Source organism: Marmota flaviventris, chromosome 12, assembly GCF_047511675.1.
Source record: "Marmota flaviventris isolate mMarFla1 chromosome 12, mMarFla1.hap1, whole genome shotgun sequence".
In the NCBI taxonomy this organism is placed as follows: Eukaryota; Metazoa; Chordata; class Mammalia; order Rodentia; family Sciuridae; genus Marmota; species Marmota flaviventris.
In genome coordinates, this window is record NC_092509.1 from 7094195 (window position 1) to 7238373 (window position 144179).

Genomic DNA, 144179 nt, shown 5'->3' on the forward strand with positions numbered 1-144179 from the left:
ACATCCCCAGCCGCTAAACCTAGCTATAACCCTAAATGTAAATCTAACATTAACCCAAACAACAGCCCTAATCCTATACATAAACATACCCCTAATCATAGTTCTAACCCTATCCATTACCCTAATGATAACCCATTATGCTAACACTAGGCCTAACCCTAACCCTATCCATTAAACTAAACCACACCTTAATCCTAACCCTAATCCAAAAAAAAAGCCTTAATCCTATACATAACCCTACCCCTAATCATAGGTCTAACCCTATCCATTACCCTAATAATAACTCTTATGCTAACTGTAGGCCTAACCCTAACCCTATCCATTACATTAAAACATCTCTAAATCCTAAACCTAACCCTTTAATTACCTTAACCCTAAACCCTAATGATAATTCAAGCCTTAAACCTAAACACTAACTTAACTCAAACCCTCACATTGATCCTGACCCTAATAATAACCCTTGCTCTTAAATGGACCCTTAGTATAAACCTAACGTCTACACTGGACCAAGCCATAAACCTAACACTAAATCTATCCCTAACTGTAACCCTAGACCTGACATTAGCCCTAGCCCTAATACTAGCCCTAACCCTAACACAAACATTAGCCCTCATATTAGACCTAAACCTAGCTTTAATCTTAACCCTAAACATAACCCTAGCCCTAACCCTAATACTAACTTTTGCCCTAGCCCTCAGCCTAGATATAACACAATACCTTACCCTAAACGTATTCCTAACTCTAACCCTAACCCTAACCCAAGGCCTAAACCTAATACTAACACTAGCCCTAATTTAGTCCTATCCCTAACCCTAACCCTAACCCTAGCCCTAAGACTAACTCTAACTCTCATACTAGCCCTATCACTAGTTCTAACCCTATAAATTACCATAATACTAAACCTAACCCAAATGTTAGTCCTAACCCTTGTCCTATCTTTAGCCCTAGCACTAACCATAGATCAAAATCTACCGCTAAATCTAACCCTAACACGAAGCCTAAGCCTAACCATTATAAATATATTTATATTTAAACACTGTGTCTACAAGTGTTGGCTTAAATTATTATTTAGAATATAGTCATTAGTTACATAAAACGCATACCATTTCTGGTGGTGTATACAGAACTGAGGGTCAGGGGTAGTATACTATGTTAAGGGGGAAAGGAATGAGGGAGTGTGATTAATGTAACTTAGTAACTTTGAAGGAGAACTCTAATGAATACACAGGGGGAATTTATGGAAGAAGGTATAAATTCAAACTCCTTATCTGTATTCATAAAATTACCCTATGTATAAATAGTAAAAGTTAGGAGGCTGAAAGTGGGATAGAGGGAGAAAGAAAAAAGAAGAAAAATAACAAGTAAATAGAGGGAGAAAGAAAATAAGAGCAAATAAAGAGGTGGTGATGTGGGGCCTATGTAATTCCTCTATATTATACTATTATATTGATTCAGTTCTTAAAGTCCAATTTCATGGAAAGTTCTTTTTTCACATATGTTGAGGTTGTGAGGACAAGAGGGGAAGAGTAGAGGAGAATGGATGAGAAAAGTAAGAAATAATAGTCTCTCAGAACTCTGTTTTCTTTTCTTGCAGTATGTGGAGTTGTCTATTCCTAGCTTGAGTCTCTGTGCTCAGGGTGGTGGAGGTAACCAGGGTGAGAGAGCTTGAGCTTCTTCCTGGAGCCTTCCTACTCTTAGTCTCTGAATTGGAAACCAGGTGTCTGTACAGTTGCTTTTCTCATTGATAGCTGCACCCCCAAAAGCTTGTGAGAAAAATCTTGAGTTATCACGGCTGGAGGCAGGAGAGTTGGAAACCGCTTACCTGATAAGCTGCAGAACCCAGCTGGTAGCCACGCCCAGTGACAGATGTGGAGTAAGGTTTTGAAAGATGGATTCCATATGTTACCCATGTATGGTGTTTGGTGAAGTGGGTGGTTCTGGATTGACCTTGTGCTGTGTCCAGAGCTCGTTCTGGTGATTCTCAAGCAAAGTCTCCGTGTTCTGTGCTGCCTTCTGTCTGCAAAGTGAGCGCCCATGCGGCTGAGACTGCTATCTGCGCCCAGAGAAACTGCACAGCCGAGCCTTCCATCTGAGCTGAGAGCACCCATGGGCCCTAGTTTTCTTCAAATTTCTATAATACTGGGCAGGATTAACTTTTTTACTTAGCCTTACTATGCTCCACAGGTTTGGGCCTTCTTGGTTCAATGGTTCACTGTCAGGAGCAATTTGTATTTTAAGGTTTCCCTTCATTTTGGCTTATTGATGTGAATGAAAATTGAGCTGGCCAACAGGGTTGGCAGGAGGTGCTTGAAACTTCACACAATCAGTTCTCAGTGGGCACTCTCAGGTTTCTTTCTTTTGAAGGTAGGCCAAAGATAAAGCATGCAAAAGAAATTGTATCCGAGAGCCCTTAAGCAGAAAACAGAAACATGTATGTACTGAAATAAGACTCCCAACAATTTGATCAGATTTCTTTGATACTGCACAGTATTCATCTTTTAGCTTGCTGCACTAGGCTCCCCCAGGTTGGCACTTCTAGGATCAATGGTTCTCTAAACAGGTAAGGGTTAGTGTTACAGTTAGGGTTAGGGCTAGTTTTAGAGCTAGTGTTAGGGTTAGAGTTTGTTTTGTTCAAATTTCTTTGATACTGGGAAGATTTATTATTCCTATCCTTACTATGTGCCCCAGTTTGGGGCCTTCTTGGTTTAATGGTTCACTGTTTGGAACAGTTTGTTTTTAATGTCTCACTTCAGTTTGACCTATATGGGTAAATGCAAATGAAGCTGGAAATCAGAGGGTTGGTGCTAGCTGGTTGAAACTTCACATTCTCAATCAGTTGTCTTTGGGCACAATCTGGTTTCTTCCTTGTAAAAGTTTCCATAAGCTGAAGCATGCAACTTTATCCAAGAGCACTTTAGATGAAAACAGGGCAATATGCATGTAATGAAATACATCCGCCAGTTATTTGGTCAGATTTCTTTGATACTGCACAGGATTCATCTGTTCCTTTGCCCCACTGGGCTCCTTTATTTGGGGACTACTTTGATCAATGGTTTTCTAAACAGGTTAGGTTAGATTTAGTATTAGATTAGGGCTAGGGTTACAGCTAGTGTTTGATAGATTTAGTTTTGTTGAAATTTTTGGATAATAGGCAGGATTCAACTTTTACCTAGCCTTACTGTGTTCTTTAGGTGTGGGCCTCTTGGGTCAAGGGTTTGTTCTCCTGAACAGTTTGTATTTTAAGTTTTCATTTCATTTTGACCTATGCGTGTAAATGGAAATGGAGCTGGAAATCCAACAGAGTTGGTGCTAGCTACTTCAAACCTCACACACTCAATCAGTTTTCTATGGACACTCTCTGGTTTATTCCTTGTAAAAGTAGCCCTAAGCTGAAGCATACAAAGCAACTTTATGTGAGAGCACTTTAGGATAAAACAGGACAATATGCATGTACTGAACTACCTCCCCAATGATTTGGTCAGATTTCTTTGATAAGTGTGAAAGATTCATGTTTTAGCCTACCCAACTTGGCTGCCCAAGTGTGGGACTTCTGGGATCAAAGGGACTCTAAACAGGTTAAGGTTAGTTTTACTTTCAAATCTATGACACTGTGCAGGATTCATTTTTTTTCCTGTTTGACTATCCTCCAAATGTTTGGCCCTCATACATAAAGGATTTTCCCTCAGGAACTGTTTTAATTTTCATTTTTCCCTTCTTTTTACCCTATAGGCATAAATGGAAATGAAGCTGGTAATCAAATAGGGTTTGGGCTAGCTGCTTAAAACTTCACATACACCATCAAATTTCAGTGAGCATAATTTGGTGTTTGCCATGGAAGTAGCACTAACATGAAGTAGAAAGTAACAGCTTTATCTCTGAGGGTTTTAGGAGCATACACAATACCCATGTACTGAAAGAGCTTCAAATAGTTTTTGGTTGGATTATTTTGATACTGTACAGGATTAGTAGGCTCCCCAAGTTTGGGCCTTCAAGTTTCAATGGTTCAGTGTCAGGAATAGTTTGAATTTTTAGGTTTCACTTCATATGGCCTATAGGTGTGAATGCAATGGAGCTAGAAATAAAACAGGGTTGGTGCTAGCTGCATGAAACTTCACACAGTCAGTCAGCTTTCTGTGGGAACTCTTTGGTTTTTCTTTGAGAAAGTACATTAAGCTAAAGCATGAAAAACAATTTATCCATGAGCACTCTAAGAAAAAACTGTAAAATATGAATGTACTTAATATGAACAAATATAAAATATTTCCCCCAATTTTTCATCAAATTTCTTTGATACTGCACAAGATTCATCTGTTAAGTTGCACCTCTAGGCTCCCCTAATTCTAAAGCTCACCCTATACCTAAAGCTAGCTATAACCCAACCCATTCCCCTAAACTTAACCTTAATACCAATGCTAACCCAAACTCTAGCCCAACCCCTTAGTCTAACAATAAGACTAACCCTAGCCTTAACACTAGCCCTAATATAGCCCTAACCCTAACACTAACACTAGCCCTAATCCTAAACCCTAATTTAGCTCTAACCCTAACCCTAAATCTAGCCCTAACACTAGCCCTAATTTAGCCCTAACTCTAGCACTAACCCTAGCCCTAATCCTAGGCCAAATTTAGCCCTAAACCAATCCCTAATCCTAGCCCTAATTTAGTCCTAACTCTAACCCTAATCCTAAGACTACTACTATAACTAATGAAAATACTCGACCTAGCCGTATCCCTAGTTCTAACAATATTCCTTACCATACCCCTACCCCTCATCCTAAACTTAACCCTAGCCCTAGCCCTAGCCCTAACCCTTACCATAGATACAATCCTAACTCAAAATCTAACACTAACCCTAAAACTAAACCTGAACCTAACACTAGCCCTAACCCTGATGCTAATCCATAATCTAGCCATAACCATAGCCCTTGCCCTAAAACAAAAACAACCTATATCCCTAACCCTTAACCTAAACTAAACCCTAACCGTACAACTAGTACTAACTTTTGCCCTAATTCGAGTTCTAACACTAACCCCAAAACTAACCCTGACTTTGACACTAACCCTAACATAACCCTTGCTCTAAACATCACCCTAACCCTAAACCTAATCATCACACTAGAACTAGCCCTAAACCTAACCCCAAAACTAGCACTAACTGCAACACTAGTTCATACATTACCATAGCCCTAATCCTAGCCCTAACTAAACCCAAAACGAAGCCCTAATTCGATCCTTAACCCTAGCTTTAAACCTAACCCTAAACCTAACCCTAACCAAGTACGTAGCCCTAAATTTTACCCTAACCCTAGCCAGAATTCTAACCATAACCCTAGCCCTATCACTAGCTCTAACCCTATCCATTACCCTAACCATAACCATAACTCTAATGGTAACCCTAGACCTAACCCTAAACTTATCCCTAAACCTATCCTATTTCATTAACCTAAACCTAACCTGATTTCTAAACCTAACCCTATCATTACCCTAACTCCAACCCTAATGCTAATTCAAGCACTATCCGGAAACTTTAACCCAACCCAAATTCTAACTCTGCCCCTCCCCATGATAATATACCTAGCTCTAATCTTGACCCTACCACTAAACCTAACCATTATACTAGATGTAGCCATAAACTAAACCCTAAATCTATCCCTAGCCATCATCCTAGACCTGACATTTGCCCTAGCTGTAATTCTAGCCCTAAACTTAACACAAAACAAAGCCATAACCCTAAACCTAAACCAAGACCTAACAGTAGCCTTAACCTTATCCCTGACCTAACCCTAGATTTAATCCTAAATCAAAATCTAACTTTAAACCTAAGCCTAAACCTAAACCTAACACTAGCCCTAAACCTAATGATAAGCCTAAAATTAGCCCTAACCGTAGCCCTAGCCCTAAAACAAAACCAGGCCATAGCCCTAACTTTAAAACTTAACCTAAACTGAAACCTATCTCTACTCCTAGCCCTAACCTTAACCCTAATGTGGGTCCAAACCCTAATGCTAAAACTACTCTGACCTTGAATTTGACCCTAACACTAATCCTAGCTCTAAAAGTTATACCTAACTCTACCACTAGACCTAGTCCTAACCCTAATCCTATAAATAGCCCAAATCGTAACCCTAGTCTATACATTGGACATAACTCTAAAACTAGCCCTAACTCTAACCAAAACCTAGCCTTAATGAAAGACCTAACCCTAGCTTTAACCCTAAACCTAAACCTAAAACTAGCCCTAACCCTAACCCTAAACATAGACCTAATCCTAGCTCTAACCCTATCCCTTACCCTAAGATAACCCTAAACATAATGCTAACCCTAGGCCTAACTCTAATCCTTAGCCTAACCCAAACCCTCACCCTATTACTAGTCCTAACCCTAGCCCTCATTGTAGCCTTAACCATAACCCAAACCCTAAACCTAATCCTGATATTTATTCTGATCCTAAAGGTAACCTTATGTCTAAAACTGACCCTAACCATAAACTGAACCCTAACACTAGCACTATACGTAAACCAACCCTAACACTAGCCCTAAACCTAAACCTAATCAAAAAAAAAAAAAAAAAAAAAAACTCTAGCCATATCTCAAGCCCTAGATCTAAACAAAAACCTAGCCATAGCCCTATTGATAAACCTTAACCTAACACAAACACTAACCCTACACCTAGACCTAACTCAAGTGATAATATTGGGTTTAACCCTAAACCTAACTATAACCCCAAAAATGACCCTGACCCTAACACTTGCCCTAGCTATAAACACCACGCTAACGGTAACCCTAAACTTAATATTTGATCTAGCTGCAACACTTACCCAAAAAGTAGACCTAATCATAACCCTGGTTTATACATTAGTTGTAGGCTAATACTAGCCTCAAATTAACCAAAATCTGGCGCTAAGCCAAGCACTAACCCTACTTTTAACCCTAACCCTAAAACTAGCCGTAATCCACACCCTAACCCTAGATCTAACCCTAGTTTTACCCTATCCATTACCTTAAGCTAAACCCTAAACCTAATGCTAACCCTAGTCCTAAACCTAATTCAGAGACTAACCAAAACACTAACCCTATTACTAGACCTAACCCTAAACTTCGTTCTAGCTCTAACCCTAACATAAACCCAAACCATAACCCTGACACTTATTCTGACCCTAACACTAACCGCAGTTATAAACCTGACCCTAACCCGAAACCGAACCCTAGCATTAGCCCTACCAGTAATCATACTTAAACCTAAACCTAACACTAGCCCTAGACTTAAACCTAATCCTAAATCTAGCCATATCTCTAGCCCTAGACCTGAACACCAACCTAGCCCTAGGCCTAACAATAACCCTTAACCTAACCCAAACACTAACCCTACCCCTAGACCTAACCCTAGTCCTAATTCTGGCACTAAACCCAACACTAACTCTAACCTGAACAATGGCCCTGACCCTAACATAGTCCTAGCTCCAAAGCTCACCCACAACAAAAACCTCATCCTAACACTAGATCTAGCCATAAACCTAACCCTAAAACAGACCTAATCATAACCCTAGCACTTACATTACCCATGGCCCTAACCCTAGGCCTAAACTAACACAAAACCTAGCCCTAATATTAGGCCTGGACATAACCCTAAGTGTAAGCCTAAACCTAAGCCTAGCCCCAACCCTAACCCTAAGCCTCGCTTTAGACCTAACCCTAGCTCAAAGCCTAACCTTTAACCTTAACATAACCCTAATCCTGTCCCCAAACCAAACCTAACAGTAGCCCTAATCCTAAAATCAATCATAGCCCTAACCATAACTCTATTTATATCAACTACCCTAATCCAAGACCTAATCCTAACGATAACCCTAGCCCTAAACCTAGCTCTAATTCTATCTATTAAACTAACCATAATCTTAACCCTAATGCTAACCCTAGGCTTAACCCTAACCCTATCACAATCCCTAAACCTATCTATTGCCCTAAAACTAATCTGAACCCTAATCCTAAGGCTATTCATTACCCTAACCCTAACTCTAACCCTAATGCTAATTCAAGCCCTAAACATAAACATTAACCTAAACAAAACCTTAGGCTGTACAGTGAACCTATTAATACACATATCTGTAAACTTGACCCTTACCCTAAATCTAACCCTTACACTAGACCTAATCATAAACATAAACTGAAACCTATCTCTAAATGTAACCCTAGACCTCACATTAGCCCTAGCCCTAAGCCTAGCCCTAACCCCAACATGAACACTAGCTCTCATCCTAGCCCAAAACCTAGCATTAATCATAACACTAACCCTAATTCTAACCCTTTCCCTGGCCCTAAACCTAGTTATAACCCCATTGCTTACCCTAAACCTAACCCAAACCCTCACCCTAACAGTAAACCTAGCCCTAATCTTAACCCTAGGACTAACCCTAACACTAACCCTAGCTAAAATCCTAAAACTAACCCTAATCCTACCTTTAAGACTAAGTATAATTCTTGCCCTTGATGTAGCCCTAATTTTAACCCTATCACTTACCGTAACCTAGCCATAACCTAGAATAACCCTAGCCATAACCTTACACCTTGCCCTAATACTAGTTCTAAACTTAACTGTAAATCTAACCCTAAATCTACATCTAAACCTAACCCTAACACTAGCCCTAATCTTAATGCTAATCCTAAAACAAACCCTAAATATAGGCTTAGCCCTAAAACAAAACTGAGCCAAAAAATAACCCTAAACTGTTACCTAAACCAAAACCTTACCTTATATATACCCCTAAGCCTAGTCCTAATTTGAATCCTAATCTTAATCCTAAATCAACTCCTAAACCTGTCTCTGACCTTAACACTAACCCTACATTTAAACATCACCCTAAACCTAAACCTTAACCTAACTCTAGACCTGGTCCTAACCCTAATTCTAAAACTAGTTCTAATCATAACCCTAGATCATATATTAGCCGTAACCTTAAACCTAAATCTAACCAAACCTAGCCAAAGTTTGATACCTAACCCTAGCTTTGACCCTAAACCTAACCCTAACCTAGCCATAACCCCAACTTAAATCCTAGCTCTAACCCTAGCTCTAACCATATATTTTACCCTAGTCAAACCCCAATCATAATGCTAACCCTAGTCCTAAAACTAATCCTTAGTCTAACCCAAAACCTAACCCTATTACTAGTCCTAACCCTAGTTAGGACTCATTCTTGTTATAACCATAACCCAAATTCTAACCCTAACCCTAACCTTTAGTCTGATCCTAAACATAAACCAAACTCTAACACTAGCCCTACCCATAACCCTATATCTAAACCTAACCCTAACACTAGCCGTAAAATAAACCTAATCATAAATCTAGCCATATCTTTAAACAAGACCTAAACAAAAAACTAGCCCTGGCTCTAATGATAACCCTTAGCCAAAGCCAAACACTAACCTTACCTCTAGACCTAACCAATCCTAAATCTGGCTCTAGCCCTAACCTTAACTCGAATCCAAACACAGACCCTGACACTAACCCTAACCCTAGCTATAAAACTGACCCTAACTGAAACCTAAACCTAACACTAGACCTAGCCATAACTGTAAACGTAACCCTTACATTACCATAGCACTAAAACTAGCTCTAAACCTAACACAAAACCTATCCCTAATCCTAGGCCTAAATCTAGCCCAAAGCGTAACCCTAACCCTAACATAACCTTATCCCTTACCTTAAGCCAAAACCTCATGCTAAACCTAACCGTCGCCTTAGACCTAAACCTAGAAAAAAACCCAAAACCGAACCCTAAACATAACTCTAGCCCTAGCCCTAAACCTAATGCTAATCCTAGCCCTAATCATCATATTAACACTAGCCCTAATACTATCTCTAAAATTATCCATTACCCTAAACCGAACCTTAAACCTAATGATAACCCTAGCGCTAATCCTAATTGTAAACCTAATCCTAGACCTAAACTTAAAACTAACCCTCTTCTTAGCCTTAGCCCTAGATAAAACCCTAACCCTTACTCTAACGCTAACCCAAGCCCAAACCCTAACACTAACCCTAAACATAAAACTACCCCTTACCCTAACCTGACATCTAACCCTATCCATTTTCCTAAATCAAATGATAATCTTAACCCTAACCTTAACACTAACCCTAAACCTAAAGCTACCACTAACCCTAAGCCAACATCTAACCCTATCCATTAACCTAACTCTAAAGATAACCTTAGCTCTAACCCTAACACTAACACTAACACTAACCTTAACCAAAAATCTAACCCTAGACATAATCCTAAACCTAACCCTCACCCTAGCACTAACCCTAGCTCAAAACCTAACCCGTACCCTAAACCTAACCCAAACCCTAACCCTTGCCCTAGCCCTAACCCTAACTCTAGCCCTAATAGTATTCTAAACCCTGGCCCTAACCCTAGCTCTAATGCTATTCATTACCCTAACAATACCCTTAACCCAAATGCTAACCCTAGGCCTAACCCTAATCCCCCAATTACCGTAATCTTACCCTGAATCCTATACCCAAACCTATCCATAAATCTAAACCTAATTCTAACCCTAACGCTAATTTGAGCCTTAACCCTAATATTTAAACTAACAGAAACAGGAAAGCTGCCCTTGCCCCTAAAAATACACCTTACTCTTAACCTGGGCCTTACCCTAAACCTAACATTAGACCTAGCCATGAACCTAACCCTACAACTATTCCTAGCTCTAATCCTAAACCTGACATTAACCCTATCCCTAAAACTTGCCCTAACCCTAACACAAACCCTAGCCCTCATCCTAACCCCAAACGTAGCCTTAATTCTAACAGAAATCTAACCCTAGTCCTAAACCTAATTCTAATCATCACCCTAGCCCAAAACCTAGCTATAACCTCATCCCTTCCCCTAAACCTAACCCTAAACCTAATATTAAACATAGCCCTAACCCTAGGCCTAACCCTAACACCAAACCTAGACATATTCCGAGCCATAATTTAGCCCTAAAGTTAACACTAACTCTAGCCTTAAGACTAACTCTAACTATCAACCTCGCTCTATTCCTAGTTCTAACTATATCCCTTATCATAACCCAAAAACTTGACATAACCTTAGCCCTAACCCTAGCCATAGCCCTAGCCCTAGAATTAACCATAACTCGAAATGTACCCATAAGCCTATATATACTCACCATATCACTAGCAATAACACTAACATTAATCGTAAAAACACCCTTACCTTTAGCCTTAGCCCTAAAACATAACGAGCCATAGAACTAATCCTAACCCTTAACCTAAACCAAATACTAACCCTACATATAGCCCTAAGCCTACCCTATTTTGAGTCCTATCCACAATCCTAAAACTAACCCTGACCCTGACTCTGAATCTAACACTAACCCTGGCTCAAAACATCACCTGGAACTTAAACCTAACCTTACAACTAGACTTAGCATTAACTGTAACTCTAAAATTAGCCGTAATCATAACCCTAGTTCTTACATTAGTTGTATCCCTAACACTTTCCCTAATGTAACCCCAAATCTAGCCCTAATGCGAGCCCCAACCCTAGCATTAACCCTTAATATAAAACTCAACCAAGTCCTAACGCTTACCCTAAACCTAACCCTAACTTTAATCCTTGCAATAACCCTAAAACTAACACTAACCCTAACACTAACACTAACCATAAACCTAGCCCTAAACCTAGCTCTAACCCTATCCATTACCCTAACACTAACCCTAATCCTAACCCTAATGCTAATCCTCGGCCTAACCCTAACACACTCATTAACCCTAACCTATCCATTACCATAAACATAACCCTAACACTAAACCTAACCAAACACTAAACCTAGATGAAACACTAACACTAAAACTAGCCCTAAATGTAACACTAGTTCTTACATTAGCCTAAGCCCTAAAGATAACACCAAACCTAGCCTAGCCCAATTCCAAGCTATAACCACAGCTTTAACCCTAACCCTAAACCTAACCCTAGCCATAACCCTAACCCTAACCCTAACCTTAGCCCTAACACTAGTGCTAACCCTATCCCTTACCCTAAGCCAAACTCTAACACTAAAGCTACCCTAGTCCTAAAACTAATTCTTAGCCTAACCCAAAACCTAACTCTATTACTAGTTCTAACCCTAATCCTCAACCTAGCTCTATCTCTATCCAAAACCCTAACCCTAACCCTGACCCTTATTCTGACCCTAACACTAACCATAGAACTTAACCTGACCCTAACACTAAACCGACCCCTAATATTGGGACTACTTGTAACCCTATAAATAAACCTTACCCTAAAACTAGACCTATACCTACAGTTAATCTTTTATCTAGTGATAAGAGGCCTATCCCTAAACAGAAACTTAGTCCTAGACCTAATAATAACCCTTAACCTAACCCAAACATTAACCCTACCCCTAGACCAAAACTTAGACCTAACACTGGCCCTAACAATAAACTTAACCCTATACCAAACACTGGCCCTTACCCTAACACAAACCCTAGCTCTAAACCTTATCCTGACAAAAAATATAACCCTAACACTAGACCTAGCCATATCACTAACCCTGAGACTAGGCATCACCATAAGCCAAAACCTACCTCTAACTCTATCCATTACCCTAACCCTAATGCTAATGCTAACCATAGCCCTAACACTCACACTGACTCTAACCCTAATCCTCATCCTAGTCCAAACACTAGCTCAATACCTAACCCTTAAACTTAACCTAACCCTAACACTAACCCATGGCCTAAATCTAAACCTAAACTTAACACTAGCCCTAACCCTAACCTTAACGTTATCCCTAACCCTAGCTCTAAGCTTACATATTACCCTAACTCTAACCCTAAACTTAATGATAACCCAGCCCTAACCCTAGATCTAACCCTACCCATTACTCTAACCCTAAACTTAACCCTGATGATAACCCTAGCCATTACCCTAAATCTACCCTAACTCTAACCCTAGACATAGCCATAAACCTAAATCTTGCCATAGAGCTAACACCTGCTCAAACCCTAACTATTACCCTAAACCTTATACTAAGCCTATCCTTACCCTAACCTTAAGGCAAAACCTAACCCTAAACCTAACCCTAACACAAAATCACACCCTATCCAATACCCTAAACTTAATGATAACCCTAGCCCTAAACTTAACACATACCATGACCCTAACCGTAACTATAACCTAGACCTAACCCTTGCCCTAGAGCTAACTCTAGCTCAAACTCTAAACTACATCCTAAACCTGAACCTAAACCTAACACTAGGCCTAACCCTAACTCTAGCCCTAATACAAACCATAACCCTAGCCCTAACTCTATCCATTATCCTAAGCACAACCATAACCCTCAGGCTAACCCTAGGCCTAACCCTAACCCTTTGGCTAACTCTAACCCTATCAATTACCCTACACCTAACATGAACCCTAAACCCAAACTTATCATTACCCTAACCAAACCCTAATGCTAATTCAAGCTCTAAACCTAAACCCTAACCTAAACCAAACCTGAAATCTAATTCTTACCCTAATAATACCCCTAGCTCTAAACCTGACTCTTGCCCTAAAACAAACCCTTACACTAGTCCTAGACATAAATCTAACCCTCAATATATCCCTAACATAAGCCTAGAGCTGACACTAGCCCTAGCCCTAATTCTTGTCATAACCCTAAAACAAACCCTAGCCCTCATCCTAGCCCTAACCCTAGCCTTATTTATTACTAATCAAAACCATAACACTAGCCCTAACTGAATTCTAACCTTTTACCTAGCCCTAAAACTAGCTATATCCCCATGTCTTCCTCTAAAACTAACCCTATCCCTAAACCTACTCCTAAGCCGAAAATTAGGCCTAACCCGAATACAAACACTAAACCTAATCCTAGCCCGAATTTAGCCCTAAACCTAACCTAATGCTAGCCCTAAGTTTAACTCTAACTCTCACCTTAGTCCTATTTCTAATTCTAACCCTATCCCTTACCATAATCCTATCACTTGCCTTTACATTAGCCCTAACCCTAACCTTGAACATAAAAACCAAACCCTAAGCCTACACCTAGCCCTAAACCTAGCCCTAATTCGAGTCCTATAACTAACCATAAAACAAACCCTGACACTGCCTCTGAACCTAACACTAACCCTACCTCTAAACATCACTCAAAACCTAAACCTAAACCTAACCCTAAACCTAGCCCTAACCTTAACACTAAAACTAATTCTAATCATTACATGAGTTCTTACATTGGCTGTAGCCTTAAACCTAGCCCTAACCTAAACCAAAACCTATCCCTAATTTGAGCCCTATCACTACATTTAACCCTAACCATAACCCTAATTCTAGCTGTAAATCTTACCCTAAACCTAACCCTGACCCTAACCCTTGACATAACCCAAAACCTAACAATAACCTTAGCCTTTATCCTAACCTTAAACCTAGCCCTAACCCCATTGTAACCCTATCCATTACCCTAATCCTAATCCTAACCCTAATTCTAACACTAGGATAACCCTAAACCTATTCCTAACCCTAAACCTATACATTACCCTAAACCTAACCTGAACCCTAAACTTAACCATATCCATAAACCTAATCATAACCCTAATAATATTAACCCTAAAACTATCTCTAACCATAAACCTAGACCTGACATTAGCCCTAGCCCTAATAAAGCCTTAACCCTAAAACAAACTCTAGCCCTAATCCTAGTCCTATTCTTAGCCTTAATTCTAAACCTAACCCTAACCATAAACCTAACCCTAATTTTAACCCTCACCCTAGTTCTAAAGCTATCTATAACATCATACCTAACCATAACCATAACCATAACCCTAGCCATAAACCTAGGCTCAGTCTTAATAGTAACCCTAGCTCTAATCGTAACCCTAATTAAGCCCTAATTCTAACCCTAAATCTAACCCTAACACTAACACTAACTCTAAGTCTAGCCCTAACTCTATCACTAGACCTAACTATATCACTTATGATAACTCAAACCCTAGACCTAACCCTAGCCCTAACCATCACTGTAGCCCTAAACCTAGATCTAACCCTAACTGTAAATATAACCCTAACTCTAACCAAAACCACACCTTAACACTAGTTCTAACCCTAACACTAATTTGAAACTAGCTCTAACCCTAGACCTAGTCCTCAAGCCAAACCGAGCCATAGCACTGACCCTAATCCTTAACCTAAACCAAACCTTAACCCTACACCTAATTTGAGTCCTAATTCTAACCCTAGAACTAATAGTAACTCTGACTCCGACCTTAACACTAACTCTAGCTCTACACATCACCCTATCTCTAAACCTAATCCTAACACTATACCTCAACCTAAACCTAACCCTAAAACGAGCCCTAATCGTAATACCAGGTCTTAAATTAGCCATAGCCCTAAACCTAACACAAAACCTAGCCCTAATTCAAGGCCTAAACATAGCTTTAACCCTAACCCTAACCCTGGCCCTAACCCTAACGCGATCCCTAGTCCTAATCCTAGCTCTAACCCTATTTCTTACACTTAGTCAAACCCTCACCCTATTGCTACCCTAGTCCTAACCCTAATTCTATGCCTACCCCAAACCCTAATGCTACTAATAGTCCTAAACCTAGCCCTCATTCTAGCTCTAAACTTAACCTAAACCCTAAACCTAACTCTGACCCTTATTCTGACCCTAACTTTAAACTTAGGTTTAAACCTGACCCTAACCCTTATGTGAAACCTAACACTAGCCCTAGACCTAAACCTAATTCTAAATATAGTCATAACCCTAGCCTTAGCCCTAACAATAATTCTTAACCTAGACCAAAAAAATAACCCTAGCCCTCGACCTACCCTAGTCCTCATTCTGGACCTAACACTAAAACTAATCATAACCTGAACACTGAAACTTACCCTAACAAAAACCCTAACTCTAAACATTATCCTATCTCTAAATCTAACCCTAACACTAGACAAACTCTAAATCTAGCTATGACCATAACTCTAGCTCTTACATTTCCCATATACCTAAAACTAGCCCTAAACCTCACAAAAAATCTAGACCTAATTACAGCCCTAAACCTAGCCCTAACCATACTCCTAACCCTCGTTCTAGCCCTAACCCTAGCTCAAACCCTAAACCTTACCCTAAACCTAACCCTAGTTTAACCCTAAACCTCACCCTAACTGTAGCCCTAATCTAACTGTAACCATAGCCCAAACCCTAGCTCTAACTCTATCCATTACATTAACCATAATCCTAAAACTAATGCTAACCCCATCCCTAAACGTAATCCTAACCCTACCCTAGCCCAGACTGTAACCCTAACCCTCACCCTAGCCCTAAATCCAGCTCAATCCCTAATCCTTACACTTAACCTAACTGTAACCCAAGGCATAACCCTAACCCCAGCCCTAATCCTAACCTTAACCCTAGTCCTAACCCTAGTTCAAACCATACCCAATACCATAACCCTATACTTAACCCTAATGATAACACTAGACCTAAAGCTAAACCTCCCCTAACTCTAAACATAAACCTAACCCTAGAACTAACAGTAAATCTAACCCTAATCCTAAATCTAAGCAGCTCAAACCCTAACCCTAATCCTAAACCTAAACCTAACACAAACCTCAACCTAACCCTATATTTAACCTGACATCTAAACCTATTTCCCTAACCCTAATGATAACCCTAGCCCTAACTGTAACACTAACCATGACCATAAACCGAGACCAAACCCTAAATTAACCTTAGCCATAGAAAAAATCCTAGCTCAAACCCTAAACCATCCCCTAAACCTAATCCTAAGTGTAACCCTTGCCCTAACCCTGCCCATAACCCTAAATCTAGCCCTAATTCTAACCATTATCCTAGCCCTAATCCTAGGTGTAACCCTATAAATTACCCTATAATATCCACAACCCTAATGCTAACCCTAGGCCTAACCCTAAACCTATCACAAACCGTAACCATATCCATTACCTTAAACCTAACCTGAACCCTAAACTTAACACTATCCATTACCCTAACCCTAATTCTAACTTAATGCTAATTTGAGCCTTAACTCTAAACCTTAACCTAACCCAAACCCGAAGCCTGACCATGACTCTAATAATATCCCAGCTCTTAATCTGACCCTTTCCCTAAACGTAAAACTTTAATTTGACCTAGCCCTAAAACTAAACCTAAAAATATCACCAACTATAACCCTAGACCTGACAGTAGTCCTAGCCCTAATTCTTGCCCTAAACCTAACACAAAACCTACTCCTAATACTAGCCTTAAATCTAGACTTAATCCTAAACCTAACCATAACCTTAGCCCTAACCCTAAAGCTAATCATAAAACTAGCCCTAACCCTAACCATAGCACTAAAACAAAACCAAGCAAAAGGCCAAACACTAACCTTAACTTAAACTATTCCCTAGCTGTAGCTAGACTAACCTTAGCCCTAATTTGAGTCCTAATCATAACCTTAAAAATAACCCTGAACCTGACTTATATCCTAACACTCATCCTATCTCTAAACACCACCCTAAACATAAACTGAATCCTAAAGTAAACCTAGCCCTAATTCGAGTCCTAACCCTAAGCCTAAAACTAACCCTGACCTGACTGATATCCTAACACTAACTCTAGCTATAAATATCACCCTAATCTTAAACCTAACCCTAACACTTGAACTACCGCTACACCTATGCCTAATTGTAACCCTAGTTCTTATATTAGCCATTGCCCTACCCTAGCCTTAAACCTCACACAAAAACTCGCCCTAATCTGAGCCCTAAGCCTAACTTTAACCCTAACCATAAACCTAACCCTAGCCCTAATCCTATGCCTTACCCTGAGCAAAACCATAATCCTAATGATAACCCTAGACTTATCCCTAATCCTTAGGCTAACCAAATCCTAACCCTATTAATATTCCTAATACTAGATCTCATTCTATCTCTAATGCTATTCCAAACCCTAACCCTAACCCTGACCCTTATTCTGACCATAATATAAACACTAGGGCTAAACCTGACCCTAACCCTAAACAAAACTCTAACATTAGCCCTCCTTGTAAACTTATACCTAAACCTAAACATACCACTAGCTCTAGACCTAAACCTAATTATAAATATAGACTGAAATATAGCTCTACACCTAAACAAAATCCTAGCCCTAGCCCTAAAAATCTTTTACCTAACCCAAACACTGACTCTACCCCTAGACCTAAACCTAGTCCTAATTCTGGCTTTAACCCTAACTTTAACTCTAACCCAAACACTGACCCTGGCTTTCACACTAAACCTACCTCTAAACCTGAACCTAGCCAAAACCTAAACCTAATTCTAGACCCAGCCATAACCCTAACCCTAACCCTAAAACTAGCCCTAATAACTCTAGATCTTACATTACCCATAGCCCTAACATTAGGCCTAAACCTAACTCTAAACATAGAGGTAATTTTAGGCCTAAACTTAGCCCTAACATAACCCTAACCCTAATACTAGCCCTATACCTAACCTTAGCCCTCACCTTAGTCCTAAGGTAGCTAAAAGCCTAACCCTTATCCTAAACATAAGCCTAGACCTATACCTAAGCCTCACACTAACCATAGCCCAAATCCTAAACATAACCTAGATCTAAACCTAGCTCTAAACCTACCCATTACCCTAACAATAAACCTAAACTAATTGATAATCCTAGCCCGAAACCTAATGTTATCCCTAACCCTAACCAGATAACTAACCATAGACATAACCCTAAAATTAAACTCAGCATAGCCCTAAATCTAGATCAAATCATAAACCTAACCATAAACCTAAACATAACCATAGCTCTAATTCTAAAACTATCACTAATTCAAACTCTAAAAAAATCTAAACCTAACCTAAACCTATCCGTTACCTTAACCCTAACCCTCATGTTAATGATAACCCTAGCACTAACTCTAACCCTATACCTAAACCTACCGTAATCCTATCCCTAGACCTATCCCTAAACCTAGCCCTAACCCTAGCTCAAAACCTAAACTTTATGCTAAATATAACCCTAAACCAAACCCTAACCCTAGTTCTAACACTAACTCTAACCCTAACTCAAGGCATATTACTAACCATAACTCTAGTTCTAATCTAAGCTCTAACCCTATCAATTACCCTAAACATAACCCTTACCCTAATGCTAACCCTAAGCCTAACCCTAGACCTATCATGAACGCTATCCATATCAATTACCCTAAACCATACCTGAACCTTAAAACAAACCCTAACTATATCCTTAACCCTAACCCTAATGTTAATTGGAGCCGTAAACCTAAATCCTTACCTAAGTCAAATCCTAGTCCTAATAATTCCCTGAGCTCTAAACCTGACCCTTACCCTAAACCTAACCCTTACACTAGATGTAGCCATAAGCCTAACCCTAAATCTATTTTTAACCATAACACGAGACCTGATATTAGCCCTGTAACTAATCCTAGCCCTGAATCTAATACAACCACTAGCCCTCATCCTAGCCCTAAACATGGCCTTAATCATAACCCAAACCCCCTAGCCCTAACCCTAACTCTATCCCTTACCCTACGTCTAAACCTAGCTATAACGCCACTCTTTATCCTAAACTTAAACCTAACCCTATCCCTAACACTAGGCCTAAGCTGTACACTAACCCTAGTCCTAATCCTAGCCCTAATTTAACCCTATCGTAAACCCTAACTCTAACTTTAGCCCTATCACTAACTCTGACTCTCACACTAGCCCTATTCCTAGTTCTAAACCTATCCCTTACCATAACTCTAACCCTGCCCCTAACCCTTCCCCTATCCTTAATCCTAGCTTAATCCTAGATCTAACATAATTATAAATGTAACCCTAAATCTAAGTCTAAGCCTAACACTAACACTAGCACTAACCCTAATACTAATTGTAAAACTATCCCTAACTCTAACCCTAGGACTAAAACAAAACCGAGCAATAGACCTAACACTAAACCTTAAATTAAACCAAACCCTATACTACTACAAAAACTAATCCTAGCCCTAATTGATTCCTAACCCTAACCTTAAAACTTACCCTGAACCTGAATCATATCCTAATACTCACCCTAGCTCTAAACATGATGCTAATGTTAAACCGAACCCTAACAGTAAACCTAGTTCTAATTCGAGTCCTAACTCAAAGCCTAAAACTAACCCTGACCCTGACTCCTATTCTAGAAGTAACTCTAGCTCTAAATATCACCCTAATCTTAAATCTAACAAACACTAGAACTACCCCTAACACTAACCCCAAGCTAACCCTAATTGTAACCCTGGTTCTTACATTACCTGTTGCCCTAACCCTAGCCCCAACACTAACACAAAAATGAGCCCTAATCCGAGCCCTACACCTAGCTTTAACCCTAACCCTAACCCTAACCCTACCCCTAACACTTGCTCTAACCCTATCCCTAACCCTAAGCAAAACCCTAACCCTAAAGGTAACCCTAGAACTAAACTTAATCCTAAATTTAGACTTAACTCTAGCTCTACACCTAAAAAAACCTAGCCTTAGCCCTAACAATAACCCTTAACTTAAATTAATGCGAAGACTAATCCTACCCCTAGACATAAACCTAGTTCCAATTCTGGCTTTAACCTTAGCTCTAACACTAACCTGAACACTGACCCTGCCTTTAACACTAAACCTAACTCTAAACCTGACCCTAACCAAAAACCTAAACCTAACACTAGACATAGCCATAACCCTAACCCTACAACTAGCCCTAATCATAATCCTAGCTCTTACATTAACCATAGCCCTAAATCTATATCTTAACCTAACACAAAACCTAGAGCAAATTCTAGGCCTCAATCTAGACATACGTGTACCTTTAACCCTAATCCTAGCCCTAACCCTAACTCTAAACCTAACCCTAGCCTTAGTCTTAAACCTTACTCAAAGTCTAACCCTTACCATAAATATAAACTTAGACCTATACCTTACCCTAAACACTAACCCTAGCCCTAACCCTGAACTTAACCCTATCCCTAAACTTGGCTCTAAACCTACAACTTTTCTAAACCTATACCTAACTGTATCGATAACCCTAGCCTTAACCCTAACCATAATCCTAACCCTAACCTGAAAACTAACAATAGACCAAACCCTAAACCTAACACTCTCCATAGCCCTAACGCTAGCTCAAACCTTAAGCTGTACCATAAACCTAAACATAACCGTAGCCTTAACATTAACCCTAAAAGTAAATCTAACCCTAAACCTAAACCTAAGCCTATATCTAACCATATCCATTACCCTAACCCTTATCCTAACCCTAATGATAACCCTAGCCCTAAACTTAACCCTAACCCTAAACCTACCATGATTCTGTCCCTAGCCCTAAGGCAGAACCTAATCCTGGACCTAGCCCTATCACTAAAACTAGGTGAAACTCTAGCCCTTACCCTAAACATAACCCTAGCCCAAAACCTAAACCCTATCCTAGCTCTAATCCTAACCGTAACCATAGCCCAATCTCTATCTCTAACTCTATCCATTACCCTAACCAAAACCCTAAACCTAATAATAAACCTAGCCCTAACCCTAACCATAACCCTAACTCTATCCCTAGCCCTGATTCTAACCTGAAGCCTCAACTTAATACTTATTAACACTTACTCAATAACTAATCCTAGCCCTGAATCTAATACAACCACCAGCCCTCATCCTAGCCCTAAACATGGCCTTAATCATAACCCTAACCCCAGCCCTAGCCCTAACCCTAACTCTATCCCTTACCCTACGTCTAAACCTAGCTATAATGCCACTCTTTATCCTAAACTTAAACCTAACCCTATCCCTAACACTAGGCCTAAGCTGTACACTAACCGTAGTCCTAATCCTAGCCCTAATTTAACCCTATCGTAAACCCTAACTCTAACTTTAGCCCTATCACTAACTCTAACTCTCACACTAGCCCTATTCCTAGTTCTAACCTAACACAAAACCTAGAGCAAATTTTAGCCCTCAATCTAGACCTATGTACTCAAGCCTAACACTTACTCAATCCCTGACAATTGCCCATAACCTAACCTTAAGAAAATAATAAGACTAACACTAACTCTAACCCTAGCCCTAATCCTAAACTTAAAACTAGACTTCACCTAAGCTCGAACCCCACCCATTACCCTAACCCTAAATATAAACATCATGATAACCCTATCCCTAAACCTAAACCTATTCTAACCCTAACTGTAAACCTAAACCTAGACTGAACCATAAACCAAACCCTTGCCACAGTCCTAACCCTAGCTCAAACTCTAACAATTATGCTAAACTCAACTCTAACCCTAGTCTTAAACCTAAACCTAACCCTAAACCTAACCCAACATCTAAACCTGTCCATACCCTTAACCGTAATGGTAACCCTAATCCTAATCCTAGACCTAATCCTAAGCCTAACCCTATCCTTAGCACTAACCCTAGCTCAAATCCTAACCCATACCCTAAACCTAACCCTAGCCTTAACCCTAACCCTAACTCTAACTCTAGCCCTAACCCTAAAGATAAGCCTAACACTAACCCTTTCCATTACCCTAATGATAACAATAAACCTAATGCTAACCGTAGGCCTTACCCTAACCCTATCAATTACACTAAATCTAACCTGAGCCCTAAACCAAACCTGAAGCCTAAACCTAACCTTATCCATTACACTAGCCCTAACTCAAACCTAATGCTAATTTGAGCCATAACCCTAAACCTCAACCTAACACAAACCCAAAACCTGATTCTGACTATTATAATACCCCTAGCTCTCAACTTGAACCTCACCATAAACCTAATTCTGAAACTAGACCTAGCCATAAATCTTACCCCAAAACTATCCCTAACCATAACCCTAGACCTGATATTAGCCCTAGCCCTAATTCTTGCCATAACCCTAACACAAACGCTAGCCCTCATCCTAGCCCTAAAACTAACCTTGATTCAAACCTGAACCAGAACTCTAGCCCTATCCCTAATTTTATCCCTCACCCTAGTTCTGAACCTTGCTATAAACCCATCCTTCACCCAAATATAAATCTAACTCTAAGTCTAGACTTAACCCTTGCACTAATCCTAGACCTGATCCTAGCCCTAATTTAGCCCTAATCCTACCACTACCCCTAAAACTAACTCTAACATTTGCCCTAGCCCTATTCCTAGATCTAACCATATCCCTTAACATAACCCTGACTCTTGCCCTAACCTTAGCCCTAACACTAGCCCTAGCCCTAACACTAGCCCTAAACTTTGTCCTAACCCGAACCATAGTCCTAAACCTAGAACTAACCCTAACTCTAAATCTAACAATAATTCTGAACCTAAACCTTACCCTAACAAACTCTCACCCCAATGCTACCCTACTTTTAACCTAATCCTTAGCTTACCCCAAACACTAACTCTATTCCTAGCCCTAATCCTAGCCCTCATTCTGTCTCTAAACTAAACTGAAGCCTAAGCCCAACCCTTGCCCTTATGCTGACCCTATCACTAACCCTAGTTCAAAGCCTGACCTAAACACTAAACCGAACCCTAACACTAGACCTACCAGTAAACCTATAACTAAACCTAACCATAACACTAGAACTAGACACAAACTTAATCCTAAATATAGTCATAACTCTAGCCCTAGTCCTAAACAAAAACGTAGCCCTAGCCTAAAATAACCATTAACCTAATGCAAAGACTAACCCTAGCGCTAGACCTAACCCTAGTTCTAATTCTAGCCCTAACAATAAACCCAAAGCTAACCCGAACACTGATGCTTACCCTAACACAAACCCTATCTCTAATCCTTATCCTTTCTCAAAACTTAAACCTAACACTAGACATATCTATAACCCTAACCCAAAAAACTAGCCATAAACATAACCCTAGCTCTTACATTAACCATAGCCCTAACACTAGCCATAAACCTCACACAAAACCTAGGCCTAATACAAGCCCTAAACCTAGAATTAAGCATAACCTTAACCCTAACCCTAGCACAAACTCTAAACCTAATGCTTGCCCTAGCCCTAACCCTAACTCAAACTCTAACCCTTACTCTAAACATAACCCTAGCTCTAAACCTAACCCTAACTCTATCCCTAATCCTAAGTGTAACCATAGCCCAAATACTAGCTCTAACTTTATCATTACCTTAAACATAACCCGAACCATAATGCTAACCCTAGCCCTAACCCTAACCTTAACACTAACCGTAGCCCTAATTGTAACCCTGATTCTAACCCTAATCCTTGCCCTACCCCTAAACCTAGCTCAAACCCTAACACTTACCCTAAACCGAACCCTAACACTAACCCTAGGAGTAACCCAAATCCTAGCTCTAATCCTAACTTTTTCCAAAGCCCCAACAATAGCACTAAACCTATTCACTTGTTTAGCTTAAACCAAATGCTAACCCTTGGCCTAACCCTAACCCTATCCCTAACACTAATCCTATATATTACTCTAAACCTAACCTGAACTGTAAATCTAACTCTATCCAGTACCCTAACCCCAACCCTAACTCTCATGCTATTTTGAGCCCTAACTGTAAGCCTTAACCCAAACCAAACCATAACTCATACTCTGACCCTAATAATAACCTAGCTCTATACCTGAGCCCTACATTAAACCTAATCCTTACACTAGACCTAGCCATAAACCTATCCCTATCACTATCCCTAAGCATAACCCTAGGCCTGACATTATCCTTAGCCCTAATCCTAGCCCTACCCCTAATGCAAACCATAGCCCTCATCCGAGCCCTAAACCTACTTAATCCTAAACGAAATCCTCACTCTATCCCTATGACTAAATATAACCTTCGCCCTAGCACTGAACCTGGCTATATAACCCCATCCCTTCCCCTAAAACTAACCCTAACCCTAGCTCTAACCATAGGCCTAACCCTAACACTAATCATAGCACTAATCCTAGCCTTATTTGAAATCTAACCTTAACCCTACCCCTAACCCTAGCCCTAAGACTAACTCTAAATCACACCCTAGCCCTTTCTATTTATAACCCTATTCGTTACCATAACCCTCACAATAGCCCTAACCTGATCCCTAACGCTAGCCATAGCTCTAACCCTAGATCTAACCATAACTATAAATCTAAGCCTAATCTTAAGCCGAAACCTCATTCTACAACTAGCTCTAACTCTATTGCTAATCTTAAAAATAGCCCTAATCCAAGCTCTAGCCCCAAAATAAAACCTAGCCATTGTTATAACCCTAAACCTTAACTTAAACCAAACCCTAACCCATAACTAGCCATAACCCAAGCTCTAATTCGAGTCCTAGGCCTAAAACTAACCCTCATTCACAAACCCTAGCTCTAAATATCACCCTAACCCTAAAACTAATGCTAACACTAGACCTAGCCAAAACCATAACCCTAAAACTAACCATAATCATAACCCTAGTTCTTACATTGGCCTTAGCCAAACCCTAACCCTAACACTAACACCAGATTTAACGCTAAACCTAACCCTAAAACTAGCCCTAAACATAACTCTAATCCTAGCCCTAACCCTAGTACTAATTCTATCCATTACCATAAGCCAAACCCTATTCATAATGCTAACTCTAGTCCTAATCCTAATCCTTAGCCAAACCCAAACAATAACCCTATTACTAGTCCTAACACCAGCCCTTATTCTAGATATAGTCCTAACCCCAAACCTCACCCTAACCTTCACCCTTATTCTGACACTAACACTAATTATAGGTTTAAATTTGACCTTAACAGAAACCGAAACCTGAAACTAGCCCTACCAGTAAACTTATACCTAAACCTAAACCTAACACTAGCCTCATACCTAAACCTAATCCTAAATTTAGCTATTACTCGAGCCCCTGAACTAAACAAAAACTTAGTGCTAGCCCTATGGATAAACCTTAACCTAACCAAACACTAACCCTGCCACTAGACCTAACCCTAGTACTATTCTGGATTTCACCCTAACCCTAAATTTAACCTGAATACTGGCCCTGACACTAACATTAAACCTAGCTCTAAACCTTACTTTAACCCCAAACCTAAACCTAACACTAGACCTAGCATTAAGCCTAACCCTAAAACTAGCTCTAATCAGAACCCTAGAACTTACATTACACATAGCACTAACCCTAGGGCTAAACCTAACACAAAACTTAAATAACCCTAACCCTAATCGAGGCCTAAACCTACCCTAAGCATAACCCTAATGTTAGTCCTAACCCTAACCCTAATTCTCACCTTAGTCTGAACCTGAGCTCAAAGCCTAACCCTTAGACAAAACATAACCCTAGCACAATCCCTAACCATAACCCTAACCGGAGCCGTAATTCTAACCTTAACCCTAGACCTAACACTAGCTTTAACTTTAGCCATTACCCTAACTCTAACCCTAACCTTAATGATAACCCTATCCATAACCCTAACTGAACCCTAACCCTAACCATAAACCTAACCCTAGACCTAATCCTAAACCTAAACCTTGCCATAGTCTTAACCCTAACTCAAACCCTAACTCTGACCCTAAAATCAACAGTAAACCTAGCCCTAAAACTAAACTTAAACCTAAACCTAACCTTAACAATAAAGCTAACCTTACATGTAACCCAATCCATTGCCCTAAACCTAATCCTAATCCTAATGAAAACCCTAGCCCTAACCATAAACCTAAACCTGACCATAACACTAAACCTAACCCTTGTCCTAGATCCAACCCTAGCTCAAAAACCTAAACTTTACCCTAAATATAAACCTAACCCTAACCCTAAGCTAGGATTAATAGCTCTAACCCAAAACCTAACCTAACTCTAGCACTAATCCTAACCTAACCCTAGCCCTAACCATAGATCTAAACCTATATATTATCCTTATGATAACCCTAATCCTAATGCTAACCCTAGGCATAACCCTAACCCTTTTGCTAACCCTAATGCTCTCCAAACCCTAAACCTACCCTGAAACCTAAACCTAACCCAATCAATTACCATAACCCTAACACTAACCCTAATGCTCATTTGAGCCCTATCCCTAAAACTTAACCTAAAAAAAAAAACCCTAACACTGATCCTGACACTAAAAATACACCAAGCTCTAAACCTGACCCTTAACCAAAGCCTAACCGTTACACCAGGCATAGACACAAACCTAACCCTAAATATGCTCCAAACTCTAACACTAGACCTGACATTATCCCTAGCCCTACTTCTAGATCTAAACCTACAACAAACCCTAGCCCTCATCCTAGCCCTTAACCTAGCCTTAATCATAACCCTAACCCTAACCCTAGCCCTAACCCTAATTCTAACCTTCACCCTGCATGTAAACCTAGCTATAACACCATAACGTATCCTAAAATTAACTATAACCCTAGCCCTAACACTAGGCCAAAGCTGAACAGTAACCCTAGCCCTAATCCCAGCACTAACTTAGCCCTATCCATAAAACCAACCAAAACCCTAGCCCTAAGACTAACTCTAACTCTCACCCTAACCTTAGCCCTACTTCAACCCTATCTGTTACCGTAACCATAACCCTAGCCCTAACCCTTGCCCAATAGTTAGACCTAGCCCTAATCCTAGATCTAACGCTAAATCCAAATCTAACCCTAAGCCTAACACTAACACTAGCCCTAACCCTAATGCTAATCTTATAACTAGCCCAAAGCCTAAAACAAAACTGAGTAACAGCCCTAACACTAAACTTTAACTTAAACCAAACCCTAACACTATACCTAGAGAAAACTCTAGCCCTAATTCAAGTCCTAACCCTAACCTTTAAACTTACCCTGACCCTGACTCATATCCTAACACTGACCCTAGCTTTAAAGACCACGCTAAAATTAAACCAAACCCTAACAGTAACCCTAGCCCTAATTCAAGTCATAACCCTAACCTTAAAGCACACCCTGACCTGACTGATATCCTAAAAGTCACCCTAGCTCTAAACACAGCCCTCACCTCAAACCGAACACTAAGAGTAACCCTAGCGCTTATCTAAACCGAACACTAGACCTAGCCATAACCCTAACCCTACAGCTAGCCCTGAACATAACCCTATCTCTTACATTACCCATAGCCCTAACCCTAGCCCTAAACGTAACACAAAAGTTAGAGCTAGTCCTAGGCCTAAATCAAGCCTTAAGCATAAACCTAACCCTAACCCTAACCCTAGCAATAACCCTAACCTAACCCTTGCCTTAGTCCTAAACCTAGCTCAAAGCCTAAACATTTCTCTAAACATAAACATAAACCTATCCCTCAATCTAACCCTAACCCTATCCCTAATTCTAAACTTAATCCTAGCCCTACACCTAGCTCTAAACCTACTCATTACTCTAAACCTAAACCTAACCATATTGATAATCCTAGGCTTAATGCTAAACCTAAGACTAACTGGAAACTAACCCTAGACCTAACCTTAAATCTCACACTTGCCATAGACCTAACCCTAGCTCAAACCCTAACCCTTACTATAAACCTAAACATAACCATAGCCCTAACTCTAAGCCTAAACCTCAGTCTAACTTTAAACATAGCCCTAAATCTACATCTAATCGTATACATTACGCTAAACCTATCCCTATCCCTAATGATGTCCCTAGCCCTAATCCTAACCCTAACCCTATGAGTACTATAATCTTATCTCTAGAAGTAACCCTAAACCTAACCCTCACCCTAGCCCTAACCACAGATCAAAACCAACCCCTTATGCTAAACATAAACCTTAGCCTAACCCTAGTTTTAACCCTAACCCTAACTCTAATTCAAGACCTCTTCTTAACCATAAACCTAGCCCTAAACGTAACTCTAATCCTATCCATTATACTAACCATAACCCTTACCTTAATGTGAACCCTAGGCCTAACCTTAAACCTATTGCTAACCCTAAACCTATCAATTACCCTAAACCTAATGCTAACTCTAAACAAAACCTATCATTACCCTAACCCACACCCTAGTGCTAATTCAAGCCCTAACCCTAAAACCTAACCTCAAACAAACTCTAACACTGACCCTGATCCTAATAAATCTCATAGCTCTAAGGATGACTTTTATACTAAACCTAACCCTTACACTAGACCTAGCCATAAACACTAATCCTAAAACTATCCCCAACCATAAGCTTAGACCTGACATTAGCCATAGCCTTAATCCTAACCCTAAACCTAACTTTAGGCCTAAACCAGGAACTAACCCTAGCCCTAATCTTAGCATTAATTTAGTCCTATTCATAACCCTAGCTCAAATCTTAGCCCTAAGACTAAATCTCACCCTAGCCCCATCCCTAGTTCTAACCCTATCACTTACAGGAACCCTAATTCTAGCCCTAAACCCAGCCCTAACCCTAGCCCTATCATTAGCTCTAGCCCTAACCTTAATCTAATTTTAACTCTAAATCAAACCCTAACCCTAAGCCTAACCCTCACCATAACTCTAAATCTAACTTTAACCTTAGCCCTAAAACAAAACTGAGCCATAGCCCTAATTCTAACCCTTAATCTAAACAAACCCTTAACTCTAAACATAACCTTAGCTCTAATTCTAGTTTTAAGCTGAAAGCTAGAACTAACACTGACCCTGACTTGACCATAATACTAACCCTAGTCTAAACATCACCCTAACCCTAAACCTAAAACTAGACCTACCACTAACCCTCACCCTAAATTTAACCCTAATTGTAACCCTGATACTAACATTCGCCTTACCCCTAACCCTAGCACTAACTTAACCCAAAACCTAGCCCTAATCCAAGACCTAACCCGAGCTTTAACCCTAAACCTAATCCTAATGCTAACCCTAATCAAAACCATTACCCTAGCCGTAAACATATCTCTAAACCTATCCATTGCAATAACCATAACTCTAGGCCTAAACCTAACCCTATCCCTAATCCTAAACATACGCATAATTCTAAACCAAACCTAAACCCTAAACCTCATATTATAATTACACTAACACTAACCATGATGCCAATTCGAGTCCTAACTTTAAACCTTATCCTATCCCAAACTTCTAACCCAGACCTTGACCCTAGATCTAAACCTGACCCTAAAGCTAAACCTAACCCTTTCATTATAGGTAGGCATAAACCTAACCCTAAAAGTATCTTTAACCGTAACCCTAGATCTGATATTAGCCCTAGGCTTAATCCTAGCCCTAACACTAAAATAAAGCATAGCCCTCATCCTAGCCCCAAACCTAGCCTTAATCATTACCCTAACCCTAACCTAACCATAGCCCTAACCCTAATTCTAACCTTCACCTTATCTCTAAGCCTAGCTATAATTCCATTCCTTATCCTAAACTTAAACCTAACCCTAACCCTAACTCTAGGCCTAAGGTAAACACTAATCCTAGCCCTAATTTAACCCTATCCCTAACCCTAACCCTAACCCTAGCCCTAAGACTAACTCTAACTCTCACAGTAGCCCTGTCCCTTCTACTAACACTATCCATTACCATAATCCTAAACCTAGCCCTAAACCTAGCCATAACCATTGCCAAATCCTTATTCCTAGTCCTAACCCTAGATCTAACCTTAACTCTAATTCTAACCCTAACCCTAAACCTAAGCCTAACATTAACATTGGCCCTAGCCTGAATGCTAATCATAAAGCTAGCAATAACACTAACCCTTCCAGTAAAACAAAACCGAGCAAGAGCCCTAACCCAAAACCTTAACTTAACCCAGACCTTAAAACTACACCTAGACCTTACCCTAACCCTAATTGGAGTCCTAATCTTAACCTTAATACTATCCCTAACTCTGACTCATATCCTAACACTCACCTTAGCTCTAAACACCACCCTAACCTTAAACCGAACCCTTACAGTAATCCTAGGCTTAATTCGAGTCCTAACCCTAACCCTAAAACTAAACCTGACCCTGACTATTAACCTAACACTAACACTAGCTCTATATTTCACCCTACCCGTAAACATAATCCTAACACTAGAGATTTTACCCCTAACCATAACCCTAAAACTAACCCTATATACCATAGTTCTTACATTAGCCATTGCTCTAACCCTAGCCATAAGCCTAACACAAAACTAGCCCTAATCTGAGCCCTAAACCTAGCTTTAACCCTAACCCTAGCCCTAACCCTAGCTCTAACCCTATCCCTTACCCTATGCCAAACCCTAAACCTAATGCTAATTCTAATCCTAATCCTAATTCTATTCCTCAACCTAACCAAAACCCTAACCCTATTAGTTGTCCTAACCCTAGCCCTCATTCTAGCTCTAACCATAACCCAAACCCTAACCCTAACTCTGACCCTTATTCTGACCCTAACACTAATCATAGGTCTAAACCTGAACCTAACCCTAAACCGAACCCTAACATTAGCCCTCTTGGTAACCTTATACCTAAACCTAACACTAACACTAGCCCTAGACCTAAAGCTAATCCTAAACTATCCATAACTCTAGCCCTAGACCTAAAGAAAAACTTAGCTCTAGCCCTAATAATAACCCTTAGCCTAAAGCCAAAAACTAACACTTCCACTAGTTTTAAACCTAGTCCTAATTCCGGCTTTACCATTAACCATACCCTAAACTGAAAACTGACCCTGATATTAACACTAACCCTATCTCTAAACATCACCCTAACCCTAAACCTAACCATAAAACTATACTTAGCTCTACATTTAACTCTAAACTTAGCCCTAATAATAAAAAAATTCTTACATTTGCCATAGCATTAACCTATTGCAATATCTAGCCCTAACATAAGCCCTACCCTAGATTTAACACTAAAGCTAACCATAACCCTAAACTTAGCCCTAAACCTAAACCCAGGCCTAACCCTAGACCTAATCCTAAGCATAACACTAGCCCTACTACATTACCCTAATGATAACCCTAACCCTTATGCTAACCATAGACTGAACCCTAATCCTATACTTAACGCTAACCCTGTCCATTGCCCTACACCTAACCTCAACTCTAAACCTAAAACTATCATTAACCTATTCATAACCATAATGATAACTTGAGCCTCAACCCTAAAACTTAATCTAATAAAAACCCTATCCTGACCCTTACCCCAATAATACCCATAGCTCTAAACCTGACCCTAACAAGAAACCTGACCATTAAAATAGACCTAGCTATAAACCTAACCCTAAAACTCCCCCTAACTGTAACCCTAGACCTGACATTAGCCCTCGCTCTAATCCTGGCCCTAATCCTACTAAAAACCTTAGCCCACATTCTAGCTATAAACCTCATCTTAATCATAAATGTAACCATAACCAAACCCTAACTCTAATCCTCACCCTAGTGCTAAAAGTAGCTATAATCCCATCCCTTAACCTAAACCTAACCCTAACCCTAACCCTAACCTTAACACTAACCCTAGCCCTCAACCAAGGCCTAACCCTAACACTAACTGTATTCTTAATCCCAGACCTAATTTAGCCCTAACCCTAACCCAACCCTAACCCTAGTCCTACGACTAACTCAAACTCTTGCCCTAGCCTTATACCTATTTCTAACCCTATCCCTTACCATCAGACAATATCTAGCCTTAAACTTAGCCCTAATCCTAGCCCTACCCTTACCCCTAGCTCAAAGCCTAGATCTAAACCTAACTCTAAATATAATCCTAAACCTAAGACTAAACCTCACACTAACACTAGTGCTAATTCTAAAACTAGCCCTAACTCTACCCTTAGCCCTAAAACAAAACCAAATCATAACCATAACCCTAAACCTAGCCTTAAGCCTATCTCTAATTCTAGTCCTGACCCTGACCTGAAAACTAATCTGGACTCTGACTCTGACTCTAACATTAAACCTAGCTCTAAACATCTTCATAACCGCAAATTTAAACCTAACACTTGACATAGCCCTATCCCTGACCCTACCACTAGCTCTAATCATAACGCTGCTTTGTACATTAGCCGTAGCCTTAACCCTAGCCGTAACCTAACACAAAACCTAGGCTCAATCCAAGTCCTAAACCTAGTTTTTTTAATATGTATTTTTTTTAGTTTTCAGTGGACACAACATCTTTATTTTATTGGTATGTGGTGCTGAGAATCAAACCCAGTGCCCTGCACATGGCAGGCGAGCACGCTACTTCTTGAGCCACATCCTCAGGCACTAAACCTAGCTTTAACCCTAAACGTAAATGTAACCCTAACCCACAAAAAGCCCTAATCCAATACATAACCGTACCCTAATCTTAGGTCTAACCCCATCCATTACCCTAATGATAACTCATTATGCTAAACCTAGGCCTAACCCTAATCCTATCTATTACACTAAACCACACCTACACCCTAAACTAACACAAACCAAAACCCTAAACCTATTCACAATCCTACCCCTAAACTTATTTCTAACCCTATCCATTACCCTAATGATAACACTGATGCTAACCCTAGGCCTAACCATAACCCTATCCATTACACTAAACCACACCTAAACCTTAAACCTAATACTTTCATTACCTTAACCCGAATCCCTAATGTTAATTCAAGCCCTAAACATAAACCCTAACCTAACACAAACCCTCACCTTGATCCTGACCCTAAATATAACCCTAGTTCTAAATCTGACCCTTAGTATACACCTAACACTAAATCTATCCCTAACTGTAACACTAGACCTGACATTAGCCCTAGCCCTAATACTAGCCCTAATCCTAACACAAACATTAGCCCTCATCCTGGCCTTAAACCTAGTTTTAATCATAGCCATAAACTTAATCCTAGCCCTAAACCTAATACTAACCCTTGCCCTAGTCCTCAAACTAGATATAACCCAATACCTTACCATAAATGTAATCCTAACTACAACCCTAACCCAAGGCCTAAACCTAACACTAACACTAGCCCTAATTTAGCCCTTTCCCTAACCCTAACCCTAATCCTAGCTCTACGACTAACTCTAACTCTCATACTAGCCCTATCACTAGTTCTAACCCTATCCCTTACCATAATCATACACCTAACCCAAACATTAGTCTTAACCCTTGCCCTACCGTTAGCCCTAGCCCTAACCATAGATCAAAACCTAACTCTAAATCTAACCTTAACCCGAAGCCTAAACCTAACCATTATAAATACATTTATATTTAGATTCTGTGTCTACAGGTGTTGGCTTCAATTATTATTTAGAATATAGTCATTAGTTTCATAAAAGGCATACCATTTCTGGTAGTGTATAGAGAACTGAGGGTCAGGGGTAGGATTCTATGTTAAGGGGGAAAGGAATGAGGGTATGTGATTAATCTAACTTAGCAACTTTGGAGGAGAACTCTAATGACTAGATGGGGGATTCATGGAAGAAGGTATAAATTCAAACTGCTTGTCTGTATTCATAAAATTACCCAATGTATAAATAGAAAAGTTAGGAGGCTGAAAGTGGGATAGAGGGAGAAAGAAAAAATAAGAAAAATAACAAGGAAATAAAGAAAGAGAGGGAGAAAGAAGATAAGAGCAAATAAACAGGTGGTGAGATGGGGCCTATGCAATTCCTCTAAATTATACAATTCTAGTGATTCAGTTCTTAAAGTCCAATTTCATGGAGAGTACTTTGTTTCATATATGTTGTGGTTGTGAGGACCAGAGGGGGAAGGGTAGAGGAGAATGGATGAGAAGAGCAAGAAAAGAAAAGTAAGTAAGAAAAAAAAGGCTCTCAGAACTCTGTTTTCTTTTCTTATATTAGATGGAGTTTTCTATTCCTAGCTTGAGTCTCTTTGCTCAGGGTGGAGGAGGTAGCCAGGGTGAGAGGGCTTGAGCTTCTACCTGGAGCCTCCCTACTTTTGGTCTCTGAATTGGAAACCAGGTGTGTGTACAGTTGCTGTTCCTCATTGATAGCTACACCCCCCAAAAGCTTGTGTGAAAAATCTTGAGTTATCACAGCTGGAGGTAGGGGAGTTGGAAACCGGGTACCTGATAAGCTGCAGAACCCAGCTGGTAGCTACACCCAGTGATAGATGGCGAGCAAGGTTTTACAAGATGGATTCCATCTATTACCCATGTATGGTGTTTGGAGAGGTGGGTGGTTCTGGAGTGACCTTGTGCTGTGTCCACAGTTCGTTCTGGTGATTCTCAAGCAAAGTCTCCGTGTTCTGTGCTGCCTTCCGTGTGTGCAGAGAGCGCCTGTGTGGCTGAGAGTGCTGTCAGCGCCCAGAGAAACTGCACAGCCCAGCCTTCCATCTGTGCCGAGAGCACCCATGCGGCCCTAGATTTCTTCAAATTTCTATGGTACTGGGAATAATTCATCTTTTACTTAGCCTTACTATGCTCCACAGGTTTGGGCCTTGTCGGTTCAATGGTTCACTGTCAGGAACAGTTTGTATTTTGTGTTTCCCTTCATTATGACTTATTGATGTGAATGAAAATTGAGCTGGAAATCAAATAGGGTTCGCCAGAGGTGTTTGAAACTTCACACAATTAGTTCTCAGTGGGCACTCTCTAGTTTCTTTCTTTTGAAGGTAGACCAAAGATGAGGCATGCAAAAGAAACTGTATCCGAGAGCCCTTAAGGAGAAAACAGAGAAACATGTATGTACAGAAATAAGTCTCCCAAGAATTTGATCAGATTTCTTTGATACTACACACTATTCATCTTTTAGCTTGCTCCCCTAGGCACCCCAAGGTTGACACTTCTAGGATCAATGGTTCTCTAAACAGGTAAGTGTTAGTGTTAGGTTTAGGGTTAGGGCTAGCTTTAGAGATAGTGTTAGGGTTAGCGTTTGTTTTCTTCAAATTTCTATGATACTGGGAAGATTTATCTTTTAACTAGCCTCACTATGGGCCCCAGTTTGGGGCCTTCTCGGTTCAATGGTTCGCTGTTGGAAATAGTTTGTTGTTAATATCTCGCTTCATTTTGACCTATATAAGAAAATGAGAATGGAGCTGGAAATCAGAGGGTTGGTGCTAGCTGGTTGAAACTTCACATACTCAATCAGTTGTCTGTGGGCACTCTCTGGTTTCTTCCTTATAAAAGTAGTGATAAGCTGAAGCATGCAAAACAAGTTTATCCAAGAGCACTTTAGGAGAAAACAGGGCAATATGCATGTACTGAAATACCTTCCCCAAATATTTGGTCAGATTTCTTTGATACTGTGCAGGATTCATATGTAAGCTTGTCACACTAGTCTCCCCAAGTTTAAAATTTTATGATCAAAGGTTCTCTTAACAGGTTAGGCTTAGTGTTATGGTTAGATTTATGGTTAGAACTAGTGTTAGGGTTAGTGTTAGTTTTTTTTCAACTTTATGAATACTGGGCAGGATTTATCTTTTTTCTACTCTTAGTATGCTCCCCATATTTGGGCCTCCTAGTAAAAGGGTTTGCTCTCAGGAGTAGCTTTAGTTTTCATCTTTCACCTCATTTTGTCCTATAAGGGTGAATGGAAATGGAGCTGGACTCAAACAGGGTTTGTACTACCTGCTTGAAACTTCACACACTCAACCAGTTCTCAGGGCACATGCTCTCCTTTTTTTTTTTCTTGTGGGAGTAGTCCAAAGCTTAATTAAACATAAACAGCTTTATCTGTGAGCACTTCAGGAGCAAGCTTCAATTTTTTTTTGCATGGATTACTTTGATATTGTACAGGATTCATCCTTTTCCTAGTCTTAGTATGATCCCCAAGTTTGAGTTTTCAAGGTTTGCCAGTTCACTGTTAGGAACAGTTTGAATTTTTATATTTCACTTTATTATGGCCTATAGACGTGAATGAAAATGGAGCTGGAAATCAAACAGAGTTAGTACTAGCTGCTTGAAACTTCACACACTCAATCAGCTCTCTGTGGGTACTCTCTGGTTCTTCCTTGTGCAAGTACCTTAAACTGAAGCATGAAAAAATAATTTATCCAAGAGCACATTAGGAGAAAACAGGGAACTATGCACGTACTGAAATAACTCCCCCAGTTATTTGGTCAGATTTCTTTGATACTGCACAGGATTCATCTGTTAGCTTGCCACACTGGGCTCCTTTATTTGGGGATTACTCTGATCAATGGTTTCCTAAACAGGTTAGGTTAGATTGTGTATTAGTTTAGGGCTAGAATTACACCTAATATTTCATTAGATTTAGTTTTGTTCAAATTTCTTTGATACTGAGCAGGATTCAACTTTTACCTAGCCTTACTATATTCTTTAGGTTTGGACCTCTTACGTCAAGGGTTTGCTCTCCTGAACAGTTTGTATTTTAAGTTTTCAATTCATTTTGACCTATGCGTGTAAATGGAAATGGAGCTGGAAATCCAACAGGGTTGGTGCTAGCTACTTCAATGCTCACACACTCTATCAGTTTTCTATGGGCATTCTCTGATTTATTCCTTGTAAATGTAGCCCTAAGCTGAAGCATGCAAAGCAACTTTATGTGAGAGCACTTTAGGAGAAAACAGGGAAATATGCATGTACTGAACTACCTCCCCAATTATTTGGTCAGACTTCTTTGATATTGTGAAAGATTCATCTGCTCACTTACCCAACTTGGCCATCCAAGTGTGGGACTTCTAGGATCAAAGGGACTTTAACAGGTTAAAGTTAGTGTTAGGGTTAGTGTTAGGACTAGGATTAGACCTATTGTTAAGATAAGAGTTACTTTGCTTTTCAAATTTCTACGATACTGTGCAGGATTCATCTTTTTTATTTTGACTATACTCCAAATGTTTGGGCCTCCTACATAATGGGTTTTCTTTCAGGAACAGTTTCAATTTTCAGGTTTCTCTTCTTTTTTACATGTAGGAGTAAATGTAATAAAGCTGGAAATCAAACAGTGTTTGGGCTATCTGCTTGAATCTTCACACAATCCATCAATTTTCAGTGAGCATAATCTGGTGTTTTCCATGGAAGTAGCCCTAAGATGAAGTAAAAAGTAACAGCTTTATCTCTGGGTGCATTAGGAGAAAACAGAATACACATGTAATGAAAGAGCTTCAATTTTTTTTTTTTGGTTGGATTAATTTGATACTGTACAGGATTCATCCTTGACCTAGCCTTAGTAGGCTCCCCACGTTTGGACATTCAAGGATTAATGGTGCAGTGTCAGGGACAGTTTGAATTTTTAGGTTTCACTTTATTAGTGCCTATAGGTGTGAATGCAATGGAGCTGGAAATGAAACAGTGTTGGTGCTATCTACATGAAATTTCACACACTCAATCAGCCCTCTGTGGGCACTCTTTGGTTTTTCTTTGTGAAAGTACCTTAAGCTGAAGCATGAAAAACAATTTATCCAAGAGCACTTTAAGGAAAAAAAAAAAAAAACAGGAAAATATGAATGTACTAAAATACCTCCCCCGATTTTCATCAAATTTCTTTGATACTGCATAAGATTTATCTGTTAAGTTGTGCCTTTAGGCTCCCCAAGTTTGGGACTTCTATGATCATAGGTACTCTAAACAGGTTAGAATTAGTTTAGGGTTGGGTTAGATACAGTTTTAGAGTGAGTTTTTTTTTTTTTTCAAATTCATTTGATACTTGGCATAATTTGTCTTTTACCTTGCCTTACTATTTTCCCCAGTTTGGGGCCTTATCCATTCAATGGTTGCTGTCAGGAACAGTTTGTATTTTAAGTTTTCCTTCATTTTTACCTATATGGGTAAATGGAAATGGAACTTGAAATCAAAGAGTGTTGGTGTTTGCTGCTTAAAACTGCATACATTCAATCAGTTCTATGTGGGCACTCTGGTTTCTTTTTGTGAACGTTTCCCAAAGCTGAGGCATGCAAAAACATCTTTATTCGAAAGTACTGTTGGAGATAACAGGGAAAAATACATGTACTGAACTACCTCCCCAAATTACTTATTCAGATTTCTTTGATACTCTTTAAACCTAACAGAAAAACTAGCCCTAATCTGAGTCGTAACCCTAGATGTAAACATAAACCTAAACCTAGCCCTAGCCCTAACCCTACCCCTAAACCTAGCCCTAACCCTAGCTCTAACTCTATCACTTACCCTAAGCTAATCCCTATATATAATGCTAACTTTAGTCCTAATCCTAATCCATAGCCTAATCCAAACCCTAACCCTATTACTAATCCTAACCCTAGCCATCATTCTAGCTCTAACCCTAACTCGAATCATTACCCTAATACAAATCCTCAGTCTAAATCTGATCCTAACCTTAAACCAGACCCTACAACTAGCTCTACCAGTAACCTTATACCTAAACCTAAGCCTAACACTAGCCCTAGACCTAAGCCTAATCCTCAATACAGCCTTAATTCTAGACCTAGACCTAAAAAATCCCTGAGCCCTAGCCCTAACATAATCGTTAACCTAAAGTGAACACTAACCCTATCCCTAGACCTAAACCTAGTCCTAATTCTGGCTTTCACCATAAACCTAACTCTAACCTGAACACTGACCTTAACACTAACACTAAACATAGCTCTAAGCCTGAACCTAACGCAAAACCTAAAACTAACACTAGACATAGCCATAATCCTAACCTGAAAACTAGCTCTAAACAGAACCCTAGATCTTACATTACATATAGCCTTAACCCTGGGCCTAAACCTAACAAAAAACCTAGCACTATTCTGAGGCCTAATCCTAAGCTAAAAACAACCATAATCCTAAATGTAGCCCTAACCCTAACCCTCGCCTTAGACCTAACCCTAGCTCAAAGCCTAACCCTTAGCCTAAACAAAACCCTAGGCCTATTCATAAACATAAACCTAACCCTAGCCCTAATCCTAAACTTAACCCTTGTACTAACCCTAGCTCTAAACCTAACATTACCCTAACCCTAACCCTAACCGTCACCTTGATAATAACCCTACCCCTAAACCTAACCCTATCCATAACCCTAATCTTAAACCTGACCCTAAACTTAACCCTAAACCTAACCCTTGCCATAAACTTAACCCTAAACCATAGCATAAATAAAAAAACTAAACCTATCCCTGAACCTAAATTTAACCATAACCTAAACTTAACCCTAAAACTAATCTTACACCTAATCCCATACATTACTCTAAAACTAGGCCTAACCCTAATGAAAACCCTAACCGTAACCCTAATCATAACCATAACCCTAACCTAGAACTACCACAAAACCTAAAACTCCCCCTAGCCCTAACCGTAGCTTAAACCCTAAACATTACACTAACCCTGACCCTAGCCATAGCTCTATTCATAAACCTAACACTAGCCCTAACCCTAATATTAAACTTAGCCCTAATCCTAGCCCTAATATAGCCCTATTCCTAACCCTAACTATTACCCTAGAATTAAGATTAACTATAATTCTCACACAAGACCTATCCTTATTCTAATCCTATACCTTACTATAACCCTAACCCAAGCCTTAACCCTAGTCATAATCCTTAGCCCTAGCACTAACCTATCTTTAAAACTAACCATAACCTAAGGCCTCAGCGTAAACCTGAAAATAGCTCTAACCCTAATGCTATTCATAAAATTAGCCCTAACCCTAGCCCTAGCCCTAAAAGAAAACTGAGCCATACCCCTAACACTAACAATAACCCTAGGCCAAACCCTAACCCTACACCAGCCCTAACCCTATCCCTAATTTGAAACCTAACCCTAACCCTAAACCTAACCATGACCATGACTCATATCCAAACACTAAACCTAGCTCTAAACATCACCCTAAACTTAAACAAAACCCTAACACTAAGCCTAGCCCTAAACTTAACCCTAAAACTGACCATAATCCTATCCCTATTTCTTACAATAGCCATATCCATAATACTAGCCCTAAACCTAATACAAAATTATCCCTAATCGAAGTTCTAACTCGAGCTTTAACCATAAACCTAAATCTAAACCTAGTCCTAACCTTAGCTCTAACCCTATCACTTACCCTAAGCCAAACCCTCACCCTAATGCTAACCGTATTCTTAGCAGTGATCCTTAGCCTAATCAAAACCTAACTCTATAACTAGTCCCAACCCTAGCCTTCATTCTTGATCTAAGCATAACCCGAACCCTAACCCAATCCCTGACCATTATTCTGACCTATCACTAATCTTAGCTCTAAATCTAAACCTATCCCTAAACTGAACCCTAACACTAGCCCTACTGGTAACCTTATATCTACACCTAACCCTAACACTAGCCCTAGACCTAAACCTAATCCTAAATCTAGCCATAACTATAGCTCTAGACCTAAAAAGACAAAATAGACCTAGCCTTAACAATAACCCTTAATCTAACCCAAACTCTAACCCTACATCTAGACCTAACCCTAGTCCTAATTCTGCCTATAACCCTAACCATTACCATACCTGAACACTGTCCTTGACACTAACATTAACCCTAGCTCTAGATTTCACCCTAACCCTAAAACTAACCCTGAAACTACATCTAGCCCTAACATTAACCATAAAACTAGTCTTAATCATTACAATAGTTCTTACATTAGCCATAGCTCTAACCTATCACAAAACCTAGCCCTAATCCAAGCCCTACCTTAGGATTAAACACTAAAGCTAACCTTAACAATAACCCTAGCCCTAACTATAACCCTAAGCCTAACCCTAGACCTAATCCTAACCATAAACGTAGCCGTAACCCTAGCTTTAACCCTATTTATTACCCTATGATAACTATAATCCTTATGCTAACCTTAGGCGGAAACCTAATCCTAGCACTAGCCTTAATCCTATTAACCTAAACCTAACCTGAACCCTAAATCTAACTGTGTCCTTACCCAATCCCTAAATGTAAGACTAATTTGACCCCTAAAACTAAACCTTAATCTAATCCCAACCCTAAACTTGACCCTGACTCTAATAATACAGATACTTCTAAACCTAACCATAACAAGAAACCTAAACTTTCAATAGACAAGGCCATAAACCTAACCCTAAATCTATCCATAACCATACCCTAGACCTGACATTAGCCCTAACTCTAATCTAGCCCTAACCCTAATACAAAACTTAGGGCACATCCTAGCAAGGAACCACACCTAGGTCTAGTGTAAGAGTCAGGTTTAGGTTAAAGGTCAGCTTTAGGGCTAGGGTTATTATTAGGGTCAGGATCAGGGTCAGAGTTAGCATTTGGTTTAGCTAAAAGTTTAGGGTTAAGGCTTGAATTAGCATTAGGGTTAGGTTTTGGATTAGGGTAAAGGATAAAGTTTAGTTTCGGTTTTAGTTAAGGTTTAGGGTAATGGATGGGTTAGGTTTAGCAATCGGGTTAGGGTTACCATTAGGGTTATAGTTATGTTTAGTGTAATGGAGAGGTGTAGAGCTATGTATTGTTATGGTTTGGATTAACTCTAGGATTAGGGCTAGGTTTGGGATAGGGTTAGGGTGTGATTTAGGGTAAGTTTTAGGGTTAGGGTAAGTGTTATGTTTAGGGGTAGGGTTATAGTTAAGTCAGGGTAAGGATTAGTGTTTGAGCTAGGGTTAGGGCTACGGCGAGGGTTAGGTTTAGGTTTGGGGTAGGGATAAAATTAAGGCTACGTTTAGGGCTAGGATAAGGGCTAGGGTTTGTGTTAGGGTTAGGGCTAGGATTATGGCTAGGGTTAATATCACGTCTAGGGTTAAGGTTAGGAATAGTTTTAGGGTTAGTTTTATGGCTGGGTCTATTGTAAGGTTTAGGTAGGGTAAGAGTCAGGTTTATAGCTAGGGGAATTATAAGGGTCACGGTTAGTATTAGGGTTTGGTTTACTTTTGAGGTTAGAGTTAGGGCTCAAATTACAATTTGGGTTAGGGTTAGTGTAATAATTGGATTAGGTTTAGGTTTCAGGTTAGGTTAGGCTAATTGATAGTTTTATGGAAAGTGATAGGGTTAGGGTTAAGCCTAGGGTTAGATTTATGGTAAGGGTTATGTTTAGGGTAATGAGTACAGTTAGAGTTAAGGTTAGGGCTAGGGATATGGTTAAAATTAGGTCTTGTGTTAGGGTTAAGGTGAGGGTTAGACCTAGGATTAGGTTTAGGGTTTTAGCATAAGGATAGGTTCTGAGCTATGGTTAGGGCTAGGCTGAGAGTTAGGTTTAGAATTAGGTCTAGGGATAGGATTATGGTAAATTTTGGGTTACGTTTGGTGTTAGGGTTAGACCTAGGTTTAGTGTTGGGGTCAGAATAAGGATCAGGGTTAGGGTTAGGGTTTGGGATAGTGTTAGAGCTAAAACAAAGGCTAGAGTTAGGACTATTAATAGGGTTAGGGTTTTTGTTAGTCTAAAGACTAGAGATAGGTCTAGGGTTACTCTTTGGTTTAGGATTTCACTTAGGGTAAAGGATTGATTTAGATCTAGAGTTAGGGCTATGGTGAGGGTTAGAGTTAGAGTTAAAGCTAGGTTTAGGGCTCAGTTTTGGGCCACTTTTGTGTTAGGGTTAAGGCTAGGATTAGGGTAATGGCTAATATAAGAACTAGGGTTACCTTTAGGGTTAGTTTTAGGGTTAGGGTTAGGAGTAGTTTGAGTGCTAGTGTTAGGTTTAAGGTTAAGTTGATATTTATAGCTACTGTTCTTGTTAGGATAGGAGTCAGGGTCAGGGTTAGTTTTAGGGTTAGTGTTAAGACTTTAATTAGGGCTATTGTTAATGTTAGTGTTCAGTTTGAGTTTAGGACAGTGTTTAGATCTAGGGTGAGTGTTAGGATATGAGTTAGTGTCAGGGTTAGTTTTAAGGTGAGGCTTGGGACTCGAATTAGGGCTAGGTTTAAGTCTAGGTGAAGTGTTAGTGTTTGGTTTAAGTTAAGGATTAGGGTTAGGGCTATTGCTCAGTTTTGGTTTACTGCTAGGATTGGGTTAGGACTAGTTTTACTATTATCATTAGCGTTAGGGGTAGTGTTAGTGTTAGGCTTAGGCTTAGGTTTAAGGTTAGATTTAGATATGATTAGGGCTTGGACTAACTTTCTGGCAACTGTTAGGGCTAGTGTTAGGTTTATGGTAGCAGATATGGATAGAACAAGCACTAGGGCTAGGGCAAGAGTTAGAGTTAGTCTTAGGGCTAGAGTTAGGATAGGGTTATAGATAGAGCTAAATTGGGGCTAGGATTAGGGTAGGTTTTGTGTTTAGCTTAAGCCAATGGTTAGGTTTAGGTTTAAATTTAGGGTAAGGGATGACATTATAGGTAGGTTTAGAGGTAGGGTGAGGGTTAGAATTAGGGTTAGGTGTAGGGCTATATGCCTAGCACTCGAATTAGAGCTCAGGTTATGGCTAGTTAAGGGTTAGGGTTTGGTTTAGGTTAAGATTTAGGGTTAGAACAATGGCTAGGTTTTATTTTAGGGCTAGAGCTTGGATTAGGGCTAGTATTAGGATTAGGAATAGTGTTAGAGCTAGTTGTAGAATGAGGTTTAGACTTAAGATTAGGCTTAGATTTAGAGTTATGATTAGATCTAGGGTTAGGGCTAAGGCTAGCATTAGGGCTCAGTTTAGGTCTATTGTTTGGGTTACGGTAACGAATAGGGTTATAAATAGAAATAGGTCTAGGGTGTGATTTAGAGTTAGTCTTAGGGCTAGGGTTAGGGATAGTGTTCAGGATAGGGTTCAAATAGGGCTAGGATTAGTGCTATGATTAGTGTTAGGGTTAGGCCTAGGTTTAGGGCTAGGGTTAGGTTTAGTTTTAGGGGAAGGGATGGGGTTATATAGCTAGGTTCAGTGCTAGGGTGAGGGTTATATTTAGGGATAGGGATAGGGTGAGGGTTCAGGTTAGGATTAAGTAAGTTTAGGGCTAGGATGAGGGCTAGGGTTTGGGTTAGGGTTAGGGCTAGGATTAGGGTTAGGAATAATGTCAGGTCTAGGGTTATGGTTAGGGATAGTGATAGGGATAGGTCTATGGCTAGGTCTAGTGTAAGGATTAGGTTTAGTGTAGGGCTCAGGTATAGAGCTAGGTTATTATTAGGGTCAGAGTATGAGTTAGGGTTTGGTTTGGGTTAAGGCTTACAGTTAGGGCTCAAAATAGCATTAGGATTAGGGTTGGGGTTAGCATAATGGATAGAGTTAGGTTTACAGTTCAGGTTAGTTTTAGAGTAATATATAGGGTTAGTGTTAGGGATAGGGTTAGAGTTAGGCCGAGGGTTAGCATTTGGTATAAGCTAACCAAATGAATAGGTTTAGTGTTAGTGTTAGGGCTTAGGTAAAGGTTAGGATTGGGCTAGATTTGGGTTACTCCTAGGGTTAGTGTTAGGGTTCGGTTTAGGGTAAGTGTTAGGGTTTGAGCTAGGTTTAGGGCTAGGGCAAGGGTAACGGTTAGAATCAGGGCTACGATTAGGGCTACAGTTAGGGTTAGGGTTAGGGTTAGGGCTAGGGTTAACATTAGGGTTAGGGTTCTGTTTAAGATAATGGATAAAATTAGAGCTAGTATTTGGGCTATGGTTACACTTAGGATTAGTGATAGAGTTAGGGTTAGGTTTAGAGCTAGGGTTATGTTTAGAGTAAGGGTTAGAGTTTGAGTTAGGGTTAGGGCTAGGGCAAGCATTAGGTTTAGTGTTTGTGCTAGGGTTAGGGTTAATGTAATGCTTAGTTCTAGGATTAGGGCTTGTATTAGGGCTAGGTTTTGTGTGAGGTTTATGGCTAGTGTTAGGGCTATGGTTAATGTAAGAGCTAGGGTTATGTTTATGGCTAGTTTTGGGGGGAATAGGGTTATAGATATGTCTAGTGTTCGGTTTAAGTTTTGAGAAAGGATAAGGATTAGAGATAGGATTTGTGTTATGGTAAGCATCAGCGTTCGGCTTAGCATTGGGTTTATTGTTAGGGCTAGAATTAGAACTAGGGTTAGGTCTAGCGCTAGGGTTAGTCTTCATATTAGGTTAATGGTTATTTTAGGGCTAGGGCTAGGTTTTTGTTTAGGACTAGGGCTAGAGTTATGGCTATATTTAGGATTAAGTTTGGGTCTAGTGCTAGTGTTATGGTTAGGTTTAGGTATAGGTTTACTGGTAGGTCTAGTGTTAGGGTTCGGTTTAGTGTTTAGGTCAGGCTTTGTACTAGGGTTAGAGATACAGTCAGAATAAGGTAATGGTTAGGCTTAGGCTTCGGGTTAGGTTAGAGATAGAATGAGGGCTAGGATTAGGATTAGTAATATAGTTAGTGTTTGGGGTAAGCTAAGGATTAGGTTAAAACTAGGGTAGCATTGGGGTGTGAGTTTTGCTTAGGGTAAGGAATAGGTTTAGAGCTAGGGTTTGAATTAGTGTTAGGGTTAGGGTTCTGTTTAAAGCTAGGGTTGAGGCTCAGATTAGCACTAGGTTTTGTGTTAGGATTAGGGCTATGGCTAGGATTAGGACTAAAGTTAGGGCTAGTGTTAGAATTAGGGAATAGATAAGGATGGTACTAGAAATAGGTCTAGGGCTAGAGTTAGTGTTAGTCTTAGGGCTAGGGATAGAGTTAGTGTTACAGTTAGCAATAAATTAGGGCTAGGATTTGAGATATGGTTAGTGTTAGGATTAGGCCTAGGGTTAGGGCTAGGGTTAGTGTTAGTGGTAGTGTTAGGGTTAGGGTTAGGGATGGGGGAAGGATGTGGTTATATCTAGGTTCAGAACTAGGGCGAGTGTTGAAATTAGGGTTTGGGACAGGGTTAGTGTTCGGGTTAGGATTAAGGCTAGGTTTATGATTAGGATCAGGGCATGGGTTTGTGTTAGGTTTAAGGCAAGAGTAAGGTAGAGTGCTAATGTCAGGTCTAGGGTTACATTTAGGGATACTGTTAGGGTTAGTTTTATGTCTAGGTCTTATTTAAAGGTTATGTTTAGGGTAAGGGTCAGTTTAGAGCTACGTGTGTTATTAGAGTCTGGGTCTTGCTCAGATTTTGGGTTAGGTTTTGGTTCATTTTTAGGGCTCAAATTAGCATTAGGGTTAGGATTAGAGTTAGGATTAGAGTAATTGATAGTGTTAGGTTTAGTGTTCATTTTAGGTTTAGGTAAGGATAAGGTTAATATTAACGAAAGGTTTGGGGTTAGGCCTAAATGAATTGGGTTAGATTTAGGTTTAGGACTAGGGTTAGTGTTTGGTTTAGCGTTAACTTTTAGAGTTGTGCTGCAGTGTGGCTGGGCACTAAACCACGAGCCACTCACAGCCTTGTAGATTGAAACAGCAATTCTTTATTCCCAAACTCACACCAGCACTCTACAAACACGTTCTGGGGGAACTCACGTTCTGGGCCAAATTCACGTTCTGGGCGAAATCCCAAATACTCTCTGAATCCCAGGAGAACTCAAGGAGCAGGTGCGCCTGAAGCAGCAGGATAGGCCCTATTCCCAGCAGGGTACACCTTAAACCTGGAACAGCCCTAAACCTGGATTGTCCTAAACCAGGAAGGCCCTAAACCCCGATTCGCCCTAAACCCGGATCCGCCCTGGTTTTTGAGCAAGGTCACATTACATGCAATGTCACTGCAAATGACCTGGGTCATGCCATATGTCATACCTATTTTGCAATGGCCCTCAGCAGAGTTTGTGCTAGGATTAGGACTATGGCAAATGTTAGGTTTATGGTTAAGTCTAGGGTTAAGTTTACAGTTAGTGTTAGAGTAGGTTTAGGGTTAGGGCTCGTTTTATCATGATATTTATAATTAGGGTTATGGTAATGGGTGTGGTTAGAGATATGTTTAGAGCTATGTTTGGGTTAGGGTTATGTTTAGGGTAATGGATAGGTTTAGGTCTAGGATTATGGTAAGTATTAGGGTTAGGGTTAGTTTTAGGTCTAGGGTTAGTGTTAGGGTTAGGTTTATGTTAAGTGTTAGGGTTTGAGCTATGGTTAGGGCTAAGTTGATGGTTAGGGTTGGTGTCAGGTCTAGGTTTAGGATTAGGGTTAAGTTTAAGTCTAGGGTTATCATTAGGGTTACTGTTATGTTTAGGGTAATGGATAGGGTTAGAGCTAGAGTTAGGGCTAGGATTATGGTTAGGATTAATTCAATTTTTAGGTTTAGGTTTAGGGCCAGATTTAGGGTTAGGGTTAGATTTAGGGTAATGGTTAGGGCTAAGGTTAGCGTTAAAACGAGGTGTAGGGCTCAGTTTAGGGATAGATTCTGTGTTAGGTTAAGGCTATGGCTAATGTAAGAACTAGAGTTATGATTAGTGCTACTTTTAGGGTTACAGTTAGGGCTAGTACTAGTTTTAGGTTTACATATACTTTTAGGGTGATGTTAGAGATAGGGTTAGTTTGACGTCAGAGTCAGGCTCAAGGTTACTTTTAGCGTTAGGTTAGGACTGGAATTAGGGCTAAGTTTAGGGCTAGGTGTAGGGTTAGGTTTTGGTTTAGATTAAGTGTTAGGGTTAGGGCTAAGGCTCAGTTTTGTTTTAGGGCTTGTATTAGATTAGGGCTAGTTGTAAGGTTAGTGTTACAGTTAGAGCTAGTATAAGTGTGAGGTTTAGGCTTAAGGTTATGGTTGGACTTAGAGTTATGGTTAGTTCTAGTGTTAGGGCTAGGGCTAATGTTAGGGCTAAGGTTAGGGCAAGTGTTAGGGTTATGGTAAGGGATAGGGTTAGATCTAGGAATATGGTTAGGGCAAGAGTTAGAGTTAGTCTTAGTGGTAGTGGTAGGATTAGGGTTAAATTAGGTCTAGGATCAGGTCTAGGATTAGTTTAAGGGTTAAGTCTAGAGTTAGAGTTAGTGTTAGATTTGGGGGAAGGGTTGGGGTTATAGCAAGGTTCAGAACTAGAGTGAGTGATAAAATTAGAGATAGGGCTAGAGTTCTGGTTCAGGTTAGGATCAAGGCTAGGTTTAGGGCTAGGATGAGGGCTAACTTTTGTGTTAGGGTTATGGCAAGAATTAGGGCTAGGGCTAAATCAAGTCTAGGGTTATGGTTAGGGATAGTTTTGGGGTAAGATTTATGGCTAGGTCTAGTTTCAGATTTAGGTTTATGGTGAGGTTCAAGTTGAGAGCTAGGGGATAGTCAGAGTCAGGTTTTGGGTTTGTGTTAGGTTGAGGTTTAGGGTTATGGCTCAAATTAGCATTAGGTTTGAGTTAGGGCTAGGGCAATGGATAAGGTTAGGTTTAGGGTTCAGGTTTGGTTTAGGGCTCAGGTTAGATTTAGGGTAATGGACAGGGTTAGGGTAAGTCCTAGGGTTAGCATTAGGTTTGTTTAGGGTTAAAGCTAGGGTAGGGCTTGGGTTAGGGCTAGGTTTTGCAATAGGTTAGGGCTATGGCAAATGTAAGAACTTAGCTATCATAGGGCTAGTTTTAGGGTTAATGTTAGACCTAAGTATAGTTTTAGGTTTAGGTTTAGTGTTAGAGTGATGTTTAGAGCTAGGGTTAGTGTTGGTGTCAGGGTCAGTGTTCAGTTTAGGGTTATGTTTAATGTGAAAGCAATATTAGGACTAGGGTTAAGATTAGGGGAAAGGTTAGTTTTCAGCTTTAGGCTAAGGGTTATTATTAGGGCTAGGGCTAGGTTTTTCTTTAGGTCTAGGCAGAGAGTTACGGATAGATTAGGATTAGGTTTAGGTCTAGGGCTAGTGTTAGAGTTTGGTTTAGGTATAAGTTTACCATCAAGGCTAGTATTAGTGTTCAGATTAGGGTTAGGTCCAGGTTTAGACCTATGATTACTGTTAGGGTCAGAATAAGGGTTAGACTTAGCGTTAGGGTTTGGTTTGTGGTAGAGCTAGAATGAGGACTAGGGTTAGTGTATGGGTTAGATTAAAGATTAGGTCAAACCTAATCCTAAACCTAATTCATAACCTTACCCAAACCCTAACCCTATGGGTTAGGTTAAGGATTAGGATTAGGATTACGATTAGGATTAGCATTGGGTTTAGGGTTTGGCATAGGGTAAGGGATAGGGTTAGAGCTAGGATTAGGACTAGGGTTGGGGTTAAAGCTAGGTTCATGGCTCGGATTAGGGCTAGTTTCTGTGTTAGAATTATGACTAAGTTTAGAGCAATGAGTAATGGAAGAACTATGGTTTTAGGGTTAGTTTTTGGATGATGGTTAGTGGTTAAACCTCTAGTGTTAGGATCAGGTTTAAGGTTAGGGTGAAATTTAGAGCTGTGTTAGTGTTAGGTTAATAGTAAGGGTCAGGTTTATTTTTAGGGTTAGGGTTAGGACTCGAATTAAGGCTCGGGTTACTGTAAGGATTTGTTTTAGGGTTAGGGTGGTGTTTAGAGCTAGGGTGAGTGTCAGGATGTGAGTCAGAGTTAGGGTTAGTATCAAGGTTAAGATTAGGACTCGAATTAGGGCTAGGATTAGGTCTAGGTGTAGTGTTAAGGTTTGGTTTATGTTAAGGTTTAGGGTTAGCAGTATTGCTCGGGTTTGTTTTACTGTAAGGATTAGGGTTAGTACTATGTTTATGATTAGCATTAGGGCTAGGGCTAGTGTTAATGTTAGGCTTAGCCTTAGAGTTAGCTTTAGAGTTAGGGTTAGATCTAGGTTTAGGAATAGGAATAAAGACTAGGCAGTGGTTATTGCTAGGTTAGGGCTAGGATTAGGACTAGAGTTAGGATTACGGTAATGGATAGGTTTAGAAGTAGGTATAGGGCTAGTGTGAGAGTTAGAGTTAGTCTTAGTGCTAGAGTTAGAGTTACGGTTAGGGATAGGGTAAAATTAGGGCTAGAATTAGGGCTAGGGTTAGTTTTCACCTTAGGCCTAGTGTTAGGGTTAGGGTTAGGGTTAAGTTTAGGGTAAGGAATGGCATTATAGCTAGGTTTTGATATAGGGTGAGAGTTAGAATTAGGGTTAGGGCTATGATTAGGGTTAGGGTTATGATTAAGGCTAGGTTTGGGGCTAGGATGAGGGCTATGGTTTCTTTTGGTGTTATGGCTAGGATTAGGGCTGGGGCTAATATCAGATCTAGGGTTATGTTTGAAGATAGTTTTACAGTTAGGTTTATGGCTACATGTGATATAAGTGTTAGGTTTAGAGTTAGGGTCAGGTTTAGAGCTAGGTGTGTTATTAGAGTCATGTTCTGGGTTAGAAATTTGAGATAGTTTAAGGTTTAAAGTTAGGGCTTGAATTATCTTTATGGTTCATGTTAGTGTAATTGTAGGGTGAGATTTAGGGTTTAGGTTTGGTTTAGAATAATGCATATGTTTAGGATTAGGGATAGGGTTAAGTTTAGGCCTACAGTTATGGTTAAGGCAATGGATAGGGTTAGAGATAGGGTTAGGGCTAGGGTTATGATTTTTATTAGGGCTAGGTTTAGGATTAGGTTTAGGGTTAAAACTCGGGTTAGGGCTTGGTTTTGGGCTAGGTTTGGGGTTAACAGTGCTAGGGTTAGGGGTATGGCTAATGTAAGTACCAGGTTACAATTAGGGTTAAATTTAGGGTTAGGGTTAGTGGTAGGTCTAGTTTAGGTTTAGGGTTAGGGTTGGGGTGATGTTTAGACTAGGGTTAGTATTGTGGTCAGTGTCAGGGTCTCTGTTAATTCTAGTTTTCAGCTTAGAACTAGAATTAGCACTAAGTTTAAGGTTAGGGTTAAGGGTTCGCTTAGGTTAAGGGTGAGGTTTAGGGCTATGGCTTGGTTTTATTTTAGGGCTAGTGTTAGATTTAGAGTTAGGGTTAGGCTTAGGATTAGGTTTTGATTTAGAGTTAAAATTAAATCTAGGTTAGGGCTAGAGCTAATGATAGGGCTAGGATTAGGGCTAGGATTAGGGTTATGTTATAGAATAGGGTTCAAACTAGGGATTGGGCTAGGGTGGGAGTTAGATTTAGTCTTAAGGCTAGGGTTAGGGCTAGGGTTCGGAATAGGACTAAATTAGGGCTAAGATTACGGCTAGGGTTAATTTTGGGGTTAGGCCTAAAGTTAGGTTTAGGTTTAGGATTATTGCTTGGTTTAGGGCTAGGATAAGGGCTGGGGTTTGTGTTAGATTTAGGACTAGGATTAGAGCTATGGCTAATGTCAGGTCTAAGGTTAGGGTTGGGGATAGTTTTAGGATCAGGATTATGGCTAGGTCTAGTGTAAGGATTAGGTTTAATGTGAATTCAGCCTTAGAGCTAGGAGACTTATTAGGGTCATGGTCATTGTTAGAGTTTGCTTGAGGTTAGGGTCTATGGTTAGGGCTTGAGTTAGCACTAGTGTGTGGGTTAGGTACTGATAGGGTTTTGTTTAGTGTTTACATTATGTTTAGGGTAATTGATAGGGTTAGGGTTAGTGATAGGCTTAAGTTTAGGCCTAGGGTTCGCATTAGGGTAAGGGTTATGGTTAGTATAATGGATGGAATTAGAGCTAAGTTTGGGGCTAGGTTTCTGGTTAGGAATAGGTCTTGAATTAGCGTTAGGGTTAGGGTTAAAACTAGGGTTAGGCTTAGGTTTGTGTTTAGCAAAAGGATTAGGTTTTGAGCTAGGGTTAGGTTTAGGGTGAGGGTTAGGTTTAGGGTTACTTCTAGGGATAAGATTATAGTACTCATAGGATTAGGGTTAGGATTAGGGCTAGTGACATCATTAGGGATAGGGTTAGGGTTAGGGTAATGTATACAATTAGATATATATATATATATATATATATATATATATATATATATATATATATATATATATATATATTTAGAGCTATGTTTAATGTTAGATTGAGGTTTAGGCTTAGAGTTAGGGCTATGGTTATATTTAGGTTTATAGTAAGGCTTAGGGTTTGAGCTAGGCTTTGGTCTATGTATGGCAAGTGTGAGATTTAAGGTTAGGTCTAGGGTTAGTTTTCCAGTTAGATTTAGGTTTAACATTAAGCCTAGAATTATCAATAAGTTTAGGTTTAGGTTTAGAGTAATTGGTCAGTTTAGAGCTAGGTTTAAGGCTAGGGTTAAGGTTAGGTTTAGGGTAGTTTTAGGGTTAGATTGAGGGACAGGTGTAGGTTTATATTTAGAATAATGTTTAGGCTTTGAGCTAGGATTAGGACTAAGGCGAGAGTAAGGTTAGGGTTAGGGCTAGGGTTAGAATTAGGGTTATGCTTAAGGCTTGATTTAGGCTTAGGATTAGCTGTAGGTTTTGTGCTAGGATTAGGGCTAGGGTTAGGGCTATGGGTAATGTTAGAGCTAGGGTTATGTTGAGGGCTACTTGTAGGTTTAGGGTTATGGCTAGGTCTAGTGTTATGTTTAGATTTTTGGTAGGGTCAGATTTAGAGACAGGTTTACTCTAAAGGCAGAGTCGGCATTTGGGTTACAGTTAGTGTTAGGGTTACAGTCAGAATTAGGACTATGTTAAGTCTAGGGTTAGGTTAGTGTTATTGTTAGGGCTAGAGCTAGGTTTATGTTTAGGTCTAGGAGAAGAGTTAAGGCTAGATTTAGGATTTGCTTTAGGTCTAGGGCTAGTGTTAGGGTTTGGTCTAGGGTTAGGGTCAGCTTTAGACCTAGGATTAGGGTCAGAATAAGGGTGAGGGTTAGCGTTAGAGTTTTGGATAGGGTTAGAGCTAGAATGATGGCTAGGGTTAAGACTATTAATAGGGTTAGAGTTTTGGTTAACCTAAGAATTAGAGTTCGGTCTAGGATTACCATTAGGGTTAGGTTTTTTCTTAGGTTAAGGGATAGCCTTAGAGCTAGGGTTAATGCTAGAGTTAGGGTTAGGGTTAGGGTTAAATATAAATATATTTTGAGCTCGGATTAGGGCTAGTTTTTGTATTAGGATTAGGGTTAGATTTTTGCATTGGCTAATATAAGAGCCAGGGTTACAATTAGAGTTAGTTTTAGGGTTAGAGTTAGGGGTAGGTCTAGTGCTAGGTTTAGGTTTATGTTTAGGTTAATATTTAGAGCTAGGGTTATTGTTAGGATATGAGAAAGCATCAAGATTAGTTTTAGGGTTAGGATTAGCACTCAAATAAGGGCTAGGGTTACTGTTTGGTTTAAGGTGAGGGCTGTGTTTAGAGCTAGGGTGACTGTTAGGATATCAGTCAGGTCAGGGTTTGCTTTAAGTTTATGGTTATGACTTGAATTAGGTTGCTTTTAGGTTTTGGTTTAAGTTTAGGGTTGCCTTTAGAGATAGGGTCAGTTTTAGAATATGAGTCAGGGTCAGGGTAAGTTTTAAGGTTAGGTTTAGGACTTGAATTAGGACTAGAGTTTTCTCTAGGTATAGTGTTAGGGTTTGGTTTAAGTTAAAGTTTAGTGTTAGGGCTGTTACTCAGTTTTGTTTTAAGTCCTAGGTTTAGGGTTTGGGCTAGTTATAAGATTAGCATTAGGGTTAGGGCTAGTATTAGTGTTAGGCTTAGGTTTGGGTTAGGGTTAGATTTGGATTTAGCATTAGATCTAGGATTAGGACTAGGTCTAACTATAGGGCAAGGGTCAGGGCTAGGGTTATGGTTACTGTAACAGATAGGGTTAGATCTAGGGCTAGGACTAGGGTGAGAGTTAGAGTTAATCTTAGGCCTAGGGTTTTGGTTAGTTTTAGGGATAGGGCTAAGCTAGGGCTAGGATTAGGGCTAGGGATTGTGATCAGCTTATGCCTAGTGTTAGGGCTAGGGTTATAGTTAATTTTAGGGTATGGTGTGTTGTTATAGCTAGGATTAGAGGTAGGGTGAGGGATAGAATTTTGTTTAGGACTAGGATTAGGGTTAGGGTTATGATTAAGACTAAGTTTAGGGCTAGGATGATGCATAGGGTTACTTGTAGGGTTAGGTCTAGAATTAGGGCTAGGGTTTATGTCATCCTGGTGTTACAGTTTGGGGTAGATTTAGGGTTAGGTTTGTGTCTAGGTCTAGTGTAAGTTTTATTTTCATGGTAAGGGTCAGGTTTAGAGCTAGGTGTATTTTTAGGGTCAGGATCAGGGTTAGGGTTTGTTTTAGGTTAAGGTTTAGGGATAGTGCTAAAATGAGCATTAGGGTTAGGGTTAGCGTTAGGGCAATTGATTGTGTTAGTTTTAGGTTTCAGGGAAGGTTTAGGGCAATGGAGAGCTTTAGGGTTAGCAAAAGGGTTAGGGTTATGCGTAGGGTTAGCATTAGGATTAGGTTTATCATAAGGATGATACATCGGGTTAGAGCTATGTTTAGGGCTATGGTTAGGTTACGATTAGGGCTAGAGTTAGGTTAGGTTTTGAGTTAGGACTAGTAACCCTAGCTTAGGGTAGGGTTAGGGTTTGGTTTAGGGTAAAGGTTACGTTTTGTGCTAGGATTAGGTCTAGGACAAGGGTTAGGCTTAGTGTTATGGTCAGTGTTAGGTTCAGGGTTAGGGCTAGGGTTTTCATTCGGGTTAGCATTAGGTTTAGGGTAATAGATTGGGTTAGATATAACGTTAGCTTTATGGTTAAGGTTAGGTTTAGATTTAAGTTTCGTTTTAGGGCTAGGTTTACTGTTGGTTTTAATTTAAAATTCAGGTTTTGAGTTAGGGTTAAGGCTATGGCAAGTTGTAGGTTTAGGGATAGGTCTAGGGATCAGTTTATGGATTGGTTGGGCTTTCGGTTAGGGTTAAGGATAGGGTTATTATTAGGGTTAGGGTTAGACTTAGGCTAATGCCTAGGGTTAGATAGTTTTAGGTTTAGGGTTAAGGTTAAGATTAGGGCTATGGTTAGGGTTATGGTTAGGAATAGTGCTAGGGTCATGTTTGGGCGAAGGGTTAGTCTTTGAGGTAGGGTTAGGACTAAGGTGAGGGTTAGGGTTAGGGTTAGGACTGGGGTTAAGGTTAGGGTGAGGGTTATGCTTAGGGTAGGTTTAGGCCTCGATTAGGGTTAAAATTATTTTAGTTTTGTGTTAGATTTAGGCCTAGGGTTAGTGCTATGTGTAATGTAAGATCTAGGGTTGTGATTAGAGCTAGTTTTAGGGTTAGGCTTAACCCTAGGTCTAGTGTTACGTTTAGGTTTGGGTTAGGGTCAGGTTTATAGCTAGGTTAGTGTCAGGGCCAGTGTTCAGTTTAAAGTTAGGGTTAGGGTGAAAGCCAGAATAGGACTAGGGTTAGGTCTAGTGGTAGGTTTAGTGTTTGGTTTAGAATAAGGGTTATTGTTAGGGCTAGGACTATGTTTTTGTTTAGGTCAAGGGCTAGAGTACTAGCTAGATTTAGGATTAGGTTTAGGTATGTAGCTAGTGTTAGGGTTAGGATTAGATATAAGTTTAATGGTAGGGCTAGTTTCAGGTTTCGGTTTCATTTTAGGGTCAAATTTAGACCTATAATTAGTGTTAGGGTCAGAATAAGGGTGAAGGTTAGGGTGAGGTTTTAGGTTAGGGTTATATCTAGAATTTGGCTAGTGTTAGGACTAGTAATAGGGTTATTGTTTGGGTTTGGCTAAGAATTAGGATTAGGACTATAGTTAGCATTATGAATAGGGTTTGCTTTGGGGTAATGGATAGGATTAGAGCTAGGGTTAGGGCTAGGATTAGGGTTAGGTTTATGGCTAGTTTTAGGGTTAGGGTTAAATCTAGTCTTAGGGCATGGATTAGTGCTATTTTTATGTTAGAGTTAATGCTAGGCTTTGGCTAAGGCCAATGTAAAAACTAGGGTTATGATTAGGATTAGTTTTAGGGTTATGGTTACGGTTAGGTCTAGTGTTAGCATTAGTTTTAGGGTTAGTGTGATATTTAGAGCTAGGCTTTGTGTTTGGATATGAGTCAGAGTGAGGGTTAGTTTTAGGCCTAACTCGAATTAGAGCTTGGTTATGGCTAGTTATTGGTTAGCGTTTGGTTTAGTTTAAGATTTAGGGTTAGAACAATGGTTAGGTTTAGGGGTAGGGTTAGGTTAGGGTTCAAATAGGGCTTGGTTTAGCGCTATGATTAGTGTTAGGGTTAGGCTTATGGTTAGGGCTAAGTTTAGGGTTAGTTTTAGGGGAAAGGTTGGGGTTATATAGCTAGGTTCAGTGTTAGGACAAGGTTTATATTTAGGGATAGGGCTAGGTGAGGGTTTCGTTTAGGATTAAGTCTAGGTTTAGGGCTAGGATTAGGTCTAGGGTTTGTGTTAGGGTTAGGTCTAGAATAAGGGCTAGGGCTAATATCAGGTCTAGGGTTATCGTTAGGGATAGAGTTAGGTATCTGTTTATGGCTAGGTCTGGTGTAAGGATTAGGTTTAGCATAGGGGTCAGGTATAGAGCTAGATTATTATTACGATCAGAGTATGGGTTAAGGATTGGTTTGGGTTAAGGTTTAAGGTTAGGGCTCAAATTAGCATTAGGGTTAGGGTTAGGGTTAGAGTAATGGATAAAATTAGGTTTACACTTTAGGTTAGGTTTAGAGTAATATATAGGGTGAGTGTTAGGCATAGGATTCGGGTTAGGCCTAGAGTAAATATTTGGTTTAGGCTTATATTTAGAGTAATAAGTATGTTTAGTGCTAGTGTTAGGGCTTAGGTTAAAGTTAGGATTAGGGCTAGGGTTTGGGTTACAACTTGGGCTAGTGTTAGGGTTAGTTTTAGTGTAAGTGTTAGGGTTTGAGCTAGGGTTAGGGCTAGGGCGAGGTTTATGGTTAGAGTCAGTGCTACAGTTAGGGTTAAGGTTAGGGTTAGGGCTAGGTTTAGCATTTGGTATATGGTTATGTCTAAGGTAATGGATAAAGTTAGAGCTAGAATTTGGGCTATGGTTTCAGATAGGATGAGGGATAGGGTTAGAGTTAGGGTTAGAGCTAGGGTTATGTTTAAAGTAAGGGTTAGAGTTTGAGCTAGGGTTTGATCTAGGGCAAACATTAGGCTTAGGGTTTGTGCTAGGGTTAGGGTTAAGGTTATGCTTAGGTCTAGGTTTAGGGCTTGTATTAGGGCTAGGTTTTGTATGAGGTTTATGGCTAGTGCTATGTCTATGGATAATGTAAGACCTAGGGTAATGGTTATGGCTCATTTTTTTTTTTTATTAGTGTTATACATATGTCTAGTGTTAGGTTTAATTTTTAGGTTAGGATAAGGTTTAGAACTAGGGTTTGTGTTAGTGTAAGCATCAGGGTTTGGTTAGGTTTTGGGTTAAGGTTAGAGACAGAATTAGGGATAGGGTTTGGACTAGTAATTGAGTTAGGGCTTGGGGTAAGCTAAGTGTTAGGTTTAGAACTAGGGTAGCATTAGGGTGAGAGTTTGGCTTAGGGTAAGGAATATGTTTAGAGCTATGGTTTGGATTAGTGTTAGGATTAGGTTTAGGGTTAGTGTTAAAGGTAGAATTGAGGATCAGATTAGCACTAGGTTTTGTGTTAGGGTTAGGTGTCTTTCTAATATAAGAACTAGCTTTACAGTTAGAGAGAGTTTTAGGTTTAGGATTAGGGCTAGGTCCAGTCTTTGGTTTAGGATTAGGGTTAGGGTGATGTTTAGAAGTAGGGTTAGTTTTAGGGTCAGAGTCAGGGTCAGTATTAGTTGTAGGGATAGGGTTAGGTCTAGATGTAACATTAGGATTTGGTATAGGTTAAGGGTTAGGATTAGGGCTATAGCTTAGTTTTCTTTGTGGGCTATGGCTAGGGTTAGGGCTAGTTTTCTAATTTGAATTAGGTTTAGGGCTAGTGTTAGAGTGAGGTTTAGTTTTATAATTAAAGTAGATTTAGAATTAGGGTTAGTTCTAGATTTAGGACTATGGCTAGGTTTAGGGCTAAGGTTAGGGCTAGTGTTAGGGTTAGGCAATAGATAAGGTTGGTACTAGAAATAGGTCTTGGGCTACAATTAGAGTTAGTCTTAGGGCTAAGTTTAGAGTTACGGTTACAGTTAGCAATGAATTAGGGCTAGGTTTAGTGTTAGAGATAGTGTTAGGGTTAGGGATAGTGATGGGGAAAGGATGTGGTTATACCTAGGTTCAGAAATAGGGTGAGGGTTGAAATTAGGGTTTGGGCTAGGGTTAGGGTTTGGGTTAGGGTTAAAGCTAGGTTTAAGGCTAGTATGAGGGCTCTGCTTTGTGTTATGTTTAAGGCAAGAATTAGGTAGAGTTCTAATATCAGGTCTAAGGATACGGTTAGGGAGAATTTTAGTGTTAGTTTTTTGGCTAGGTCTAGCTTAAGGGTTATGTTTTGGGTAAGGATCAGGTTTAGAGCTAGGTGTCTTATTAGAGGCAGTGTCTTGTTCAGAGTTTGAGTTAAGATTTGGATTAGTTTTTGGCCTCAAATTAGCAATAGGGTTATTGTTAGGGTTTGAGTAATTGATAGGGTTAGGTTTATTGTTCAGGTTGGTTTTAGGTAAGAATAAGGTTAGTGTTAGCTATAGGTTTAGGGTTAAGCCTAAATGGATAGCATTAGATTTATGTTTAGGACTAGGGTTAGTGTTAGGTTTAGTGTAACTGTTAGGATTTGAGCTAGGATTAGGACTACTACAAAGGTTAGTTTTATGGTTGGTTCTAAGGTTAGGTTTACAGTTATGGTTAGTGTAGGTTTAGAGTTAGGACAAGGGTTAAGTTTACAGTTAGGATTAGAATAGTTTTAGGTTTAGGGTAGTGTTATCATGACATTTATAGTTAGGGTTAGGGTAATGGGTAGGGTAAGAATTATATTTAGAGCTATGTTTGGGTTAGGCTTATGTTTAGGGTAATGGATAGGTTAGGTCTAGGGTTATAATTAGGATAAGGGCTAGTTTTAGGGTTAGGGTTAGGTCTAAGGTTAGTGTTATGGTTAGGTTTATGGTAAGTGTTAGGGTTTGAGCTATGGTTAGGGTAATCGTGACGTTAGGGTTAGTGTCAGGTCTAGGTTTAGGATTAGAGTTAAGTTTAGGGCTAGGTTTAGCACTAGGATTAGGGTTATGTTTAGGGTAATGGATAGGATTAGAGCTAGAGTTAGGGTAAGGATTATGGTTAGGATTAAGTTTAGGGTTAGGTTTAGGGTTAGGGCCATTTTTAGGTTTAGGGTTAGTTTTAGACTAATGATTAAGGTTAGGGTTAGGGTTAAAACGAGATGGAGGGCTCAGTTTAGGGCTAGGTTTTGGGTTAGGTTAGGGCTAGGATTAGGGCTAAGTCTAATGTAAGATCTAGAGTTATGATTAGGGCTACTTGTAGGGTTATTCTTAGGCCTAGTTCTAGTTTTAGGGTTAGGTATACATTTTGGTGATGTTTGATCTAGGGTTAGAGTAAGATAAGAGTCAGGCTCAAGGTTAGTTTTTGGGTTAGGTTAGGACTAGAATTAGGGCTGATGTTAGGAATACGTGTAGGGTTAGGTTTTGGTTTAGGTTAAGCGTTAGGTTTAGGACTATGGCTCGTTTTTTTTTTCTTTTTTTTAGGGCTTGAACTAGATTACTGCTGGTTTTAGGTTTAGTGTTAGTTTTAGGGCTAGTGTTAGTGTGAGATTTAGGCTTAGGGTTAAAGTTGGACTTAGAGTTATGGTTAGTTCTAGGGTTAGGGCTAGGGCTAGTGTTGGGGCAAAAGTTAGGGCAAGTTTTATGGTTATGGTAAGGAATAGGATTAGATCTAGGAATAGGGCTAGGTTGAGAGTTAGAATTAGCCTTAGTGCTAGTGGTAGGGTTAGGGCTAAATTAATGCTAGGATCAGGTCTAGGTTTTGTGTAAGGGTTAAGTCCAGAGTTAGAGTTAGGGTTATATTTGGGGGAAGGGATGGGGTTATAGCAAGGTTCAGAACTAGGGTGAGGGATAAAATTAGGGATATGGCTAGAGTTAGGGTTTGGGTTAGAATCAAGACTAGTTATAGGTCTAGGATGTGGGCTAGCATTTGTGTTAGGTTTATGGCAAGAAATGGGGCTAGGGCTAATATCAGGTCTAGGGTTATGGTTAGGAATAGTTTTTTTGTAAGATTTATGGCTAGGTTTAGTGTCAGAGTTAGGTTTATGGTGAGGTTCAAGTTGAGAGCTAGGGTATTATAATAGAGTCAGGTTTTGGGTTTGTGTTAGGTTGAGGTTTAGTGTTATGGCTCAAATTAGCATTAGGTTTGAGTTAGAGTTAGGATAATGGATAAGGTTAGGTTTAGGTTTCAGTTTAGGTTTAGGGCTCAGATTAGGTTTAGGTAATGGATAGGGTTAGTGTTCGGCCTACGGTTAGCATTAGGTTTATGGTTATCATTAGGGTAATGGATAGGGTTAGAGCTAGGGTTAGGGCTAGGGTTATGTTTAGGATTAGGGCTATATTTAGGGTTAGGGTTAAGGCTACAGTTAGTTTTAGAATATGGGTTAGGGTTTGAGCTAGGTTAGAGCTAAGGATAGGGTTAGGGTTAGGATTAGGTCTAGGATTAGCATTAGGTTTACCATTAGGGTTAAAGGTATGGACAGGTTTAGACCTTGAGTTAGGGGTCTTAGGGTTAGGTTTAGATTTAGGACTAGGGTTAGTGTTAGGTTTAGCATAATTTTTAGGGTTTGAGCTAGCTTTAGGACTATGGCAAGGTTTCGGTTTATTGTTAGGTGTAGGGTTAGGTTTACAGTTAGTGTTAGAGTAGGTTTAGGATTAGTGTTAAGGTTATCGTGATGTTCATGGTTACGGTCAGGGTAATTGATGGTTTTAGAGCTAAGGCTAAGTCTAGTTTTAAGTTTAGGATTAGGGCTAGGGCGAGGGTTAGGTTTAGGGTTAGGCTTATCATTTTCTTATGGTTAGGTTAAGGGTAAGGGTCAGGGATTGAGTAAGTGTTAGGGCTAGGTTGAGGCTTCAGGTTAGAATCAGGACTAGGGATAGAGTAAGGGTTATGGTTATGGTTAGGGCTAGGTTTTGCATTAGGTTTAGTGTTATGATTAGGGTAATGGCTAGAGTTAGAGATAGAGTTTGGGCTATGTTTATAGTTAGGATTAGGGCTAGGAATGGGATTAGGGTTTGGGATATGTTTATGTTTAGTGTAACGGCTAGGGTTTGAGCTAGTGTTAGTTCTAGGGCTAGATCAAGGATTAGGTTCAGCCTTAGGACTAGGGACAGGATTATGATAGGTTTAGGGTTAGAGTTAAATTTAGGGCTAGGGTTAACATGAGGTATTCTATAAGGATTAGGGTAATGGATATGGTTAGATGTAGGTTTACATTTAGGTTTATGGTTAGATTTAGTTTTAAGTTTAATGTTAAGGCTACGGTTATGTTTAGGTTTATGGAATGGGTTAGTTTTTGAGCTAGGGTTAGGGCCATGGCGAGTGTTACTTTCAGGGTTAGGTCCATTGTTAGTTTTCTGGTTAGGGTTAGGGTTACGTTTAGGGTTAAGTCTAGGGTTATCAATACTGTTAGGGATAGGATTAGGTAAGGTGTAGTTTTTGAGCTGGGTTTAGGGCTAGGGTTAAGTTTAGGGTTAGGGCTAGTGATAGGGTTGCGGTTTCGCTTAGGGATAGGTTTAGGCCTAGAATTCACTATAGGTTTTGTGTTAGTTTAAAGCATAGAGTTAGAGCTATGGTTAATGTAAGAGCTAGGATTATGATTAGGGCTAGTTGTAGGGTTAGGGTTATGACTATGTCTAGTGTTAGGTTTAGGTTTTTGGTTAGGGTAAGGTTTAGAGATAGATTTAGTGTTAAAGGCAGGGTCAGTGTTCAGTTTAGAGTTAGAGTTCAGGTTAAAGCCAGAATTGGGACTAGGTTTATGTCTAGGGGAGTGTTAGTCTTTACGTTAAGTTAAGGGTTATTGTTAGGGCTAAGGCTAGGTTTTTGTGTAGGTCTAGAGCTAGAATTAAGGCTAGATTTAGGATTAGGTTTAGGCCTAGAGCTAAGGATAGGGTCTGGTTTAGGTATAAGTTTACTGGTAGGACTAGTGTTATGGTTTGGTCTAGCGTTAGAGTCAGGTGTAGACCTAGGTTAGTGTTATGGTCAGAATAAAAGTCAGGGTTATGGTTAAGGTTTGGGATAAGGTTAGAGCTAGAATGAGGGCTAGGTTTAGGACTATTAATATGGCGAGAGTTTTCATTACCCTGAGGATTAGGGATAGGTCTATTGTTACCGTTATTGTTAGAGTTTTTCTTAGGTTTAGGGATAGGGTTAAACCTAGTGTTAGCGGTAGGGGTAGGGTTCGGTTTAGTGTTAAAGCTAGGTTTAGGGCTCCAATTAGGGCTAGTTTTTGTGTTAGTGTTAGGGCTAGGGTTAGGGCAACAGCTAAAGTAAGAACCAGGGTTACAATTAGGGTTAGCTTTAGAGTCAGGGTTAGGGGTAGTTCTAGTGTTAGTGTTAGATTTACAGTTAAGGTGATATTTAGAGCTAGAGTTATGTTTAGAATAAGAGTCAGGGTCAGGGTTAGCTTTAAGGTTTGAATTAAGACTCGAATTAGGGCTAGGTTTACTGTTAGGGTTTGGTTTAAGGTTAACATCATTTTTAGAGCTAGGGTGAGTGTTAGGATATGAATCACGGTCAGTGTTAGTTTTAAGGTTATGGTTAGGACTCAATTAGGGATAGGATTAGTTCTTATAGTAGTTTCAGGTTTGGTTTAAGTTAAGGTTTAGGGTTAGGTCTATTGCTCGATTTTTTTTTTTTTTTTTTTTTTTTTAGTCTAGGGTTAGGGTTAGGGCTAGTTTTACAATTAGTATTATGGTTAGGGCTAGTGTTAGTTTTAGGCTTAGACTTAGGATTAGGGTTATATTTATAGTTGGGTTTAGATCTATGATTAGGCTAGAATTAATGATGGGGCTAGGGTTAGCGCCAGGGTTAAAGTTATGTTAAGGCATAGGGTTAGATCTAGGGATAGGGCTAGTGTGAGATTTAGAGTTAGTTATAGGGCTAAAATTAGAGTTAGGTATTTGCATAGGGGTAATTAGGGCTAGGGTTAGGGCTAGGGTTTGTGTTCAGCTTAGGCCTAGCGATAAGAATAGGGTTAGGTTTAAGTTTAGGATAAAGAATGGTGTTATAGCTAGGTTTAGATGTATGGTGAGGGTTAGAGTTACAGTTAGGTTTTGGGTTGAGGTTAGGGTTATGATTAAGGCAAGCTTTAGGGCTATGATGAGGGCTAGTGTTTGTTTTATATTCAGGGCTACAATTAGTGCTAGGGCTAATATCAGGTCTCAGGTTATGGTTAAAGATAGTTTTAGTGTTAGGCTTATGGCTACGACTAGTGAAGGGTTAGGATTCGGGTAAGTGTCAGGTTTAGAGCTCGGGGAATTATTAGGAAAAGTATTTGGCTTAGGTAAGCATTTAGGTTTATGGCTCAAATTAGCATTAAGGTTAGGGTTAGGGTATAGTTAGGGTTTGTTTTAAGGTTCATGTTTGGTTTATGGTAATTGATACGGTTAGCGTTAGTGATAGGGTTAGTTTAGAATTAGGGTTAGCATTAGGGTAGGGGTTATGGTTAGGGTAATTTATATGGTAGAGGTTAGATTAGAACTAGAGTTATGGTTAGGAATATGCCTTGAGTTAGTGTTAGAGTTCGTGTTAAATTTAGAATTATGGTTAGGGTTAGTGTTAAGTTTAGCATAAAGTTTAGTTTTTGAGCTAGGGTTATGGCTAGGTTTAGGGTTAGGTCTAGGGATAAGATAATGGTAGGTTTAATTTTAGGGTTAGAGTTAGGGATAGGGTTATCATTAACATTAGGGTTAGTGTTAAGGTAATCGATAGGGTTAGTTTGGGTTTAGATTTGGTTTAGATTTAGAATTAGTGATAGTTTTAGGATTAGAGCTATGGTTATGTTTAGGTTTATGGTTTGATATAGAGTTAGGGCTATGCTGAATGTTAATTTTAGGGTTATGTCTCTCATTAATTTTCCAGTTAGGGTTAGGATTAACATAAGAGTTCTGGCCAGGATTGTCAATAATTTTAGGTTTATGGTTAGGGTAATGGGTACGTTAAATCTAGGTTTGGGACTAGGTTAAGTTTAGGATTTGGGTTAGGTTTAGAGTGAGAGGTAGGGATTGGTCTAGGTTTATGTTTAGGGTAAAAGTTAGGCTTTGACTATCTTAGGACTAACGTGAGGGCTAGGGTTACGTGTAGGGCTAGTGTTAGGTTTAGTGTTATGCTTAAGGCTAGGTTTAGGCCTAAATTAGCTCTTTGTTTAGTGTTAGGTTTAGGCCTAGGGTTAGGCCTATGGGTAATGTAAGATCTAGGGTTATGATTAGGGCTATTTTTAGGTTTAGGTTTATGGCTGGGTCTAGAATTAGGTTTAGGTGTTGGTTAGTTTTAGGTTTGGAGGTAAGTTTAGTGTTAAAGGCAAGGTTGGTGTTTGGGTTATAGGTAAAGTTAGGGTTACAGCCAGAATTAGGACTAGGTTTAAGTCTAGGGTTTGAGTTAGTGTTTGGGTGAGGTAAAGGTTTCTATTAGGGCTAGGGCTAGGATTTTGTTTAGGTCTAGAGCTAGAGTTCAGGCCAGATTTAGGATTGGGTTTAGGTCTATAGATAGTGGTAGGGTTAGATTTAGGCATAAGTTTACAAGTAGGGCTAGTGTTAGGGTTTGGTTTAGGGTTAGGGCCAGGTTTAGCCCTAGGGTATATGTTATGTTTAGAATAAGGGTCAGCATTGGGGTTAGGGTTTGGGATAACATTAGAGCTAGAATGAGATCTAGGGTTAGGGCTATTAACATGGTTAAGATTTGGTTAGCCTAAGGATTAAGGTAGGTCTAGGGTTAGGGCTCGGGTTATTGTTCAGGCTAGGATCAAGGCTAGGTTTAGTGCTAGGATTATGGCTAGAGGTAATTTCAGGTCTAGTGTTATGGTTAAAAATAGTTTTAGGTTTAGGTTTATGGCTACGTCTAGTGTAAGGGTTAGGTTAAGGTTAGGTTCAGGGTTAGGTTCAGGTTTAGAGCTAAGGGTACTCTTAGGGTCAGGATCATGATTAGTGTTTTGGATAGATTAAGGTTTAATATTTGGGCTCAAATTAGCATTAGAGTTAGGATTAGAGTAAAGATAGTGTTAGGTTTAGGTTTCAGGTTAGGTTTAGTGTAATGGATAGGGTTAGGATTAGTGATACGGTTAGGTTTAGGCCCAGGTTTAGCATTAGGGACAGGGTTATGGTTAGGATAATGGATAGTGTTAGAGATAGGGGTACAACTAAGGTTATTTTTATGATTATTGATAGGGTTAGGCTTAGGGTTAGGGTTAGGGTTAAATCTAGGGTTACAGCTAGGGTTATAGTTACGATTAGTGATAGGGATATGTTTAGGGGTAAATCTAGGGATAGTGCTCGGAATAAGGCTAGGTTTGGGGTTAAATTAAGGCTAGGTTTAGTGCAGCCGCTAATGTAAATACCTGGGTTGTGATTAAGGCTAATTTTAGGGTTAGGGTTAGGGCTAGGTCTATTGTTATGTTTAGGCATAGGGTAAGGGTGATGTTTAGAGCTAGGGTTAGTGTTAAGGTCAGAGTCAGGGTCAGGGTTAGTTTTAGGGTTTGGCTTAGAACTCGAATTATGGATAGTGTTATGGGTAAGTGTAAGGTTAGGGCTTAGTTTTTGTTAAGGGTTCTGGTTAGGTCTATGGCTTGGTTTTGTTTTAGGACTAGGGTTAGAGCTAGTTTTAGGATTAGCCTTAGGGTTAGGGTTAGTGTTAGATTTAATTAGGCTAAGGTTTACGGTTAGATTTAGAGTTAGTTTTAGATCTAGATTTTCTGCTAGGAGTATGAATAGGGCGAGTATTAGACCTATGGTTTGGGCTAGGATTACGGTTCCAGTAAAGTATAGGGTTAGAACTAGTGTTAGGACTAAGGTGATATTTAGAGTTAGTCTTTTGGCTAGGGTTAGGGTTAAGGTTAGGGATAGGGCTAAATTAGATATAAGATTAAGGCTAGGGGTAGTGTTAGATTTAGGCCTAGGGTTATGGTTAGGATTATAATTAAGGCTATGTTTAGGGCTAGGATAAGGGCTAGGTTTTGTGTTAGGGTAGGGCTACTATCAAGACTAGGGCTAATATCAGGCCTAGGTTTATGCTTAGGGATAGTTTTGGGGTTAGTTTTATGGCTAAGTCTAGTATAAGGGTTAGGTATAGGGTAAGAGTGAGGTTTAGATCTAGGGGAATTATTAGGGTCAGTGTTAGTGTTATGGTTAGCTTTAGGTTTGAGTTTAGGGTTAGGGCTCGAATTATCATTAGAGTTAGGGTTATGATAATGATTGTATTAGGTCTAGGGTTCAGGGTAGGTATAGGATAATTGATAAGTTTGGGGATAGTGATACGTTTAGGGTTAGGCTTAGGGTTAACATTAGGGTAAGGATTATGTTTAGGTTAATGATACAGCTAGACTTAAGTTTAGGGCAAGTGTTATGGTTAGAATTAGGTCTTGATTTAGGGTTAGGGTGAGGGTCAGAACTAGGGTTAGGTTAAGGTTATGTTTAGTGTAAGGGTTAGGTTCTGAGCTATAGTTAGGGCTAGGCTCAGTGTTAGGTTCAGGATTAGGTCTAGGGATAGGATTACAGTAGGTTTTGGTTTAGGGTTATGGTTAGGATTAGACATAAGATTAATGGTAAGGTCAGTAGAAGGGTCAGGGTTAGTGTTAGAGTTTTGGATAGGGTTAGATCTAGAATGAGTGCAAGGGTAAGGGCTATTAATAAGGTTAGTGTTTTGGTTAGCTTAAGGATAAGGGATCGGTCTAGGGTTACCCTTAGTTTTAATGTTTTGCTTAAGTAAGGGATTGGTTTAGAGCTAGTTTATGGTTAGATTTAGGGTTAAACCTGGGTTTAGGACTCGGATTAGGCATAGGTTTTGTGTTAGGGTTAGGGCTAGGGGTAGGACAATGGCTAATGTAAGAACTAGGGTTACCATTAGGGTTAGTTTTATTGTTAGGTAATGGGTTAGGTTTAGTGATAGGGTTATGTTTAAGGTTAGGGTGATATTTTTAGCTAGGGTTCATGTTAGAATAGGAATCAAGGTCAGGCTTAGTTTTAGGGTTAGAGTTAGAACTCAAATTAGGGCTAGGTTTACTGTTAGGGTTCAGTTTAAGGTGAGGGTGGTGTTTAGAGCTAGGGTGAGTGTTAGGATATGAGTCAGTATCAGGGTTGGTTTTAGGGTTTGGGTTAGGATTCAAACTAGGGCTAGGGTTAGGTCTAGTAGTAGTGTTATAGTTTGGTTTAAGTAAAGGTTTAGAGTTCGTTTTTTTTTTTTTTTTTTTTAGTCCTATGGTTTGGGTTAGGGCTAGTGTTAGTGTTAGGCTTAGGCTTAGTGTTAGGGTTAAATTTGGAATTAGGGTTAGACCTAGGGTGAAGGCTAGAACTAAGGATAGGGCAAGGGTTATGGCTAGGTTTAGGGTTATTGTAAGGGATATGGTTAGAACTAGGGATAGAGCTAGGGCGAGAGATAGTCTTAGGACTAGGATTAGTGTTAGGGTTAGGGTTATTGATAGGGCTAAATTAGGGCTAGAATTAGGACTACGTTTAGTGTTTAGTTTAAGCCTAGATTTAGGGTTAGTGTTAGGGTTAGGGTTAGAGTTTAGTGTTAGCATTTAGAGTTTAGGTTTAGCATTCAGGCAATGTTTTTGGTAATGGATGGCTTTACAGCTAGGTTTAGAAATAGGGTGAGGGTTATAATTATGGTTAGGCTGTGGTTATGGTAAGGCTTTTGATTAAGCCTAGGTTTAGGACTAGGATGAGGGCCAGGGATTTTTTTTTTTTTTTTTTTTTTTTTTGGGTTAGGGCTAGGATTAGTGTGAGGGATAATTTCAGGTCCAGAATTATGGTTAAAGATAGTTTAGATAAGGATTATGGGTATGTCTAGTGTAAGGGTTAAGTTTAGGTTTAGCATCAGGTTTAGAGGTAGGGGTATTATTATGGTCAAGTTCTGGGTTAGGGTTGGGATATGTTAAGGTTTAAACTTAGGGCTTGAATTAGCATTAGGGTTAGGGTTATTGTTACGGTAATGGATAGAGTTAGAAATCAGTTTAGGGCTCAGGTTATGGTTAAGTTTAGGGCTAGGTTTTGGGTTAAGTTAGTGCTAGGGTTAGGTTTAGGGCTAAGGTAAGTACTTGGGTTATGCTTATGGCTAATTTTAGTGTTTCAGGGCTAGGTTTACTGGTTTACTGTTAGGTTTAGGTTTATGTTTAGGGTGATGTTTAGACCTTGGGTTAGTGTTATGGTCAGAGTAAGGGTCAGGGCTACTTTTAGGGTGTGGCTTAAAACTCGAATTAGGGCTGGGTTTAGGGCTAGGTGTAGGGTTAGGGTTTGGTTTTGGTTAAGGGTTGTGGTTAGAGCTTTGGCTTGGTTTGGTTTTAGGGCTAGGATTAGGGTTAATGAAATTTTTAGGATTAGTGTTAGGGTTAGGGCTAGTCTTAGATTTAGGCTTAGGCTTCGGTTTAGGGTTAAATTTAGAGTTAGGTTTTTATCTAAGTTTAGTGCTAGGGCTAAGGATAGGGAAAGGGTTAGGACTTGAATTTGGGATAGGCTTAGGTTTATGGGAAGGGATAGGATTAGAATGAGTGATAAGGCCAGTGTGAGAGTTAGAGTTATTCTTAGGGCCAGGCTTAGAGTTAGGTTTAGGGATATGGCTAAATTATGGCTAGGGTTAAGGTTAGGGATGGGGTTAGAGCTAGTTTTCGAATTAGCATCAGGGTTTGGACAATTTTTGGCTTATGCATGGAGTTAGGGTTAGATTTAAAGTTAGGGTTCGATCTAGAGTTAAAGCTAGGGCTAAGGATAGGGCAGTTGTGATGAAAAGGGTGAGGTTTAGAGTTAGGCTTACAATTAGGTTAAGGGATGTGCTTTTGGCTAGGTTTAGGGCTATGGCAAGGGTTAGTATTAGGGTTAGGGCTAGAATTAGGATTAGGGTTATGATTAAGGCTAGGATTATGGCTAGGATGAGGTTTAGGGTTTGTGTTATTGTTAGATATAATATTATGGCTAGGGCTACTGTCAGGTCTAGGGTTATAGTTAGGGCTAGATTTAGTGTTAGGTTTATGGCTTCATCCAGTGTAAGGATTAGGTTTAGGTTAAGATTCAGGTTTATATCTAGGGTTATATTTAGGGTCAGGGTCAGGTTTAGGTTTTGGGTTAAGTTAGGGTTTTGGTTTAGTGTAATGACAGCATTAGTTTTAGGATTTAGATTTGGTTTAGTGTAATGGATAGGGTTAGGGTTAGACCTAGGGTTAGCTTAAGAGTTAGGGTTATTGTTTGTGTAATGGATAGGTTTAGACCTAAGGTGAGGGCTAGGGTTATGTATAGGATTAGGGCTAGTTTTGGGTTTGGCTTAGGTTTAAGTTTAGGGTTAAGGCTAGGTTTACTACTCGGTTTTAAATAGGTTTGGGGTTAAGTTTAGGGCTAGGCTTAAGGCTATGGCTAATGTATGAAGCAGGGTTATGATTAGCACTAGTTATAGTGTTAGGGTTAGGGCTATGTCTAGTGTTAGGTTGAGATTTACAGTGATGATGGTGTTTAGAGCCAGGGTTAGTGTTAGAGTCAGGGTCAGGGTTAGTTTTTGGGTTAGGGTTAGGACTAGAGTTAGGATATGGTTAGGGATAGGTGTAGGTTTAGGGTTTGGTTTAGGATAAGGGTTTGGGTTACAGTTATGGCTCAGTTTTGTTTTAGTTGTAGGGCTAGTGTTAGGGCTAATTTTAGGATTAGCATTAGCATTAGGGCTAGTGTTAGGTTTGGGTTTAGGTTTAGGCTTAGGATTAGGGTTAGATTTAGAGTTACAGTGAGATCTAAGGTTATAGCCAGGGCCATGAATAGGGCTGGGGTTAGACCAACGGTTAGGGCTAGGATTAGGGTTCTAGTAAGGGATAGGGTTGGAACTAGGGTTAGGTGAGAGTTAGAGTTAGAGTTTGTCTTTGGGCTAGGATTAGGGTTAGGGTTAGGGATAGGGCTAAATTAGGGCTAAGCTTAGCGCTAGGGTTAGTGTTAGGTTTAGGCATAGGGTTTGGGTTAGGGATAAAATTAGGCTATGCATAGGGCTAGGATAAGGGATAGGGTTTGTGTTAGGGTAAGGGCTAGGATTATGGCTAGGGTTAATATCACATCTAGGGTTAAGGTTAGGAATAGTTTTAGGGGTAGTTTTATGGCTAGGTCTAGTGTAAGGTTTAGGTAGGGTAAGAGTCAGGCTTATAGCTAGGGGAATTATTAGGGCCACAGTTACTATTAGGGTTTGGTTTATGTTTGAGGTTAGGGTTAGGGATCAAATTAGCATTCGCATTAGGGTTAGTGTAATAATTGGATTAGGTATAGGGTTCAGGGTAGGTTAGGCTAATTGAAAGGTTTGTGGAAAGCGATAGGGTTAGGGTTAAGCCTAGGGATAGAATTATGGTAAAGGTTATGTTTAGGGTAATGGATACAGTTAGAGTTAAAGTTAGGGCTAGGGTTATAGTTAAAATTAGGTCTTGTGCTAGGGTTAAGGTGAGGGTTAGAACTAGGATTAGGTTTAGGGTTTTGTTTAGCATAAGGGTTAGGTTCTGAGCTATGGTTATTGCTCGGCTGAGAGTTCAGTTTAGAATTAGGTCTAGGGACAGGATTATGGTAAATTTTGGGTTAGGGTTGGTATTAGGGTTAGACCTAGGTTTAGTGTTAGGGTCAGAATAAGGATCAGGGTTAGGGTTACGTTTTGGGATTGTGTTAGAGCTAAAACAAAGGCTAGGGTTAGGACTATTAATAGGGTTAGGGTTTTGGTTAGTTTAAAGACTAGAGATAGGTCTAGGGCTACTCTTCAGTTTAGGATTTTGCTTAGGGTAAGGGATTGATTTAGATCTAGGATTAGGGCTAAGGTTAGTGTTAGAGTTAGAGTTAAAGCTAGGTTTAGGGCTCAGTTTAGGGCTAGATTTGTACTAGGGTTAGGGCTAGGATTAGGGCAATGGCTAATGTAAGAACTAGTGTTTCCATTAGGGTTAGTTTTAGGGTTAGGGTTAGGTGTAGTTTGAGTGTTTGTGTTAGGTTTAAGCTTAAGGTGATATTTATAGCTACGGTTCTTGTTAGTATAGGAGTCAGGGTCAGGGTTAGTTTTAGGGTTAGCATTAAGAGTCGAATTAGGGCTATTGTTAATGTTAGTGTTCAGCTTGAGCTTAGGGCAGTGTTTATATCTAGGGTGAGTGTTAGCATATGAGTCAATGTCAGGTTTAGTTTTAAGGTCTGGCTTAGGACTCAAATTAGGGCTAGGTGTATGTCTAAATGTAGTGTTAGTTTTTGGTTTAAGTTAAGGTTTAGGGTTAAGACTATTTATCCGTTTTGGTTTACTGCTAGGATTGGGTTAGGGCTAGTTTTACTATTATCATTAGTGTTAGGGCTAGTGTTATAGGCTTAGGCTTAGTTTTAAGGTTAGATTTAGAGTTATGATTAGGGACGGGACTAACTTTCGGGCAACTGTTAGGGCTAGTGTTAGTTTTATGGTAGCGGATAGGGATAAAACTAGGGCTAGGGCTAGGGCGAGAATTAGAATTGTTCTTAGGGCTAGGGTTAGGATAGGGTTAGATATAGAGCTAAATTAGGGCTAGGATTAGGGCTAGGTTTTGTGTTTAGCTTAAGCCTATGGTTAGGGTTAGGGTTAGGTTTAAATTTGGGGTAAGAGATGACATTATAGGTAGATTTAGACGTAGGATGAGGGTTAGAATTATGGTTAGGTATAGGGCTAGATATAGGGTTATGATTAAGGCTAGGTTTAGGACAAGAATGAGGGCTAGGTGTGTTTATAGGGTTAGGTCTAGGATTAGGGCTAGTTCTAATTTCAGGTCCAGAATTATGGTTAAAGATAATTTTAGGTTTTGGTTTATGGCTAAGTCTAGGCTAAGGTTTAGGTGTTGGGTTATGGTCAAGTTTAGATCTAGGGGTATTATTAGGGTCAAGGTCTGAGTTAAGGTTTGAGGTAGGTTAAGGTTTCAATTTTGGGCTTGAATTAGTTTTAGGATTAGCGTTATTGTAATGATAGGGTTAGGTATAGGATTCAGGTTAGGTTTAGGCTATTGGAACAATAACAAATCAGGATAGGGTTAGATTTGTGCTTAGGGTTATCATTAAGGTTTGGGTTATCGTTATATTAATGGATAGAGTTAGAGATCATTTTAAGGCTAAAGTTATGGTTACAATTAGGACTAGTGTTAGGGTTAGTTTAGGTTTAAAGCTAGGATTAGGTCTCTGATTATGGCTAGGTTTGGGGTTATGTTGGAGCTAGGGTTAGGGTTAGAGCTAATGTAAGTACTAGGTTTAAGTTTAGGGCTAGTTTTAGGGTTTGAGTGCTAGGTTTAGTGTTAAGGTTAGGTTTACAGATATGGTGATGTTTAGAGGTAGAAGTGTTAGGATCAGTGTCAGGTTCAGGGTTAGTTTTAGGATTTGGCTTCCAACTCAAATAAGTCTAGGTTTACATCTAGGTGTAAGGTTAGGGTTTGGTTTAGGTTAATGTTTAGGGTTAGAACTATTGCTCAGTTTTGTTTTAGGGCTAGGGCTAGTGTTAGGGCTCATTTTAGGATTAGTGTTATGGTTTGGGGTAGTGTTAGGTTTAGACTTAGGCTTTGGGTTAAGGCTTGTTTTAGAGTTACTTTTTGCCTAATATTAGTGCTAGGGATAAGTATTGAGAAAGGATTAGCACTAGGGTTAGGGCTAGGGTTAGGTTTATGGTAAGGGATAGGGTTAGAATGAGTGATAGGGCTAGTATCAGAGAGTTCGTCTTAGGGCTAAGGTTAGGGTTAGGTTTACGAATAGGGCTAAATTACGGCTAGGGTTATGTTAGGGCTAGGGTTAAGGCTAGTTTTAAGATTAGGCTTATGCATCGAGTTAGGGTTAGATTTAGTGTTAGATTTTGATCTAGGGTTATTGCTAGGCCTAATGATAAGGCAAGGGTTGCCACTAGGGTTAGGGTTAGAGTTAGGGTTTAATTTAGGCTAAGGGATGTGGTTATAGCTAGACTTAGGGCAAGGGCAAGGGTTAGTATTAGGGTTAAAATAGGGTTAGAGTTATGATTAAGGCTATGTTTAGGGCTAAGATGAAGAATAGGATTTGTTTTAGGGTTAAGGATAGTCTATAGGGCTATGGCTAATGTTAGGTCTTGGGTTTCAGTTAGGGATAGATTTAGTTTTAGGTTTATGGCTTGGTCCAGTGTAAGGGTTAGGTTTTGGTTAGGGTCAGATTTAGATCTAGGGTTATTTTTAGAATCAGGGTCAGGATTAGTGTTTGGGTTAAGTTAGTGATTAGGTGCAGGGCTCAAATTAGTTGTAGATTTAGGGTTAGTGTTATGTATATGGTTAGGGTTAGGCCTAGTGTTATCAGAAGGGTTAGGGTTATTGTTAGGGTAATGTATAGGGTTAGCCCTAAGGTTAGGGCTAGGGTTATGTATGAGATTAGGGCTAATGTTTGGGTTAGGGTTAGGTTTAAGTTTATGGTTAAAGTTAGATTTAGGACTAAACTTAAGGCTAGGTTTTGGGTTAGGTTAGGGTTAGGGTTAAGGCTACCAATAATGTATGAATTAGGTTTATGACTACAGCTAGTTATAGGTTTAGAGTTAGATCTAGGTCTAGTGTTAAGGTTAGGTTTATGGTGATGATGATGTTTAGAGCCAGCGTTAGTGTTCGGGTCAGTGTCAGGGTCAGGGTTAGTTTTCGGGTTAGGGTTAGACTATAATTAGTGATAGGATTAGGGCTAGGTGTAAGGTTATGATTTGTTTTTGGTTAAGGGTTAAGGTTAGGGCTATGACTTGGTTTTGTTTTATGGCTAAGGTTAGGGTTAGTGCTAGTTTTATGATTAGTCTTAGGGTTAGGGCTATTATAAGTGTGAGATTTAGGCTTAGGTTAAGGATTAGGGATAAGAGTAGAGTTATGGATAGGTTTAGACTTAGGGTTAGGCTTAAGTTTAGAGTTAGGTTTAGATCTAGGTTTTGTGATAGTGCTAAGTATAGGTCTAGGGTAGGGCTACGTTTAGGGTTAGGTATATGGTGATGGTAAGGGATAAGGTTACAACTAGGCATAGGGTTATTGTGAGAGTTAGAGTTAGTCTTAGGACTAGGGTTAGGGTTAGGGATAGGGCTAATTAGGACTTGGTTTAGGGCTAGGGTTAGTGTTAGGGTTAGGCTTAGGGTTATGGCTAGGTTTAGTGTTAGGTTTAGCGTTAGGTTAGGTTTAGGGTAAAGGATGGCAATATAGCTAATGCTAGGATTAGGATGAAAATTAGGGTTAAGGTTAGGGTTAAGGTTAGGGTTACGGTTATGATTAAGGTGAGGTTCCTTGCTAGGATGTGCCATAAGTTTTGTATTAGGTTTAGGGCTAGATTAGAGCTAGGGCTAATGCCATGTCTAGGGTACTGTTAGGGAGAGTTTTAGGGTTAGGTTTATGGCTAGGTTTATTGTAAAATTTAGGTTTCTTGTTAGGGTCAGGTTTAGAGCTATCGGTATTATTAGAGTCAGGGTTAAGTTTAGAATTGGGCGTAGGTTAAGGTTTAGGTTTAGGGGTCAAATTAGTCTTATATTTAGGGATTCGGTAAGGACACAGTTAGATTTAGGGTTCAGGTTAGGTTTAGGTTATAGATAGGATTTAGGCTAATGCTAGGATTAGGTTTCCGCCTAGGGATAGCATAAGGATTATAGTTATCTTAGGGTAATGAATAGGGTTAAAGTTAGGGTTAGGGCTAGGGTTATGTTTAGGATTAGGTCTAGGTTTAGGCTTAGGTTTCTAGTTAGGTCTAGGGTTATTGTTAAGAATAGCTTTAGTTTTAATGCTAAGGTAAGGCTTGGATTAGGGCAAGGTTTTGTGATAGGTTAGAGCTATGGCTAATGTAAGAACTAGTGTAATGATTAAGACTAGTTTTATGGTTAATGTTAGGGCTAGATGTAGTTTCAGGGTTAGTTTTAGGGTTAGGGTGAAGTTTAGAGCTAGGGTTAGTGTTAGTGTCAAGGACAGTGTTCAGGTATGGTAATGGTTAGGGTTAACGGCGAATTAGGACTCGGGTGAGATCTAGCAGTAGGGTTAGAGTTTTGGTTAGGTTAAGGGTTATTGTTAAGGCTAGGTCTAGTTTGTCTTTAGGTCTAGATCTATAGTTATGGCTAGATTTCGGATTAGGTTAGGTCTAGGGCTAGTGTTAGGGTTAGGTTTAGGTGTAAGGTTACCAGTAGGGCTAGTGTTAATGTTCAGTTTAGGGTTAGCTTTAGATTTAGAGCTAAGATTAATGTTAGAGTCAGAGTAATGGTCAGGGATAGGGTTAGGGTTCCGTTTATGGTTATATATAGAATGAAGGCTAGGGTTAGAACTAGTTATAGAGTTAGGTTTTGGTTAGGCTAAGGATTAGTGCTAAGAATACGGTTAGCATTAGAGTGAGGGTTTGGCTTAGGGTAAGCGATAGGATTAGACCTAAGGTTAGGACTAGGGTTAGAGTTAGGTTTATGGTTAAAGCTCGTGTTAGGGCTTGGATTAGGACTAATTTTGTATTAGGTTTAGGGCTAGTGTTATGGTTATGGCTATTGTAAGAAATAGGGTTATGATTAAAGTTAGTTTTATGGTTAAGTTTAGGGCTAGGCCTATTGTTAGGGTTAGGTTTAAGGTTAGGGTGATGTTTAGAGCTAGGTTTAAGGTTTGGATTTGATTCAAGTTCATGGTTAGGTTTAGGGTTAGGTTTAGGTTTCAAATTAGGGCTAGGGTTAGAGCTGGTGTAGGGTTAGGGTTTGGCCTAGTGTAAGGGTTAGTGTTAGGTGTATGGCTCAGTTTTGTTTTAGGGCTAGGGCTAGGGTTAGGGCTACTTTTAGGAATAGCATTAGGGTTAGAGCTAATTTTAGTGTTAGGCTGAGGATTCAGTTTAGGGTTAGTTTTAGAGATAGGTTAGTGCTAGGGCTAATGATTATGACTAGGATTAGGGCTTGGGTTAGGGTTATGGTAAAGGATAGAGTTAGTTTTAAAGATAGGTTTTGATCTATAATTCTGTGCTAGGGCAAGTGTTATGACTAGGGTTAGGGCTTGCGTTAGTGTTACGGTAAGGTGTAGGGTTAGAGTAGGGATAGGTCTTGGGTGAGAATGATAGTTAATCTTAATTCTAGTGTAAGAGTTAGGGTTAGGAATAGGTCTATATTGGGGCTAGGATTAGGGCTAGGTTTAATATTAGGTTTAGGGCTAGAGTTATGGTTATGATTAGGGCTAGGGCTAGGGTTAGGGTTAGTGTAAGGTACGGTTAGGGCTAGGGGGAGTGTTACGTTAAGTGTTAGGTCTAGATTAGGGTTATTGTTATAAATATGGTTAGGGTTGGGGTTAGGGCTAGGGTTTTCTTTAGGCTTAGGGATAGTTTTAGAGTAATGTATTGGATTAGATGTAAGATTAGGTTTAGGATTAAGTTTAGATTATGGTTAAATTTAGGTTCAGGGGTAGGTTTAGTTTTTATTTTTGGTATGGTTTAGGGTTAAGTTTATGGCAAGGGTTAGGTTTACGGTTAAGGCAAGCGTTAGGTTTAAGATTAGGGTTATGGATAGGGTTAGGTTTAGGGCTAGTGTTATTATTAGGGTTAGGATTAGGGTTAGGGTAATGTTAGGTTTAGAGCTAGGGTTAGTACTAGGGTTAAGTTCAGGATTAGGGCTAGGGTTAGGTTTATGTTTACAAATAGGCCTACGATTTTGTTTAGGCTAAGGGTTAGACTTTGAGCTAGGGTTATGTTTAAGGCGAGGGTTTGGGTTAGGGCTACATTTAGGATTATGGTTATTTTTAGGGTAGGTTTAGGTCTCAGAATAGTGCTATATTTTGTGTTAGGTTTAGGCCCAGGGTTAAAGCTATGTGTAATGTAAGATCTAGGGTTCTGATTAGAGCTAATTTTCGGGTTAGCTTTATGGATATGTCTAGTGTTAGTATTAGGTTTTGGGTTAGGTTCAGGTTTAGAGCTAGGTTTAGTGTTAGTGATAAGATCAGTGTTCAGGTTAGAGTTAGGTTTAGGGTGAAATCCAGAATTAGGGCTAGGTTTAGGTCTAGGGATAAGGTTAGTGTTCGCTTTAGGTTAAGGATTACGTTAGGGCTAGGGCTCAGGGAGTTTTTAGGTCTAGGTCTAGAATTATGGCTATATTGAGGATTAGGCTTAGGTCTAGGGCTACTGTTAGGCTTAGGTTTAGGTATAAATTTACTGGTAGAGCTAGTTTTAGTGTCTGGTTTAAGGTTAGGATCAGATTTAGACTGAGGGTTTGTGTTAGGGTCATGATTTGAGTTAGGTTTAGAGCTAGAATGAGGGCAAGGGTTAGAATTAGTAAGAGGGTTAGGGTTTGGATTAGGATATGGAGTACGATTAAGACTAAGTTTATCATTATGGGTATGGTTTGGCTTAGGGTAAGTAATATAGTTAGAGGCAAGGTTAGGGATAGCATTAAACTTAGGTTTACATCTAGGTTTAAGACTCAGACTAGGGCTAGTGTTTCTGTTATGATTAGGGAGTATCAAAGAAATCTGACCAAATAATTTGGGGAGGTAGATCAGTACATGTATATTTCCCTGTTATCTCCAACAGTACTTTTGGATAAAGATGTTTTTGCATGCTTCAGCTTTGGTAAACTTTCACAAGGAAGAAACCAGAGTGCCCACATAGAACTGATTGAGTGTGTGCAGTTTTAAGCAGCGAGGACCAACCCTGTTTGATTTCAAGTTCCATTTCCATTTACCCGTATAGGTCAAAATGAAGGAAATCTTAAAATACAAACTGTTCCTGAGAGCAAACCATTGAAGGGATAGGGCCCAGACTTGGGGAAAATAGTGAGGTTATGTAAAAATCAAATTATGCCAAATATCAAATGAAATTGAAAAAAAATCACTCTAACACTGTATCTATCCCAACCCTAAACTAATTCTAACCTGTTTAGAGTATCTATGATCATAGAAGTCCCAATCTTGGGGAGCCTAAATGGACAACTTAACAGATGAATCTTGTGCAGTATCAAAGAAATTTGATGAAAATTGGGGGAGGTGTTTTAGTACATTCATATTTTCCTGTTTTTTTTTTTTTTTTTTTTTCCTTAAAGTGCTCCTGAATCAATTGTTTTTCATGCTTCAGCTTAAGGTAATTTCACAAAGAAAAACCAAATACTGTCCACACAGGGCTGATTGAGTGTGTGAAGTTTCATGCAGCTAGCAGCAACACTGTTTTATTTCCAGCTCCATTGCATTCACACCTATAGTCCCTAATTAAGTGAAACCTAAAAATTCAAACTGTTCCTGTCATTGAACCACTGAAACTTGAAGGCCCAAACTTGGGGAGCCTACTAAGGCTAGGTCAAGGATGAATCCTCTATAGTATCAAATTAATCCAGCCAAAAATATTTGAAGCTCTTTCATTACATGGGTATTCTGCTTGCTCCTAATGCACCCATAGATAAAGCTGTTACTTTCTACTTCATCTTATGACTACTTCCATGGCAAACACCAGATTATGCTCACTGAAAACTGATGGAGTGTGTGATTATTCAAGCAGCTAGCCCAAACCCTGTTTGATTTCCAGCTTTACTTCATTCACCCCTACATGGAAATAAAGAAGAGAAACATGAAAATTGAAACTGTTTCTGAAAGCAAACCCTTTATGTATGAGGCCCAAACATTTGGAGTATAGTCAAAATAAAAATAAAAAAAACGATGAATCCTGCACAGTATTATAGATATTTGAAAAAAAAAAAACAAAAGTAACTCTTATCTTAACAATAGGTCTAATCCTAATCCTAACACTAACCCTAACACTAACTTTAACCTGTTTAGAGTCCCTTTAATCCCAGAAGTCCAACACTTGGGGAGCCAAGTTGGGTAAGTGAACAGATGAATCTTTCAGAATATCAAAGAAGTGTGACCAAATAATTGGGGAGGTAGTTCAGTACATGCATATTTCCCCAATTTCTCCTAAAGTGCTCTCACATAAAGTTGCTTTGCATGCTTCAGCTTAGGGCTACTTTTACAAAGAATAATCCAGAGAATGCCCATAGAAAACTGATTGAGTGTGTGAGGTTTGAAATAGTTAGCACCAACCCTGTAGGATTTCCCGCTCCATTTCCATTTACATGCATAGGTCAAAATGAAATGAAAACTTAAAATACAAACTGTTCAGGAGAGCAAAACCTTGATGTAAGAGGTCCAAACCAAAAGAATATAGAAGGGTAGTTCAAAGATGAATCTTGCCCAGTATCAAAGAAATTTGAACAAAACTAAATCTAACAAAATATTACCTGTAAATCTAGCCCTAAACTAATAAAAAATAGAACCAAACCTGTTTAAAAAACCATTGATCAGAGTATTCCCCAAATAAGGGAGCCCAGTGGAGCAAGCTAAGAGATGAATCATTTGAAGTATCAAAGAAATCTGACCAAATAATTGGGGGAGGTATTTCAGTACGTGCATATTTCCCTGTTTTCTCCTAATGTGCTCTTGGATAAATTATTTTTTTTCATGCTTTAGTTTAAGATAAACCTAACCGCAACCCGCTCCCTAACCCTAACTCTGACACTAACCCTAATCCTAACCCTTACTTTAACTCTAACACTAACCCTAACCCTAAGCCTAACCCTAAATCTCACCCTAACCCTAACCCTACCCGTAACACTAATACAAACCCTAAACCAAACTCTAATCCTAAGCGAAACACTAATCCTTAACCGAACCCTAACTCTTACCGTAAAACTAACCAAATGCTAACCGAAAATTTACACGTAACCCTAACAATAAACCTAGCCCTAACCCTAACAAGAACCCTGACCTGAACCCTAACTCTAACCTAACTAAAACCCACACCTTAACCCTAATCTGAACACAAACCCTAACACTAAACTTAACACAATCCCTAATCCAAACCACAACCCTAACCCTAACTCTTACCTAACCCTAAACCTAACCCATACCCTAACACTAACCCTAAACTTAACACTAAACCTAACCCTAACATGAACCCTAACATGAACCCTAACACTAACCGTAACACTATCCCTAACCCTAACTCTGATCATAAACGTAACATTAACCCTATATCTAAGATAACCAAAACACTAAAACTAACCCTAACCCTAACCCTAAACCTAACACTAACCCTAACCCTAAACATAACCCTAAAACTGACGCTAACCCTAATCGTAACTCTACAACGAACCTTAACCTAATATGAACCTAACCCTAACACTAACCCTAACTCTAACCCTAACTCTATCACTAACACTATTCCTAACCTTAGCACTAAAACTAAACCTAACCGAAACCTTAACACTAACCCTAACCAATCCTAAACCTAATGTTAACCCTAACAGTAACCCTAATCTAACCCTATCCATATCACTAAACCTAATCCTAACACTAAAACTAACACTAATCCTAACCACAACCTAAAACCTTATCCTAATCCTAACCGTAACCATAAACCTAACCCTAACACAAACCCTAAAACTAACCCTAGCACTAACCATAACCCTAACCCTAATATTAACACTTAAGCAATCTCCAACCCTAACCCTAACCTTAACTGTAAGCCTGGCCCTAACACTAACCCTAAACCTAACTCTAACTTTAAGTCTAACAGTAACCCTAACCCTAACAGTAACCCTAATCCTAACCCTAAAACTAACACTAACTCTAACACTAACCCTAAACCTAACCCTAACCCTAACACTAACTATAACCATAACCCTTAAACAAACCCTAAACCTAACTGCAACCCTAAGCGAAACACTAATCCTAACCCTAAACCTAACCCTAGCTGTAACACTAACTGTAACCCTAAGCAAAAATTTACACCTAACCATAATATTATACCTAGCCTAACCCTAACATGAACCCTAACCATAAACCTAATAGTAACCCTAACACAAATGAACACCCTAACCCTAAACCTAACGCAAACACTAATACTATTTCTAACCCTAACACAAACCCTAAACCAAATCACAACCCTAACCCGAACCTTACCCTAAACCTAACCCTTACCTAACTCTAACCCTAACTATAAAACTAACCCTAACACTAAACCTAACCCTAACCTTAACACTAATCCTAAACCTAACCATAACCCTAACCCTAACCGTAACACTAACATTAACCCTAACCCTAAACATCTCTAAAACTTGATTAGCACATTCACTGGTGGGGTGATTGGTCAGTACAAAAGGGGTATTCATTTGAACTGATTGGTTTAAGCCAAGAGGGGTGTACGTGCTGAACTACAAGATTTTCCCAACATGTTATTAACCAACATAAACTCCTGGAAGGGTTATCTGACATCCCAAGTATTTCCCTGTCTCATGCTTATTGGTGGCTACTAGCGGGCTGCTATGCATCCCCACCTGGCCTGACTGAGTCAGGGACACCTGGTGCAGCAGATCTCTCCTGTTATTTGTAGATAAACAACTTAGCAGGGTGGGAATGGGCCAAGGAGTGCTTTGTGGGTTTTTCCAAGGACAAAGGCCATGTCCCTTCCTTGGACATGCTTTGCACTGAGAAAGAGGCTGGTTTTTCAAACCATGGCCCTATCCCTAACCCTACCCTAACCTAAAACCTAGACCTGACATTAGCCCTTTCCCTATATTTAATCCTAGTTCTAAGCCTAGACTTAATCCTAACCCTAATTTTAACCCTAGCCCTTACCCTAAATTTATCCATTATCCTAGCACCAAACATAGCTGTAACATCATACCTTACACTAACCCTAATGCTAACCCTAACCCTAGCCCTAAACCTAGGCCTAAATCTCACTAACCCTACCCCAAACCATATCTCTATTACTAGTCCTAATCCTAGCCCTCATTCTAGCTCTAACCCTAACTCTAACCATGTCCCTTATTCTGAACATAACACCAACCCTAGGTCTAAACCTGACACTAACCCTAAAGCAAACACTACCCCTACCTCTACTGGTAGACCTATACATAAATCTAACAGTAACACTAGCACTAGACCAAACCTAACCTTAAATAGAGTCATAAATCTAGACTTAGCCCTAAATAAATACCTAGCACTAGCCCTAACAATAAAAGTTAACCTAAGGTAAAGACTAACTCTATCCCTAGACCAAACGCTAGCCATAAATTTGGCCCTCAACCTAAGCCTATCCCTAACCCGACAATGACAGTTACTCCAAATCAAACCCTAGATCTAAATCTTATCCTAACCCCAAACCTAACTAGGACACTGGACTTTTCCATAACCCTAACCCTAAAACTAGCCATAACCATATCCTTAGCTTTTACATTACCCATAGCCCTAATGATAGCCATAAACCTCACAAAAAACATTGCCCTTATCCTAGCCGTAAACCTAACGTAAAGACTAACTCTATTGTAACCCTAACTATGAGCCTAGACCTAACCCTAAACCTAACCCTTGCCCTAACCCTAATTCTAACTCAAACTGTAACTTAAACATTACCCTAACACTAAACCTAACATTAGACCTCACTCTAAACCTAACCCTCACACTAGCCCTGATCCTAGCTCAAATGCTAACACTTACCCCAAAACTAACCCTGACTCTAACCCTAGGCCTAAACCTAACCCTATCACTAATTCTAACCTTAACCCTAGCTGTAACCTTACTTCTAACCCTATCCATTAACCTAAAGATAAGCCTAACTCAAATGCTAATCCTAGGACTAACGCTAACACTATTGCTAACACTAACACTATTCCTTACTCTAAACCTAACCAGAACCCTTAACCTAACCCTATCAATTACCCTAACCCACACCCTAACCCTATCCCTAAAGCTAATTCAAGCCTTAACCCTAAATCTTAACCTAAGCCAAACCCTACTCAAACCCTGACCTTAATATTACACCTAGCTTTAAACCTGACCCTTAACCTAAACTTAACCCATACACTAGACCTAGCCATAACCTAACCCTAAAATTAACCATAACCATAAATTCAGACCTGACATTAGCACAAGTCCTAATCCTAGCCCTAACCCTAACACAAACACTAGTCCTCATCTTAGGCAGATACCTAGCCTTAATCCTAACCCAAACCCTAACTCTTGTCCTATCTCTAATTTTAACCCTCACCCTAGACCTGAACTTAGGTATAACCCAATCATTGCCCCTAAACCTATCACTAAACCTAACCCCAACACTATCCATATCTCTAGCCTTAACCATAGGCATAACCCTAACACTAACCCTAGCCCTAATCCTAGCCCTAATTTAGCCCTAACCATACCTCTACCCCTAACCTTGGCCTAAGACTAACTCTAACTCTCCCCCAGCACTATTTCTAGTTCTAACCCTATCCATTACAATAAACATAACACAAGCCCTAACCTTAGCCCTAACCCTAGCCCTAGTCCCTACTCTAGATCTAACCATAACTCTACATTTGACACTAACCCTTAGCCTAATCCTAAACCTACAACTAGACCTAACACAATTGCTAATCCTAAAACCAGCCATAAACTTAGCCTTATCCCTTAAACAAAACCGAGACATTGTCCTAACCATAAATGTTAACCTAAACAAAACCTTAACCCTAAACCTAGTCATAACATTCCAGCTCTAATTCAGATCCCTGTCCTAAAATTAACCCTGACCCTGACTTATATTCTAACACTAACGTTAGTTCTAAATATCACACTAATCCTAAAGAGAGTGCTAACACTAGATCTAGACTAAATACTAACTCTAATCATAACCTTAGTTCTTATATTAGCCATAGCCCTAAACCTATCCCTAAAGCTAACAGAAAACCTAGCCCTAATCTGAGCCCTAACACGAGAAGTAAACTTAAACTAAACCTAAACCTAGACTTAGCCCTAACCCTAACCCTAAACCTATCCCTATCCCTAGCTCTAACACTATCACTTACCCTAATCCAAACCCTATCCATAATGCTAACCTTAGTCCTAATCCTAATCCATAGCCTAATTTAAACCCTAATCCTATTACTAGTCCTAAATCTACCCGTCATTCTAGCTCTACCCCTAACTCAAATCCTTACCCTAACACAAACCCTTGGTCTAAATCTGACCCCACCCTAAACCAAAATCTAAAACTAGCCCTACCAGTAAAGTTATACATAAACCTAAACCTAACTCTAGCCCTAGACCTAAGCCTAATCATTAATATAGCCATACCTCTAGACCTAGAACTAAAAAAAACCCTGAGCCCTAGCCCTAACATAATCCTTAACCTAAAGCAAACACTAACCTTATCCCTAGACCTAATTCTAGTCCTAATTCTGGCTTTCACCTTAAAACTAATTTGAATCTGAACACTGACCCTAACACTAACATTAAAACTAGCTCTAAACCTGAATCTAACTGAAAACCTTAACCTAACACTAGACAGCCATAACTCTAACCCCAAAACTAGCTCTAATCAGAACCCTAGATCTGTCATTACACATAGCCTTAACCCTGGGCCTAAACCTAACACAAAACCTAGCCCTAATCTGAGGCCTAAGCTACCCTAAGCATAACCATGATCCTAAATGTAGCCCTAACCCTAACCCTCGCCTTACACATAACCTAGCTCAAAGCCTAACCCTAATCCTAAACATAACCCAAGCCCTATTCCTAAACAAAAACCTAATCTTAGCCCTAATCCTAACCTTAAAACTAGTACTAACACTAGTTCTAACACTAACATTACCCTAACCCTAACCCTAATGATAACCCTAGCCCTAAACCTAACCCTATCCCTAACCCTAATCATAAACCTAACCCTCAACCTAACCCTAAACCTAAATCTTGCCATAAACTTAACCCTAAACCTTACCATAATTCAAAACTAAACCTATCCCTAAACCTATATTTAACCATAACCTAAACTTAACCCTAAACCTAATCTAACATCTAATACAATACATTACTCTAAAACTAACCCTAACCTTAATGAAGACCCTAGCCCTAAATCCAACCCTAACCATAACCATAATCATAACCCTAACCCACACCTAACACTAAACCTAACACTTCCACTAGCCCTAACCATCGCTTAATCCCTAACCCTTACCCTAACCCTAACACTAGCCCAATCCATAACCATAACCCTAACTCTAGCCCTAGCCCTAACACTAAACCTAGCCCTTATCCTAGTCCTAATTTAGCCCTATTCCTAACGCTAACCCAAACCCTAGAATTAAGATTAACTATAATTCTCAGACAATACCTATCCCTACTTCTAACCCTATACTTACTGTAACCCTAACCCAAGCTCTAATCCTAGTCATTACCCTTGCACTATTCTTAGCCGTAGGACTAACTCTAGATCGAAACCTAATTCTAAAACCAACCCTAAACCGATGCCTCAGCCTAACCCTGAAAAAAGTTCTAACCCTAATGCTAATTCTAAAATAGCCCTAACCCAAGCCCAAGCCCTAAAACAAAATGGAGCCATACCCCTAACACTAACCCTGACCCTAGAACAAACCCTAACACTACAACAGCCCTAACCCTAGCCCTATTTTAACACCTAGTCTTAACCATATACATAACCATGACCCTGACTCATATCCAAACACTAAACCTAGCTCTAAACATCACCCTAACCTTAAACCTAAACCTAACACTAGACCTAGCCCTAAACCTAACCCTAAAACTAACCCTTATAGTAACCCTAATTCTTACAATAGCTGTAAACATAACAATAGCCCTAACCCTAATACAAAACTAGCCCTAATCCAAGGCTTAACACAAGCTTTAACCCTAAACCTAACCCAAACTCTACTCCCAACCCTAGCTTTAACTCTATTTCTTACCCTAAGCCAAACCTCACCCTAATGCTCACTGTATTCTTAGCACTAATCCATAGCCTTACCAAAGCCTAACTCTATAATTAGTCCTAACCCTAGCCTTCATCCTAAATGTAACCAAATCCCAAACCCTAACCCTATCCCTGACCATTGTTCTGACCCTAACACTAATCTTAGGTCTAAATCTAAACCTAAAACTAAACCAAAACCTAACACTAGCCCTACTGGTAACCTTATATCTAAACTAACCCTAACACTAGCCATAGACCTAAACCTACTCCTAAATCTAGCCATCACTATAGCTTTAGTCCTAAAGACAAAATAGACCTAGCCTTAACAATGACACGTAACTTAAACCAAACTCTAACCCTACCTCTAGACCTAACCCTGGTCCTAATTCTGCCTTTAACCCTAACCATTACCCAACCCGAGCACTGTCAGTGACACTAACAGTAACCCTAGTTATAAACTTAATTTTAACACTAAAAATAACCCTAAAACTACACCATAAAACTAGTCTTAATCATTACACTAGTTCTTACATTAGCCATTGCCCTAACCTATCACAAACCTAGTCTTAATCCAAGCCCTACCTTAGCTTTAACCTTAAAGATAACCCTAACAATAACCCTAGCCCTAACCATAACCCTAAGCCTAACCCTCGATCAAATCCTAACCATAAATCTAGCCATAGGCATAAACCTAACCCTATTTCGAATTCTAACCATTTCATTAACCTTAACCTAACATGAATCCTAAATATAACCCTACCATTAACCTAATCCTAATCCTAAAATTCATTCAAGCCCAAACTTGAAACCTTAACCTATCCCAAACCCTAACCCAGACCTTGACCCTAATAATACCCCTAGATCGAAACTTGACTGTAACCCAACACCAAACCCTTAGCCTAGATGTAGCCATAAACCTCATCCTAAAACTATCTTTAACCATAATTCCGGAACTAAAATTAGCCCTAGCCCTAATCCTAGCCCTAATTCTAAAAACACACCTAGCCCTCATCCTAGTCCTAAAACTATCCTTAATCATAACCCTAACTCTAGCCCTACACCTAACCCTAATTCTAAGCCTCACCCTACCTCTAAATCTACCGATAACATCATCCCTTACCCTAAATTTAAACCTAACCCTAACCCTAACCCTAGGCTTAAACACAGAACCTAGCCTTAATCCTAGCCCTATTTTAGCTCTAACTATAACCCTATACTATTGCTAGCCCTAAGAGTAACTCTAACTCTTGCCGTAGCCCTAGCCCTATCCCTTGTTCTATCCCTATCTGCTACCATAAACCTAACACTAGCCCCAATACTTGCCCTCAAGTTAGTCCCAGCCTAACCCTAACTCTAAATCTAACATTAAACCTAAGCCTAAGCATAACACTAACACTAGCCCTAACCATAAGAATAATCATAAAACTAGCCCTAACCCTTATCCTAGCAGTAAACCAAAACCGAGCAATAGCCCTTACCATAAACCTTAACTTAAACCAAACACTAACACTTCACCTAGATCTAAACCTAGCCCTAATTCGAGAATTAAGCCTCACTTTAAAAATAATCTTGATCCACTCACCCTAGTTATATACACTGCCCTAAACTCAAACCGAACACTGACATTAACAATAGCCCTAATTCGACTCTTAACGCTAACCCTAAAACTAACCCTGACCCTGACTCCTATCCTAACAAGAACCGTAGCTATAAATATCACCTTAACCTTAAACCTAACACTAACACTCAAACTACACCTAACCCTAACCCTAAAACTAACCCTAATGGAAACCCTGGTTCTTACATTAGCTGTTGCCCTAATCCTAGCCCTAAGCCTAATGCATATCTAGCCCTAAACCGAGCCCTAAACCTAGCTTTAACTCTAACTCTAACCCTCACCATAGCCCTAATCCTAGAATAAATCAATCCCTTACCCTAAGTGAAATCCTAAACCTAAGAGTAACCCTAGACTTATCCATAGTCCTCAGACTAACCAAAATCCTAACCCTATTAATAGTCCTAACCCTAGCCTTCATTTTAGCTCTAACAATATCTCAAACGCTAACCCTAACCCTGACACTTATTCTGACCCTAACACTAAAACTAGGTCTAAACCTAACACCAACCCTAACCCCAAATTTACCATACTCCTATCCCTAGAACTAACTCTGAACTTAACTCTCAGCCTAGCCGTAATCATACCTCAGAACCAAACACTTACACTAAACAAAATCCTAAACCTAATCCAAGTTCTGACAGTCACCTTAACACTAACACAAACCTAATCCTAACCATAACCCTAGCCCTAAGCTTAATTCTAACTGTATCCATTACCATAAAAATAACCCTTACCATAATGCTACCCCTAGGCTTAAACCTAAACCTATCATTTTCCCCAAAACTAGCAATTACCCTAAAGCTACTCTGAACCCGAACCCTAACCCAATCATTATGGTAATCATAACCCTAATGCTAATTTGAGCCCTAACCTAACCTCAAACCTAAAACAAACCGTAAAACTGAGCATGACCCTAATAATTCCCCTGGCTATAAACCTGACTCTTACCCTACCTAACCCTTATACTATACCTAGCCATAAACCTAACTCAAATACTATTCCTAACCTTAACCCTAGACCTGATATTAAGCCTAGCCTTAAACCTGTCCCTAACCCTAACAGAAACCCTATCCCTTATCTAGCCCTGAACATAGAATTAATTTTATCCCTAACCCACACCCTAGGCCTAAACCTAACACTAACTCTAGCCCCAATATTAGCCCTTATTTAGCCCTATCTCTAAACCTAACCCTAACTTTAGCCCAAAGACTAACTCTAATTCACACCCTAAACCTAAACCTAGTTCTAAATCTATCCCTTATTAGAACCCTAATCTTAGTCCTAATCCTTGGTGTAACCCTATCCCTGTTCATAGCCCTGGTCATAATCCTAGATTTAACCCTAACTCTAAATCTAACCTGAACCCTATGCCTAAACCTAAACCTAACACTAGCACTAACGCTAAATCTAATCCTAAAACTAGTTCTAATCCTAGCTCTAGCCCTAAAACATACTGAGTCATAGCCATAACCCTAACCCTTCACCTAAACCAAACTCTAACCCTACACCTAGCCCTAACCATATTCTAATTCTAGTCCTAACCCTAACACGAAAATAACCCTGACCCTAACACTAACCCTGGTTCTAAACATCATCATCACCGTAAACTTCAAACTAACACTACACCTAGCCCTAACCCTAACCCTATAACTAGTGCTAATCTTAACCCTATTTCATAGATTAGCCATAGTCTTAATACTAGCCCTAACCTAACCCAAAACCAAGCCTTAATCCGAGTCCTAAACCTAGCTTTAACCCTAAACTTAAACCTAAGCCTAACCCCAAACTAGCCTTAATCCTATACATAACCCCAGCTCTATACTTAGGTCTAAATCTATCCATTAACCTATCAGTAACCCTAATCTTAAGCTAACCCTAGGCCTAACCTTAACCCTATCCATTACACTAAACCAAACCTTAACCCTAAAACTAACCCTGTCATTACCTTAAAATGAAACCCTAACAGAACCCAAACCCTAAACCTGACCCTGACCCTAAATATAACCCTTGATATAAAACTGAATCTTACCCTAAACCTAATCCTTATACTGGACCAAGCCATAAACCTAACACTAAATTTAGCCCTAACTATAACCCTAGAACTGACATTAGCCCTAGCCCTAATAATATCCCTAATGCTAACACAAACCCTAAACATTATCCTATCCATAAACTTAGCCTTAATCATAACCCTAACACTAACTCTGCCCTAACCCTAATACTAACCTTGCCCTAGCCATAAACCTAGCCAAAATCACATCCCTAAACCTAAACGTAACCCTAACCCTAACCCTAACCCTTGTTGTCAAAATTGCCCTATACTTACCTTTAGCTTTAACACTAGATTGAAAACTAACTTTATATCTAACCCTAACTCGATGCCTAAGCCTAAAACTAACCCAAACACTGATAATAATTCTAAAACTAGCTCTAACCCTAGCCATAACTATAACCTTAGCCGTAATTTAGACCTATCCCTAACCCTAACCCTAATCCTAGCCCTAAGAATAACTCTAACTCTAACAATGGCCCTATCAATCATTCTAATCCTCTCCCTTCCCATAAAACTAACCCTATGCCAAATTCTAGTCCTAACCCTTGCCCTATCATTAGCCCAACACTAACCTTAGATAAAAACCTAACTCTTAATTTAACCCTAAACCGAAGCCTAAGCCTAATTCTAAGACTAGCCCTAACCCTAACACTAATCCTAAAATTGGCCCTAACCCTAACCCTAGCCCTAAAACTAAACTGATCCAAAGCTCTAACCCTAACCCTTAACCTAGACCAAACACTAATCCTACACCTAGCCCGAACCCCTGCCTTAATTCGAGTTTTAAACCAAACCCTAAAGCTAACCCTGACCCTTACTCTGACTATAACACTAACCCATGGTCTAAACATCACCCTAATTCTAACCATAAACCTAAAACTAAACCTAGCCCTAAAACACTAAAGTTAGCCATAATCATGACCCTAGTACTTACATTAGCCATAACCCTAACCCTAGCACTAACTTACCCCAAACCTAGCCCTAATCATAACCATGACCCTAGCCCTGAACTGATTTCTAACTCTATCCATTACCATTGCCATAACCATAACCATAACCCTAATGCTAATTCGAGCCCTAAATTTAAACCTTAACCTATCCCAAACCCTAACTCAGAACTTGACCCTAATAATACCCCTAGCTCTAAACCTGACACTTACCCTAAACCTAACCCTTCAAATAGTCGTACCCATAATCCTAACCCTAAAACTATCTTTAAACATAATTCTGGACCTGACATTAGCCCTAGCACTAATTGTAGCCCTAACCCTAAAAAAAAGTACCCTAGCCCTCATCCTAGCCATAAACCTAGCCTTTATCATAATGCTAACAATAATCATAGTCCTAATCCTAATTATAATCTTCACCCTACCTCTAAACATAGATAAAAAGCCATCCCTCACCACAAATTTGGCCTAATTCTACACCTAAACTCTAAACCCTAAACCTAGGCTTAAACTAAACACTAAACCTAGCCCTAATCCTAGCCCTAATTGAGCCCTATCACTAACCCTAACACTAACCCTAGCCCTAAGACTAACTCTCTCCATAGCCCTATACCTAGTTCTAACCCTAACATTTACCATAACCCTAAACCTAGCCATAACACTTGCCTATTCTTTGTTCTGTCCCTAGCTCTAGATCTAACCCTATATCCAAATTTAACCCTAACCCAATCACTAAGCCTAAGCCTAACACTAACACTAGCCCTAATCTAACCCTAGGACTAAAACAAAACCAAGTTTTAGCATTAACCCTAAACCATAACTTAAACCAAACCCTAACACTACAACTAGACCTAACCCTAGCCCTAATTCGAGTCCTAACCCTAACCTTAACACCAACCCTGACCTTGACTCATATCCCAACACTCACCCTAGCTCTAAATACCACCCTCACCTTAAACTGAACCCTAAAAGTAATCCTAGCCCTAATTCGAGTCCTAACACTAACCCTAACACTCCACCTGACACTGACTCCGATCCTAACATAAAACCTAGCAACACATATCACCCTAACCTTAAACCTAAACCTAACACTAAATCTAACACATATCCTAACACCAAAACTAACCCTAATGGTAACCTTAGTTCTTACATTCACCATTGCCCTAAACCTAGCCCTAACCATAACACAGAACTTAACTCTAACCCTTGCCCTAAACCTAGGCCTAACCCAAAGCCTAATGCTAATCCTAGCCTTTATTTAATCCTATCCTAACGCTAAACCTAGCCATAAGACTAACTCTAACTCTTGCCCTAGCCCTAGTCCTAGTTCTACCTTTAGCCTTATTCCTAACACTAGACCTAAGCCTAAGTCTAAATTTAAACCTAACTCTAAATTTAACTTTAACAATAAGCCTTAACCAAATCCTAACACTACCCATATCCATAATGCTAATCGTAAAACTGGCCCTATCCATAGCACTAGCCATAAACCAAAACCAAGCCATAGCCCTAATCCTAACCCTTAACCTAAATCAAACGCTAACCCTACAAATAGCCCTAAAACTAAGTCTAAAACTAACCCTGACTCTGACACTGACCGAAACACTAATCCTAGCTCTAAAAATCGCCCTTATATTAATAACATTAATAACACTACATCTAGACTTAACCTAATCCTAAAACTAGCCTTAATAAAAACCCTAGTTCATACATTAGTCATTGGCCTATCCATAGCCCTAACCCTAACACAAATTGTACCCCTAATCCGAGCCCTAACCCTAGGTTTAATCCAAACACTAGCCCTAACTCTAACCCTAAAACTAGCCCTATCCTTATCTCTAACCCTATTACTTACACTAAACCAAACCCTAACCCAAAGGCTAATCTGAGTTCTAATCCTAATCCTTAGCCTAACTTAAACTCTAACTACATTACTAGTCTTAACCCTAGCCCTCATTCTACCTCTAAACCTAACCCTGACCCTCATCTGACCCTAAGAGTAACCCTAGGTATAAACCTGACCCTAACCCTAAACCAAATCCTAACACTAGCCCTACTGGTAAACCTATACCTATACCTAAGCCTAACACAAGACCTAGACCCAAAGCTAACCCTAAATATAGCTATAACTCTAGCCCTAGACTTAAACAAAAACCTAGCACTAGCCCTACAATAATTCTTAACATAAACTGAATACTTACCCTACTCCTACACCTAAACCTAGTGCTAATCCTGGCTCTAACTCTAACCCTAACCTTATCCCAAAAACTGACCCTGATTCTAACACTGAAACTAGCTTTAAACCTGACACTTACCCAAAACATATACCTAACACTACACCTAGCCATAACCCTAACCCTAAAACTACCCCTAATCATAACCCTATGGCTTACAGTACCCATGGCCCTAACCCTAGGCCTAAACTAGAACAAAATCTAGCCCTAATCCTAGGCCTGAACATAGCCCTAAGCATAACCCTAAATCTAACTCTAGCCCTAACCCTAACCCTAAGCCTTGCTTTAGACCTAACCCTAGCTCAAAGCCTAAACTTTACCCTTAACATAATCGAAGTCCTATCCCAAACCCTAACCTAACACTAGCCCTCATCCTAACCTTAACAATACACCTAACCATAGATCTAATTATATCCACTACCCTAACCTTATCCCTAATCCTAACCATAACCCTAGCCCTAACCCTAGTTCTAATTCTATCCATTACCCTAAATATAATCCTAACCATAATATTAAGCCTAGGCTTAACCCTAAGCCTATCACAATCCCTAAACCTATCCATTGACCTAAAACTAACCTGAACCCTAATCCTAAGCCTATTCATTATCCTAACCCTAAATCTAACACTAATGCTAATTCGAGCCGTAAACCTAAACCTTAACCTAAACCAAACAATAAGCTGCACACTGACCCTAATAATACACATAGCACTAAACTTGACCTTTACTCTAAATCTAACCCTTACTGTGGTGAGCCGTTCCTATAGACCATGGCCGCCATTAGAAGATGGCGCCGGCTTCCACTGTGGCCTGTGATAAACAACTCCATTTTTGGAGAGTTGGCATGTAATCCTTTATCACCCTATGAGAAAGCTCCACGTGGCAGCTTTGCATTGGGGCTTGAGATGCTTTATTAAGGCTGGGAGGGGCATCCGAGGGAGAGAAGAAGAAATATCAGGGACCTGAATAAACTGCTGAAAGAAGATTCCTGAGTTGCGTCTTCCTTGCGGGCAAGGGGTCGCGACAAGTGGTGCCGAGACCCGGGAATCAGAACTTTCAACAGTCAGGGGTGGTGCACCGGTTAGTCCCAGGTAAGTGGGATCCGCAATCAAAGCGGGGTTAGTCCCTAGTAAGTGGGACCCGCGACCAAAGCGGGGCAGCTCCTCTGTAAAGAAAGAGAGAGCATTACATTTTATTGCAGCTGTACTGTGTACTTTCGCTTTTGTTTTCTGTGTTTCTTTTGTTGTGTCATTTCGCTTTTGTTTTTTGTGCTTCTTTTGTTGTTGTGACGACAGGGACGCTCCCCTGTAAAAGGAAGAGAGCGGGGACTTTTGTACTTTCACTTTCTTTATAGTTCTAAAAACATTATGGGTGTTGCTTCTTCAAGCCCAATTTTGTTGGCCCTAGATGGGTTGTTACATTCAAAAGGACTTAAGATAAAGCAGAGTACTTTGCAGATGTTTTTAAGAGAAGCTGATATAGCGGCTCCTTGGTTTGCCTTTTCAGGAAGTCTTATGATTCCTAGCTGGGACAAATTAGGGAAAGATCTAGATTTCGCTCGTGAGCAAGGCACCTTAGAGGGTGGTGTTATACCACTTTGGAAGTTAGTTAGAGGATGTATAACAGATGGTAAATGCCAAGAAGCTGTGAGTGAGGGTCAGGCCGTTCTTGAACAACTACATGAGGAAAAATCTGAAGGGTCACATAGTGAAGTGGCAGAGAGTATTAAAAGTAACTGTAGTGAGAAGGCAAAAGAGCCTGAAGATAAAAATAGGAGAAGGCTCTACCCAAACTTGACCGAATTAAAAACGCCTGAGAACACAAGAGACTCAGAGAGTTCTGAGGACCTTGATATATTGTTACAACAACTACATAAGATAAAAATGAAAAAGAAGAAAAGGGAGACACAGGGCACGCAGGCCTACTGTAAGAAGGGGAAGGGAGTTAACATCGGTCAACAAAACTCTGAGGAGGAGGAGGTAGAATCTCTAGAAGAAGATATGGTGCCAATTGCCCCACCTCCGTATGTGGGGGGGAGCCAAGGTTCCGGGAGATCTTTTCATGCACAAGTTTGGAGGACAGTTAATACAGATATGGGACTTGCGTACCCGGTGTTTCAGGACAATAACAGGGGAAGATATCATGAGCCTTTAGACTTTAAGATAGTTAAAACCTTGGCAGAATCTGTCCGCACTTATGGCATAGATGCCGCTTTCACTGTCACTCAGGTGGAAGGACTTACTAGATTTTACGTGACTCCCTCAGATTGGGCTAGTCTGGTGTGCGCTTGTGTCTCCCCAGGCAAATACTTGGACTGGAGAGCATTTATGCTAGAGGACGCGGTAGAGCAGGCTGCACAAAATCATGCAGTGGGACGCCCTGACTGGGATAAGGATATGCTTTTTATCTAATGCTACATTACCTTCCGCAGCAGTCTGTCTCCAATCTCCGTTCCTGTTTCTTTTGGCTAATGTTACATTACAGGGGATGCTTAATTGTTCTAATGTTACTTGCTATTTGTCTGAGTGTTGGAATGGCTCCTGGACTATGACAGTGATTATGAAAATTCCAACCTTTGTCCTGATCCCGGTTACTGCAGATCCAGAATCCTTTCCTATTGTTGAATTGATTAGAACCCATAGAGATTTTGGAATTACGGCAGCTATAGTGACAGCTGTGGTGGTATCTGCTGCTGCAGCAGTTACAGCTGGAGTAGCCATGGCCAGCCAAGTACAAACTGCTGCCACTATTAATCAGGTTATTCAACAAACATCCACCGTACTTGAATCCCAAAGTAAAATTAATCAACACATTTTATCTGGGATTTTGGCTGCTAATCAAAGGATAGATCTGCTTCAAGCTCAAGTTAAGGAATTGTCTGACCTAGTACATTTGGGTTGTATTGATCAACGTGCACATTTATGTATAACCTCTGTCAGATTTTATGATTCCAGAAATGCCTCCCGCATCATCGGAGAGTATCTATCCGGAACCTGGTCCATGGAAGCAGAAAACTTGATCCAGTCTCAACTAACTCAGATTGCTGTTTTGAATAGTACCCGTGTCGAACCAGTGACTTTGGGTCAATTCACCAGTTGGCTGGCCTCTGCCTTTTCCTTTTTTAAGGAATGGGAGGGAGTGAACTTTTTTGGGGCAATGTGTTGCTTCGGTGTTGTACTTTGTTTGTGGCTTCTCTGTCGCCTTAAAACTCGCCATGCGCAAGAGAAAGCTATGATTGTACAGGCTCTTGCGGCCTTAGAGAATGGCATTTCTCCACAAATCTGGCTTGCACATCTTAAACAGTGATTTCTGGGCATGGCCATTGCACCCCAAGTTAGTTTCACATTGCACTGGGATTGGCATGTCCTCTTCCTTATTCTCTCCCAGTGCTGAATAGCCCTTGCACTCTGCAGGTCTTGTTACCATTGCACGCAGATGGGTTTCAGGACTGGTCTTTCTTCTCGGCTACAGACTCTTTACCTTCCTCTGGGGCTTAGGGATTGTGTTGCCAACTTAAATTTTGTCATTATTACCAGGCTACCTGTATTATCCGACTTCTCATCGTCATCACGATGCAGGATGCGAGGCAAGGCACTGCACTTGAGTGATCCCTCAATGGACCTCAAGGAAAGCATGTCCTATTGCATGCGGGTTTGACGTCCACGCCCCGCCCTACGAAAAAAGGCGTCGGCTGATATGGGATCAGGTCTGGGGAAGGCGCCTCCTTAGGACTGAACCATACAATGCAGCCACTTCTGCACAGTGGGATAGGACCTCTACTTTCGCCTGCATTGTTTTATAAAACAGAAAAGGGGGAACTGTGGTGAGCCGTTCCTATAGACCGTGGCCGCCATTAGAAGATGGCGCCGGCTTCCACTGTGGCCTGTGATAAACAACTCCTTTTTTGGAGAGTTGGCACGTAATCCTTTATCACCCTATGAGAAAGCTCCACGTGGCAGCTTTGCATTGGGGCTTGAGATGCTTTATTAAGGCTGGGAGGGGCATCCGAGAGAAAGAGAAGAAGAAATATCAAGGGCCTAAATAAACTGCTGAAAGAAGATTCCTGAGTTGCGTCTTCCTTGCGGGCAAGGGGTCGCGACACCTTACACTAGACCTAACCATAAACATAACCAAAATCATATTCCTATATGTAACCCTAGAACTGACATTTGCCCTAGCCCTAATCGTAGCCCTAACCATAACACGAACACTAGCTCTCGTCCTAGACCAAAACCTAGCCTTAATCATAACCCTAACCCTAATTCTAACATATTCCCTATCCCTAAACCTAGTTATAACCCCATTGCTTACCTTAAACCTAACCCAAAACCTAACTCTAACACTAACTCTTTCCCTAACTTTAACACTAGGACTAACGAAAACACTAACACTCCCAATAATTCTAAACCTAATCCTAATCCTAGCTTCAAGACTACTCCGCCCTAGCCCTAGCCCTAATTTTAACCCTATCATTACTATAACCTTATTCCTAGCCATAGTCTAGAATAACACTAGCCCTGACCTTAAACCTTGCCCTAACCCTAGATCTAAACCTCACACTAAATCTAACCCTACTTGTACACCTAAACCTCACCGTAACACCAGTCCTGACCCTAACGCTAATCCTAAAACAAGCCCTAATCAAAGGCTTAGCCCTAAAACAAAACTGAACAATAACACTAACCCTAAACTTTTACCTAAACCAAAGCCTAACTTTACCTCTAGCCCTAAGCCTAGCCCTAATTCTACTCATAATCTTAACCCTAAAACTACTTTTGAACCTGTCTCTGACATTAACAGTAACCCTACCTCTCTTTTTTTCTTTTTTTCTAACCATACCTCTAACCATCACCCTAAACCTAAAACTTACTCTAACACGAGACCTAGTGCTAACCCTAATTCTAAAATTAGTTCTAATCAAAACCCTAGATCATACACTAATGATAATCTTAAAACTAATGCTAACCAAAACCTAGCCCAAATCTGAGACCTAACCCTAGCTTTCACCCTAACCCTAACCCTAACACTAGCCCTAAACCTAAGCTGAACCCTAGCTCTAATTTAGCTCTAACCTTATCTTTACCCTAGCCAAACCCCAACCCTAATTCTAACCCTAGTTCTAAAACTAATGCTTAGTCTAACTCAAAATTTAACCCTATTACTAGTCCTAATCCTAGCACTCATTCTTGTTATAACCATAACCCAAATTCTAACCTTATCCCTGACCCTTATTCTGACCCTCAATCTAAAGCAAACTCTAACACTAGCCCTACCCATAACCCTATATCTAAATGTAACCCTAATACTAGATCTAGATTAAATCTAATCCTAAATCCAGACATATCTTTAGCAAAGACCAAAACAAAAACATAGCCCTAGCACTAATGATAACCCTTAACCTAAGCCAAACACCAACCTTACCTCTAGACCTAACCAATACTAATTCTGGCTCTGGCCCTAACCCTCACCCTTATCCAAAGACAGACCCTGACACTAACACTAACCCTAGCTATAAAATTGATGCTAACTGAAACCTAAACCTACCATTAGGCCTAGCCATAATGGTAAACATAACCCTTATTTTACCATAGCACTAAAACTAGCTCTAAACCTAACACAAAACCTAGCCCTAATCCTAGGCCTAAATCTAGACCAAAGTGTAACCCTAACCCTAACCTAACCTTATCCCTTATCCTAAGCCTAACCCTCATGCTAATCTTAAAACTCGCCTTAGACTTAACACTAGGTAAAACCCAAAATCTAACCCTAAATATAACCCTAGCCCTATCCATAAACCTAAACCTAATCCTAGCCCTAATCATAATGTTAACACTCGCCCTAATACTATTCTGAATTCTAACCATAACCCTAACCCTAAACCTAAACCTATCCATTAACCTAAGGCTAATTTTAAACCTAATGCTAATTGGAGTCGTAATCCTAATAATTAACCTAACACAAAACTGCATCCTGACCCTAACCCTAAAAATACACCTTACCCTTAACATGGCCCTTACCCTAAACCTAATATTAGACCTAGCCATGAATCTAACCATATAACTATCCATAGCTGTAACCCAAAACCTGACATTATCACTATCTCTAAAACTTGCCCTAACCCTAACACAAAACCTAGCCCTCATCCAAACCACAAATCAAGCTTCAATCCTAACACAAATATAACCATAGACCTAACCCTAACCCTTTTGCTAACTCTAACCCTATCAATTACTCTACACCTAACAAGAACCCTAAACCTAAACCGATCATTACCCTAACCAAACCCTAAAGCTAATTCAAGTCTAAACCTAAACCCTAACATAAACCTAAAAAAAACATAAACATAAACCTGAAACCTAATTCTAGCTGTAATAATACCCCTAGCTCTAAACCTGACCCTTACCCTAAACCTAACCCTTACACTAGACATAGACATAAATCTAACCAACCCTCAATGTATCCCTAATGTAAGCCTAGACCTGATACTAGCCCAAGCCCTAATTCTTGCCATAACCCTAAAACAAACCAGAGCCCACATCATAGCCCTAAACCTAGCCTTATTATTAAACCAAACCATAACCCTAGCACTAACCAAAATTCTAACCTTCAACCTAACTCTAAAACTAGCTCTAACCCCATCCCTTCCTCTAAACCTAAACCTAACCCCAAACCTAAACCTATGTCTAACCCCAATACAAATGCTAGACGTAATCCTAGCCCTAATTTACCCCTAAACCCAACCTAACCCTAGCCCTAAGACTAACTCTAACTCTCACCCAGTCATATTTCTAGTGCTAACACTATCCCTTACCATATTCCTATCACTTGCCTTTACATTAGCCCTAACCCTAGCTCTAGCCCTAATCTTATACCTAAGCCTAACTCTAAATCAAACCCTAACCCTAAGCTAAACCTCTCACTAAAACAAGCTAAAATAATAATGCTAATCCTAAAACTATACTTAACCTAGCAATAGCCCTAATCAAAAACCAAGCCATAGCCCTAACCATAACCTTTAACATAAACCAAACCCTAAACCTACACCTAGCCCTAAACCTAACACAAATTTGAGTCCAATACCTAACCCTAAAACAAACCCTGACCCTGACTCTGACCCTAACACTAACCCTAGCTCTGAACATCACTCAAAACTTATATCTAAACCTAACCCTATACCTAGCCCTAACCCTAACCCTAAAACAAGTTCTACTCGTAACCTTAGTTCTTACATTAGCTGAAGCCCAAAATCTAGCCCTAATCTAACCCAAAACCTATCCCTAATCAGAGCCCTAACACTAACTTTAACCCTAACCAAAAACCTAATTCTAGCTCTAACACTTACCCTAAACATAACCATAACCCTTACCCTTGACATTACCTAAAACCTAACCCTAACCCTAGCCTTAATCCTAACAATAAACCTAGCCCTAACCCCAGCTGTAACCCTATCCATTACCCTAATCCTAATCCTAACCCTAGGATAACACTGAACTTATTCCTAACCATAAACCTGTACATTACCATAAACCTAACCTGAACCCTAAATCTAACCATATCCATAAATTTAATCTTAACACGTATAAGCTCAACCCTAAAACTATCTCTAACCATAACCTAGACCTGACATTAGCCCTAGCACTAATGAAGCCCTAAGACTAGAACAAAATCTAGCCCGAATCCTAGCCATAATCTTAGACTTAATCCTAAACCTAACCCTAACTAACCATAGAACTAAACTTAATTTTAAACCTTGCCCTAGTTCTAAAGCTAGCCATAACATCATATTGATCCATAAGCATAACCATAAGCCTAGCCATAAACCTAGGCTCAGCCTTAATACTAAACCTAGCTCTAATCCTAGCCCTAATTAGGCGATAATTCTAACCCTATATATAAACCTAACACTAAGACTAACTGTAACTCTCGACTTAGCACTAGCCCTAGTTCTTAAACTAACCCTTATGATAATTCAAACCCTAGACCTAACCCTAGCCCTAACCTTCACTGTAGTCCTAAACCTAGATCTAACCCTATCTCTAAATATAATCCTTAAACTATGCCTAAACCACAACCTAACACTAGCTCTAACCCTAATGCTAATTTGAAAATTAGCCCTAACCCTAGCCATAGCCCTCAAGCAAAACCAAGCCATAGCAGTGACTCTAAACCTTAACCTAAACCAAAACCTAACCCTACACCTAGTCCTAACCCTAGACCTAATTTGAGACCTAAACCTAACTCTAGAACTAATACTAACACTGACTCTGACCTTAACACTAACCCTAGTTCTACACATCACCCTATCCCTAAACCTAATCCTAACACTAGACCTCACTCTATACCTAACCCTAATACTAGCCCTAATCATAATGCCAGTTCTTAAATTAGCCATAGCCCTAAACCTAAAACAAAACCTAGCCATAATTCAAGCTTAACCCTAACTTTAACCCTAACCCTAACCCTGGCCCTAACCCTAGTCTTATCCATAGTCCTAATCCTAGCTCTAACCCTATGTCTTACACTTAGTCAAACCCTTACCCTATCACTAACACAGTCCTAACCCTAATTCTATGCCTACTCCAAACCTTAACTCCATTCCTAATACTAACCTTAGCCCTCATTTTAGCTGTAAATTTAACCCAAACACTAATCCTAACCCTGAGCCTTATTTTGTCCCTAACACTAAACCTAGGTTTAAACTCTAAATTTTATCCAAAACATAACACTAGCTTTACCAGTAACCCTAACCCTAAACCTAACACTAACACTAGCAATAGACCTAAACGTAATCCTTAACGTAGCCAAAACCCTCACATTAGCCCTAACAATATCACTTAACCAAACCAAACACTCACTCTATCCATAGACCTACCCTAGTCCTCATTCTGGACTAACACTAAATCTGATCCTAACCTGAACCCTGACACTTACCCTAACAAAAACCCTAATTCTAAACATTGTCCTAACCCAAAAACTAACCCTAACACTAGACGAACTCTAAATATAGCCATAAACATAACTGTAGCTCTTACATTACCCATATACCTAACACAAGCCCTAAACCTCACACAAAACCTAGCCATAATTACAGCCCTAAAACTAACCCTAAGCATAACCCTAACCCTAAAACTAGTCCTAACCCTAAACCTAACCCTAACCCTTGTTCTAGCCCTAACTCTAGCTCAAACCCTAAACCTTAACCTAAATATAACCCTAGCCAAAACTCTAAACCTCACTAACTTTAGCCCTAATTCTAACTGTAAACATAGACCAAAGCCTAGCTTTAACTCTATCCATTACACTAACCATAACCCTAAAACTAATGCTAACTCTAGCCCTAAACCTAACCCAAACCCTACCCTAGCCCTGACAGTAACCCTAACCATCATCCTTAGCCCTAAACCTAGCTCAATCCCTAACCATTACACTTAACCTAACCCTAACACTAACCCAAGGCCTAACCATAGCCCTAACCCCAGCCCTAATCCTAACCTTAACCCTAGCCCAAAACCTAGCTCGAACCCTACTCATTACCGAACCCTAAACTTAACCCTAATGATAACACTAGACCTAAAGGTAAATGTACCCTAACCCTAAACCAAAACCTAATCCGAGAGCTAATAGTGAACCTAACCACTAACCCTAAATCTAAGTTAGCTCAAATCCTAAACCTAATTCTAAACCTAAACCTAAGGCTAACCTAAACCTGAACCTATCTTTAACCTGATATCTAAACCTATTACCCTAACCCTAATGATAACCCTCGCCCTAACTGTAACACTAACCCTGACCATAAACCTAGGCCAAACTCTAAATAACCCTTAGCTATAGCAAAAATCCTAGCTCAAACCCTAAACCTAATCCTAACTGTAACCCTCGCCTTAACCCGGACCCTAACCCTAATTCTAGCCCTCATTTTAACCATAACCCTAGCCCTAACTCTAGGTCTAAGCTTATAAATTACCCTAATGATAACCATAACCCTAATGCTAACCCTAAGACTAATCCTTAAACTATCACTATCTTAAACCTAACCTGAAACCTAAACCTAACAGTATCCATTACCTTAACCCTAATTCTAACCTTAATGCTAATTTGAGGCTTAAACCTGAACTTTAACCTAACCCAAACCTGAAGCCTGACTCTGACCCTAATAATACCCCAGCTCTTATTCTGACCCTTTCCCTAAACATAACACTTTAATTTGACCTAGCCATAAATGTAACCCTAAAAATATCACTTAATATAAATCTTGACCTGACATTAGATCTAGCCCTAAATCTTGACCTATACCTAACACCAAACCTAGCCCAATCCTTGAATCTAGCCTTATCCTAAACCTAACCATAACCCTAGCCCCAACCCTAAAGCTAATCATAAAACTAGCTCTAACCCTAACCATAACAGTAAAACCAAATCGAGAAACAGGCCTAACAATAACCTTAACTTAAAACAAATGCAAGAACTACACCTAAATCTAACTCTAGCCCTAATTTGAGTCCTAATCATAACATTAAAAATAACTCTGAACCTGAATTATATTCTAACACTCATCCTAGCTCTAAACACCATCCTAAACTTAAACTGAAACCTAACAGTAACCCTATCCCTAATTCGGGTTCTAACCCTAACCCTAAAACTAACCCTGACTTGACTGATATCCTAACACTAAACCTAGCTATAAGTATCACCCAAATCTTAAACCTAACCCTAAAACTTGACCTATCCCTATCTCTAACCCTAATTGTAACCCTAGTTCTTATATTAGCCATTGCCCTAACCCTAGCCTTAAACCTCACATAAAAACTAGTCCTAATCTGAGCCCTAAACCTAGCTTTAACCCTAACCATAAACCTAACCCTAGCCCTAACACTATACCTTACCCTGAGCAAAACCTTAAACCTAATGGTAAACCTAGACCTACCTTAATCCTTAGGCTAACCAAATACTAACCATGTTAATAGCCCTAACCCTAGATCTCATTCTAGCTCTAATGTTATCCCAAACCCTAACCCCAACGCTGACCCTTATTCTGAACATAACATATACCCTAGGGCTAAACCTGGCCCTAACCCTAAACCAAACCCTAACATTTGCCCTACTTGTAAACTTATGCCTAAACCTAACCCTACCATTATCTATAGACCTAAACCCAATCCTAAATCTAGCCTGAACTCTAGCTCCAGACCTAAACAAAATCCTAGCCCTAGGCCTAATAAAAACCTTTACCTCACCCAAACATTAACTCAAACCCTAGACTTAAACCTAGTCCTAATTCTGGCTGTAACCCTAACTTTACCTCTAACCCAAACACTGACCCTGCCTTTAACACTAAACCTACCTCCAAACCTAAAACTAACCAACACCTAAACCTAATTCTAGACCCAGCCATAACCTTAACCCTGAAACTAGCCCTAATCATAACCCTAGATCTTACATTACCCATAGGTCTAACCCTAAGCCTAAACCTAACATTAAACATAGAGGTAATTTTAGGCCTAAACCTAGCCTTAAGCACAACCCTAAACCTAACACTAGCCCTACACGTAACCCTAGCCCTCACGTTAGTCCTAAGATAGTCAAAGCCTAACTTTTACCTTAACATAAACCTAGACCAATCCCTACCTCTCACTCTAAACCTAGCCCAAATCCTAAACTTAACCTAGCCCCAAACCTAGATTTAACCTACAAATTACCCTAACCCTAAACCTAAACTTATTGACAATCCTGGCCAGAACCCTTATGTTAATCCTAACCCTAACTGGAAAACTAACCAGAGACATAACCCTAAAATTAACATTCAACATAGCCCTAACTCTAGATCGAACCATAAACCTAACCATAAACCTAAACATAACCATAGCTCTAATCCTAAAACTATCACTAATTCTAAATCTAAACCAAATCTAAACCCAAACTAACCCTATCCGTTACATTCACCATAACCCTAATGTTAATGATAACCCTAGCCCTAACTCTAATCCTAATATTAAACCTACCATTATCTTATCCCTAGACCTAACCCTAAACCCTGCCATAACCCTAGCTCAAAATCTAACCTTTATGCTAAACATAACACTAACCCTAACTCTAATTTAACACTAACTCTAACACTAACTCAAGGCATATTCCTAACCATAACTCTAGTTCTAATCTAACCTCTACCATATAAATTACCCTAACCAACCCCTACTCTAATGCTAACCCTAATTCTAAACTAACCCTATCACTAACGCTAACCGTATCAATTACCATAAACAAAACATGAACCTTAAAATAATCCCTAACTATATCCTAATCCTAACCTTAATGCTAATTTGAGCCATAAACCTAAATCCTTACCTAAGCCAAATACTTCTCCTAATAATTCCCCGAGCTCTAAACCTGACACTTACCCAAATCCTAACCCTTCACTAGTCGTAGCCATAAGCCTAACCCTAAAACTATTTTTAACCATAACCTGAGACCTTACCCTAACCAAAAATCTAAACCTAACACTAGACATAGCAATAACCGTAACCCTACAACTAGCCCTAACCATAATCCTAGCTCTTACATTAACCATAGCTCTAACTCTATGCTTTAAACTAACACAAAACCTAGAGTGAACTCTAGGCCTAAACCTAGCCCTAAGCAAAACCCCAACCCTAACCGTAGCCCTAACCCTCAACTTAACCCTAGCCCTAAACCTCGCTCAAAAACTACACCTTACCTAATCGTATCCCTAACAGTATTGATAACCCTAGACTTAACCCTAAACGTAACCCTAATTCTAACCAGAAAATTAACAATGGACCTAACCCTAAAAGTAACACTCGCCATGGCCCTAACCCTAGCTCAAAAACTAACCAATTCCATAAACCTAAACATAACTGTAGCCTTAACATTAATCTTAAAACTAAATCTAACCATAAACCCAAATGTAAACCTACATCTAACCATATCCATTACCCTAATCCTTATAGAATATCTCATGTTAACCCTAGCCCTAAATTTAACTCTAACCCTAAACCTATCATAATCCTGTCCCTAGACCTATAGCTGAACCTAATCCTTGATCTAGCCCTAGAAATAACACTAGCTCAAACCCTAGCTGTTACACTAAACATAAACCTATCCCAAACCCTAATCCCAATCTTAGCCCAATCCTAATTATAAACATAGGAGAAACTCTACCTCTAACTCTAGTCATTACCCTAATCATAACACTAAACCTAATGCTAAACCTAGCCCTAACCATAACCCTAACCCTTACTCTATCCCTAGTCCTGATTCTAACCTGAAGCCTCAACCTAGACCTAACACGTACTCAATCCCTGACCCTTACCCTTAACCTAACATAAGAAAATGGTAAGCCTAACCCTAAACATAACCCTATCCCTAGCCCTAATCCTAAACTTAAAACTAGACTTAGCTTTAGCTCTAAACCCATCAATTACCCTGACCATAACCATGAACATCACGATAACCTTAACCCTAACCCTAAACCTACTCTAACACTAACTGTAAACCTAACCCTACACCTAACAATAAGCCTAAACCTTGCCATAGTCCTAAACCTAGCTCAAACCCTAACAATTATGCTAAACTTAACACCAACCCTAGTCCTAAATATAAACCTAACCCTAAGCCCCCTAACTCAACGTCTAAACCTGTCCATACCCTTAACCCTAATGGTAAACCTAATCCTAATCCTAGACCTAATCCTAACCCTAACCCTATACTTAGCTCTAACTCTAGCTCAAACCCTAACCCATATTCTAAAACTAACCCTAGCCTTAACCCTAACCCTAAATATAGCCCTAATCCTAAACATAACACTAGCCCTAACCCTAGCTCTAACCCTATCCATTACCCTAATGATAACCATAAACCTAATGCTAACCCTAGGCCGAACACTAACCCTACCCATTACCCTAAACCTAATCTGAGCCCTAAACCTAAACTGAAGCCTAAACCTAACCTTATCCATTATCCTAACTCTAACTCAAACCTAATGCTAATTTGAGCCATAACACTAAACCTCAACCTAACACAAACCAAAACCTGACTCTATTATAATACCCTAGCTCTCAACTTGAACCTCACCATCAACCTAACTCTGACACTAAACCTAGCCATAAATCTTACAAAAAAACTATTCCTAACCATAACCCTAGACCTGATATTAGCCCTAGCCCCAATTCTTGCCATAAACCTAACACAAATGCTAGCCCACATCCTAGACCTATAACTAGTCTTGATCCTAACCCAAACCCTAACTCTAGCCATATCCCTAATTTTATCCCTCACCCTAGTTCTGAACCTTGCTATAACCCCATCCCTTCCCCCAAATATAACCCTAACTCTAACTCTGGACTTAACCCTTACACAAATCCTAGACCTGATCCTAGCATTAATTTAGCCCTAACCCTACCACTAGCACTAAGACTAATTCTAACTCTCACCCTAGCCCTATTCCTAGCCCTATTAAAAAAAAAAAAAAAACCGAGCAATAGTCCTAAACCTAATGCTTAACCTAAACCAAAACCTAACCCTACACCTAGTCCTAACATCAGCCCTAATACTAGTCCTAACCTAACCCAAAAACTAACCTTGAGCCTGACTCTTATGTTACTCTAAACCTAGCTCAAACATCACCAAAATGTAATCCTAACCCCAAAACTAGAACTAGGCCTAAGAGTAACCCTACAAGTAGCCCTAATCATAACTCTAGATCTTACATTAGCCTTAGCCCTAATCCTAGCCCTAACCTAACCCAAAACCTAGCCCTAAACTGAGCCCTCCACCTCGTTTTAACCCTAACCTTAATCATTAGTCTAAAACTAACCCTAAACCTAAAAATGGCCCTAACCCTAAACCTAACCCTAAACTTAATCCTAACCATAATCCTTACCCTAACTCTAGCTCTAATCCTATCCATTACCCTAAACATAACCCTAATCCTAGTGCTAAACCTAGCCCTAAACTTAACTCTAATCCAAAACCAAGACCTGACACTAACCCTAACATCACATAAACCCTAACCATAGCTCAAACCCTAACACTTACCCTAAACCTAAGCATAACGCTAACCTTAGACCTAACACTAACCCTAAAACTAGACCTTATCCTAACTATAACACTAGTCCTAACTATTCATTACCCTAAACATAACCCTAACCCAAACATAGCTCTAAATATAATTCTAAACCTCCCATTACCCTAACCCTAACTATAAATGTCATGATAACACTACCCTAAACCTAAAACTATTCTAACCCTTACTGTAAACTTAACCCTTGTCCTAACTCTAAATCTACACTAACCCTAACTGTAAACCTAACCTTAGAACCAACCATAAAACTAACCCTTGCAGTAGTCCTAAGCCTCACTCAAATCCTAACAGTTATGCTAAACCTAACACTAACCCTAGTCCTAAACATAAATCTAACGCTATCCATTTAGGCTTAACCCTAAACCTATCGCTAACACTAACCTTATTCTTACCTAAAACCAACCTGAACATTAAACCTAACCCTATTAATTACTCAAACCCTAACAATAACCCTATTGCTAATTTGAGACCTAAAACTAATCCCAAACTTAACTCAAACTCTGAACAAGACACTGCCTCTAATAAGACACCTAGCTCTAAACCTGATCCTTACCCGAAACATAACCCTTAAACTAGACCTAGCCATGAAACTAACACTAAAAGTATCCCTAACCGTATCCTTAGACATGATAATAGAACTCTACCTAATTCTTGCCTTAAACATAACACAAAGCAGAGCCCTCATCCTAGCCTTAAACCTAGCTTTAACCCTAACTCGAACCCTAACCCTAGCCCAAACCCTAATTTCAACCCTCGCCCTATTTCTGAACCTAGGTATAACCACATCCTTTCCCCATCACTATCCCTAACCCTAACACTATCTCTAACACTAAACCTAGCCCTAATTTATTGCTAACTGTAACTGAAACTCTAAACTTAGCCCTAAGACTAACTCTAATTGTAGCCCAAGACCTATTTCTAGTACTAACCTTATCTATTGCCTAACCCTAACACTAGCCCTAACCTTAGCCCTAAACCTAGCCATAGTCCTAAATCTAGAACTAACCCTAACTCTAAATCTACTTTAATTATAAACCTAAACCTCACTCTAACACTAGCCCTAAACCTAATTCAAATTAGAAAACTAGCCCTAACCCTAGCCATAGCCCACAAAGAAAACTAAGCTATAGCCCTAATCCTAACCCTTAACCTATACCAAATCCTAATGTTACATCTAGACCTAACCCTATCCCTACAACTAATACTGACCCTGACTCTGACCCTAAAACTAACCCTACTTCTAAACATCACCCTAACCCTAATCCTAAACCAAAGACTGGACCTAGCCCTAATCCTAAACCTAAAACTCTCTCTAACTGTAAAGCTAGTTCTTATATTAGAAAGACACCTAACCCTAACACAAAACCTAGTGCTAATCTGATCCTCAATTCTACCTTTAACACTAACCCTAAACCTAATCCTAACACTAATCCAAACCATAGCTCTAAACATATTCCTTACCCTAAGCCAAACTCTCACCCTAATGCTACCCTAGTTCTAAACCTAACACTTAGCTTACCCCAAGCCCTAACTCAATTACTAGTCCAAACCCTATCCCTAATTCTGTCTCTAACCTTAACCCAAAACCTAACCAAACCCTGATGCTTACACTAACACAAACCCTAGTTCTAAACCTTATCCTAACCTAAAAATTAAACCTAACACTAGACATATGTATAACACTAATAAAAAAAAAATGAGCCATAACCATTACCCTAGGTCTTACATTATCCATAGACATAGCACTAGCCATAAACCTCATACAAAACCTAGCCCTAATACAAGCCCTAAACCTAGACCTAAGCATAACCTTAACCCTAACCCTAGCACAAACCCTAAGCCTAATGTTTGCCCTAGATCAAACCCTAGCTCAAACTCTAACCCTTACTTTAAACATAACCCTAGCTCTAACCCTAACTCTAACCCTATCCCTCATCCTATCTGAAACCATAGCCCAAATTCTAGCTCTAACTTTATCCATTACCTTAGACATAACCATATACCAAATGCTAAACCTAGCCCTAACCCTAACCTTAACCCTAACTGTAGCACTGACTCTAACCATAAACCTCGCCCTAGCCCTAACCCTAGCTCAAACCCTAACACTTACACTAAAACTAACCCTAACACTAGCCCAAGTTGTAACCCAAACCCTAGCCCTAATCCTAACTTTAACCTAAGCCCTAACACTAGCACTAAACATACTTATTACTCTAAATATAAGCCTAAACCAAATATTTACTCTAGGCCTAACCCGAATCCTATGCCTAACACTCACCCTATATATTACTCTAAACCTAACCTAAAGTGTAAACCTAATTTTATCCATTACTCTAACCCTAACCCTAACCCTAATGCTAATTTGAGCCCTAACCTTAAACCTTAACCCAAACCAATCCTTAACCCATACTCTGATCGTAATAATAATCTAGCTCTATACCTGACCCCTATGCTAAACCTAATCCTTACACCAGACCTAGCCATAAACAGATACCTAACTCTATCCCTAACGATAACCCTAGACCTGATATTAGCCCTAGCCCTTATTCTAGACCTAACCCTAACACAAACCCTAGACCTAATCCTAGCCCTAAACCTAGACTTAATCCTAAACGAAACCCTCACCTAGCCCTATCCCTAAATATAAACCTTGTCCTAACACTGAACCTAGCTATATAACCCCAACCTTTCCCCTAAAACTAACCCTAAACTTAGCCCTAACCATAAGCCTAACCCTAACACTAATCATAGCGCTAAACCAAGCCCTATTTGAACCCTAACCTAACCCTACCCCTAAACCTAACCATTGTTCTAACCCTAAATCTTAAACTAAACCAAACGCTTACCAATAACTAGCCATAACCAAGCTCTAATTCGAGTTAGGCCTAAAACTAACCCTCACTCTGACTCATATCCAAACACAAAGCCTAGCTCTAAATATCACACTAACCCTAAAACTAATGCTAACACTAGACCTAACCGTAACCATAACCCTAAAACTAATCCTAATCATAACCCTAGTTTTTACATTGGCCTTAGCCAAAGCCTAGCATTAACTCTAACATAAAAATAGCACTAATCCATGCCCTAAGACTAGATTTAACCCTAACCCTAAAACTAGCCATAAACCTAACCCTAATCCTAGCCCTAACCCTAGCTCTAATCCTATCCATTACCCCAAAGCAAACCCTATTCATAATGCTAACTATAGTCCTAATCCTAATTCTTAGCCAAACCCAAACAATAACCCTATTACTAGTCCTAACACTAGCCAAATTCTAGATATAACCCTAACCTAAAACCTCACCCTAACCTTCACCCTTATTCTGACCCTAACACTAATTATAGGTCTAAATTTGACCCTAAAATGAAACCGAAACCTGAAACTAGCCCTACCATTAAACTTATATCTAATCCTAACCCTAACACTAGCTACATACCTAAACCTAATCCTAAATCTAGCTAGTACTCTAGCCCTTGACCTAAACAAAAACATAGTCCTAGCCCTAACAATAACCCTTATTCTAAACCAAACACTAAACCTACCACTAGACCTAACCCTAGTCCTATTCTGGCTTTCACCCTAACCCTAACTTTAAACTGAACACTGGCCCTGACACTAACCTAGCTATAAACCTGACCCTAACCCAAACCTAAACGTAACACTAGACCTAGGGTTAAGCCTAACCCTAAAACTAGCTCTAATCACAACCCTAGATCTTACATTACACATAGCACTAACCCTAGGCCTAAATCTAACACAAAACTAAAATAATTTTAACCCTAATCGAGGCCTAAACCTACCCTAAGCATAACCCTCACCCTAACCTTAACCCCAGTCCTAACCCTAACCCTAACCCTCACCTTAGTCCTAACCCTACCTCAAAGACTAACCCTTCGCCCAAACATGACCCTAGCACTATTCCTAACCATAACCCTAACCATAGCCCTAATCTTAACCTTAACCCTAAACCTAAAACTATCTAACCCTAGGCATTAGCCTAAGTCTAACCCTAACCCTAATAATAACCCTATCCTTAACCCTAACCGAAAGCCCAACCAATCCATAAACTGATCCCTAGACCTATCCCTAAACCTACAACTTGCCATAGCCTTAACCCTAACTCAAAACCTGAATTTTAAATTAAAACCAACAGTAAACCTAGCCCTAAAACGAAACTTAAATCTAAACCTAACCTTAACCATAAAGCTAACGTTATATCTAACCCAATCTATTACCCTAAACCTAATGCTAACCCGAATGAAAACCCTAGCCCTAACCCTGAACCTAACACTGACCATAACACTAAGCCTAACCCTTGTCCTAGACCTAATCCTAGCACAAAACGTAACCTTTACCCTAAACCAAACCCTAACCCTACCCTAAGCTAGGGTTACTAGTCCTAACTCAAAACCTAACCTAACTCTAGCCCTAATCGTAACCTAACCATAGCCCTAAACATAGCTCTAACCCGATGTATCATCCTTATGATAAACCTAATCCTAATGCTAACCCTACGCATAACCCTAACCCTTTTGCTAACCCTAAAGCTCTCCATTGCCCTAAACCTTCCCTGAAACCTAAAACTAACACAATCAATTGCCCTAACGCTAACCCTAACCCTAATGCTCATTTTAGCACTATCCCTAAACCTTAACCTAAAACAAACCCTAACCCTGATCCTGACCCTAAAAATACACCTAGCTCTAAACCTGACCCTTACCATGAAAATAAAACTTACACTAGACCTAGACACAAACCTAACCCTAAATCTACCCCAAACTGTAACACCAGGATGACATAAACCCTAGCCCTAATTCTAGACCTAACCCTACAAGTAACCCTATGCATCATCCTAGCCCTAAACTTAGTCTTAATCATAACCCTAACCCTAATCCTAGTCCTAAACAAAATTCTATCCCTCACCCTACCTCTAATCCTAGCTATAACAACACACCATACCCTAAAATTAACTATAACCCTAGCCCTAACACTAGGCATAAGCTGATCACAATCCCTAGCCCTAATCCTAGCCCTAGCTTAGCCCTATCCCTAAAACTAACCAAAACCCTAGGCCTAAGATTAACTCTAACTCTCACCCTAGTCCTAGCCCTAGATCTAACCCTATCTGTTACAGTAACCATAACCCTAGCCCTGACCCTTGCCCTATAGTTAGACCTAGTCCTAATCCTAGATCTAATGCTAAATCCAAATCTAACCCTAACCCAAACCTAAGCCTAACACTAATACTAGCCCTAACCCTAATGCTAATCTTATAACTAGCCCAAACCCTAAACCTAGGACTTAAAACAAAACTGAGTAACAGCCCTAACACTAAACTTTAACTTAAACCAAACCCTAACACTATACCTAGAGAAAACTCTAGTCCTAATTCAAGTCCTAAACCTAACCTTAAAACTTACCCTGACCCTGACTCATATTCTAAAACTGACCCTATCTCTAAAGGCAACCCTAAACTTAAACCAAAACCTAAAAGCAACCTAATTCAAGTCATAACCATAAACTTAAAGCAAACCCTGACCTGACTGATATCCTAACAGTCACCCTAGCTCTAAACACAGCCCTCACCTTAAACCAAACAGTAACCCTAGCCCTTATTTGAGTGCTAATCCTAACCCTAAAACTAATCTTGATGCTTTCTCATATCCTAACAATAACCCTAGCTCTAAATATTAACCTAAACATAAACCTAAACCTAGCACTAGACCTACCCCTAACTCTAACCCTAAAACTAACTCTAATTGTAACCCTGGCTCTTATATTAGCCAATGCAAAAATCTAACCCTAATCCTAATACAAAAACTAGCCCTAATCCGAGCTCAAAATATATTTATATTTAACCCTAACCCTAACCCTAACTCTAGCATTAACCCTAGCTCTAAGGCTATCCCTTAACCTAAGAAAAAACCTAACCCTAATGGTAATCCTAGACCGAACTCTAATTCTTAGGTTAACCAAAACTCTAACCCTATTAATAGTCTTAACCCTAGCCATCATTCTAGCTCTAACCCTATCCAAAACTCTAACGCTAACCCTCACCCTTATTCTGACCCTAATCCTAGGTCTAAAGCTGACCCTAACCCTAGACCAAACCCTAACACTAGCCCTAGACCTAAAGCAAATCCTAAATCTAGCCTTAACTCTTCTCCTAGACCTAAACATAAACCTAGCTCTAGCCCTAACAATAACACTAACCTAACCCTAGACTTAACATAGTCCTAATTCTGACTGTAACCCTAACACTAACTGTAACCCAAATGCCGACTCTGCCTTTAGAGTAAACCTGTCTCTAAATCTGACCCTACCAAAAATCTAAACATAACACTAGACCTAGCCATAACCCTAAACCTACAAGTAGCCCTCAACATAACCCTAGCTCTAACATTACCCATAGCCCTAACCCTAGCCCTAATCCTAGCACAAAACCTACAGCTAATCCTAAGCCTAAATCAAGCCTTAAGCATAACCCTAATTCTAACCCTAGCCCTAACCCTAACCTTACTCTCGCCTTAGTCCTAATCCTAGCTCAAAGCCTAAACATTATTCTAAATATAAACCTACACCTGTCCCTCAATCTAACCCTAAAACTACCCTAAACCTAACCTTAACCCTAGCCTTAAACCTAGCTCTAAACTGACCAATTACTCTAAACCTAAACCTAAACTTATTGATAATTCTAGGCTTAATGTTAAACCTAAATCTAACTGGAAAACTAACCCTAGACCTAACCTTAAATCTCACACTTGCCATACATAGACCAAAGCCTAGCTCAAACCCTAAGCCTTACTATAAACCTAAATATAACCATAGCCCTAACTCTAAGCCTAAACCTCAATCTAACATTAAACATAGCTCTATATATATATATATATATATATATATATATATATATATATATATATATATATATATATATATATATATATATATCTAATTGTATACATTACCCTAACCCTAACCCTATCCCTAATGATGTCACTAGCCCTAATCCTAACCCTAATCCTATGAGTACTATAATCTTATCCCTAGAAGTAACCCTAAACCTAACCCTCACCCTAAACCTAACCCTAGCTCAAAACCTAATCCTTTTGCTAAACACAAACCTAAGCCTAACCCTAGTTTTAACCCTAACCCTAACGCTAATTCAAGACCTATTCCTAACCAGAAACCTAGCCCCAAACTTAGCTCTAATTCCATCCATTATACTAACCATAACCCTTACCCTAATGCGAACCCTAGGCCTAAACTTAAGCCTATCACTAACCCTAACCCTATCAATTACCCTAAACATAATGTAAACACTAAACAAAACCCTATCAGTACCTAACCCACACACTAGTGCTAACTCAAGCCCTAACCATAGACCCTAACCTCAAGCAAACTCTAACAATGACCATGACCCTAATAAGTCTCCTAGCTCTAAGGCTGAATTCACATTAAACCTAATCCTTACACTAGACCTAGCCATAATCCTGATCCTAAAACTATCCCCAACCCTAACCTTAGACCTGACATTAGCCATAGCTCTAATCCTAGTCCTAAATCTAACACAAACCCCAGCCCTTATCCTAGCCCTAAACCAAGCAATAATCCTAAACCTAAACCTAACTTTAGGCCTAACCCCAAAATTAACCCTAGCCGTAATCTTAGCCCTAATTTAGTCCTATTCCGAACCCTAGCCCTAACCCTAGCCTTAAGACTAAATCTAACTCCCACCCTAGCCCAATCCCTAGTTTGAACCCTATTCTATAACATAACCCTAATCCTAGCCCTAATCCTAGCCCTATCATTAGCTCTAGCCCTAACCTAGATTTAATTTTAACTCTAAATCAAAACCTAATCCTAAGCCTAACCCTAACTCTAAATCTAACACTAGCCCTAAAATAAAACCAAGCCATAGCCCTAAACCTCACCCTTAACCTAAGCGAACCCTTAACCCTAACCTTAAACTTAGTGCTAATTCTAGTTCTAAGCTGAAAACTAGAATTAACAGAGACCCTGACACTGACCACAATACTAACCCTAGTCTAAACATCACCCCAACCCTAACCCTAAACCTAAACTAGACCTACCACTAACCCTAACCCTAAATTTAACCCTAATTGTAACCTGGTACTTACATTAGCCATACCCCTAACCCTAGCACTGTTAACCCCAAACCTAGCCCAAAACCAAGCCCTAACCCGAGTTTTAACCCTAAACCTAATCCTAAACCTAGCCCTAATAAAAATCATAACCCTAGCCCTAACCCTATCTCTAACCCTATCCATTGCCTTAACCATAACTGTAGGCCTAAACTTAACCCTATCCCTAATCCTAAACATATGCATTATTCTAAACCAAACCTAAACCCTAAATCTCACCCTACAATTACACTAACATGAACCATAAAGATAATTCAAGCCCTAACTTTAAACCTTAAACTATCTCAAATTTCTAACCCAGAACATGACTCTAATAACACACCTAGCTCTAAACCTGACCCTAACTCTAAACCTAACACTTATATCACATGTAGCCATAAACCTAACTGTAAAACTATCTTCAAACATAACCCTAGATCTGATATTAGCCCCAGCCCTAATCCTAGCCATAACACCAAAAGAAACCATAGCCCTCATCCTAGCCCCAAACCTAGCCTTAATCATAACCCTAACCCTAATCATAGCCCTAACCCTAATTCTAACTCTCACCCTATATCAAAACCTAGCTATAATGCCATTCCTTACCCTAAACTTAACCCTAACCCTAACCCTAACACTAGGCCTAAGGTGAAAACTAACCCTAGCCCTAATTCTAGCCCTAATTTTACCCTATCCCTAACCGTAACTCTAACTCTAGCACTAAGACTAACTCTAACTCTCACACTAGCCCTATACCTACTTCTAAACCTATCCATTACCGTAATCCTAACTCTAGTCCTAATCCTAGCCCTAACCTAGCAATAACCACTGCCTAGTCTTTATTCCTATTCCTAAACCTAGATCTAACCCTAACTCTAAAGCTAACTCTAAGGCTAAGCCTAACATTAACACTAGCCCTAGCCCTAATGCTAATCATAAACATAGTACTAACCCTAATCCTTACAGTAAAACAAACCCGAGCAATACTGCTAACCCTAAACCTTAACATAAACCAAACCTTAACACTACACCTAGACCTAATCCTAGCCCTAATTCGAGTCCTAATCTTAACCTTGATACTAACCCTAACTCTGACTCACATCCTGACACTCACCCTAGCTCTAAACACCACCCTAACCCTAAAACAAATCCTTACAGTAACCCGAGCCTTAATTCGAGTCCTAACCCTAACCCTAAAAATAAACCTGACCCTTACTATTAACCTAACACTAACACAGCTCTAAATTTCACCCTAACCTTAAACCTGATCCTAACACTAGAGGTTTAACCACTAACCATCATCCAAAAACTAACCCTAAAACCATAGTTCTTCCATTACTCATTGCTCTAAACTTAGTCATAATTCTAACACAGAAACTAGCCCTAATCCGAGCCATGAACCTAGCTTTAACCCCAACCCTAGTCCTAATCCTAGCTCTAACCCTATCCCTTACCCTATGCCAAACCCTAAACCCAATGCTAATCCTAATCGTAATCCTAATCCTAATCCTTAACCTAACCCATAGGGTTAGGGTTTGGGTAAGGTTATGAATTAGGTTTAGGATTAGGTTTGACCTAATCTTTAATCTAACCCATACACTAACCCTAGTCCTCATTCTAGCTCTACCACAAACCAAACCCTAACGCTAAGTCTAACCCTTATTCTGACCCTAACAGTAATCATAGGTCTAAACCTGGACCTAACCCTAATCTGAACACTAATACTAGCCTTGATGGTAAACTTATACCTAAACCAAACTCTAACACTAGCCCTAGACCTAAACCTAATCCTAATCTATCCGTAACTCTCTGCCTAGACCTAAAGAAAAACCTAGCCCTAGCCCTAATAATAACCCTTAGCCTAAAGCTGAAAACTAACCTTTCCCCTAATCTTAACCCTAGTCCTAATATTGCTTTCACATTAAACATAACCCTAAACTGAACACTGACCCTGACACCAACACTAACCCTAGCTCTAAACATCACTCTAACACTAAACCTAAACCTAAAACTATACTTAGGTCTAACATTAACCCTAAAACTAGCCCTATGATAGCTAAGTTCTTACATTTGCCATAGCCCTAACCTATTGCAAAACCTAGCCCTAACCCAAGCCCTACCCTAGCTTTAACCCTAAACAAACCTAATGCTAACCCTAGGACTTACCCTAACCCTGTCCATTACCCTAAATCTAACCTGAGCCCTAAACCAAACCTGAACCCTAAACCTAACCTTATCCATTGCCCTAGCCCTAACTCAAACCTAATGCTAATTTGAGCCATAACCCTAAACCTCAACCTAACACAAACCCAAAACCTGACTCTGACTATCCCCTAGCTCTCAACTTGAACCTCACCATAAACCTAAATCTGAAACTAGACCTAGCCATAAATCTTACCCCAAAACTATCCCTAACCATAACCCTAGACTTGATTTAGCCCTAGCCCTAATTCTTGCCATAACCCTAACACAAAAGTTAGCCCTCATCCTAGCCCTAAACCTAGCCTTGATCCTAACCTGAACCAGAACTCTAGCCCTATCTCTAATTTTATCACTCACTCTAGTTCTGAACCTTGCTATAACCCCAACCCTTCCCCCAAATCTAACACTAACTCTAACTCTAGACTTAACCCTTAAACTAATCCTAGACCTGATCCTAGACCTAATTTAACCCTAATCCTACCACTACCACTAAGACTAACTCTAACTCTTGCCCTAACCATATTCCTAGATCTAACCCTATCCCTTACCATAACCCTAACACTTGCCCTAACCTTAGCCCTAACATTAGCCCTAGCCCTAACACTAGAACTAACCATAACTCTAAGTCCAACCATAACCTTAAGCCTAAACCTCACACTTATACTAGCTCTAACTGTAACACTAACCTTACAACTAGCCCTAATCTAATACAAGCCCTAAAACAAAACTGAGCCTTAGCCCTAACCCTAACACTTAATCTAAACCAAAACCTAACCCTACACCTAGCCCTAAACTTAGCCCTAATTCCAGTCCTAACCTAACGCTAAAAGTAACCTTGAGCCTGACTCTGACGTCAAACTAACCCTATCTCTAACATCACCCTAAAAGTATATGTAAACCTAAAACTAGTACTAGCCCTAACTGTAACCCTAAAAGTAGCACTAATCATAACTCTAGTTCTTACATTAGCCATAGCCTTAACCTAACACAGAATCTATCCCTAAACTGAGCCCTACACCTCGTTTTAACGCTAACCTTAGCCCTAACCATTACCCTAAATCTAACCCTAACCCTAAATCTGGCCCTAAACCTAAACCTAAAAATTGAATTAATCCTAACCATAATCCTAGCCCTAACTCTAGCTCTAACCCTATCCATTACCCTAAACATAACAGTAACCCTAATGATAACCCTAGACTTAAACTTAACCCTAATCCTAAACCTAGACCTGACACCAACCCTAACCATCAACTTAGCCCTAACCATAGCTCAAACCCTAACACTTAACATAAACCTAACCCTAACACTAACCCTAGACCTAAAACTAACCCTAACCCTAATACTTACCATAATCCTAGACCTAAACCTATCCATTACCCTAAACATAACCCTAACCCAAACATAGCTCTAAACATATCTCTAACCACACCCATTACCATAACCCTAATTATAAATATCATGATAAAACGAGCCCTAACCCTAAACCTACTCTAACACTAACTGTAAACTTAACCCTAGACTTAACCATAAACCTAACATTTGCCATAGTCCTAATCCTAGCACAAACTCTGCTGAGGGCCATTGCAAAATAGGTATGACACATGGCATGACCCAGGTCATTTGCAGTGACATTGCATGTAAGGTGACCTTGCTCAAAAACCAGGGCGGATCCGGGTTTAGGGCGAATCGGGGTTTAGGGCCTTCCTGGTTTAGGACAATCCAGGTTTAGGGCTGTTCCAGGTTTAAGGTGTACCCTGCTGGGAATAGGGCCTATCCTGCTGCTTCAGGCGCACCTGCTCCTTGAGTTCTCCTGGGATTCAGAGAGTATTTGGGATTTCGCCCAGAACGTGAATTTGGCCCAGAACGTGAGTTCCCCCAGAACGTGTTTGTAGAGTGCTGGTGTGAGTTTGGGAATAAAGAATTGCTGTTTCAATCTACAAGGCTGTGAGTGGCTCGTGGTTTAGTGCCCAGCCACACTGCAGCACAACTCTAAAAGTTAACGCTAAACCAAACACTAACCCTAGTCCTAAACCTAAATCTAACCCAATTCATTTAGGCCTAACCCCAAACCTTTCGTTAATATTAACCTTATACTTACCTAAACCTAAAATGAACACTAAACCTAACACTATCAATTACTCTAATCCTAACTCTAATCCTAACCCTAATGCTAATTTGAGCCCTAAAAATGAACCAAAACCTAACCCAAAATCTGAGCAAGACCCAGACTCTAATAACACACGTAGCTCTAAACTGACCCTTACCCTAAACATAACCTTTAAATAAGACCTAGACATAAAACTAACCCTAACAGTATCCCTAAATGTAACCCTAGACCTGACATTAGCACTCTACCTTACTCTTGCCTTAAACCTAACACAAACCCATGCCCTGATCCTAATCATAAACCTAGCCTTAATCCTAACCCGAACACTAACCCTGTCCCAAACCCTAATTTCAACACTCGCCCTAGTTCTGAACCTAGATATAACCACATCCTTCCCCCATCCCTAACCCTAACCCTAACACTACCACTAACACTAACCCTAGCCCTAACCCTAGGCCTAATCCTAACACTAACCATATCTCAAATCCTAGCCCTAATTTATTGCTAACTGTAACACTAACTCTATCCCTAGCCCTAAGACTAACACTAACTCTAGCCCTAGACCTATTTCTAGTACCATCCTTATCTATTCCCTAATTCTAACACTAGCCCTAACTTTAGTCCTAATCCTAGCCATAGCCCTAATCCTAACACAAAACCTAGTGCTAATCTGAGCCTCAACCCTAGCTTTAAACAGAACCCTAACCCTAACACTAATTCAAACCCTAGCTCTAAACCTATTCCTTACCCTAAGCAAAACTCACACCCCAATGCTACCCTAGTTTTAACCTAATCCTTAGCTTACCCCAAACACTAACTATATTACTAATCCTAATCCTAGCCCTCATTCTATCTCTAACCTAACCCGAAGCCTAAGCCTAACCATTACCTTATTCTGACTGTATCTCTAACCCTAGTACAAAGCCTGACCTAAACACTAAACCGAACCCTAACACTAGACCTACCAGTAAACCTATACCTAAACCTAACCATAACACTAGCACTAGACCCAAACTTAATCCTAAATATAGCCATAACTCTAGCCCTAGTCCTAAACAAAAACCTAGCCCTAGCCCTAAAATAACCATTAACCTAATATGAAGACTAACCCTAGCGCTAGACCTAACCCTAGTTCTAATTCTAGCCCTAACAATAAACCCAATGCTAAGCCGAACGCTGATGCTTACCATAACACAAATCCTATCTCTAATCCTTATCCTTTCTCAAAACTTAAACCGAACACTAGACATATCTATAACCCTATTCCCCCCAAAACTAGCCATAAACATAACCCTAGCTCTTACATTAACCATAGCCCTAACACTAGCCATAAACCTCACACAAAACCTAGCCCTAATACAAGCCCTAATCCTAGAACTAAGCATTACATTAACCCTAACCCTAGCACAAACACTAAACCTAATGCTTGCCCTAGCCCTAACCCTAACTCAAACTCTAACCCTTACTCTAAACATAACCCTAGCTCTAAACCTAACCCTAACTCTATCACTAATCCTAAGTGTAACCATAGCCCAAATACTAGCTCTAATTTTATCCATTATCTTAAACAGAACCCTAACCCTAATGTTAACCCTAGCCCTAACCCTAACCCTAACCCTAACTGTAGCCCTAATCGTAGCCCTGATTCTAACCGTTACCCTTGCCCTAGCCCTAAACCTAGCTCAAACCCTAACACTTACCCTAAACCGAACCCTAACACTAACCCTAGGAGTAACCCAAATCTAGCCCAATCCTAACCTTTACCTAAGCCCTAACACTAACACTAAACCTATTCATTTGGTTAGCTTATACCAAATGCTAACCCTCGGCCTAACTCTAACCCTATCCCTAACACTAACCCTATATATTACTCTAAAACTAACCTGAACTGTAAACCTAACTCTATCCATTATGCTAACCCCAACCCTAATCCTAATGCTATTTTGAGCCCTAACTGTAAGCCTTAACCCAAACCAAACCCTAACTCATACTCTGACCCTAATAATAACCTAGCTCTATACCTGAGCCCTACACTAAACCTAATCCTTACACTAGACCTAGCCATAGACCTATCCCAATCACTATCCCTAACCATAACCCTAGACCTGACATTATTCCTAACCCTAATCCTAGCCCTAACCCTAACCCAAACCCTAGCCCTCATCCTAGCCCTAAACTTACTTAATCCTAACCTGAACCCTCACCCTATCCCTATCCCTAAATATAACCCTCACCCTAGCACTGAACCTAGCTATATAACCCCATCCCTTCCCCTAAAACTAAACCTAACCCTAGCCCTAAACCTAGGCCTAACCCTAACACTAATCATAGCACTAATCCTAGCCCTATTTGAACCCTATCCTTAACACTATCCCTAACCCTAGCCCTAAGACTAACTCTAAATCACACCCTAGACCTATTTCTATTTATAACCCTATTCGTTACCGTAACCCTCACAATAGACCTAAACTGAGCCCTAATGCTAGCCTTAGCCCTAACCCTAGATCTAATCATAACTCTAAATCTAAGCCTAATCTTAAGTCTAAACCTCATTCTACAACTAGCTCTAACACTATTCCTAATCCTAATACTAGCCCTAATCCAAGCTCTAGCCCTAAAATAAAACCTAGCCATTGTTCTAACCCTAAATCTTAACCTAAACCAAACCCTAACCCTTAACTAGCCATAACCTGAGCTCTAATTCGAGTGCTAGGCATATAGCCCTACACCTAACCCTAATTCTAACCCTCACCCTACCTCTAAACCTACCTATAATGTCATCCCTTACCCTAAATTTAAACCTAAACCTAACCATGGCTTAAGCTAAACACAAAACCTACCCTAATCCTAGCCCCAATTTAGCTCTATCTATAACCCTATCCTAACTCTAGCCCTAAGACTAACTCTAACTCTTGCCCTAGCCCTAGTGCTTGTTCTATCCATATCTGCTACCATAAACCTAACACTAGCCCTAACAGTTGCCAGAAAGTTAGTCCAAGCCCTAATCATATCTAAATCTAACCTTAAACCTAAGCCTAAGCCTAACACTAACACTACCCCTAACGCTAATGATAATAGTAAAACTAGTCCTAACCCAATCCTAGCAGTAAACCAAAACTGAGCAATAGCCCTAACCCTAATCCTTAACTTAAACCAAACACTAACACTTCACCTAGACTTAAACCTAGCCCTAATTCGAGTCCCAAGCCTCACCTTAAAACTAACCCTGACACTAACTCATATCCTAACACTCACCCTAGATCTAAACACTGTCCTAAACTCAAACTGAACACTAACATTAACAATAGCCCTAATTAAAGTCTTAACACTAACCCTAAAACTAACCCTGACCCTGACTCCTATCCTAACAAGAACAGTAGCTATAAATATCAACTTAACCTTAAACCTAACACTAGCACTCAAACTACTCCTAACCCTAACCCTAAAACTAACCCTAAAGGTAACCCTAGTTCTTATATTAGCCATTACCCTAATCCTAGCCTTAACCCTAACACAAAAGTGGCCCAAAACTGAGCCCTAAACCTAGCTTTAACTCTAACTCTAACCCTCACCATAGCCCTAACTCTAGATCTAAATCAATCCTTTACCCTAAGTGAAATCCTAAACCAAAGAGTAACCCTAGACCTATCTCTAGTCTTTAGACTAACAAAAACCCTAACCCTATTAATAGTCCTAACTCTAGCCTTTGTTTTAGCTCTAACACTATCCCAAACCCTAACCCTAACCCTGATCCTTATTCTGACCCCAACACTAAACCTAGGTCTAACCCTAACACCAAACGTAACCCAAAATTTACCATAATCCTATCCCTAGACCTAATTCTAAACCTAACTCTCAGCCTAGCCCTAACCATAGCTCAGAACCTATCCTTATGCTAAAACCCTAAACCTAATCCTAGGTCTAACCCTCACCTTAACCCTAACACAAGACCTAATTTTAACCATATCCCTAGCCCTAACCTTAACTCTAACTGTACTCATTACCCTAAACATAACCCTTACCATAAATCTAACCCTAGGCTTAACCCTAACCCTATCACTTTCCATAAAACTATCAATTAGCCTAACCTAACCTGAAACCTAAACCTAATCCAATTATTACACTAACCCTAACCCAAATTGTAATTTGAGCCCTAACTCTAACCTCAAAAGTAAACCAAACCCTAATACTAACCGTGACCCTTATAATTCCCCTAGCTATAAACCTGACTCTTACCCTACCTAAACCTTACAATAGACCCAGCCATAAAACTAACCCTAAAACTATTCCTAACCTTAACCCTAGACGTGATATTAACCCTAGCCATAATCCTAGCCCTAACCCTAACACAAACCCTAGCCCTTATCCTAGCCCTAAACGTAGCCTTAATTTTATCCCTACCCCAAACCTAAACCTAACCCTCGCCGTAGCCCTAACCCTAGCTCAAACACTAATCCTTACCCTGACTTAACTATAACCCTACCCCTAAACATAACACTTACCCTAACCCTAAAACTTACCCTAAATCACACCCTAACCCTATCCCAAACCTAGCCCTAATCCTAGAGTTAATCCAAACCATAACAATACATAGCTCTACACCTCTCCATTACACTAAACATAACTATAACCCTAATGGTAACCCTAACCCGATTGCTAAACCTAACCCATCCATTACCCTAAACCTTAACTAAAACCGAAACTAAACTTTATCCTTTACCCTAATCCAAAACCTAACCCTAATGCTAATTCAAGCCTTAACCCTAAACTTTTAGCTAAACCAAATGCTAACTCTGACCCTGATCCTGACCCTAATAATAACCCTAGCCCTAAAGCTGACCTTTAACCTAAACCTGACTCTTACACTAGACCTAGGTGTGGTTCCTTGCTAGGATGTGCCCTAAGTTTTGTATTAGGGTTAGGGCTAGATTAGAGTTAGGGCTAATGTCAGGTCTAGGGTATGGTTATGGATAGATTTAGGGTTAGGTTTATGGCCTTGTCTATTGAAAGTTTAGGTTTCTTGTTATGGTTAGGTTTAGAAGTATCTGTATTATTAGAGTCAGGGTCAAGTTTAGGGTTGGGATTAGATTAAGGTTTAGTTTTAGGGGTCAAATTAGTCTTACATTTAGGGATTGGGTAAGGACACAGTTAGATTTAGGGTTCAGGTTAGGTTTAGGTTAATAGGATTAAGGCTAGTGCTAGGATTAGGTTTCCGCCTAAGGTTAGCATAAGGATTATAGTTATCATAGGGTAATAAATAGGGTTAAAGCTAGGGTTACGGCTACGTTTATGGTTAGGATTAGGTCTAGGGTTAGGCTTAGGGTTATAGTTAGGGCTAGGGTTATTGTTAAGGTTAGCTTTAGTGTTTAATCCTAAGGTAGGGCTTGGATTAGGGCTAGGTTTTGTGATAGGTTAGAGCTATGGCTAATGTAAGAACTATTGTAATGATTAAGACTAGTTTTATGGTTAATGTTAGGGCTAGATGTAGTTTCAGGGTTAGTTTTAGGGTTAGGGTGAAATCTAGAGCTAGGGTTAATGTTAGTGTCAAGGACAGTGTTCAGGTATGGTAATGGTTAGGGTTATAGGCAGAATTAGGACTAGGGTTAGGTCTAGATGTAGGGTTAGAGTTTGGGTTAGATTAAGGGTTATTGTTAAGGCTAGGTCTATTTTGTCTTTTTAGGTCTAGAGCTATAGTTATGGCTAGATTTAGGATTAGGTTTAGGTCTAGGGCTAGTGTTAGGGTTAGGTGTAGATATAAGGTTACCAGTAGGGCTAGTGTTAGGGTTCAGTTTAGGGATAGGTTTAGATTTAGAGCTAAGATTAGTGATAGGTCAGAATAATGGTCAGGGATTGGGTTAGGGTTCGGGTTATGCTTAGATCAAGAATGAAGGCTAGGGTTGGGACTAGTTATAGAGTTAGGTTTTGATTAGGCTAAGGATCACTGCTAAGAATACGGTTAGCATTAGGGTGAGGGTTTGGCTTAGGGTAAGTGATAGGGTTAGAGCTAAGGTTAGGACTAGGTTTAGATTTAGGTTTATGGTTAAAGCTCGAGTTAGAACTTCGATTAGGGATAATTTTGTATTAGGTTTAGGGCTAGTATTATGGATATGGCTATTGTAAGAAATAGGGATAGGATTATGGTCAGTTTTAGGGTTAAGTTTAGGGCTAGGCTTAGTGTTAGGGTTTTGTTTAAGTTTAGGGTGATGTTTAGAGCTAGGTTTAGTGTTTGGATATGAGTCATGGTCATGGTTAGGTTTAGGGTTAGGGTTAGGTTTCAAATTAGGGATAGGGTTAGGGCTGGTGTAGGGTTAGGGTTTGGCCTAGGGTTATTGTTAGTGTTAGGGGTATGGCTCAGTTTTCTTTTAGGGCTAGGGCTAGGGTTAGGGCTAATTTTATGAATAGCATTAGGGTTAGAGCTATTTTCAGGTTTACGCTGAGGCCTTAGGTTATGGTTAGTTTTAAAGATAGGTTAGTGCTAGGGCTAAGGATTATGACTAGGGTTAAGGCTTGGGTTAGGGTTATAGTAAGGTATAGGATTAGAATAAGGATAGGTCTTGTGTGAGAATTATAGTTAATCTTAATTCTAGGGTAATAGTTAGGGTTAGGAATAGGGCTATATTAGGGCTAGGATTAGGGCTAAGTTTAATATTAGGGTTAGGGCTAGTGTTAGGTTTATGAATAGAGCTATGGCTAGGGTCAGGGTTAGTGTAATGTTTAGGGTTTAAGCTACGGTTAGGGCTAGGGGGAGTTTTAGGTTTTGTGGTAGTTCTAGGTTAGGGTTATGGTTATGATTAGGGTTACGGTTAGGGTTTTCATTAGGGTTAGGCCTAGTTTTAGAGTAATGTATGGGATTAGGTGTAAGATTAGTTTTAGGGTTAAGTTTAGGTTATGGTTAAATTTAGGTTCAGGGATAGGTTTAGTTTTTTTATTTATGCTATGGTTTAGGGTTAAGTTTATGGCAAGGGTTAGGTTTAGGGTTAAGTTTAGGGTCAGGTTTAAGATTAGGGTTATGGATAGGGTTAGGTTTAGGGGTAGGGTTATTATCAAGGTGACGGTTAGGGTTAGGGTTAGGGTAATGTTAGGTTTAGAGCTAGGGTTAGTACAAGGGTTAAGTTTAGGATTAGGGCTAGGGTTAGGTTTATGTTTATGAATAGGCCTAGGGTTTTGTTTAGGCTAAGGGTTAGGCTTTGAGCTAGGGTTAGGTCTAAGGCGAGGGTTAGGGTTAGGGCTACATTTAGGATTATGGTTGTTTTTAGCTTAGGATTAGGCCTCAGAATAGTGCTAGGTTTTTTGTTAGGTTTAGGCCCAGGGTTAAGGCTATATGTAATGTAAGATCTAGGGTTCTGTTTAGAGCTAGTTTTCAGGTTAGGATTATGGCTATGTCTAGTGTTAGTTTTAGGTTTTGGGTTAGGTTCAGGCTTAGAGCTATGTTTAGTGTTAGTGTTAAGGTCAGTGTTCAGGTTAGAGTTAGGTTTATGGTGAAAGCCAGAATTAGGACTAGGTTTAGGTCTAGGGATAGGGTTAGTGTTCACTTTAGGTTAACGATTATGTTAGGGCTAGGGCTCAGGGATTTTATAGGTCTAGGTCTAGAATTAAGGCTGTATTGAGGATTAGGCTTAGGTCTAGGGCTAGTGTTAGGCTTAGGTTTAGGTATAAGGTTACTGGTAGAGCTAGTTGTAGGGTCTGGTTTAAGGTTAGGATCAGATTTAGACTGAGGATTTGTATTAGGGTAATGATTCGAGTTAGGGTTAGAGCTAGAATGAGGGCTAGGGTTAGGATTAGTAATAGGGTTAGGGTTTGGATTAGGCTATGGATTAGGATTAGGACTAAAGTTAGCATTATATATAGGGATTAGCTTAGGGTAAGTGATAGAGTTAGAGCTAGGGTTAGGGCTAGGTTTAGGGGTAGGGTTAGGGCTAAGGCTAGGTTTAGGTTTATGTTTACATCTAGGGTTATGACTCAGATTAGGGCTAGTTTTTCTGTTAGGTTTAAAGAGTATCAAAGAAATCTGAATAAGTAATTTGGGGAGGTAGTTCAGTACATGTATTTTTCCCTGTTATCTCCAACAGTACTTTCGAATAAAGATGTTTTTGCATGCCTCAGCTTTGGGAAACGTTCACAAAAAGAAACCAGAGTGCCCACATAGAACTGATTGAATGTATGCAGTTTTAAGCAGCAAACACCAACCCTGTTTGATTTCAAGTTCCATTTCCATTTACCCATATAGGTAAAAATGAAGGAAAACTTAAAATACAAACTGTTCCTGACAGCAACCATTGAATGGATAAGGCCCCAAACTGGGGAAAATAGTAAGGCAAGGTAAAAGACAAATTATGCCAAGTATCAAATGAATTTGAAAAAAAAAAAAAACTCACTCTAAAACTGTATCTAACCCAACCCTAAACTAATTCTAACCTGTTTAGAGTACCTATGATCATAGAAGTCCCAAACTTGGGGAGCCTAAAGGCACAACTTAACAGATAAATCTTATGCAGTATCAAAGAAATTTGATGAAAATCGGGGGAGGTATTTTAGTACATTCATATTTTCCTGTTTTTTTTTTTCCTTAATGTGCTCTTGGATAAATTGTTTTTCATGCTTCAGCTTAAGGTACTTTCACAAAGAAAAACCAAAGAGTGCCCACAGAGGGCTGATTGAGTGTGTGAAATTTCATGTAGATAGCACCAACACTGTTTCATTTCCAGCTCCATTGCATTCACACCTATAGGCACTAATAAAGTGAAACCTAAAAATTCAAACTGTCCCTGACACTGCACCATTAATCCTTGAATGCCCAAACGTGGGGAGCCTACTAAGGCTAGGTCAAGGATGAATCCTGTACAGTATCAAATTAATCCAACCAAAAAAAAAAAAATGAAGCTCTTTCATTACATGTGTATTCTGTTTTCTCCTAATGCACCCAGAGATAAAGCTGTTACTTTTTACTTCATCTTAGGGCTACTTCCATGGAAAACACCAGATTATGCTCACTGAAAATTGATGGATTGTGTGAAGATTCAAGCAGATAGCCCAAACACTGTTTGATTTCCAGCTTTATTACATTTACTCCTACATGTAAAAAAGAAGAGAAACCTGAAAATTGAAACTGTTCCTGAAAGAAAACCCATTATGTAGGAGGCCCAAACATTTGGAGTATAGTCAAAATAAAAAAGATGAATCCTGCACAGTATCGTAGAAATTTGAAAAGCAAAGTAACTCTTATCTTAACAATAGGTCTAATCCTAGTCCTAACACTAACCCTAACACTAACTTTAACCTGTTAAAGTCCCTTTGATCCTAGAAGTCCCACACTTGGATGGCCAAGTTGGGTAAGTGAGCAGATGAATCTTTCACAATATCAAAGAAGTCTGACCAAATAATTGGGGAGGTAGTTCAGTACATGCATATTTCCCTGTTTTCTCCTAAAGTGCTCTCACATAAAGTTGCTTTGCATGCTTCAGCTTAGGGCTACATTTACAAGGAATAAATCAGAGAATGCCCATAGAAAACTGATAGAGTGTGTGAGCATTGAAGTAGCTAGCACCAACCCTGTTGGATTTCCAGCTCCATTTCCATTTACACGCATAGGTCAAAATGAATTGAAAACTTAAAATACAAACTGTTCAGGAGAGCAAACCCTTGACGTAAGAGGTCCAAACCTAAAGAATATAGTAAGGCTAGGTAAAAGTTGAATCCTGCTCAGTATCAAAGAAATTTGAACAAAACTAAATCTAATGAAATATTAGGTGTAATTCTAGCCCTAAACTAATACACAATCTAACCTAACCTGTTTAGGAAACCATTGATCAGAGTAATCCCCAAATAAAGGAGCCCAGTGTGGCAAGCTAACAGATGAATCCTGTGCAGTATCAAAGAAATCTGACCAAATAACTGGGGGAGTTATTTCAGTACGTGCATAGTTCCCTGTTTTCTCCTAATGTGCTCTTGGATAAATTATTTTTTCATGCTTCAGTTTAAGGTACTTGCACAAGGAAGAACCAGAGAGTACCCACAGAGAGCTGATTGAGTGTGTGAAGTTTCAAGCAGCTAGTACTAACTCTGTTTGATTTCCAGCTCCATTTTCATTCACGTCTATAGGCCATAATAAAGTGAAATATAAAAATTCAAACTGTTCCTAACAGTGAACTGGCAAACCTTGAAAACTCAAACTTGGGGATCATACTAAGACTAGGAAAAGGATGAATCCTGTACAATATCAAAGTAATCCATGCAAAAAAAATTGAAGCTTGCTCCTGAAGTGCTCACAGATAAAGCTGTTTATGTTTAATTAAGCTTTGGACTACTCCCACAAGAAAAAAAAAAGGAGAGCATGTGCCCTGAGAACTGGTTGAGTGTGTGAAGTTTCAAGCAGGTAGTACAAACCCTGTTTGAGTCCAGCTCCATTTCCATTCACCCTTATAGGACAAAATGAGGTGAAAGATGAAAACTAAAGCTACTCCTGAGAGCAAACCCTTTTACTAGGAGGCCCAAATATGGGGAGCATACTAAGAGTAGAAAAAAGATAAATCCTGCCCAGTATTCATAAAGTTGAAAAAAAACTAACACTAACCCTAACACTAGTTCTAACCATAAATCTAACCATAAAACTAAGCATAACCTGTTAAGAGAACCTTTGATCATAAAATTTTAAACTTGGGGAGACTAGTGTGACAAGCTTACATATGAATCCTGCACAGTATCAAAGAAATCTGACCAAATATTTGGGGAAGGTATTTCAGTACATGCATATTGCCCTGTTTTCTCCTAAAGTGCTCTTGGATAAACTTGTTTTGCATGCTTCAGCTTATCACTACTTTTATAAGGAAGAAACCAGAGAGTGCCCACAGACAACTGATTGAGTATGTGAAGTTTCAACCAGCTAGCACCAACCCTCTGATTTCCAGCTCCATTCTCATTTTCTTATATAGGTCAAAATGAAGCGAGATATTAACAACAAACTATTTCCAACAGCGAACCATTGAACCGAGAAGGCCCCAAACTGGGGCCCATAGTGAGGCTAGTTAAAAGATAAATCTTCCCAGTATCATAGAAATTTGAAGAAAACAAACGCTAACCCTAACACTATCTCTAAAGCTAGCCCTAACCCTAAACCTAACACTAACACTTACCTGTTTAGAGAACCATTGATCCTAGAAGTGTCAACCTTGGGGTGCCTAGGGGAGCAAGCTAAAAGATGAATAGTGTGTAGTATCAAAGAAATCTGATCAAATTCTTGGGAGACTTATTTCTGTACATACATGTTTCTCTGTTTTCTCCTTAAGGGCTCTCGGATACAGTTTCTTTTGCATGCCTCATCTTTGGTCTACCTTCAAAAGAAAGAAACTAGAGAGTGCCCACTGAGAACTAATTGTGTGAAGTTTCAAACACCTCTGGCGAACCCTATTTGATTTCCAGCTCAATTTTCATTCACATCAATAAGCCATAATGAAGGGAAACCCAAAATACAAACTGTTCCTGACAGTGAACCATTGAACCGACAAGGCCCAAACCTGTGGAGCATAGTAAGGCTAAGTAAAAGATGAATTATTCCCAGTACCATAGAAATTTGAAGAAATCTAGGGCCGCATGGGTGCTCTCGGCACAGATGGAAGGCTGGGCTGTGCAGTTTCTCTGGGCGCTGACAGCACTCTCAGCCACACAGGCGCTCTCTGCACACACGGAAGGCAGCACAGAACACGGAGACTTTGCTTGAGAATCACCAGAACGAACTGTGGACACAGCACAAGGTCACTCCAGAACCACCCACCTCTCCAAACACCATACATGGGTAATAGATGGAATCCATCTTGTAAAACCTTGCTCGCCATCTATCACTGGGTGTAGCTACCAGCTGGGTTCTGCAGCTTATCAGGTACCCGGTTTCCAACTCCCCTACCTCCAGCTGTGATAACTCAAGATTTTTCACACAAGCTTTTGGGGGGTGTAGCTATCAATGAGGAACAGCAACTGTACACACACCTGGTTTCCAATTCAGAGACCAAAAGTAGGGAGGCTCCAGGTAGAAGCTCAAGCCCTCTCACCCTGGCTACCTCCTCCACCCTGAGCAAAGAGACTCAAGCTAGGAATAGAAAACTCCATCTAATATAAGAAAAGAAAACAGAGTTCTGAGAGCCTTTTTTTTCTTACTTACTTTTCTTTTCTTGCTCTTCTCATCCATTCTCCTCTACCCTTCCCCCTCTGGTCCTCACAACCACAACATATATGAAACAAAGTACTCTCCATGAAATTGGACTTTAAGAACTGAATCACTAGAATTGTATAATTTAGAGGAATTGCATAGGCCCCATCTCACCACCTGTTTATTTGCTCTTATCTTCTTTCTCCCTCTCTTTCTTTATTTCCTTGTTATTTTTCTTATTTTTTCTTTCTCCCTCTATCCCACTTTCAGCCTCCTAACTTTTCTATTTATACATTGGGTAATTTTATGAATACAGACAAGCAGTTTGAATTTATACCTTCTTCCATGAATCCCCCATCTAGTCATTAGAGTTCTCCTCCAAAGTTGCTAAGTTAGATTAATCACATACCCTCATTCCTTTCCCCCTTAACATAGAATCCTACCCCTGACCCTCAGTTCTCTATACACTACCAGAAATGGTATGCCTTTTATGAAACTAATGACTATATTCTAAATAATAATTGAAGCCAACACCTGTAGACACAGAATCTAAATATAAATGTATTTATAATGGTTAGGTTTAGGCTTCGGGTTAAGGTTAGATTTAGAGTTAGGTTTTGATCTATGGTTAGGGCTAGGGCTAACGGTAGGGCAAGGGTTAAGACTAATGTTTGGGTTAGGTGTATGATTATGGTAAGGGATAGGGTTAGAACTAGTGATAGGGCTAGTATGAGAGTTAGAGTTAGTCGTAGAGCTAGGATTAGGGTTAGGGTTAGGGAAAGGGCTAAATTAGGGCTAGTGTTAGTGTTAGGTTTAGGCCTTGGGTTAGGGTTGTAGTTAGGATTACATTTATGGTAAGGTATTGGGTTATATCTAGTTTGAGGACTAGGGCAAGGGTTAGTATTAGGTTTAGGGCTAGGATTAAGTTTATGGCTATGATTAAAACTAGGTTTAAGGCCAGGATGAGGGCTAATGTTTGTGTTAGGATTAGGGCTAGTATTAGGGCTAGGGCTAATGTCAGGTCTAGTGTTACAGTTAGGGATAGATTTAGTGTTAGGTGTATACTAAGGGTCAGATTTAGAACTAGGGTTATATTTAGGGTCAGGATCAAGGTGAGGGTTTGTGTTAGGTTAGGGTTTATGTTTAGGGCTTGAATTAACATTAGGGATTCGGGTTAAGGTAATGAAAGTATTAGGTTTAAGGTTTAGGTGTGGTTTAGTGTAATGGATAGGGTTATGGTTAGGCCTAGGGTTAGCATCAGTGTTATCATTAGGGTAATGGATAGGGTTAGAAATAAGTTTAGGGGTAGGATTGTGAATAGGTTTAGGGTTTTGGTTTGTGTTAGTTTAGGGTGTAGGTGTGGTTTAGTGTAATAGATAGGATTAGGGTTAGGCCTAGGTTTAGCATAATGAGTTATCATTAGGGTAATGGATGGGGTTAGACCTAAGATTAGGGTACGGTTATGTATTGGATTAGGGCTTTTTGTGGGTTAGGGTTACATTTACGTTTAGGGTTAAAGCTAGGTTTAGTGCCTGAGGATGTGGCTCAAGAAGTAGCGTGCTCGCCTGCCATGTGCAGGGCACTGGGTTTGATTCTCAGCACCACATACCAATAAAATAAAGATGTTGTGTCCACTGAAAACTAAAAAAATACATATTAAAAAAACTAGGTTTAGGACTTGGATTGAGCCTAGGTTTTGTGTTAGGTTACGGCTAGGGTTAAGGCTACGGCTAATGTACAAAGCAGCGTTATGATTAGAGCTAGTGGTAGGGTCAGGGATAGGGCTATGTCAAGTGTTAGGTTTAAATTTGCGGTTATGAAGATGTTTAGAGCTAGGTTTAATGTTAGAGTCAGAGTCAGAGTCCAGATTAGTTTTCAGGTCAGGGTCAGGACTAGAATTAGAGATAGGCTTAAGGCTAGGTTTAGGGTTATGGTTATGATTTGGTTTTGTTTTAGGGCTAAGGGTAGAGTTAGGGCTAGTTTTAGAATTAGCACTAGTGTTAGTGTGAGGTTTAGTCTTAGGTTTAGGATTATATTTAGAGTTAGGTTTAGATCTAGGCTTTGAGCTAGGGGTAAGGGTAGGGCTAGGATTAGGGCTAAGTTTAAGGCTAGATATTGTCTGATGGTAAGGGATAGGGTTAGAAATAGGTATAAGGCTAGGGCAAGAGTTTGAGTTAGTCGTAGGACTAGGGTTAGGGTTGGGTTAGGGTTAGGGCTAAATTAGGTCTGGGATTAAGAATACAGTTAGTGTTAGGGTTAGGCCTTGGTTGAGGGCTAGGGTTAGTGTTAAGGTTAGGGTTAGGGTTAGGGTTAGGTTTAGGTTAAGGGATGGGATTATAGCTACTTTTAGCACTAGGGTGAGGATTAGAGTTAGGGTTTGGTTATGGTTACATTTATGATTAAGATGAGGTTTATAGCTAGAATGTGGGCTAAGGTTTTTAGTAGGATTAGGGCCAGGATTAGAGCGAGGGCTAATGTCAGGTCTAGGGTTACAGTTAGGGGGAGTTTTAGGGTTAGGTTTATAGCTAGGTCTATTTTAATGGTCAGGTTTCTTGTTAGGGTCAGGTTTAGAGCTATGGGTATTATTGGGGTAAGGGTCAGGATAGGGTTTTTATTAGATTAAGTTTTAGGGTTGAGGCTCAAGTTATCATTATGGTTATGAATAGGTTAATGATAGTTTTAGGTTTAGAGTTGAGGTTAGGTGTAGGGCAATGGACAGGGTTAGCGTTAAGTATAGGATTAGGGTTCAGTCTATGGTTAGCATAAGGGTTAGGGTTATCATTAGGGTAATGTAGTAGGGCTAGTGTTATGCTTAGGATTAGGTCTAGGGTTAGGCCTGGGTTTAGGTTTAGGGCTAAGTTTAGGGTTATGGTTAGCTTTAGTGTTAAATCTAGGGTAGGGCTTATGTTAGGGCTAGATATTGCAATAGGTTAATGCTATGGCAAATGTAAGAATTTTTTTATTATTAGGGCTAAGTTTAGAGTTAAATGTAGAGCTAAGTATAGTTTTATGGTTAGGTTTAGGGTTAGGGTGATGTTTAGAGATAGGGTTAGTGTTAATATCAGGGTCAGTTTTCAGTTTAGGGTATGGTTAATGGTAAAGCCGGAATTAGGACTAGGTTTAAAACTAGTGGAAGTGTTAGTTTTTGGCTTTAGGCTAAGGGTTATTATTAGGGCTAGAGCTAAGTTTTTCTTTAGGTCTAGGGCTAGAGTTATGGATAGTTTAGGATTAGCTTTAGGTCTAGGGCTAGTGTTAGTGTTAGGTTTAGGTATAAGGTTACCAAGAGGGCTAATGTTAGGGTTCGGTTTAGGGTTAGGTTCAGGTTTAGACCTATGATTAGTGTTAGGGTCAGAATAAGGGTCAGAGTTAGGGTTAGGGTTTGGGTTATGGTTAGAGCTAGAATGAGGGCTAGGGTTAGGACAACTAATAGGGTTAGGGTTTTGGTTAGGTTGAGGAATAGAATTAGGATTAGGATTAGAATTAGCATTAGGTTTAGGGTTTGGCATAGGGTAAGGGATAGGGTTAGAGCTAGGGTTAGGGCTAGGGTTAGGGTTAAAGCTAGGTTTAGGGCTCAGATTAGGGCTAGTTTTGTGTTAGGCTTATGGCTAGGGTTAGAGCAATGGCTAATGTAAGAACTATGGTATATAGGGTTAGTTTTAGGGTTATGGTTAGGGGTAAAATCTCTAGTGTTAGGATTATGTTTACGGGTAGGGTGAAATATAGAGCTAGTGTTAGTGTTAGGTTAATAGTCAGGGTCAGGTTTAGTTTTAGGGTTAGGGTTAGGACTCGAATTAAGCCTAGGATTACTGTAAGGGTTCGGTTTAAGGTTAGGGTGGTGTTTAGAGCTAAGGTGAGTGTTAGGATATGAGTCAGAGTTAGGGATAGTATTAAGGTTAAGATTAGGACTCCAATTAGGGTTAGGGTAAGGTCTAGGTGTAGTTTTAAGGTCTGGGTTAAGTTAAGGTTTTGGGTTAGGGCTCTTGCTCGGTTTTGTTTTACTGGAAGGGTTAGTGTTATTGCTAGCTTTATGATTAGCATTCGGGCTAGGGCCAATGTTAATGTTAGGCTTAGGTTTAGGGTTAGGGTTAGAATTAGAGTTAAGGTTAGATCTAGGGTTAGGACTAGGAATAAGGATTTGGCAATGGTTATGGCTAGGTTTAGGGCTAGGTTTAGGATTATGGTAATGGATAGTGTTAGTAGAAGGGACAGGGCTACTGTGAGAGTTAGAGTTAGTCTTAGGGCTAGGGTTAGGGTTAGGGTTAGGGATAGGGTTAAATTAGGGCTAGGATTAGTGTTTACCTTAGGCCTAGAGTTAGGGTTAGGGTTAGGTTTAAGTTTAGGATAAGGAATGGAATTATAGCTAGGCTTAGAGATAAGGTGAAGGTTAGAATTAGGGTTAGGGCTATGGTTAGGTTAGGGTTAGGGTAATGATTAAGGCTAGGTTTGGGGCTAGGATGAGGGCTATGCTTTATTTTAGTGTTAGGGCTAGGATTAAGCCTAGGGCTAATATCAGATCTAGGGTTACGGTTAAAGATACTTTTAGGGTTAGGTTTATGCCTACCTATAATGAAAGGGTTAGGTTTAGCTTTAGGGTCAGGTTTAGATCTAGGGTCAAGGTCTGGGTTAGAAGTTTGGGATAGGATAAGGTTTAAAGTTAGGACTCGAATTGGCATCATGGTTAGTGTTAGTGTAATTATAATATGAGGTTTAGGGTTTAGGTTTGGTTTAGAATTATGCGTATGTTTAGGATTAGGGATAGGGTTAGGTTTAGGCCTAGAGTTATGGTTATTGCAATGGATAGGTTTAGAGATATGTTTACGGCTAGGGTAATGGTTTTGATTAGGGTTAGCATTAGGATTAGGTTTAGGGTTAAAGCTCGGGTTAGGTCTTGGATTAGGGCTAGGTTTTGGATTAAGTTAGTGCTAGGGTTAGGGGTAAGGCGAATGTTAGTATCAGGGTTACAATTAGGGTTAAATTTAGGGTGAGGGTTAGTGGTAGGTCTAGTGTTAGGTTTAGGGTTAGGGTGATGTTTAGACTAGGGTTAGTATTATGGTCAAGTCAGGGTCAGTGTTAGTTCTAGCTTTCAGCTTAAAACTAGAATTAGAGCTAAGGTTATGTTTAGAGTTAAGGGTTTGTTTAGATTAAGGGTTAGAATTAGGGCTATGGCTCAGTTTTGTTTTAGGGCTAAGGTTAAAGTTAGATTTAGAGTTATGGTGAGGGTTAGGCTTAGGGTTAGGGTTTGATTTAGAGTTAAAATTAGATTAAGGTTAGGGCTAGAGCTAATGATAGGGCTAGGGTTAGGGCTGGGTTTAGGGCTAGAATTAGGGTTCCTGTAAGTGATAGGGTTAGAACTAGGGATGGGGCTAGGGTGAGATTTAGTCTTAGGGCTAAGATTTGAGCTAGGGTTATGAATAGGACTAAATTAATGCTAAGATTAGGGCTAGGGTTAGTTCCTGGTTTAGGCCTAAAGTTAGGTTTAGGGTTAGGATTAAGGCTATGGCTAATGTCAGGTCTAAGCTTATGGTTGGGGATAGTTTTAGGATTAGTGTTTATGGCTAGGTCTAGTGTAAGGGTTAGGTTTAGTATAAAAGTCATCCTTAGAGCTATGAGATTTATTAGGATCAGGGTCAGTGTTAGAGTTTGTTTGAGGTTAGGTTTTAGGGTTAGGGCTTGAATTAGCACTAGGGTGTGGGTTAGGGTAATGATAGGTTTTGTTTAGAGTTAGCATTAGGTTTAGGGTAATTGATAGGTTTAGGGTTAGCAATAGGTTTAAGGTTAGGCCTAGGGTTCACATTAAGGTAAGGGTTATGGTTAGTATAATGGATAGGATTAGAGTTACGTTTAGGGCTAGGTTTATGGTTAAGAAGAGGTCTTGAATTAGAGTTAGGGTTAGGGTTAAAACTAGGGTTAGGCTAAGGTTTATGTTTAGCATAAGGGGTTGGTTTTGATCTGTGGTTAGGGCTAGGGTGAGGGTTAGGTTTAGGGTTACTTCTAGAGATAAGATTATAGTACTCATAGGGTTAGGGTTAGGATTAGGGCTAGGGACATCATTAGGGATAGGGATAGGTTTAGCGTAATGTATACGATTAGATGTAGATTTAGGGCTATGTTTAAAGTTAGACTGAGGTTTAGGCTTAGAGTTAGGGCTATGGTTATGTTTAGGTTTATAGTAAGGGTTAGGGTTTGAGCTAGGGTTAGGTCTATGGCAAGTGTGAGATTTAAGGTTAGGTCTAGGGTTAGTTTCCAGTTAGTCTTAGGTTTAGCATTAAGCCTAGGATTATCAATATGGTTAGGTTTAGGTTTAGAGTAATGAGTATGTTTAGAGCTAGGTGTAGGGCTAGGATTAAGTTTAGAATTAGGGATAGGGTTAGGGTTAGATTGAGGGATAGGTTTATGTTTATGTTTAGAGAAATGTTTAGGCTTTGAGCTAGGTTTAGGACTAAGGCAAGGGTTAGGTTAGGGTTATTGCTAGGGTTAGGGTTAGGGTTAGGTTTATGCTTAAGGCTTGATTTAGGCCTAGGACTAGCTCTAACTTTTGTGTTACGTTTAGGGCTAGGGTTAGGGCTATGGGTAATGTAAGAGATAGGGTTATGTTCAGGGCTAGCTGTAGGGTTAGGGTTATGGCTAGGTCTAGTGTTCGGTTTAGATAAGCGCTAGGGTTACTCTTAGTGTTCGGTTTGAGGTGAGGGCTGTGTTTAGAGCTAGGGTGACTTTTAGGATATCAGTCAGGTCAGGGTGTGCTTTAAGGTTAGGGTTATGACTTGAATTAGGGCTAGGGTTACTGTTAGGGTTTGGTTTAATTTTAGCGTGGTCTTTAAAGCTAGGGTCAGTGTTAGGATATGAGTCAGGGTCAGGGTAAGTTTAAAGGTTAGGGTTAGGACTTGAATTAGGGCTAGAGTTTTCTCTAGGTATAGTGTTAGGGTTTGGTTTAAGTTAAAGTTTAGTGTTAGGGCTGTTACTCAGTTTTGTTTTAGGCTTTGGGCTAGTTATAAGATTAGCATTAGGGTTAGGGCTAGTGTTAGTGTTAGGCTTAGGGTTAGATTTGGATTTAGCGTTAGATCTAGGATTAGGGCTAGGTCTAACTATTGGGCAAGGGTTAGGGCTAGGGTTATGGTTACGGTAACAGATAGGGTTGAAGTAGGGCTAAGGTTAGGGTGAGAGTTAGAGTTAGTCTTAGGGCTAGGGTTTTGGTTGGTTTTATGGATAGGGCTAAGTTAGTGCTGGGATTAGGGCTAGGGTTACTGTTCAGCTTTGGCCTAGTGTTAGGGCTAGGGTTATAGTTAATTTTAGGATACGTTATGGTGTTATAGCTAGGTTTACATGCAGGGTGAAGGTTAGAATTAGGGTTAGGGCTAGGGTTAGGGTTAGGGTTATGATTAAGGCTAGGTTAAGGGCTAGGATGAGGGCTAGGGTTTGTTGTAGGTTTAGATCTAGAAGTAGGGCTAGGGATAATGTCAGGTCTAGTGTTAGAGTTTGGAGCATATTTAGGGTTAGGTTTGTGTCTATGCCTGGTGTAACGGTTAGGCTTTGGTTAAGGGTCAGGTTTAGAGCTTGGTGTATTTTTAGTGTCAGGATCAGTGTTAGGGTTTTTTTTTTTAGGTTAAGTTTTAGGGATAGGGCTCAAATGAGCATTAGGGTTAGTGTTAGGGTTATGGTAATTGATTGGGTTAGGTTTAGGTTTCAGGGTAGGTTTAGGGTTTGGAGAGCATTAGGGTTAGCAAAAGGGTTAGGGTTATGCCTAGGGTTAGCATTAGGATTAGGGTTATCATAAGGATAATATATAGGTTTAGATCTATGGTTAGGGCTAGGGTTAGGTTAGGATTAGTGCTAGAGTTAGGTTAGGTTTTGGGTTAGAGCTATTAATCCTAGCTTAGGGTTAGGGTTAGGTTTATATTTAGGGTAAAGTTTAGGTTTTTGAGCTAGGGTTGGATCTAGGACAAGGGTTAGGTTTAGTGTTATGGTCAGGTTTAGGTTTATGGTTAGGGCTAGGGTTTTCATTAGGATTAGGATTAGGTTTAGGGCAATGGATTGGGTTACATGTAAGGTTAGCTTTATTGTTAAGGTTAGGTTTAGGTTTAAGTTTAGTTTTAGGGCTAGGTTTACTGTTGATTTTAGGGTCAGAGTTAGGGTTTGAGTTAGGGTTAAGACTATGGCAAGGTTTAGGTTTAGGATTAGGTCTAGGGTTAGGTTTATGGTTAGGGTTAGGGTTCAGTTAGGGTTATGGATAGGGTTATCATTAAGGTTAGGGTTAGAGTTAGGGTAATGGCTAAAGTTAAAGCTAGTGTTAGGTCTAGGGTTAAGGTTAGAATTACGGCTCCGGTTAGGGTTATGGTTAGGGATTGTGCTAGGGTTATGTTTTGTCTAAGGGTTAGGCTTTGAGCTCAGGTTCAGACTAAGGTGAGAATTAGGGTTAGGGTTAGGACTAACATTAGGGTTATGCTTAGGGTAGGTTTAGGCCTCGATTAGGGTTAGGGTTATTTAAGTTTTGTGTTAGGTTTAGCCCTAGGGTTAGTGCTATGTGTAATGTAAGTTCTAGGGTTCTGATTAGAGCTAGTTTTAGGGTTAGGCTTAATGCTAGGTCTAGTGTTAGGTTTAGGTTTGGGGTTAAAGTAAGGTTTAGAGCTAGGTTTAATGTTAGTGTCAGGGCCAGTATTCAGGTTAAATTTAGGGTTAGGGTGAAATCCAGAATAGTACTAGGGTTAGGTCTAGTGGCAGGGTTAGTGTTTGGTTAGGTTAAGGTTTATCCATAGGGCTAGCACTAAGTTTTTGTTTAGTTCAGGGGCTCGAGTAATAGCTAAATTTAGGATTAGGTTTAGGTATGAGGCTAGTGTTAGGTTTAGGTTTAGGTATAAGTTTACTGGTAGGGCTAGTTTCAGGTTTCGGTTTCTGTTAAGGTCAAATTTAAACCTATAATTAGTGTTAGTGTCAGAATAAGGGTGAAGGTTAGGGTGAGGTTTGGGGTTAGGACTATATCTAGAATAAGGGCTGGTGTTAGGACTAGTAATAGGGTTATTGTTTGGGTTTGGCTAAGGATTAGGATTAGGACTAGAGTTAGCATTATGAATAGGGTTTGGCTTATGGTAATGGATAGAATTAGTACTAGGGTTAGGGCTAGGATTAGAGTTATGTTTAGGGCTAGTTTTAGGGTTAGGTTTAGCGTTAAATCTGGTGTTAGTGTTAGGGTTAGGGTTTGGCTAAGGCCAATGTAAGAACTAGGGTTATGATTATGGTTAGTTTTAGGGTTATGGTTTTGGCTAGGTCTAGTGTTAGCATTAGTTTTAGGGTTAGGGTGATATTTAGAGCTAGGGTTTGTGAATGAGGGTTAGTTTTAGGCCTAGGACTCGAATTAGAGCTTGGGTTATGGCTAGTTATGGGTTAGGGTTTGGTTTAAGTTAAGATTTAGGGTTATAACAATGGCTAGGTTTTATTTTGGGGCTAGAGCTTGGATTAGGGCTATTTTTAAGATTAGCAATAGAGTTAGAGCTAGTTGTAGAATGAGGTTTCGGCTTAAGATTAGGCTTAGATTTATAGTTATGGTTAGATCTAGGGTTAGAGCTATGGCTAGCGTTAGGGATCAGGTTAGGGCTATTGTGAGGGTTATGGTAACGAATAGGGTTATAAATAGAAAGGGCTAGGGTGTGATTTAGAGTTAGTCTTAGGGCTAGGGTTAGGGGTAGGGTTAAGGTTAGATTTCAAATAAGGCTAGGATTAGTGCTATGATTAGTGTTAGGGTTAGGCCTATGGTTAGAGCTAGGGTTAGGGTTAGTTTTAGGGGAAGGGATGGGGTTATATAGCTAGGTTCAGTGCTAGGGCGAAGGTTATATTTAGGCATAGGGATAGAGTGAGGATTTCGTTTAGGATTAAGTAGGTTTAGGGCTCGGATGAGGGCTATGGTTTGCGTTAGGGGTAGGGCTAGGATTAGGGCTAGGGATAATGTCAGGCCTAGGGTTATGCTTAGGGATAGTGATAGGGATAGGTTTATGGCTAGGTCTAGTGTAAGGATTAGGTTTAATGTAGGGCTCAGGTATAGAGCTAGGTTATTATTAGGGTCAGAGTATGAGTTATGGTTTGGTTTGGGTTAAGGCTTACAGTTAGGGCTCAAAATAGCATGAGAGTTAGGGTTGGGGTTAGGGTACTGGATAGAGTTAGATTTACAGTTCAGGTTAGGTTTAGAGTAATATATAGGATTAGTGTTAGGGATTGGGTTAGGGTTAGGCCAAGGGTTAGCATTTGGTTTAAGCTAAACAAGTGAATAGGTTTAGTGCTATTGTTGGGGCTTTGGAAAAAGTTAGGATTAGGGCTAGGATTTGGGTTACTCCTAGGGTTAGTGTTAGGGTTCGGTTTAGGGTAAGTGTTAGGGTTTGAGCTAGGTTTAGGGGTAGGGCAAGGATTAGGGTTAGAATCAGGGTTACAATTAGGGCTACGGTTAGTGTTAAGGTTAGGGTTAGGGCTAGGGTTAGCATTATGGTTCGGGTTATGTTTAAGGTAATGATAAAGTTAGAGCTAGTATTTGGGCTATGGTTACACTTAGGATTAGGGATAGAGTTAGGGTTAGGTTTAGAGCTAGGGTTATGTTTAGAGTAAGGGTTAGAGTTTGAGTTAGGGTTAGGGCTAGGGCAAGCATTAGGTTTAGAGTTTGTGCTAGGGTTAGGGTTAAGGTTATGCTTAATTCTAGGTTTAGGGCTTGTATTAGGGCTAGGTTTTGTGTGAGGTTTATGGCTAGTGTTAGGGCTATGGTTAATGTAAGAGCTAGGGTTATGTTTATGGCTAGTTTTTTGGGTTAGGGTTATAGATATGTCTAGTGTTAGGTTTAAGTTTTGAGAAAGGATAAGGATTAGAGATAGGGTTTGTGTTAGGGTAAGCATCAGTGTTCGGGTTAGCTTTGGGTTTATTGTTAGGGCTAGAATTAGAACTAGGGTTAGGTCTAGCGCTAGGGTTAGTCTTTGCATTAGGTTAATGGTTATTTTAGGCTAGGGCTACGTTTTTGTTTAGGACTAGGGCTAGAGTTATGACTATATTTAGGATTAAGTTTGTGTCTAGTTCTAGTGTTATGGTTAGGTTTAGTTATAGGTTTACTGGTAGGTCTAGTGTTAGGGTTCGGTTTAGTGTTTAGGTCAGGCTTTGAACTAGGGTTAGTGATAGGGTCAGCATAAGGGCAAGGGTTGGGCTTAGGCTTCAGTTTAGTTTAGAGACAGAATGAGGGCTAGGATTAGGGCTAGGAATAGAGTTAGTGTTTGGGGTAAGCTAAGGATTAGGTTAAAAGTAGGGTAGCATTGGGGTGAGAGTTTGTTAGGGTAAGGTTTAGGTTCAGAATTATTGTTAGATTTAGAGTTAGGGTTAGTTCTAGGTTTAGGACTATGGTTCGGGTTAGGACAAAGTTTAGGGCTAGTGTTAGGGCTAGGGCTAGTGTTAGGGCTAAGGTTAGGGCAAGAGTCAGGGTTATGTTAAGGGATATGGTTAGATCTAGGAATAGGGCTAGGGCAAGTGTTAGAGTTAGTTTTAGGGGTAGTGGTAGGATTAGGGCTAAATTAGGGCTAGGATCAGGTCTAGGATTAGTGCAAGGGTTAAGTCTAGACTTAGAGTTAGATTTATATTTGGGTGAAGGATGGGTTTATAGCAAGGTTC